General features: G+C 43.3%; 2 protein-coding genes and 28 non-coding genes across 32 annotated transcripts; 29 read left to right on the forward strand and 1 right to left on the reverse strand.

Annotated features, from left to right (window-relative positions):
• Nucleotides 1–9171: 9171 nt before the first annotated feature.
• On the forward strand, nt 9172–23288 carry LOC115159093 (uncharacterized). Its single transcript, XM_029708482.1, has 7 exons — nt 9172–9645; nt 9813–9927; nt 19889–20004; nt 20679–20778; nt 21387–21508; nt 21755–21849; nt 22575–23288. The coding sequence occupies exons 1-7, from the start codon at nt 9555–9557 to the stop codon at nt 22620–22622; spliced, it is 687 nt and encodes a 228-aa protein (XP_029564342.1). The 5' UTR covers nt 9172–9554; the 3' UTR covers nt 22623–23288.
• A 163-nt stretch (nt 23289–23451) lies between these two features.
• On the reverse strand, nt 23452–102365 carry sec16a (SEC16 homolog A, endoplasmic reticulum export factor). Of its 3 annotated transcripts, XM_029708478.1 has the most exons (29): nt 98895–102365; nt 77127–77263; nt 76714–76802; nt 66062–66233; nt 65278–65476; nt 64923–65106; nt 64503–64645; nt 63319–63380; nt 62900–63038; nt 59447–59689; nt 57819–57916; nt 51832–51913; nt 49574–49691; nt 36973–37084; nt 36336–36441; nt 35809–35949; nt 35206–35319; nt 34912–35113; nt 34353–34753; nt 34219–34266; nt 33983–34126; nt 33355–33444; nt 33125–33181; nt 31629–31752; nt 31081–31221; nt 30827–30912; nt 30630–30701; nt 26615–26686; nt 23452–26298 (listed from the first exon to the last, which is right to left on the reverse strand). In XM_029708478.1, exons 1-29 carry the CDS (start codon nt 102288–102290, stop codon nt 26227–26229), a joined length of 7044 nt encoding a protein of 2347 aa, XP_029564338.1. In that variant the 5' UTR covers nt 102291–102365; the 3' UTR covers nt 23452–26226. The 3 variants fall into 3 exon arrangements, with proteins under 3 accessions (XP_029564338.1, XP_029564341.1, XP_029564339.1); XM_029708481.1 differs by lacking the exon at nt 30630–30701; XM_029708479.1 differs by lacking the exon at nt 30630–30701 and having other exon boundaries at nt 30827–30918.
• Nucleotides 102366–125300: 22935 nt separating this feature from the next.
• trnad-guc (transfer RNA aspartic acid (anticodon GUC)) lies at nt 125301–125372 on the forward strand. Its single transcript has one exon. It is a non-coding gene; the product is annotated as a tRNA-Asp (tRNA).
• Nucleotides 125373–125490: 118 nt separating this feature from the next.
• Nucleotides 125491–125561, forward strand: trnag-gcc (transfer RNA glycine (anticodon GCC)). The gene has a single exon. It is a non-coding gene; the product is annotated as a tRNA-Gly (tRNA).
• A 1102-nt stretch (nt 125562–126663) lies between these two features.
• Nucleotides 126664–126735, forward strand: trnad-guc (transfer RNA aspartic acid (anticodon GUC)). Its single transcript has one exon. It is a non-coding gene; the product is annotated as a tRNA-Asp (tRNA).
• A 118-nt stretch (nt 126736–126853) lies between these two features.
• trnag-gcc (transfer RNA glycine (anticodon GCC)) lies at nt 126854–126924 on the forward strand. Its single transcript has one exon. It is a non-coding gene; the product is annotated as a tRNA-Gly (tRNA).
• Nucleotides 126925–127840: 916 nt separating this feature from the next.
• trnad-guc (transfer RNA aspartic acid (anticodon GUC)) lies at nt 127841–127912 on the forward strand. Its single transcript has one exon. It is a non-coding gene; the product is annotated as a tRNA-Asp (tRNA).
• A 118-nt stretch (nt 127913–128030) lies between these two features.
• On the forward strand, nt 128031–128101 carry trnag-gcc (transfer RNA glycine (anticodon GCC)). Its single transcript has one exon. It is a non-coding gene; the product is annotated as a tRNA-Gly (tRNA).
• Nucleotides 128102–129017: 916 nt separating this feature from the next.
• Nucleotides 129018–129089, forward strand: trnad-guc (transfer RNA aspartic acid (anticodon GUC)). The gene has a single exon. It is a non-coding gene; the product is annotated as a tRNA-Asp (tRNA).
• A 118-nt stretch (nt 129090–129207) lies between these two features.
• On the forward strand, nt 129208–129278 carry trnag-gcc (transfer RNA glycine (anticodon GCC)). The gene has a single exon. It is a non-coding gene; the product is annotated as a tRNA-Gly (tRNA).
• A 916-nt stretch (nt 129279–130194) lies between these two features.
• On the forward strand, nt 130195–130266 carry trnad-guc (transfer RNA aspartic acid (anticodon GUC)). The gene has a single exon. It is a non-coding gene; the product is annotated as a tRNA-Asp (tRNA).
• A 118-nt stretch (nt 130267–130384) lies between these two features.
• On the forward strand, nt 130385–130455 carry trnag-gcc (transfer RNA glycine (anticodon GCC)). The gene has a single exon. It is a non-coding gene; the product is annotated as a tRNA-Gly (tRNA).
• Nucleotides 130456–131371: 916 nt separating this feature from the next.
• trnad-guc (transfer RNA aspartic acid (anticodon GUC)) lies at nt 131372–131443 on the forward strand. Its single transcript has one exon. It is a non-coding gene; the product is annotated as a tRNA-Asp (tRNA).
• Nucleotides 131444–131561: 118 nt separating this feature from the next.
• Nucleotides 131562–131632, forward strand: trnag-gcc (transfer RNA glycine (anticodon GCC)). The gene has a single exon. It is a non-coding gene; the product is annotated as a tRNA-Gly (tRNA).
• Nucleotides 131633–132548: 916 nt separating this feature from the next.
• trnad-guc (transfer RNA aspartic acid (anticodon GUC)) lies at nt 132549–132620 on the forward strand. Its single transcript has one exon. It is a non-coding gene; the product is annotated as a tRNA-Asp (tRNA).
• Nucleotides 132621–132738: 118 nt separating this feature from the next.
• Nucleotides 132739–132809, forward strand: trnag-gcc (transfer RNA glycine (anticodon GCC)). Its single transcript has one exon. It is a non-coding gene; the product is annotated as a tRNA-Gly (tRNA).
• A 1105-nt stretch (nt 132810–133914) lies between these two features.
• On the forward strand, nt 133915–133985 carry trnag-gcc (transfer RNA glycine (anticodon GCC)). The gene has a single exon. It is a non-coding gene; the product is annotated as a tRNA-Gly (tRNA).
• A 1106-nt stretch (nt 133986–135091) lies between these two features.
• On the forward strand, nt 135092–135162 carry trnag-gcc (transfer RNA glycine (anticodon GCC)). The gene has a single exon. It is a non-coding gene; the product is annotated as a tRNA-Gly (tRNA).
• Nucleotides 135163–135896: 734 nt separating this feature from the next.
• trnad-guc (transfer RNA aspartic acid (anticodon GUC)) lies at nt 135897–135968 on the forward strand. Its single transcript has one exon. It is a non-coding gene; the product is annotated as a tRNA-Asp (tRNA).
• A 118-nt stretch (nt 135969–136086) lies between these two features.
• On the forward strand, nt 136087–136157 carry trnag-gcc (transfer RNA glycine (anticodon GCC)). Its single transcript has one exon. It is a non-coding gene; the product is annotated as a tRNA-Gly (tRNA).
• Nucleotides 136158–136891: 734 nt separating this feature from the next.
• Nucleotides 136892–136963, forward strand: trnad-guc (transfer RNA aspartic acid (anticodon GUC)). Its single transcript has one exon. It is a non-coding gene; the product is annotated as a tRNA-Asp (tRNA).
• Nucleotides 136964–137081: 118 nt separating this feature from the next.
• On the forward strand, nt 137082–137152 carry trnag-gcc (transfer RNA glycine (anticodon GCC)). Its single transcript has one exon. It is a non-coding gene; the product is annotated as a tRNA-Gly (tRNA).
• A 916-nt stretch (nt 137153–138068) lies between these two features.
• Nucleotides 138069–138140, forward strand: trnad-guc (transfer RNA aspartic acid (anticodon GUC)). Its single transcript has one exon. It is a non-coding gene; the product is annotated as a tRNA-Asp (tRNA).
• A 118-nt stretch (nt 138141–138258) lies between these two features.
• trnag-gcc (transfer RNA glycine (anticodon GCC)) lies at nt 138259–138329 on the forward strand. The gene has a single exon. It is a non-coding gene; the product is annotated as a tRNA-Gly (tRNA).
• Nucleotides 138330–139245: 916 nt separating this feature from the next.
• trnad-guc (transfer RNA aspartic acid (anticodon GUC)) lies at nt 139246–139317 on the forward strand. The gene has a single exon. It is a non-coding gene; the product is annotated as a tRNA-Asp (tRNA).
• A 118-nt stretch (nt 139318–139435) lies between these two features.
• trnag-gcc (transfer RNA glycine (anticodon GCC)) lies at nt 139436–139506 on the forward strand. Its single transcript has one exon. It is a non-coding gene; the product is annotated as a tRNA-Gly (tRNA).
• A 916-nt stretch (nt 139507–140422) lies between these two features.
• Nucleotides 140423–140495, forward strand: trnad-guc (transfer RNA aspartic acid (anticodon GUC)). The gene has a single exon. It is a non-coding gene; the product is annotated as a tRNA-Asp (tRNA).
• Nucleotides 140496–140613: 118 nt separating this feature from the next.
• trnag-gcc (transfer RNA glycine (anticodon GCC)) lies at nt 140614–140684 on the forward strand. The gene has a single exon. It is a non-coding gene; the product is annotated as a tRNA-Gly (tRNA).
• Nucleotides 140685–141600: 916 nt separating this feature from the next.
• Nucleotides 141601–141672, forward strand: trnad-guc (transfer RNA aspartic acid (anticodon GUC)). Its single transcript has one exon. It is a non-coding gene; the product is annotated as a tRNA-Asp (tRNA).
• A 118-nt stretch (nt 141673–141790) lies between these two features.
• Nucleotides 141791–141861, forward strand: trnag-gcc (transfer RNA glycine (anticodon GCC)). Its single transcript has one exon. It is a non-coding gene; the product is annotated as a tRNA-Gly (tRNA).
• Nucleotides 141862–142224: the final 363 nt, after the last annotated feature.

Here is a 142224-nt window from a genome sequence, read left to right on the forward strand (position 1 = left end):
GGTCAAGATGTTAAAATGTTCGTAAATGACCAGCATGGTCAAATAATAATAATCATAGTAATTGTCGAGGATGCAACAAGCACGTCCGGTGAACAGGTCAGGGTTCCGTAGCCGCAGGCAGAACAGTTGAAACTGGAGCAGCAGCATGGCCAGGTGGACTGGGGACAGCAAGGAGTCATCATGCCAGGTAGTCCTAGGGCTCAGGTCCTCCGAGAGAAAGAAAGAAAGAAAGAAAGAAAGAGAGAATTAGAGAGAGCATATTTACATTCACACAGGACACCGGATAAGACAAGAGAATACTCCAGATGTAACAGACTGACCCTAGCCCCCCGACACATAAACTACTGCAGCATAAATACTGGAGGCTGAGACAGGAGGGATCAGAAGACACTGTGGCCCCATCCGATGATACCCCCGGACAGGGCCAAACAGGCAGGATATAACCCCACCCACTTTGCCAAAGCACAGCCCCCACACCACTAGAGGGATATCTACAACCACCAACTTACCGTCCGAAGACAAGGCCGAGTATAGCCCACAAAGATGTCCGCCACGGCACAACCCAAGGGGGGGGGGCGCCAACCCAGACAGGAAGACCACGTCAGTGGCTCAACCTACTCAAGTGACGCACCCCTCCCATGGACGGCATGGAAGAACACCAGTAAGTCAGTGACTCAGCCCCTGTAAAAGGGTTAGAGGCAGAGAATCCCAGTGGGAAGAGGGGAACCGACAAGGCAGAGACAGCAAGGGCGGTTCGTTGCTCCAGCCTTTCCGTTCACCTTCACACTCCTGGGCCAGACTATACTTAATCATAGGACCTACTGAAGAGATAAGTCTTCAGTAAAGACTTAAAGGTTGAGACTGAGTCTGCGTCTCTCACATGGGTAGGCAGACCATTCCATAAAAATGGAGCTCTATAGGAGAAAGCCCTACCTCCAGCCGTTTGCTTAGAAATTCTAGGGACAATTAGGAGGCCTGCGTCTTGTGACCGTAGCGTACGTGTAGGTATGTACGGCAGGACCAAATCGGAAAGATAGGTAGGAGCAAGCCCATGTAATGCTTTGTAGGTTAGCAGTAAAACCTTGAAATCAGCCCTTGCCTTAACAGGAAGCCAGTGTAGGGAAGCTAGCACTGGAGTAATATGATCAAATTTTTTGGTTCTAGTCAGGATTCTAGCAGCCGTATTTAGCACTAACTGAAGTTTGTTTAGTGCTTTATCCGGGTAGCCGGAAAGTAGAGCATTGCAGTAGTCGAGCCTAGAAGTAACAAAAGCATGGATTAATTTTTCTGCGTCATTTTTGGACAGAAAGTTTCTGATTTTTGCAATGTTACGTAGATGGAAAAAAGCTGTCCTTGAAGCAGTCTTGATATGTTCTTCAAAAGAGAGATCAGGGTCCAGAGTAACGCCGAGGTCCTTGACAGTTTTATTTGAGACGACTGTACAACCATCCAGATTAATTGTCAGATTCAACAGAAGATCTCTTTGTTTCTTGGGACCTAGGACAAGCATCTCTGTTTTGTCCGAGTTTAAAAGTAGAAAATTTGCAGCCATCCACTTCCTTATGTCTGAAACACAGGCTTCTAGCGAGGGCAATTTTGGGGCTTCACCATGTTTCATTGAAATGTACAGCTGTGTGTCGTCCGCATAGCAGTGAAATTTAACATTATGTTTTCGAATGACATCCCGAAGAGGTAAAATATATAGTGAAAACAATAGTGGTCCTAGAACGGAACCTTGCGGAACACCGAAATTTACAATTGATTTGTCAGAGGACGAACCATTCACAGAGACAAACTGATATCTTTCCGACAGATAAGATCTAAACCAGGCCAGAACTTGTCCATGTAGACCAATTTGGGTTTCCAATCTCTCCAAAAGAATGTGGTGATCGATGGTATCAAAAGCGGCACTAAGATCTAGGAGCATGAGGACAGATGCAGAGCCTCGGTCTGACGTCATTAAAAGGTCATTTACCACCTTCACAAGTGCAGTCTCAGTGCTATGATGGGGTCTAAAACCAGACTGAAGCGTTTCGTATACATTGTTTGTCTTCAGGAAGGCAGTGAGTTGCTGCGCAACAACTTTTTCTAAAATTTTTGAGAGGAATGGAAGATTCGATATAGGCCGATAGTTTTTTATAATTTCTGGGTCAAGATTCGGCTTTTTCAAGAGAGGCTTTATTACTGCCACTTTTAGTGAGCTTGGTACACATCCGGTGGATAGAGAGCCGTTTATTATGTTCAACATAGGAGGGCCAAGCACAGGAAGCAGCTCTTTCAGTAGTTTAGTTGGAATAGGGTCCAGTATGCAGCTTGAGGGTTTGGAGGCCATGATTATTTTCATCATTGTGTCAAGAGATATAGTACTAAAACACTTTAGTATCTCCCTTGAGCCAAGGTCCTGGCAGAGTTGTGCAGACTCTGGACAATGAAGCCCTGGAGGAATACCCAGATTTAAAGAGGAGTCCGTAATTTGCTTTCTAATGATCATGATCTTTTCCTCAAAAAAGTTCATACATTTATTACTGCTGAAGTGAAAGCCATCCTCCATTTGCGAATGCTGCTTTTTAGTTAGCTTTGCGACAGTGTCAAAAAGAAATTTCGGATTGTTCTTATTTTCCTCAATTAAGTTGGAAAAATAGGATGATCGTGCAGCAGTGAGGGCTCTTCGATACTGCACGGTACTTTCTTTCCAAGCTAGTCGGAAGACTTCCAGTTTAGTGTGGCGCCATTTCCGTTCCAATTTTCTGGAAGCTTGCTTCAGAGCTCGTGTATTTTCTGTATACCAGGGAGCTAGTTTCTTATGACAGATGTTTTTAATTTTTAGGGGTGCAACTGCATCTAGGGTATTGCGCAAGGTTGAATTGAGTTCCTCGGTTAGGTGGTTAACTGATTCTTGTCCTCTGACGTCCTTGGGTAGGCAGAGGGAGTCTGGAAGGGCATCAAGGAATCTTTGGGTTGTCTGAGAATTTATAGCACGACTTTTAATCTTCCTTGGTTGGGGTCTGAGCAGATTATTTGTTGCAATTGTAAACGCAATAAAATGGTGGTCCGATAATCCAGGATTATGAGGAAAAACATTAAGATCCACAACATTTATTCCATGGGACAAAACTAGGTCCAGAGTATGACTGTGGCAGTGAGTAGGTCCAGAGACATGTTGGACAAAACCCACTGAGTCGATGATGGCTCCGAAAGCCTTTTGGAGTGGGTCTGTGGACTTTTCCATGTGAATGTTAAAGTCACCAAAAATTAGAATATTATCTGCTATGACTACAAGATCCGATAGGAATTCAGGGAACTCAGTAAGGAACACTGCATATGGCCCAGGAGGCCTGCAAACAGTAGCTATAAAAAGTGATTGAGTAGGCTGCATAGATTTCATGACTAGAAGCTCAAAAGACGAAAACGTCATTGTTTTTTTTTTTGTAAATTGAAATTTGCTATCGTAAATGTTAGCAACACCTCCGCCTTTGCCGGATGCACGGGGGGTTTGGTCACTAGTGTAACCAGGGGGTGAGGCCTCATTTAACACAGTAAATTCATCAGGCTTAAGCCATGTTTCAGTCAGGCCAATCACATCAAGATTATGATCAGTGATTAGTTCATTGACTATAACTGCCTTGGAAGTGAGGGATCTAACATTAAGTAACCCAATTTTGAGATGTGAAGTATCACAATCTCTTTCAATAATGGCAGGAATGGAGGAGGTCTTTATACTAGTAAGATTACTGAAGCGAACACCGCCATTTTTAATTTTGCCCAACCAAGATCGAGGCACAGACACGGTCTCAATGGGGAAAGCTGAGCTGACTACGCTAACTGTGCTAGTGGCAGACTCCACTAAGCTGGCAGGCTGGCTAACAGCCTGTTGCCTGGCCTGCACCCTATTTCATCAACAAATGATGATCAACAAATGACGCAATCTCAATCACAATCCACACTGCCCTTTCCTACCTGGACAAAAGGAACACCAATGTAAGAATGCTGTTTATTGACTACAGCTCAGCGTTCAACATCCTAGTGCACACAAAGCTCATCACTAAGCTAATGACCCTGGGACTAAACACCTCCCTCTGCAACTGGATCCTGGACTTCCTGACAGGCCGCCGTCAGGTGGTAAGGGTATGCAACAACACGGGGGCCCCTCAGGGGTGCGTGCTTAGTCCCCTCCTGTACTCCCAACACCATCATTAAATTTGCTGATGACACAACAGTGGTAGGCCTGATCACTGACAATGATAATCAAATGGCCTCCCGGACTATTTACATTTCCCCCCACTTTGTTTTTACACTGCCGCTACTCGCTGTTTATTATCTATGCATAGTCACTTTACAAAGTACCTCGACTAACCTGTACCCCCGCACATTCACTCAGTACCGGAACCAAAGGGAGTGACATATATAGGGCAGGTAATCAAGAAGGTGATGGAGTCCAGGTGAGAGATGATGCGCAGGTGCGTGTAACGATGGTGACAGGTGTGCGCCATAATGAGCAGCCTGGTGACCTAGAGGCCGGAGAGGGAGTACATGTGACACAACGCATGTGACAAATACAATTTGATTTGATTTGACAGCTTATAGGGAGGAGGTCAGAGACCTTGCAGTGTGGTGCCAGGAAAACAACCTCTCCTTTAACGTAAGCAAAACAAAAGAGCGGATCGTGGACTACAAGAAAAGGCGGGCTGAACATGCCCCCATTCACATCGACGGGGCTGTAGTGGAGTGGGTCGAGAGATTCAAGTCCCTTGGTGTCCACATCACCAACAAACAACCATGGTCCAAACAGTACAAGACAGTCGTGAAGAGGGCACGACAACACCTTTTCCCCCTCAGGAGACTGAAAGGATTTGGCATGGGTCCCCAGATCCTCAAAAAGTTATACAGCTGCACCATCAAGAGCACCCTGGCCGGTTGCATCACCGCCTGGTATGGCAACTGCTCGGCATCAGACTGTAAAGTGCTACAGAAGGTAGTGTGTATGGCCCAGTACATCACTGGGGCCAAGATTCCTGCCTTCCAGGACCTACACTACTGTTCAAAAGTTTGGAGTCACTTAGAAATGTCCTTGTTTTTAAAAGAAATGCACATTTTTTGTCCATTAAAATAACATCAAATTGATCAGAAATATAGTGTAGACATTGTTAATTTTGTAAATGACTATTGTAGCTGGAAACGGCAGATTTTTTATGGAATATCTACATAGGCATACAGAGGCCCATTATCAGCAACCATCACTCCTGTGTTCCAATAGCACGTTTTGTTAGCTAATCCAAGTTTATCATTTTAAAAGGCTAATAGATCACTAGAAAACACTTTTGCAATTATGTTAGCACAGATGATAACTGTTGTTCTGATTAAAGAAGCAATAAAACTGGCCTTCTTTAGACTAGTTTGTGGGTTCGATTACGGGCTCAAAATGGCCAGAAACAAAGAACTTTCTTTGGAAACTCATCAGTCTTTTCTTGTTCTGAGAAATGAAGGCTATTACATGCGAGAAATTGCCAAGAAACTGAAGATCTCGTACAACGCTGTGTACTACTCCCTTAAACAGAACAGCGCAAACTGGCTCTAACCAGAATAGAAAGAGGAGTTGGAGGCCCCTGTGCACAACTGAGCAAGAGGACAAGTTCATTAGAGTGTCTAGTTTGAGAAACAGACGCCTCACAAGTCCTCAACTGGCAGCGTCATTAAATAGTACCCGCAAAACACCAGTCTCAACAGTGAAGAGGCGACTCCGGGATGTTGGCCTTCTAGGCAGAGTTGCAAAGAAAAAGCCATATCTCAGACTGGCCAATAAAAACAATTTATTAAGATGGGCAAAAGAATACAGACACTGGACAGAGGACTTCTGCCTACAAGGCCAGCATCCCGGAGTTGCCTCTTCACTGTTGACGTTGAGACTGGTGTTTTTAGAACACCTACACATTCAAGGGTTTTTCTTTATTTTTACTATTTTCTACATTGTAGAATAATAGTGAAGACATCAAAACTATGAAATAACACACGTAGTAACCAAAAAAGTGTTTATATTTTATATTTGAGATTCTTCAAATAGCCACCCTTTGCCTTGATGAAAGCTTTGCACACTCTTGGCATTCTCTCAACCAGCTTCACCTGGAATGCTTTTCCAACAGTCTTGAAGGAGTTCCCACATATACTGAGCACTTGTTGGCTGCTTTTCCTTCACTCTGCGGTCCGAGTTATCCCAAACCATCTCAATTTGGTTGAGGTCGGGGGATTGTGGAGGCTGATGCAGCACTCCATCACTCTCCTTCTTGGTCAAATAGCCCTTACACTGGAGGTGTGTTGGGTTATTGTCCTGTTGAAAAACAAATAATAGTTCCACAAAGCCCAAACCAGATGGGATGGCGTATCGCTGCAGAATGCTGTGGTAGCCATGCTGGTTAAGTGTGCCTTGAATTCTAAATAAATCACAGACAGTGTCACAAGCAAAGCACCCCCACACCATAACACCTATTCCTCCATGCTTTACATTGGGAAAAACACATGCTGAAATTATCTGTTCACCCACACCGCATCTCACAAACACACGGGGTTGAAACCAAAAATCTCAAATTTGGACTCCAGAGCCAAAGGACACATTTCCACCGGTCTAATGTCCATTGCTTGTTTTTCTTGGCCAAAGCTAGTCTCTTCTTCTTATTGGTGTCCTTTAGCAGTGGTTTCTTTGCAGCAATTCGGCCATGAAGGCCTAATTTACGCAGTCTCCACTGAACAACTGATGTTGAGATGTGTTTGTTCCTTGAACTCTGAAGCATTTATTTGGGCTGCAATTTGAGGCTGGTAACTCTAATAAACTTATCCACTGCAGCAGAGGTAACTCTGGGTCTTCCATTCCTGTGGCGGTCCTCATGAGAGACAGTTTCATCATAGCTCTTGATGGTTTTTGCAACTGCATTTGAAGAAACTTTAAAAAGCTCTTGAAATGTTCCGTATTGACTGACCTTCATGTCTTAAAGTAATGATGGACTGTCGTTTCTTTTTGCTTAGTTGAGCTATTCTTGCCATAATATGGACTTGGTAATTTACTAAATAGGGCTGTCTTCTGTATACCCCCCGTTAATTGAAATGTATTCCAGGTGACTACCTCATGAAGCTGGTTGAGAGAATACCAAGAGTGCGCCAAGCTGTCATCAAGGCAAAGGGTCTCAAATATAAAATATATTTTGATTTGTTTAACACTTTTTTGATGACTACATGATTCCATATGTGCTATTTCATAGTTCTGATGTCTTCACTACTATTCTACAATGTAGAAAATATTACAAATAAAGAAAAACCCTTGAATGAGTCGGTGTTCTAAAACTTTGGACCAGTAGCGTTCATGGAAAGATCATGTCATGAATGTTGAAACAAAGTGGAAGAAGGTGGTGAATCTTATGCGCTCGGTCTCTGGTTATGAATGGGTTGCTGACAGACAATCGTTGATGGATATTTATAGAGCTCAATTGATTACGGGTGTATAGTTTATGGTAGCGAAGACTTGGCTTCAGAAGCTGGACAGAATCCAGTATATAGCTGTAAGGGGTGCGTGCTGTGGCAGGGAAGTCAGGCACAGGAGAGTGAACTTGGTATAAACGGAGCAGTTTAATAAATACTAAAAAACACAGAAAACCAATATATACAAAAATAATATAAAAGGGTACAAAACCCGTCGCACACCAGAACATGACTTGCACAAAAAATACAACAAACAATCACCGACAAAGACATGAGGGGAAACAGAGGGTTAAATACACAACATGTAATTGATGGGATTGAAACCAGGTGTGAAGTAAGACAAGACAAAACCAATGGAAAATGAAAAATGGATCAGCGATGGCTAGAAGGCCGGTGACGTCGACCGCCGAGGCAGGTGAGATGCCTTTGGATATGCAGCATAAAAAAATGGTCATTAGTTTATTGGGTTCGGTTGAAAAGCTGTGAGGTTGAGCATCCCACTGCTACTGTTCTAGATGACTGTTGGGAATATACTAGTAGACAAGGCAGTGGTTTTGGTTGGACATTTGGAAAGCTTGCTGATGAGAGTGGTTTGAGGGAGTTACAGGTTGGCCCTTCTGTGGTGATAGGGGATGTTCCCCCATGGTTACTCCCAGATCCTGCTGTTGATCTAACCTTGGTAGAGAAAAGGAAATATTGGTCAGAAGTCAGTGATATAGGGAAACTGGTTGACAATTACATTGGTAGAAGTTTTTATGCTTTTTTGCTACTTTTCACAGATGGATCCAAGGACCCAGATAGTGGGTGCACAGGAGCAGGTGTTTTAAGTTCCTGAATGTGATGTGCAGATATGTAGAAGACTAACAGATGAACTGCCAGTATACTCAGTTGAACTGTTGGCGATAATAGTTGTCTTCCAGTGGGTGGAGGACATACAACCGGTTAGAATTATAGTATGCTCAGATTCTCTTTCTTTAATGAATAGTTCATCATCTGGTAAATCTAATAGAAGTGACCTACTATTGTAGGTATTCATGTTATTATGAAGAATTGAGAGAATGGGTGTAGTAGTGAGATTCTGCTGGGTCCCAGCACATTCGGGTGTGGAAGGGAATGAAATTGTAGACCAGTTAGCCAAAAGAGCTTTGAAACGAGATATAATTGATATTAATGTTCCACTGGGTAGAGGTGAGGCCAAATGTAATATCAGAGCCATTTTGATCGATGAGCAGCAGAAGAGATGAGACTCTGAGCACAAGGGCCGGGCATTTATATGCCCTCCAAAGAAAGGTCGTAGACCAAGGTCAAAAGGTCAGATTAGGAAGGAAGAGGTGGTGTTTGCTCAATTGCGCTTAGTACGTACATTGAACTCATCATTACATCTGGTTGAGAAGCATGCGAATGGTTTGTGTCTGGAGTGTATGGTCGGTGAAATGGTGGAGCATGTGTTGTTATATTATATTGTTAAGTATGTTGAAAAGAGGGAAAGATTGAAGTGTAGGGTCATTGAGGTTGGATGGGGTTAGGGGGGGTTTGGAAGGGATTTTGAGCGATGGAGGAGGGTCTATTAGAAGTTAGTATGGCTCTTTTTATTTTCTCAGAAGTACTTAGTTAAGCAGGAGGATTTAGAAATGTTGTAAACCGTGATTGACCACACACTCCAGCACTGTAGGTGGCGGCATGTACCTTTAACGGTGGTTTGCGGACCGCCATTCTATCATAGAAGAAGAAGAATCTTTGCGGATGACATAAGAACAATTAATTAATGCAGTCGAAATGATTATCAGTCTTAGTTGTTTAAGTTAGGATATTGATTGAACGAACAGTACACGGATCCTATTGTTATCGATGTACCTCTGAATCGTATCTGTGTCAACAAGCTAGCTAGCTAATTTAGCTATACATCATCAATTGAGCTGGTCGATCATAGTTGAGATGTGTTGCAGCTTTTGAAGATAGTTAGCTACCTCTGTACTTTTCGTTCGAGGTCTCAAATATGAACTTGTAAGTCGGAGAACAAATCAGACAATAGAAAATGTCAGGTTAGCATTGTAAACAGCAGCGAATAACCAGTCAAACATCACATCATCATGGAGGATGAGGAAGATCTCGAGGTACTTGGCGAACAACTGTACGATTTAATTTACCCCAAGCACGCTGAGATCGCCGGGAAACTCACAGGTGAGTCACCCATAACGTTTTACATTTACACTCACATTCAAATTGCAAAGCATTACGCAGCTATGTAGGCATATGCATTACTACCAATATGTTATAGCTAGGTAGTAGATTACATTTTACAACATGGTTTCATGGTATATTGAGATGGCATTGTAATTGGGTCGGAGGCATGTTGCTGGAACTACCTGGTCCTGTCCTGACTCGGATGCAGCAGGATGAAGCTATGCTGACAGAGGCCCTTGAGAAAGCACTCAGAGCTCTGCAACTACCTCAGGGCCCCAGGTAAGACTGATAATACCACATTCTTAGACGCTAGCGTTAACTACTCTAGCGCCTATTGACGATAGTATCTTCTGATCGGAGGAGTTTTGTTAAGAGCCCGGAGTCTTGCTTTAATAGCCTGGACATTACATTTTTAACTACGCTTTTTTTCCTAATAAAAACGTATTCATTATGCCCGCCGTGGAGCCCAATTTCATAATATTACCATCTGTCCCCACTGCATGCCGTAGTCTTGAAGTAATCGTGAAAAAAACAGGCCTTATTTTAGGTCATTTTTCAACCTGTCAGCTCCTATTAATTCTATTGAGCACCTTGGCACCAACTCACCTTCTGAACCTTCTATTCCCAGTCCACTGTTCAATGTCACAATGCCAAATTCCAGTACCTGGCTGGTTGATCAATATATTAACTAGGAAAATACGCTTTTCTTTACCTGAGATGACTGAATTAATGTTCAGGATTATTGATAATCGTTAGTGAAATAATAATTCCAAAACATGCACATGAATACAGGTAATAACCAAACATGAAGAGTCATTAATTCACAGTAATCTGTTAAAATACTTTAAAAAAAGTATTTCTGTGGCTGTGCAATATCTCAAATGTAACACACACATACAATGGAAATTAGCCCTTTATTATGAATGATTTGGCTCTTAAAATAGCCTTTGGTTATGTAAAAGAAATGTATGTTTTAGATTGTTGCACCGGCACTCATATTCTAGTGAATGTAATCACAAGAAAAAAACATTTTTGGTGCATTTTAATATAGCCCACACTAGACAGTGAGAGGCAGACACAATATAAAAGTCCTATAAACATAATATACTGTAAAGAGTATAATTAGCATGTCTTTCAATTAAGTACATTATGAACATAAAACAAAAAAATACATACACACACACATCAAATGACTGAAGTTACGTTTTATAAACTGGCATTCAAGTTTAACAAGGAGATACCTTGTAGGCCCCCTGTCTCATATCACTGTCCTGCAAGTCCTAAAGCAGCTACGTTGCCTCATATTACCATCCTGTCAGTATCTACTGGTATCGTATCCTAAGGAATAGATCCACTCAGTAGATACAAACGAGAAGAAAAACACAGAAATCTATGTAAGAATTCTGACCTCGTTTTCATAATCGAATAGAAGTGGATATTCTGATACAGAACTACTCACTTCTTCATCCTCTTCTTCATTGTGTATTACAAATTGTAAGGTGTGGGTGTTTGCTGACGAGGAATCAAGTGCAGGAAGCAGCGATGCAGGGTATTGGCTTTAATAGGCACAATAGCTTAAACGACAGGCCAACCCAAACAGCACTCAGAGCGCACTACAAAACAAAGTGCCCCAAACACAAGGGACAAAACACAGCTTGCGCAAAACACACGCACCACTGAAAAATACAACAACAGCGTGTCACCACGCACAGCATACAACAGAAACAATCCCGCACAAAGAGCAGGCGGGCCTACTAGCTAATAAAGCCCACTAATCAGCCCAACTCAGAACAGGTGCACCTAATAACGAAAAGGGGGAAAACAAAAAGGGAATCAGTGGCAGCTAGTAGGCCGGTGACGACGACCGCCGAGCGCCACCCGAGCAGGAGGGGGGGCCACCTTCGGTAGGAGTCGTGACACAAATGTGTCTCCTTTAGAACTAATTACTTTACCCGGCCACCAGCACACACTCCCATCCTCGCTGCTAATATACAAGTTAAAAAATGTAGACGACCAGATCCTTTGCACAAACAGGGATACATTTTATACGGTTTTCCTGATATTCCAACCATAAGGGCAACCAGGTCACATAACTAGTTATGTCATATTTTATTCTAAACTCATAATGTCATCTGATTTTCTAATGTCTACCACTGTTGCATCATACTAGGTATCTAAAACGTTTCCACTAAATGTATGCTGAACACGTTCTACAAGAAACTGCAGTGGCATTTTAATACTTGGTAATCTAACCACATCTAAATGTCCTCTCGTATACCCCAGATCTTGTGCTTTAAGGTGCTGTTTGGTAGCATCTCTCAAAAATACCTCTTTACTTTGAGCAACAAGATCAGCTGGCGCAGTAATGCGTGCTTCATCTAAACTAGTGTCAAGTGGCTCACTCATAACAACTACTACACCCTTCACTTTACTGATGAGCTGATCCGATGACAGCCGTTTCCGATATTTTGATAAGTAAAAAATGTAATTCTCGTCTAAATTTGAACTGCTCTGTCACGGCTGGTATTTACTTAAATTAGCTATCTGCTCGTCGACTTCCTCCACACTGGTCCAGAACCCACCATATTTGCCCATATCTACAGTAATCTGTTGTTTTTACTGACTCCCTGGATGTCTTTTTGCTTTTGTCTATATTGTTTCTCTTTAAGTGCCTGCAGTCTCTCTTATTTTTAACATACGCTCACAATATATGGCTCTCTGTCCTTTAACTGATGCCCTAGATGTTGTAAGGACCTCAGTTTTCCTCTCAGGACCAAAACTAGCCAACCATTCCCAAGGCCTATTCTGTTTAAACATGATCATGCCCTCTAATGCTATTTTGCTTTCCCTAGACTTTGATCTTATTAATTGATAAAAAAGTCCCAAAATCCCTCTCACACGCAACGTTAGTTTTTGGAGCAGATTCTAATGCTTTACACTGCTCGTCAGATACATTGTCGTACCGTCCATGCTTTAGGTGATTTGCTGTCAACCTACAGCACACCTTCACTAGACTAGCAAAAAATTGCTCTAGAGCTTGTTTTGTCATGTCATCAAACTCTTCTGATTCTTGTGCTATGAGTTTGTCGAAGATGGGTCCCCTGTGGACGTCTGCGTCATGAAACAAAGTGACCTCACCTCTAATGATGGTGCTGCTGTCTGCCTGCCACTCTGAGCTTTCTAACAAGCATACCTGTTGGTCATGTTCTTTCTTTCCAAGAACTCTCCAGAGTGGTTGTGTAACCTGTTTGGATATAAGGCCTAATGCCCAATTTTTATTTTATTTATTTATTTTTTATTTATTTAACTAGGCAAGTCAATTAAGAACAAATTCTTATTTACAATAACGGCCTACCAAAAGGCAAAAGGCCTCCTGCGGGGACGGGCGCTGGGATTAAAAATGTGAAAATAAATATAAGACAAAACACACATCACAACAAGAGAGACAACACTACATAAAGAGAGATCTAAGACAACAACATAGCAAGGCAGCAGCATATGACAACATAGCATGGTAGCAACATAACAACAACATGGTAGCAACACAACATGGTAGCAGCACAAAACATGGTACAAACATTATTGGGCACAGACAACAGCAAAACCACATGACCTTTGTTTTGGAGGTTTTCAGAACAAGGTTAAGGGTAGAGAAAGCTTGTTGGACACTAAGAAAGCTTTGTTGTAGAGCATTTAACACAAAATCCGGGGAGGGACCAGCTGAGTATAAAACTGTATATAAATGGATGAGATGGCTTACTAATGCCTGAGCTATATTGTTGATGTAAATTGAGAAGAGCGTGGGGCCTAGGATTGAGCCTTAGGGTACTCCCTTGGTGACAGGCAGTGGCTGAGACAGCAGATTCTTTTACTTTATACACTGCACTCTTTGAGAGAGGTAGTTAGCAAACCAGGCCAAAGACCCCTCAGAGACACCATTACTCCTTAGCCGGGCCACAAGAATAAAAAAAATAAAGCTTTGGCCAAGTCAATAAAAATAACAGCACAATATTGCTTAGAATCAAGGGCAATGGTGGCCTCATTGAGGACCTTCAAGGTTGCAGTGACGCATCCATAAGCTGAGCGGAAACCAGATTGCATACCCGAGAGAATACTAAAGACATCAAAAAAGCCAGTCAGTTGATTATTGACAAGTTTGTAGGGACACTTTCGCTAAACATGGCAAAATAGAAATAGGCCTATAACAGTTAGGATCAGCTTGATCTCCCCCTTTAAATAAAGGACGAAGTGTGGCTGCCTTCCAAGCAATGGGAACCTCCCCATAAAAGTTAAAAAGGTTGGAGATAGGCTTGGCGACGATAGGGGCAGCAACCTCTTACATCTAGACGTTCCGCTAGCGGAACACCTGCTCCAATATCCAATGATAGGCATGGCGCGAATTACAAATTCCTCAAAAATACAAAACTTCCATTTTTCAAACATTACTATTTTACAGCATTTTAAAGACAAGACTCTCCTTTATCTAACCACACTGTCCGATTTCAAAAAGGCTTCACAGCGAAAGCAAAACATTAGATTATGTCAGCAGAGTACCCAGCCAGAAATAATCAGACACCCATTTTTCAAGCTACCATATAATGTCACAAAAAACAAAACCACAGCTAAATGCAGCACTAACCTTTGATGATCTTCATCAGATGACACGCCTAGGACATTATGTTATACAATACATGCATGTTTTGTTCAATCAAGTTCATATTTATATCAAAAACCAGCTTTTTACATTAGCATGTGACGTTCAGAACTAGCATACCCCCGCAAACTTCCGGTGAATTTACTAAATTACTCACGATAAACGTTCACAAAAAACATAATTATTTTAAGAATTATAGATACAGAACTCCTTTGTGCAATCGAGGTGTCCGATTTTGAAATAGCTTTTCGGTGAAAGCACATTTTGCAATATTCTGAGTAGATAGCCCAGCCATCACGGCTAGCTATTTTGACACCCACCAAGTTTAGCCCTGACCAAACTCCGATTTACTATTAGAAAAGTTTGATTACCTTTGGTGTTCTTCGTCAGAATGCACTCCCAGGACTGCTACTTCAATAACAAATGTTGGTTTGGTTCAAAATAATCCATAGTTATATCCAAATAGCGGCGTTTTGTTCGTGCGTTCAAGACACTATCCGAAGTGTAAATAAGGGTCATGCGCACGACACATTTCGTGGCAAAAGATTTCTAAATATTCCATTACCGTACTTTGAAGCATGTCAACCGCTGTTTAAAATCAATTTTTATGCCATTTTTCTCGTAAAAAAGCGATAATATTCCGACCGGGAAAGCGTGTGTACGTACAAAGAGAGAGAAAATAAAAGCATGGGATCCCCTCGTGCACGAGCCTGAGTCTCATAGTACTGTGACCGGCCACTATCCAAACGCGCTAATGTTTTTCAACCAGGGCCTGCAAAGCCACGATTCAGCTTTTTGACGCCTTCTGAGAGCCTATGGGAGCCGTAGGAAGTGTCACGTAACAGCAGAGATCCCCTGTTTTGGATAGAGATAATCAAGAAGGCCAAGAAATGGTCAGACAGGGTACTTGCTGTACAGAATCTTCTCAGGTTTTGGCCTGCCAAATGAGTTCTGTTATACTCACAGACACCATTCAAACAGTTTTAGAAACTTTGGAGTGTTTTCTATCCAAAGCTAATAATTATATGCATATTCTAGTTTCTGGGCAGGAGTAATAATCAGATTAAATCGGGTACGTTTTTTATCCGGCCGTGAAAATACTGCCCCCTATCCATAACAGGTTAATGACAAGAAGCACATGGCTGAGCTTTTTAATCACCACTTCATTAAGTCAGGATTCCTATTTGATTCAGCCATGCCTCCCTGCCCGTCCAACGTTTCCTCATCTCCCACCCCTTCTAATGCGACTAGCCCCGACGCTCCTCCCTCTTTTTCCCCTGCCCCAATACAAATTTTCTTCCTGCAGGCAGTCAGAGGTGCTAAAGGTGCTCCTTAAACTTGACCCCCCAAAAAAACATCTGGGTCAGATGGTTTAGACCCTTTCTTCTTTAAGGTTGCTGCCCCTATCATCACCAAGCCTATCTCCAACCTTTTTAACCTGTCACTCTTTTCTGGGGAGGTTCCCATTGCTTGGAAGGCAGCCACACTTCGTCCTTTATTTAAAGGGGGAGATCAAGCTGATCCTAACGGTTATAGGCCTATTTCTATTTTGCCATGTTTATCGAAAGTGTCCCTACAAACTTGTCAATAATCAACTGATTGGCTTTCTTGATGTCTATAGTATTCTCTCGGGTATGCAATCTGGTTTCCGCTCAGCTTATGGATGTGTCACTGCAACCTTGGAGGTCCTCAATAATGTCACCATTGCCCTTGATTCTAAGCAATGTTGTGCTGCTATTTTTATTGATTTGGCCAAAGCTTTTGATACGGTAGACCATTCCATTCTTGTGGGCCGGCTAAGGCGTATTGGTGTCTCTGAGGGGTCTTTGGCCTGGTTTGCTAACTACCTCTCTCAAAGAGTGCAGTGTATAAGGTCAGAATCTGCTGTCTCGGCCACTGCCTGTCACCAAGGGAGTACCCCAAGACTCAATCCTAGGCCCCAGGCTCTTCTCAATTTACATCAACAATATAGCTCAGCCAGTAGGAAGCTCTCTCATCCATTTATATACAGATGATACAGTCTTATACTCAGCTGGCCCCTCCCCGGAATTTGTGTTAAATACTCTACAACAAAGCTTTCTTAGTGTCCAACAAGCTTTCTCTACCCTTAACCTTGTTCTGAACACCTCCAAAACAAAGGTAATGTGGTTTGGTAAGAACAATGCCCCTATCCCCACAGGTGTGATTACTACCTCAGAGGGTTTAGAGCTTGAGGTAGTCAACTCATACAAGTACTTGGGAGCATGGCTAAACGGTGCACTGTCCTTCTCTCAGCAGATATCTGGCCCTTCTTTGGACACGGCTAACAAACCTTCAAACAAGCTTCAACGCCATACAACACTCCTTCCGTGGCCTCCAACTGCTTTTAAATGCTAGTAAAACGAAGTGCATGCTCTTCAACCGATTGCTGCCCGCACCCTCCCGCCCGACTAGCATCACTACTCTGGACGGTTCTGACCTAGAATATGTGGACAACTACAAATACCTAGGTGTCTGGTTAGACTGTAAACTCTCCTTCCAGACTCACATTAAGCATCTCCAATCCAAAATTAAATCTAGAATTGGCTTCCTATTTCGCAACAAAGCCTCCTTCCCTCATGCTGCCAAACATACCCTCATAAAACTGACTATCCTACCGATCCTTGACTTCGGCAATGCCATTTACAAAATAGCCCCCAACACTCTACTGAGCAAACTGGATGTAGTCCACCACAGTGCCATCCGTTTTATCACCAAGCCCCATATACTACCCACCACTGCAACCTGTATGCTCTCGTTGGCTGACCCTCACTACATATCCGTCGCCAAACCCACTGGCTCCAGGTCATCTATAAGTCTTTGCTAGGATGAGCCCCGCCTTATCTCAGCTTACTCGTCACCATAGCAACACCCACCCGTAGCACACGCTCCAGCAGGTATATTGCACTGGTCATCCCCAAAGCCAATACTTACTTTGGCCGCCTTTCCTTCCAGTTCTCTGCTGCCAATGACTGGAACGAATTGCAAAAATCACTGAATCTGGAGTCTTATATCTCCCTCTAACATTTTAGCATCAGCTGTCTGAGCAGCTTACTGATCACTGTACCTGTACACAGCCAATCTGTAAATAGCACACCCGACTACCTCATCCCTATATTATTACTTACCCTCTTGCACCCAAGTATATCTACTTGCACATCATCAATATCTGCACATCTATCACTCCAGTATTAATGCTAAATTGTAATTATTTTTGCCTCTAGGGCCTATTTATTGCCTACCTCCCTACTCTTCTGCATTTGCACACACTGTACATAGATTTTTCTTTTCTTTTGTGTTATTGACTGTATGTTTGTTTCTGTAACTCTGTGATGTTGTTTTTGTCGCACTACTTTGCTTTATCTTGGCCAGGTCGCAGTTGTAAATGAGAACTTGTTCTCAACTGGCCTACCTGGTTAAATAAAGGCGAAATAAAAAAATAAAAAAAGATATCAAAGCTGCAGGCTCAAGTTAAATCTAGACTTGATTTCCTCTTTCATAATCGCTGCTCTTTCACCCCAACTGCCAAACTAACCCTGATTTAGATGACCATCCTACCCATGCTAGATTACGGAGACATCATTTATAGATCGGCAAGTAAGGGTGCTCTCGAGCGGCTAGATGTTCTTTACCATTCGGCCATCAGATTTGCCACCAATGCTCCTTATAGGACACATCACTGCACTCTATACTCCTCTGTAAACTGGACATCTGTATACCCGACGCAAGACCCACTGGTTGATGCTTATTTATAAAACCCTCTTAGGCCTCACTCCACCCTATCTGAGATATCTACTGCAGCCCTCATCCTCCACATACAACACCCGTTCTGCCAGTCACATTCTGTTAAAGGTCCCCAAAGCACACATCCCTGGGTCGCTCCTCTTTTCAGTTTGCTGCAGCTAGTGACTGGAACGAGCTGCAACAAACACTCAAGCTGGACAGTTTTATCTCAATCTCTTCATTCAAATGACTCAATCATGGACACTCTTACTGACAGTTGTAGCTACTTTGTGTGATGTATTGTTGTCTCTACCTTCTTGCCCTTTGTGCTGTTGTCTGTGCCCAATAATGTTTGTACCATGTTTTGTGCTGCTACCATGTTGTGTTGCTACCATGTTGTTGTGTTGCTACCATGCTATGTTGTCATATGTTGCTGCCTTGCTATGTTGTTGTCTTAGGTCTCTCTTTATGTAGTGTTGTGTTGTCTCTCTTGTTGTGATGTGTGTTTTGTCTTATATTTATTTTCCCATTTTTAATCCCATCCCCCGTCCTCACAGGAGGCCTTTTGGTAGGCCGTCATTGTAAATAAGAATTTGTTCTTAACTGACTTGCCAAGTTAAATAAATGTAATTAAATAAAAATAGGGCATTAGACCCAGGTTACAGAACCATTCTGGAAAGTTCTTGGAAAGAAAGAACATTTCCTTAGTGTTGTCTCTCTTGTTGTAATGTGTGTTTTGTCCTTTGTATATATTTATTTTTTAAATCCCAGGCCCGTCCTCGTAGGAGGCCTTTTGGTAGGCCGTCATTGTAAATAAGAATTTGTTCTTAGCTGACTTGCCTAGTAAAATATAAAAAATTATTTTAAGTGCATATTCTGCAGACAGGGTGACCATCTTCGATTAAGTTCCCCTCAGCACTCTTGTAAAACCCAAAATACGACCACACTTTTTGGTCCATATTTGGTCCTCTTAGAAGGCTGAAAAATCTCCCGAGCGCTGTCACTACCTTCCGCCATGTTTTCAGACAAAACAAAACCCACGTTGCATGCTGCGCCTGCCTCAGACTGTTGCTAACTTTGGTTGATGCTGGACAGTATTTACCGTGAGTCTTTCAAACCGTGGTAAGCAAATACGATTTTAATGATAATTAAAATTTGAAACGGTAATACTAATCGTCAGGGAATTTTATGGTGAAACCAGTAACCATTTCATCCCTTCTTCTGACCTATTTATGCTGTTTAATATGACATGTAGCCTATTTGAAATTATGTGCAAGTCTTACATTCACCTTTTTCATGTTTATTGAAATACTTTTCATTCAAATCACATTGTTTGGTTTCAATTCTTCAAAACCAAACGGTAGGTCCAGGTTGTCATAAAAATAGATATGTGTTAAATTGTGATTTTAATGAATTAAGTGTATTTGCAGCTGCAGCTTTTTTCCTGTGAGTACAGAGCGGTTTTTAGCTAAGTGATTGGAAAAAGACCGGAGTGGTTGCAACCACTCAACTCCGCTCACATACTCTGATCTGTAGACACCTCCTCCACACCTTCATTTATTTGATCTCCACCCCAAACAAATAGCGTTTTATAAGGCAGTAAATGAGTCTGACTGTAGAGAGAAGTTCATAAAAAGGGAATTGCGCTCCATTTCCACATGCTTAACTCGGGTTGAACTCCGCCCCGTGTGAGTTTTTGTGTCACAATTTGGTTGAGTTTGATCTTAACTAACCTCCAGAGCCCAGGCTTCTCGTAGTCTAGTCAACGAGACGGATTTGGAAGGATGGCCATGTGAGACTAGACCTCAACTAACTATGATCTCTCCATGACTTTTGTCCTGTCAGCAATACAATGATGTCAAAGGAGGAAGATGAAGCATCTGCCTCTTCTGACTCGCTTGGGGAACAGCTGTTTGAGCTAGTGGACATCTACAACACTGGCCACACACAGAAAATCACTGGTAATCAACCTACTGATCAGTAAGCCAATCATCTCTCCTCCCTCCAAACGTATGATTTTATTTTATTTACTTAACCCTTATTTTACCAGATTAGTCTCATTGAGAGAAAAGATCTTGCCAAAAAAGCAACACACAAAGTTTGACACTTTTCTGCTTGACCAAAAAGTTTGACAACCTGAGTTAGGCTCTGCACAAATTAATTCCTTAAATCTCCTCCAATGGCAAACAACTGGTTGTGAGACACTCACTCCCTGCGTGTATTTCAGGGGGAGTTGGGATATGCAAGAAATACATTTCCATTACACCCTTCTACAACTGCTTAACCGGACAAATATAGGCACCCCCCAAATTATTATTATTATTAGGTGTTAACAAATACCAGGTGTAGGCAACTAGATTAAGCTGCGGGACGATTTTTGTTGGACCTGATTTTTGCTGAATCCCTGGTGACTTTAGTCTTTTTTTGACCCAAAACTAAAATTCTGTTTTATTTAAAACATTTTATTTTTATTACAAAAATATGTTTGGGGCCAAGAAAATCACTTGCTGGCCACCTGTTGCTGACCCCTGCCCTATACAATGCGAATCCACACAGTGCAAGCGCAGGCTGATCCTTTATGAACCAACAGCTTATAATGCTTCCCTAACATGTATTTACCCATGTACCACTCCAGGCATGCTACTGGAGCAGCATAAAGAAGCGGTGCTGCATCTTCTCTCAGAACCCTCACTACTGGAGGAGCAGGTGAACCTGGCCTTGAAGACCCTGCAGGAGTGAGTGTGGAGCTGGACATCATTGTGGGGAAGAAAGATATTATGAAGGACTTTGTTTGTATATCCAGACACAACGCTGATGAACCTCTGAATGGATGGAAACTAGACTGATTAGGCTACTTTCTGTTAATGGCCGTCATTAATTTTTAGATCTGGCAGTCAAGCAGACTGAGGCCCTGTCCAAATACATCCCGTATTACCCTAGAGTTGGGTAGGTATAAGCAATATGATAGTAGCCACTGATGAACTAATTATATTTTTCCGCCATATTGGTTACACTTAGTTTCCACACTCAGATCTACCTAAAAGCCTTGAGGCTACATGACTAGGGGTTGTTTCTGTATGGGCCATTGGTCTCGAAAGGAGAGCCTAGAAACCTGACACAGAAGGCTAAGACGGCGTTCCTCACTTATACAGTAATATAACACTATCCATCCATTTTATGGTGTCATTATTGTACATCCAATAGTAAATACATGGTGATACCAGAATAATATCTAATATCGCTAGTCGAAAGCCATAACGTGTGGGATACTTAGCCTATAATGTGCAATTTTGTTTAGGATATTCATGGTGTGATATGTTTCCCCTACCCTGTTTTGCTGTAGGCTGGGTGTGGAAGAGACAGATGTGAGTGACTCATCAGATGCCGATGACACTGAGAGGCTGGAAGAGAGGCTGTTTCTACTGGTGCAGGAGATGGACGCAGTGCACTCAAATGACATTACAGGTTAGGCCTGCCACTAGCCAGTCCCAATTTGATCCCTACTCTCCCTTTGGCCCTTCAATATTTGCAGATCTGTAAGGCGGAAGCAATATGGTGGCAGCTTTACCACTAAACTGTTTAAACATTCGTCTCTAGAACAAAATGTCTCATTGAGTGAACTGTAATATCACAGATACTGCTAATGCTGTCTTTCATAAACCATTTTAGTGGTCTGTAATGGTTAGAATTTAGAAGGACTCTGTCTCGTAGGCATGCTTTTGGAGATGGACCCTGCAGCTCTCAGACAGATGCTGAGCGACCGCACCATGTTGGAGGGAGCCGTTCAAAAAGCACAAGCAGCGCTGGTAACCTTCAACCGAAACTACCCATGTCAATATATTGATTGATTGTTTGGTACACTAATTAGTGCCCTGCCCATATGGTCTTATAAGACACTATTTCATCAAGTATGTGTACACAGAGCACAAAACAGAAAATACATTTAACAAACTAAAGGCATTTAACAATTATCCCCAGGCTATTGCGCACAGCACATATTATAAGCCTGGGATATCAACGATTCAAAATTGGCCTTAGTGGGAGTGACCATAGAATTCTATGTGAGTGACCTTACTGAGTAAATTATTTGGAGGCAAGACACTTATGGGTGAGGGTAGCCTCAGCGCAGTCATAAAACAACCATATGTTCCGGTTTTCAAGGGAAATTGAAGAGAGAGCCTGTGACTCCCGCTTTCAGACGTTAACAAGGCGACACTCCATTTTACTGGATTGGTTGAACACTGCAGAAAAGAACATGGACAGTTTAGTTACTCTCATCAACAAGAGCAGAATGTGGGGGGGGAATCTAGTTCCAGGCATTTATTTTACACCTGCCAAGTTAGGTTAGGAAGAAGGTGCTGTGGGAGATGATTGGTTGGTAGATTAAGCCGATTAAAAGAATGCTGATGCGGAGGTAGTTTATCCCAGCCTTTCTAGTGTGCAATGTCAAAAACTCCCATATACACATGAATTACAATCTTGCTTTGTTAGCCTATAGATTCTAACTACATTTATTTTGGGATTTTTACAGGAAAGCCTTTGGATCCAAGAGGACAAAGAAATCACCAAATCCAAATGAAGTTGGGCCAAATACTGTGACATTTCAGCTGGAGAAAACTACTTTATGAACACAAGAACATTTATGTGCCACTAACCCACAGGATCATAGCTGCCATGAAGGGGTGTATGTATATACTGCACTCTAAGTGGCGATTCCTGATATTTTTCTCACTCTAACTCCCAACACTTGTCAGTGACTTGTTTCGGAGTGCAATGCACTTTAGTTACAGCCACACTCATGATTGGACAGGAAGGGGAAAATGAGCCAGTGAAGTGTGCTGCGACGCCCTCACACACACTTGCTAAAAATAAAACCAGGCACCCTACACTCCTTGAAATATACATGCAAATGCTCCTTTAGACTGCAGACTTCAGGAGTGGAGAATGGAACAGGCCTGTAGTCTTTTTTTTTTGCTTCCAATGCCATAGGAGAATTTGACCACTGTCTGGGTTGATTGGATTTTCTACTTGCCAGAGTTGTCAATGAGGGATAGGTAGTGCTGGTCCAAAATACTTTCATCCTGCAGAAAGTAACTACATCTGTAGTGCCACAGTGATGCCAACAGACTTGATATTGCACACATTTTAGGTCCACTGGTAGTTTTGGGGATATTTGTTTGTACTTCACTCAATAATAAAAATGAATTCAGTAACATTACACAAAGATTATAATATTCCATATTCAGACAATTTTAGCCAACTGTTGTGATGTACTGCAATGTGTGAATAGGAAATGTATTTTGATATGTAGATAAAACACGACACTCCATGATGATCCTTGAATACTAATCAGAATAGAATGCACCCTTCACTAGACATACAAAATTAAACATTCTTTCAAAGTGCTAAAGAGCGCAAAGATATCTTTATTACCATTTTTTTTGTCAAGAATTTTACAGGGTTGAATTCTAAAACAGGAAAAATCAACAGCTTTTCTCAGACAAAAAGGGGACCTTTGGAAAAAATAATTGGGTGTTCAACACAAACAAAGTCAAGAACAAAGGGGAAGCAAGGAATTTTGGATAACAACAGCAAAAAAAAAAAAAAAGGAAAACGGCAGTTTTGAGTAAAATTTGCTCTCCTTTCACAGATGTATTTAATGATGGGCTAGTTAACCTGCAGAAGCAGCCGATACAAACGTGAATCCAGGTATTATATAATCTATTAATGACATTTCAAAGCTAAATCTGCAAAAACAATAGTTGCTCTTCACACTTTTGCTCATGACTACAGCTCATAAATACAATCGATCAGATAAATATTTGGATAGATTAATGACATTTAAAATTGTAGTCAAATGACACCATGACTATTCCCTATAAAGTGCATGCACTACTTTTGACCTGAGCCACCTAGTTGTGCACTATATAGGAAATATGGTGTCATCTGAGACTTGACCAATATAGTCCTGGGGCCTCATTTATAACTGTTCACACATTTCCGCATTAGAGACATTTCTGAAAATTCAGCGGGAGTACAAAAATATTTAGATTCATACATTTGGCGCACACCCTATATATGCATGATTGTTTCCCGTTTCTAAATCGGACCGATTGTAAAACTGCACGCATTAAAACTCTGCCTGGAAAACACCTCCATTCAACTTTTATGGTGACAATAACACATTTTATTTGCTGTAAAATGTGGAATTAGGCCATGGCAGTATCTAAAATGGGCAATTGCAATTTTGATCACATTTCTGTGGGCAGAATGTTTTGCAGTTATTCAAACTAAACATGCATGCTGCCTATAGCGAGTGCCTGATGTCTGCAAGGTTGATTGTAGCCTATATTTTGAAACACTTTAAAAGTAGGCTAAATGCTGCAGCCCACACTAAAGTGCAAAATAGAAATTGTTTCTATCTATTGATAAACAAAATATTGAACAATGTCCTGCCTTAGTATAGGCTCTGATTAAATTGCCAATGTTGTGCTTCTCTCACAGCAATACAATAGCTTACCCATAATCAAATATTTTACATAAAACTGTGTTGGCAGAATGTTCCAATAGTTTATGAAAGAGAAAACAAATGGCAAATTGTGGACCTGTCAGCAGAATGTTTAAATTCAACAATGTTTTGCATTGACTTTTCACCTAAATATGATGGGACTGGCCGTGAATTCTGAAAAATTGTCTAAGGAAGGCTACCAACTTTTTTTTATTACAGTAGCATACATAGGCCTACTTCAATGTAAAAGAAACTGTTCACCTTTTAAATTAGACTGTAGGCTATATTATAAACCGCACTGCCTATGGGATTGCACAACTTAATACATAGCCTATCTATTTACTAGGCTCCTAGGTCCAATTAAATGAGATGAACATGCTAATATGTTGTATGGCTACTTCGGGAATATGAAACCATTACAGCTAGAAAAGGTGAGAAATGTATTCTGCAATGGTTATGAAAATAGAAAGATTCAAATGTTTATTTTAGATTAAAGAATTTTGCTCTTCTCAGTAATGGCAAATGGCTGCATTTGTGTTAATATGTTGTCCTGTTTTTAGTTTTTTTATGAATAAGCTTTTCATCATATCCCCCATTTGCACAAAATACTTGTTTGCCAGCTTGCAATACAATATTTCAGTCACTAGTAGATGTGCTTACGCATGGTCTAAACGGGGAGCTGAGCACATTCTCACATCACGTTACATTTTTATAAATGCCAACTTGATCGTGAAAACTGGCGCATGCACATTTTGGGGTATGCACGCACAGTTTATAAATGAGGCCCCTGAATCCCAGCTCACTCCTTGTTCCTCGAAAGGCCTGCTTTTAAACTCAGTTGGGAGAGAGGAAGCCTAGTTGAGACTTAAGACCTTTGTGCATGATAATGTTGTTGGTAGGCAGCAACATTTTATAAATATCTAAAAAGAACAAGAACATTCCAACACTCAAACTTCTAAACTCCTAGGGTAGCGAGGCGTGACAGTCTCTCCCATTGCCTCTGCTGGACCCCACATCACACCTCCTGAGCACATCTGAATGAGGGAGAGTGAACACAGCAGGTATTGCACTACTGATACTCCACACACATCAGCGCTACAGTACCTTCAGTATCTGTACGGGAACACTGAGGAGCCATATACACTAGTATAAACAAGTGAACTGAGCTCCCGAAGTGCTACGCATTTTTTTTAAACTCTTTTACACACTAACACACTTACGTAAGGGGCCAAAGACACACGTAATAGATAAAAATAGGACCAGAACAGTCCTTTGTCTCAGCATGTGTGTAGAGGGAATGTTGTCTAAGAGCTAAACACACTAGCATGTCTGTCTCCACAGTCAAGGGAGAACAATAGGTTGTCACATACAGTATAATCAAGCTAAGTATGTGCATGTCCGTTAAGATCCATTGTACCAACTAACTCAGTTTGGACACATGAAAAAGCCCTTTATGACAATCTTGCCTGCAAATAATTAACAAATATTCCTTTTTTTTTTTTTTTTTTAATTAGTGAAAGAGTGGTATAGTCATTTGACGATGATGGTACTGGTGGTAGTGTTCGTCTGGGGGTGTAAGGGGGGGTCCATCAGAGGGGGAGTTGAGGTGTCTATGCGCTTCCCAGGGGGTGGATAAACCCATAAAGTCTGTTTTAGGATGAACTAGGCTGGATATCTACTTCAGCACTGGGTATGCCCTCTGACCGCCCAACCTCCCAGACAGAAGCCGTCCCGATGGAGTACTCGCCTGGGGAGAAGGAGAGAAGTATACAAGGGTTGATTTGACAGTGTTAACATAGCAACTGGTGTGTCCTAGCACCTCAATGGTGGAACAAGCCTTACTTCTTTTCTTACTAGCACTGATTTCACAGCTTTATTGAGTCAAGTTTTACTTGCAATGACTGATGTGGTTGTACCTTTCGGCTAAATTACCTTAAATGTAAATGATGTCATCACAACTTCACTTGAAATCGTTGATTTTTCCCACAGATGTCAACGTAAACATTTACATAAGTGTCAAGTCTTATTGGGAACCCTGGCCTAACCGTTTTCAACAAACTTACCTGTGCAAACTGGGCGGGGTTATAGAACGTCACGCCTCCAGAGGGTGGAGCTCCCTGGGGAGTCGGGGGCACCTGGAAGGCATAGATACAGGAGTTACCATGGTAACCAGGCAGTGAGGCAAGGCAATAATCCCTTTTCCTCCATGGCTACAGAGAGGACAATCTGTGACCACAGGGTCGTGTTCATTAGGGCACGCAATGAAAAGCGAAAATGAGCATTTGTTGTTGGACAAGTACAGGTAATGTTTGGTACCTAATGTACATGACCCAGGTTTCCTCTTCTGGGTTAATGATGTAATTATGGGAACAGGCCAGGGGGAGGAGCAAGTCTCCAGCATGCCTCTAGTTTGTAAGCAAAGGTATTTTATCAGGTTTTGTATTATCGTATTTGTGATATACACTGAACAAAAATATAAACGCAACATGCAAAAATGTCAAAGATTTACTGAGTTACACTTCATATTCCCTAATTTATTGATTTCACATGACTGGGAACACAGATATGCAACTATTGGTCACAGATACCTTTAAAAAAAAAAAGTAGGGGTGTGGCTCAGATAAAGTCAGTATCTGGTGTGACCACCATTTGCCTCATGCAGCGCAGCACATCTCTTTCGCATAGAGTTGACCAGGCTGTTGATTGTGGCCTGTGGAATGTTGTCCCACTCTCCAATGGCTGTGTGAAGTTGCTGCATATTGGCGGATGCTGGCAAACACTGTCGTATGCGTCAATCCAGAGCATCCCAAACTTGCTAAATTTGTGACATGTCTGGTGATTATGCAGGCCACGGAAGAACGGACATTGTGTACAGATCCTTGCGACATGGGGCTGTGCCTTATCATGCTGAAATATGAGGTGATTGTGGCAGATGAATGGCACGACAATGGGCCTCAGGATCTCATCACGGTATCTCTGCATTCAAATTGACATCGATAAAATTCAATTGTGTTCGTTGTCCGTAGCTTATGCCTGCCCATACCATAACCTCACCATGGGGCACTGTGTTCACAACGTTCACATCAGCAAACTGCTCGCCCACAAGACGCCATACACACTGTCTGCCATCTGCCCAGTACACGTCTCCAGCTTGCCAGTGGCTATTGAAGGTGACCATTTGCCCACTGAAGTCGGTTACAATGCAGAACTGCAGTCAAGTTAAGACCCTGGTGAGGACGACGAGCACGCAGATGAGCTTCCCTGAGACGGTTTCTGACAGTTTGTGCAGAAATTCTTTGGTTGTGCAAACCCACAGTTTTATCAGCTGTCCGGGTGGCTGGGCTCAGACGATCCTGATGGTGAAGAAGCCGGATGTGGAGGTCCTGGGCTGCCGCGGTTACACGTGGTCTGCAGTTGTGAGGCCGGTTGGACGTACTACCAAATTCTCTAAAACGACATTGAGGCGGCATATGGTAGAGAAATTAACATTCAATTATCGGGCAACAGCTCTGATGGGCATTCCTGCAGTCAGCATGCCAATTGCACTCTCCCTTTGCTGTGTGACAAAACTGCACATTTTAGAGTGGCCTTTTATTGTCCCCAGCACAAGGTGCACCTGTGTAATGATCATGCTGTTTAATCAGCTTCTTGATATGCCACACCTGTTAGGTGGATGGATTATCTTGGCAAAAGAGAAATGCTCACTAACAGGAATGTGCACACCTTTTGATAGAAATAAGCTTTTTGTGCACATGGAACATTTCTGGGATCCTTCAGCTCATAAAACATGGAACCAACACTTACATAGCGTTTATATTTTTGGTCAGTGTAGTATCTTAACATTTTAAAATTAAGTCAGAGACACCATCAGAACAGCTCTAATTGGCTGCATTCTCCTCCAATCTGAGGGATGTTGATTACCTCCAATCGGTTGAAAGTTAGCTAGCATGCTAGTGGGTGAGAGAGTGGTGCTTGAGACAGCCTGGGGGATACAGCTGAGGGAATGTTGAGCAGCAAGGCAGTGAGGTGGGGGATGTGGTGAGGGTGTGGGGGGCGATTGAGGCCCAGCTACAGGTACCTGGTTTATATGGTGACTCAATTCAAGTGATAAAGAACTCATTGAGCTAGAACGCGACAGCTAAAGATGGCAGGGGAGGGAAATAAACAGCACGGACAAACACAAAACCACAGAATTATTTAATCATCCCGTGCATGGATTAGATCAAGATCTGCATCCACTCCCAGTTTAAAAAAAAAAATCTTCTCAAAAGCAGATTTAAATCAAAATATCAACATCAGAAATAAATCCTTATTGTCAAGATGCACAATCTTAGGGAGAGGATCCATTATTATTATTATCGGCAGACTCAATAATCTTGGTTTCTCGAATGACTGCCTCGCCTGGTTCACCAACTACTTTGCAGACAGAGTTCAGTGTGTCAAATCGGAGGGCATGTTGTCCGGACCTCTGGCAGTCTCTATGGGGTACCACAGGGTTCAACTCTCGGGCCGTCTCTATTCTCTGTATATATCAATGATGTCGCTCTTGCTGTGGGCGATTCCCTGATCCACCTCTACGCAGACGACATCATTCTGTATACTTCTGGCCCTTCCTTAGACACTGTGCTAACTAACCTCCAAATGAGCTTCAATGCCATACAACACTCCTTCCATGGCTTCCAACTGCTCTTAAAACGCTAGTAAAACCAAATGCATGCTTTTCAACCGTTCACTGCCCGTACCCGCCCGCCCGACTAGCATCATCACCCTGGATGGTTCTGACCTAGAATATGTGGACAACTATAAATACCTAGGTGTCTGGCTAGACTGTAAACTCTCCTTCCAGACTCACATTAAACATCTCCAATCCAAAATCAAATCTAGAATCGGCTTTCTATTTCGCAACAAAGCCTCCTTCACTCACGCCGCCAAACTTACCCTAGTAAAACTGACTATCCTGCCGATCCTCGACTTCGGCGATGTCATCTACAAAATAGCTTCCAATACTCTACTCAGCAAACTGGATGCAGTCTATCACAGTGCCATCCGTTTTGTTACCAAATCACCTTATACCACCCACCACTGCGACCTGTATGCTCTAGTCGGCTGGCCCTCGTTACATATTCGTCGCCGACCCACTGGCTCCAGGTCATCGATAAGTCTATGCTAGGTAAATCTCCGCCTTATCTCAGTTCACTGGTCACGATAACAACACCCACCCGTAGCACACGTTCCAGCAGGTATATCTCACTGATCATCCCCAAAGCCAACACCTCATTTGGCTGCCTTTCCTTCCAGTTCTCTGCTGCCAGTGACTGGAACGAATTGCAAAAATTGCTGAAGCTGGAGACTTTTATTTCCGTCACCAACTTTAAACATCAGCTATCTGAGCAGCTAACTGATCGCTGCAGCTGTACATAGTCCATCTGTAAATAGCCCACCCAATCTACCTACCTCATCCCATACTGTTTTTATTTTATTTACTTTTCTGCTCTTTTGCACACCAGTATCTCTACTTGCACATCATCATCTGCTCATTTATCACTCGTGTTAACCTGCTAAATTGTAATTCTTCGCTACTATGGCCCATTTATTGCCTACCTCCTCATGCCTTTTGCACACACTGTATATAGACTTTATTTTTTTCCCTACTGTGTCATTGACTTGTTTATTGTGTTATTGGCTTGTTTGTTTATTCCATGTGTAACTCTGTGTTGTCTGTGTCACACTGCTTTGCTTTATCTTGGCCAGGTCGCAGTTGTAAATGAGAACTTGTTCTCAACTAGCCTACCTGGTTGAATAAAGGTAAAATAAAAAATAAAATAAAACATTTGAAAATGTGAGTCTTTTACATGTCGTCCTGCCGAGGTGTTAGCATGGTTATGAGGCCCACACAGGAAAATAAAGGCTGGAAGTTGAAACATGCTCCCACAAACAAACACGCACGTACCAACCATCACTCAACCAAGCTAGATGACTGTTAAAAGTGGAAGGTAATTTGTTTCAATGGGGGCATGAGGGTTTATGATACAGTAGCAGGGGTACTACAGTCCTCTAGGAGGATCGAGGTGCTTCTACCTCTCCTGACGGGGACCCAGCAGCAATAGGGGATGCCACTGGACCGGGCGGTAACAATGTTGGGTTGAACATCTGGACAGATCAAACATCTTAATTCAGTTCTGCAGATATTGAATTGGTGTGTCTAATCTGATGGTCAGTTGGTGTGAAATCTAGTATACACAACTATAACCATCACTGGGAGTGTAATACGGTACCTGTGGCACAGCACTGGGGTTAGGGTCGCTCTGTTCCTGGTTCCCTCCTGTCTCTGGGACATTACCCTCCATGGGCTGCTGCTCCTCTGGAGCCAGACAGGAGAGAACACATTAGAATACAAATACAGTACACTCACACACCGGTATCAAAGCAACACGCAAACAAACTAATATTCCCAACCCAGTCACACTCAAAGACCTATGATGACCATCGCTAGAGTTCATTGATATATTTATTCAAAAGGTTAGCATACCTGCTCCGGGCACAAACAGGTTGGTTGGCATGGGCATGGGAGCCAACGGGGCAAAGAAGTCTGACGGGGCAGGTGCCGATCCACCAGGCTTGGCACGGGGTCCACCTGGGTTCAGGACATCCACGTAGCGGCTCTTTGTACCTGAGATGGGTGAGAACATACTTTTTTTTTTTTATCTGCAAAAAAAATCCCCCAGAAAATCTGACGGGCCAAAATGACAAGCACTATTAGAGGTTTGTAGTGGTTTCAAGTGCAATGTGACATGTATCATTATTTTCCTTCACATTCCCGAAAGCCAGGATCATGCACCTGCCTCTATTTCCCTCTACAATGCTCACAAGCCATGCAGGACTTGCTAGAACTGGCAGTGTGACAAACACACCTGGCTAATTCAAAACATACTCCCTTCAGACATTATCCTAGTTGCCAAGTGTGAGCAGGGAGTGATGCGCTCCCATAGTAGTCACCGCATTGAATCTAAAACCTGTATCAGCTAAAAACCCACAATGAGGGGCTGGTTACGTTATGCCAACACGTGTAAATCTCACCTGCTCTCCTGGAGAACATGTTGACAGGCGGCCCACCAGTAGGGGGACCCCCAGGACCCCCTTGTCCCGGTATGGGTCCCAGCATCTTAGGGAAGCCCGAGGGAGGAGGAGGAGGGGGCTTGTACTGGTTACACAGACACAAACACACATCAATACTTTATTATTAGGATCAATGATATCTCTGTGTTAGTATGATAAACCAAAATAGATGGTCATACATGTGCTAGGACACTAATATAAACCTCTTATTACGAGGACTAGGAATGCACATTTTGGGAAATGTTGCTGCCAACTAACCGACCCTCATTAAACGGTCAACAAACGGTTACATTTTTTCCAAACAGCAATTTGATGTGATCAAAAGAAAATACTATGCATGCATGCAAGGAATGGACGTTTTTCATTAAGAGCATAATAGAAGCATGCAACAACACGCCTATCGTCTTCCAGTCAAAAGGCTATATAGCCTATTATTCAACACGCAACTCCTGTAATGAAGCAGCTAAAAAAAAGTAATTTCAAACATATACCAAAATGCAATTTGAGGGAAAACACTGTTCTAAACAGAGCACCTAATGCAAGCAGTTCCATATGTGACAGAGATGAAAACACTGTTCTAAACAGAGCACCTAATGCGAGCGGTTCCATACGTGACAGAGATAAAAACACTGTTCTAAACAGAGCACCTAATGCGAGCGGTTCCATACGTGACAGATGAAAACACTGTTCTAAACAGAGCACCTAATGCGAGTGGTTCCATACGTGACAGAGATAAAAACACTGTTCTAAACAGAGCACCTAATGCGAGCGGTTCCATACGTGACAGATGAAAACACTGTTCTAAACAGAGCACCTAATGCGAGCGGTTCCATATGTGACAGAGATGAAAATCTGTTAGAAACTTAGAAAGAGCGGGAATCTAAAGATGTTACAACTAGGTCGAGTTGCTAATATGACCAGGATTGTGCCATTGGAAAGTAGAAGTCTTTATAACTTTTTGATAGATGGATTTTGGCTAGGCTACTTTGAAGCAAGGTAAGACATGCTTCATTATTTGAAGTAAAGTAAAATAGGTTTCAAACAATTATACTGCCTCAAACTCACATTGCAAAGTTTAACATGTGATTGCATTTACAATTGTTATTTGTTGCGCAGTGACTGGGCTTATAAAAGCATACATTTCACTCCAGTAGCAGCTTTTTGAGGAGCTGCTGTTGCGCTGTCTGACAGGAGATAGGCTATTCTGCTCTTCAAACTAGGCTCTGTAGCTGTACGCGTATGATAAATAAGATGCATGAGGACTAACAGAAAATACACGCTGCAATTTAAACCACTAAATTATGCAAATTAACCTATAGACCGATAAGCATGACCGGTCAAATTAAGTTTTGCCGGCTACCGATTAACAGATAACCGTTAACATCCCTAATTAGGACTAATAAAAACAACAATACATATAGACATGCTAATCATAATGGCTAATCATAAAAACTTACCTCCTCCTCTGGCTCATCCAAGTTGACCCATTTCTGTTTCTTCTCGTCCCAGACAATCTGACAGAACAGACCAGTTAACTGAAGCCACTCACCATTTCCAATACACACACATACTGACCACACTGCCATGTATAAACTGTGAGCTTTTACAGACAGGATTCAGTAGAGTAGTAAGGAAGAGTATGTACAAAAATGACTGGAAAACAAGGAGTGTCGAAGAGTTGACTTACAGATTTGTTCTTGTCATCCGGAAGGTGGGCTTCATTCTTCCCCTTCCTATAGAGCCAGTTGAGCCAACCGCCACCCCCACCCCCCCCTCCCTGAGAGAGAGAAAAATAAAATCAGAAATGGTTACAGAAATAAAGAGCATTTATATATGTGTATGTGTAAGAGCTGAAATGAAAACCGAAAATTATCGACGCCAACCAAAGACATTTTGCTGATATCAATAATTACTATAAGTAGCCTATATAAAAAGAGCTAATCTGGGCGATTGCTAACGGGACAATTGATAGCTACAAAATTCAAAGTAGTAGTAGTTTTAAGTAAGTAAGTAGCCTTGCATGAGACTTGGCTTATACCAGCCGGAATGGCACATAGACTCCTGCCCTATCTCCTGTTTCTGTAGCGTGAGGCAGCTTGATGTACAAGTACACCCCCTGGACAGGACGCTAGTCTATCACAGGGCCTTACCCACAATCTATCTCCTTAATGCTGAACTCACAACATTCCAATCTCAGGATGGACACTCTAACCACAAGGCCATTGGGGTAATAATAAAAAGTAACTGTGTTGTGTGTGGGATTGTGTGTGAAAGGGACACAATACGTAGTGTGTGTGTGTGTGTGTCTGCATAACCTTTTTAGGCGAGTCCTTCTTGGCCTGCTCAGGGATGGAGGGTGGAGGCGGAGAGGACTGCTTGGCTGCCGAGTTGCTCCTCTCTCGTCCTCCAGAGTGTGTGGAAGATTCCGACATGGTGCGGGAGCGGCGACCTGGAGGCTGCTGCAGACAAAACAGAACCAGTCAGACAAACACATGCACACACACTGCCAAAGGTAACAGAGACCTGACACACAAGCATGCACACACCCTACCATGTGCATTGAGGACTGTGAAGTAGTCCTGGATCTTCTTCCTGGGCCCTGTGCAAACAAGACAAGAGTTAGTGACATCAGCTTATCTCCTCAAACTATTCCAACAAGGCTGAATGCACGTAACACACACACACCATGTGAGCCATTTGGTCATAGAAGTCCATCTGAGGCGTGAAGGTGTTCCTCTGTGGAGAGGTGGACATGGGAGGAGGCTGTAGTTCCGGTGGACCCGTCGGCTGATAATCGTCAGAGGGCATCTTTTGTGGCTGCTGCATTTGCGGGGGCATCATCTGTTGCTGATGCTGTGGTGGCGCCATCTGCTGGTGCTGGGCTCCAGGAAACATGTCCTTTTTGTCCGGTTGGGGCTGCTGGGGTTGGTAAGGTTGCACAAAGCCAGAGCCTTGGGGAGGGAACCCTGATAAGGGGATCTGGCCAGGTGGTCCAGGGAGACTGGGGGGTACTGGGTAGAACTGGACCCCCTCGTTGGGGTGTGGCGGCTGGGAGACCATTCCGTCCTGGAGGATAGTTGGGGGAGCTAGATGGGAGGAGAAAGTTTGTGTTTAGTGGTGGCTGCTTAGATTTGTGAACTGCTTTGGGACAGTGGTCATTGCATTGATTAAGGAGTCAACAAGATCTAAAACGTACATGAACAAACACACACCTATCATGTTACAAGGTGGGCTTGTTGCTCACCTGGAGGCATCAGCTGCACCCCTTGCTGAGGCGGTCCGGGCATGAGTGATGTCATCAGAGGGTTGTCAGAGGTGTGGCCAACCATGTCCAGAGGCTGGGCATATGGCTCAGGCGGGCTGGTCTGGTCTAACTCAGAATTGGGGGTGCTGCAGTCATACTGTTGAGGAGTATCCCTGTCTGCATTGTATGCAATCACTCCAGTCTATGGGGGAAAAAAAGAACAGCTCAGTCAGTTACAGACACACCTACAACAACATGAATAGGCTTCTCATGTACATTAATAAACACACACACCCTCATCTGTCCATCCAGCTGTCTCAGATTAATCAGCCACTCTGGCTCGTTGAAGAGCTCCTGATCTGCCTTCTCCTTCAGTTGTGGATCGAAGAATCGCATCTTCTCAGACATCTACAATTAACAGCAGACCAGACATTCAAAATTCTCACACATAGTAACAATCAACACCTAAGAGATAGGTGTGTGTGTGAGAGTGAGTGAGAGAGTAAGTGAGAGAGTGAGAGAGACTCTGTGTGTATTAATGCTTCCCTTTGGCTCAGTTGGTAGAGCATGGTGTTTGCAACGCCAGCATGGTGTGTGCAACGCCAGGGTTGTGGGTTCGATTCCCACGGGGGGCCAGTACAAAAATGTAAAAAAAATAAAAATAAATGCATGAAATGAAATGTATGCATTCACTACTGTAAGTTGCTCTGGATAAGAGCGTCTGCTAAATGGTGTGTGTGTGTGTGTGTGTGTGTGCGCGCGCGTGCGTGCGTGCGTGCGTGCGCGCTTGTATTTGTGTGAAAGTATGAGTAAGTACGTGTGTGCTGACAGTGCGCTTGTGTGTGTTGTGAGAGCGATCGTATGTGGGTGTGTGTGCACGCACATGTGTGTGTCTACCTGTATCAGCTGACTGGTGAACACAGGAGAGTGGTAGGACGGCTGCATGAGCACGCTCCTGGAGATAACCTCACAGTAATGGAAGGCCTGAGCACACAGGCCGGCCTCGGCCAGGCGACACGCATAGATCAGCTTGAACACCTAGAGAGAGAGACAGGAGGAGGAAAGGGAAAAGGTCATGATAGCTGATTTCATCGCACAGAGGCTGGGCACATTCACTTACATTAGGAGTGAAGAGAAAATTCAACATCTCTTGGAGGGCAGTGGAAGTTGATCAAAATGCTTCTTCAATGATAAAACCAATGTGTTTCAGCACTTCACATCAGGGTTTTACTTAAATTCGGGGATCAGCACTACTCATAGAAATAGAATGACTAGAAGACATTTCTATGCAGTTACTGCCATGCTATACAGCATCTCTAGATGACCATTCAGTCCATTTCTGTAAGATCATAGGGGGAAAGGTTCAGGAGCTATGTCTATGGTGTGTGCTCAAGTTCAGATATTTGATATGTGTGTGTACTCACCTGGAAGTTGGGCAGGGAGCAAGGCTGGGAGCCCAGAGACTGGGCATACTCATAGGCCTCCGTCCTCTGGATCGCTTCGTTAGACGCAAACTGGAAGAACGATAGACTAGCGAGAAAGAGGTCATCAAAGCCTTTGTATGCCATATGCATGAAAGTTCATATTTCTATGTAAGATTATATGCCTTTGAGTTTGTTCCACAGTGTGGCAGCGAAAGCAGAGCAGAGGTGAGTGTGTGAGAGAGAGTGAGAAAACTGACTGTCCGTGTCCAAATATCCATACTTGCATTCTAAATAATAGGCATTTTGTGTATGTGAAAAAAGATTGTTTTACATTGTGAAATTTCAAAAATTGAGTATGTGTTAAATGCCAGGATGTCATACTCATTTTAGCTATTCATCTAGTAGAATTCACTGTACACCATTGAGGAAGAGAATAGTCTTTTGAGCGTCAAATGTGTTTGACAACAGCTGATAATCAGCTGAGGGGACATGCTGTTCCCAAATTATCGAATGGCGGGAATCAACGCAATATGTAGTATGTAGTCTGATTACTACACAGTAAGCAGTTTAAGTAGTAGGCAAGACATTTCCACAACAGCCAACAAGTGAGAAAGGGACAGAGCAGCAGATGTCTAACCTGTGGTTTGAGCCGATTAGAACCATTTTGGTGCTCTTTTTGGTGAACACCCCCAAACCAACCTGGGCCATCAGGTAACAGAAGTGGGCCGCATCGATTAGCCCCTTGGAAGCTGTAACACACGTCAATCGATGGTGAAAAGAGCCTGATTGTACCTCAAATTCAACTCAATTTATGAATATCGCAGAACTATGTTCTGACTGTTTTCGGTCAGGATTGCAGCAGGTAGTTATATTGCATTTATTATCATAATATATAGTTTGTCATCAACATCATAACCATTAGTGATGGGTGGGGAAAAAAAACAATAGTTACATATCGCAATATTACTTTGACCAATATCATATAGATACTTTGGACTCCAAGTATTGATTTGTAAAAAGGTAGCATTAGCTAGCGCTAGTCGGGTGTACCTGCGTTAATATGCTGGTATTTTTCATCCTATAGCTTGGTCTCCATCTTTACAACAACACAAAATTATAGTACGCCAACATGTTTTCAGCGCTTTTTATTTTCATGACTGATCAAAACTTGTTTATTATGGCTCTTGCCTCTGCAGCAGACATATAGTGAGCAATATGTTTGGAACATCAAATCACAAAATCAAATGGCAACAATGGAGGCTCCTCAGAAGATGACCATTCTACTCAGTGAATTTAAGAGAAATAAAAAGTGAAACATTAAAAGTTATATTAAATTCACTACACTACCAAAAGTATGTGGACAGCTGCTCGTCGAACATCTCATTCCAAAATCATGGAGTCGGTCGCTCATTTGCTGCTGTAACAGCCACCACTCTTCTGTGAAGGCTTTCCACTAGATGTTGGAACATTGCTGATATAACAGCCTCCACTCTTCTGGGAAGGCTTTGCACTAGATGTTGGAACATTGCTGCGGGGACTTGCTTCCATTCAGCTACAAGATCATTAGTGAGGTCGGGCACTGATGTTGGCCGATTAGGCCTGGCTCGCAGTCAGCGTTCCAAATCATAGTAAAGGCGTTCGATGGGGTTAGACATCGCTTTGTGCACAGGGGCATTATCATGATGAAACAGGAAGGGGCCTTTCCCAAACTGTTGCCACAAAGTTCAGAATCGTCTAGAATATCAAAGTATGCTGTAATGTTAGGATTTCCCTTCACTGGAACTAAGGGGCCTAGCCCGAACCATAAAAAACAGCCACAGAACATTATTCCTCCTCCTTTACAGTTGGCACTACGCATTGGGCAGGTAGTGTTCTCCTAGCATCCACCAAAACCAGATTTGTCTGTCAGACTGCCAGATGAAGTGCGATTCATCACTCCAGAGAACGCATTTCCACTGCTCAAGTCCCCAATGACGACGAGCTTTACATCACACCAGCCGACGCTTGGCATTGCACATGGGGATCTTATGCTTGTGTGCGGCTGCTCGGCCATGGAAACCCATTGCTTGAAGCTCCCGACGAACAGTTCTTGTGCTGACGTTGCTTCCAGAGACAGTTTGGAACTCGGTTGTGAATGCGCTTCAGCACTCGGCGGTCCCGGTCTTTGAGCTTGTCTGGCCTACCACTTCGCGGCTGAGCTGTTGTTGCTCCTAGACATTTCCACCTCACAATAACAGCACTTACAGTTTACCGGAACAGCTCTAGCAGGGCAGAAATTTGACAAACTGACTTGTTGGAAAGGTGGCATCCTATGATGGTACCACGTTGAAAGTCACTTCAGTAAGGCCATTCTACTGCCAATGTTTGTCGATGGAGATTGCATGGCTGTGTACTCGATTTTATAAAATAGCCGAATCCACTAAATTTGTCCACATACTTTTGTATATATTAGTGTATATTCACATCACCAAATATCTGATTAAAACACACCGTTTTGCAATGAAGGTCTACAGTAGCCTCAACAGCACCCTCTATGGTATCACCATGGTGTAGCCGGAGAACAGCTATTTTCAGTTCTCTGGGTACATTGACATCAATACAAAACCTAGGATGATCATGGTTCTCACCCCCTTCCATAGGTACACAGAAATTATGTCTTCTGGAGCATTTCATCATTCCATCCCCATACAGTTTATTGCAACACAGACATTTGTTTCATGTTTAATAGGCATACGATATATTTTAATTTAGCCAACCATTTATTAGCCTGCTATGAGTGGACGCAATGTTTATAGTGCACATGAATGTTAGCAAGACTCATGAGTTAGAAGTTTTGTTCATTTGATTCAATGTATGGTTTCCTTTGTTCATATTTTCTGTGTTATGTCAGAGTTCCTTGTGTCTGTCTCCTACAGTGCATTCGGAAAGTATTCAGACGCTTTTCCCCCCACATTTTCCAGTATTATTATAACATTTATTAAATCATTTTTTCCCTTCAATCTACACACAATACCGCATAATGACAGAGCAAAAACTGTTTTTTTCAAATTTTTTGCAAATTTAAATATATTTACATATGTATTCAGATCTTTTACTCAGTACTTTGTTGAAGCATTTTTTTGCAGCGATTACAGCCTTGAGTCTTCTTGGGTATGACGCTACAAGCTTGGCATACCTGTATTTGGGGAGCTTCTCCCATTCTTCTCTGCCGATCCTTTCAAGCTCTGTCAGGTTGGATGGGGAGAGTCACTGCACAGCTATTTTCAGGTCTCTCCAGAGATGTTCGATCGGTTTCAAGTCCAGGCTCTGGCTGGGCCACTCAAGGACAGAAACCACTCCTGCGTTGTCCTGTTGGAAGGTGAACCTTCGCCCCAGTCTGAGGTCCTGAACGCTCTGGAGCAGGTTTTCATTAAGGATCTCTGTACTTTGCTCGACTTCTTGGTGCTGACGGAAACATGGATTACCACAGATAACACTGCTACTCTCTCCTCGTCTGCCCACGTGTTCTCGCATACCCCGAGAGCATCTGGCCAGCGGGGTGGTGGCACTGGAATCCTCATCTCTCCCAAGTGGACATTCTCTCTTTCTCCCCTGACCCATCTGTCTATCGCCTCCTTTGAATTCCATGCTGTCACAGTTACCAGCCCTTTCAAGCTTAACATCCTTATCATTTATCGCCCTCCAGGTTCCCTTGGAGAGTTCATCAATGAGCTTGACGCCTTGATAAGTTCCTTTCCTGAGGATGGCTCACCTCTCACAGTTCTGGGTGACTTTAACCTCCCCACGTCTACCTTTGACTCATTCCTCTCTCTGCCTCCTTCTTTCCACTCCTCTCCTCTTTTGACCTCACCCTCTCACCTTCCCCCCCTACTCACAAGGCAGGCAATACGCTTGACCTCATCTTTACTAGATGCTGTTCTTCCACTAATCTCATTGCAACTCCCCTCCAAGTCTCCGACCACTACCTTGTATCCTTTTCCCTCTCGCTCTCCTCCAACACTTCTCACTCTGCCCCTACTCGGATGGTATTGCGCCGTCGCAACCTTCGCTCTCTCTCTCCCGCTACTCTCTCCTCTTCCATCCTATCATCTCTTCCCTCTGCTCAAACCTTCTCCAACCTATCTCCTGATTCTGCCTCCTCAAACCTCCTCTCCTCCCTTTCTGCATCCTTTGACTCTCTATGTCCCCTATCCTCCAGGCCGGCTCGGTCCTCCCCTCCTGCTCCGTGGCGCGACGATTCATTGCGAGCTCACAGAACAGGGCTCCGGGCAGCCGAGCGGAAATGGAGGAAAACTCGCCTCCCTGCGGACCTGGCATCCTTTCACTCCCTCCTCTCCACATTTTCCTCTTCTGTTTCTGCTGCTAAAGCCACTTTCTACCACTCTAAATTCCAAGCATCTGCCTATAACCCTAGGAAGCTCTTTGCCACCTTCTCCTCCCTCCTGAATCCTCCCCCCCCCTCCTCCCTCTCTGCGGATGACTTCGTCAACCATTTTGAAAAGAAGGTCGACGACATCCGATCCTCGTTTGTTAAGTCAAACGACACCGCTGGTCCTGCTCACACTGCCCTACCCTGTGCTTTGACCTCTTTCTCCCTCCTCTCCAGATGAAATCTCGCGTCTTGTGACGGCCGGCCGCCCAACAACCTGCCCGCTTGACCCTATCCCCTCCTCCCTTCTCCAGACCATTTCCGGAGACCTTCTCCCTTACCTCATCTCGCTCATCCTTGACCGCTGGCTACGTCCCTTCCGTCTTCAAGAGAGCGAGAGTTGCACCCCTTCTGAAAAAACCTACACTCGATCCCTCCGATGTCAACAACTACAGACCAGTATCCCTTCTTTTCTCTCCAAAACTCTTGAACGTGCCGTCCTTGGCCAGCTCTCTTGCTATCTCTTTCAGAATGACCTTCTTGATCCAAATCAGTCAGGTTTCAAGACTGGTCATTCAACTGAGACTGCTCTTCTCTGCGTCACGGAGGCTCTCCGCACTGCTAAAGCTAACTCTCTCTCCTCTGCTCTCATCCTTCTAGACCTATCTGCTGCCTTTGATACTGTGAACCACCAGATCCTCCTCTCCACCCTCTCCGAGTTGGGCATCTCCGGCGCGGCCCACGCTTGGATTGCGTCCTACCTGACAGGTCGCTCCTACCAGGTGGCGTGGCGAGAATCTGTCTCCGCACCACGTGCTCTCACCACTGGTGTACCCCAGGGCTCTGTTCTAGGCCCTCTCCTATTCTCGCTATACACCAAGTCACTTGGCTCTGTCATATCCTCACATGGTCTCTCCTATCATTGCTATGCAGACGACACTCAATTAATCTTCTCATTTCCCCCTTCTTATAACCAGGTGGCGAATCGCATCTCTGCATGTCTGGCAGACATATCAGTGTGGATGATGGATCACCACCTCAAGCTGAACCCCGGCAAGACGGAGCTGCTTTTCTCGCCATCACGGTTGACAACTCCATTGTGTCCTCCTCCCAGAGTGCTAAGAACCTTGGCGTGACCCTGGACAACACCCTGTCGTTCTCCACTAACATCAAGGCGGTGACCCGATCCTGTAGGTTCATGCTCTACAACATTCGCAGAGTACGACCCTGCCTCACACAGGAAGCGGCGCAGGTCCTAATCCAGGCACTTGTCATCTCCCGTCTGGATTACTGCAACTCGCTGTTGGCTGGGCTCCCTGCCTGTGCCATTAAACCCCTACAACTCATCCAGAACGCCGCAGCCCGTCTGGTGTTCAACCTTCCCAAGTTCTCTCACGTCACCCCGCTCCTCCGCTCTCTCCACTGGCTTCCAGTTGAAGCTCGCATCCGCTACAAGACCATGGTGCTTGCCTACGGAGCCGTGAGGGGAACGGCACCTCCGTACCTTCAGGCTCTGATCAGTCCCTACACCCAAACAAGGGCACTGCGCTCATCCACCTCTGGCCTGCTGGCCCCCCTACCTCTGAGGAAGCACAGTTCCCGCTCAGCCCAGTCAAAACTGTTCGCTGCTCTGGCACCCCTATGGTGGAACAAGCTCCCTCACGACGCCAGGACAGCGGAGTCAATCACCACCTTCCGGAGACACCTGAAACCCCACCTCTTTAAGGAATACCTGGGATAGGATAAAGTAATCCTTCTAACCACCCCCTAAAAGATTTGGATGCACTATTGTAAAGTGGTTGTTCCACTGGATATCATAAGGTGAATGCACCAATTTGTAAGTCGCTCTGGATAAGAGCGTCTGCTAAATGACTTAAATGTAATGTAAAATGTAATGCTCCATTCAGCTTTCCCTCCATCTTGAATAGTGTCCCAGTCCCTGCTGCTGAAAAACATCCCCACAGCATGATGCTTCCACCACCATGCTTCACCATAGGGATGGTGTCAGGTTTCCTCCAGACGTAACGCTTCGCATTCAGGCCAATGAGTTCAACCTTGGTTTCATCAGACCAGAGAATCTTCTCATGTCAGGAGGAATAGGCCAAAATTCACCCAACTTATTGTGGGAAGCTTGTGGAAGGCTACCCAAAACGTTTGACCCAAGTTAAACAAACCTGTTGGGGCTAGGGGGCAGTATTTGCACGGCCGGATAAAAAACGTACCCGATTTAACCTGTTAGGGACAGACGTTCCGCTAGGGGAATGCCTCACCAATATCCAATGGTATAGAGTGGCGCGAATTACAAATACCTCAAAAATCCGAAAACTTCAATTTTTCAAACATATGACTATTTTACACCATTTTAAAGACAACTCTCCTTTATCTAACCACATTGTCCGATTTCAAAAAGGCTTTACAACGAAAGCAAAATATTAGATTATGTCAGGAGAGTACCCAGCCAGAAATAATCACACACCCATTTTTCAAGCTAGCATATATGTCACAAAAAACAAAACCACAGCTAAATGCAGCACTAACCTTTGATGATCTTCATCAGATGACACTCCGAGGACATTATGTTATACAACACATGCATGTTTTGTTCAATCAAGTTCATATTTATATCAAAAACCAGCTTTTAACATTAGCATGTTTTGTTCAGAACTAGCATACCCACCGAAAACTTCCGGTGAATTTACTAAATTACTCACGATAAACGTTTACAAAAAACTAATTATTTTAACAATTATAGATACAGAACTCCTTTACGCAATTGCGGTATCCGATTTTAAAATAGCTTTTCGGTGAAAGCACATTTTGCAATATTCTGAGTAGATAGCCTGGCCATCATGGCTAGCTATTTTGACACCCACCAAACTCAGATTTGCTATAAGAAAAATTGGATTACCTTTGCTGTTCTTCGTCAGAATGCACTCCCAGGATTTCTACTTCAACAACCAATGTTGTTTTGGTTCCAAATAATCCATAGTTGTATCCAAATAGCTGCGTTTTGTTCTTGCGTTCAAGACACTATCCGAAGGTTGACGCGCCGGCGCGTATCGTGACAAAAAATGTCAAAATATTCCATTACCGTACTTCGAAGCATGTCAAACGCTGTTTAAAATCAATTTTTATGCGATTTTTCTCGTAATATAGGGATAATATTCCAACCGGGAGACGTTGTATCCGTTCAAACACTGAACGCGCTTCTCAGTCTCACTGTTCCCAGGCTGACCACTCACAACCAGAGCTGCTGTACTTCGCTTACTTTGAGGTATTTGTATTGTGCGCCACGCGATTCCACTGGCTGTTGACTAGGGTGACAAGCATCCCACCTCGCCCAGACAGGTTAAAAGGCAATGCTACCAAATACTAATTGAATGAATGTAAACTTCTGACCCACTGGGAATGTGATGAAAGAAATAAAAGCCGAAATAAATCCTTCTCTCTACTATTATTCTGACATTTCACATTCTTAATAAAGTGGTGATCCTAACTGACCTAAGACAGGGAATTTTTACTAAGATTACATGTCAGGAATTGTGAAAAACTGAGTTGAAATGTATTTGGCTAAGGTGTATGTAAACTTCCGACTTCAACCGTACATTTTTTTAAATGTATTTAACTAGGCAAGTCATTTAAGAACACATTTTTATTTACAATGATGGCCTACTGGGGGAACAGTGGGTTAACTGCCTTGTTCAGGGGTAGAACAACATATTTTTACTTTTGAGCTCAGCGATTCGATCGAGCAACTTTTCGTTTACTGGCCTGCCGCCCCAAAATAAGGTATCAGTTTTTATTTGTTAATACATTTTCAAAAATGTCTAAAAACCTGTTTCGCTTTGTAATTATAGGGTATTGTGTGTAGATTGATGAGGGAAAACATTTATTTAATACATTTTAGAGTAAGGCTGTAACGTAACAAAATATGGAAAAAGTGAAGGGGTCTGAAAAATTTCCGAATGCACTGTATGTTTCTATACATTTTTTTGTGCGTAATAGGAGGACGCGCTACCCAGTGCGCATAGAAATAGGCTGTGTCCTACACTCCACACTATAAGAGAAAAGTATTGTTCCATGTATGCATGGTGTTGAAATATCAATAATCATCAAGTCTGATTAAGACCAATGTAACAATGGATGTCGAAACTGCCTTTTACATTTTAGAACCAGTTTATTGGTTGCAATTGCCAAATTGGGTAATTGTATGGTCCTGGGGGCCAAGTGCTTATGTTATTGTAGGCCTACCTGTTTGAGCTCCTGTTAGACAGATTCGATTTGGTTTCTCAAGGGGAGTCTGTACATTCTATACCTCTACCGGTGTCCGTTCAGATAGGACAGGTTAAGCCTGATACAGAGGCTATTTCTTTTGGGCTATTGCCCGTGTATATTCAGTAAATCTACTTGTATATTTTGTATGATTTGGTGCTTTCACCATTGGATCACAAATACTACACGTCAACCTGCCTTACCTTCTGCTGATTTCAGGCAATTACGACTGCTACAAGGTCCCCATTTTACAATTACATAGGTTAATCAAAACGTGTTGTAGACAAAATAATGAAAAGGGCTGTCTGGTAGTCTCAATAAATAGACAAAGATTTGTAGTTGAACAAGCATGTATAGATTTGTTTTTAAGACTCAACTTGAAAACTTGTGACTCAACTTGACTGGCTCTTAGAATGGGTGACCTGGACTTGACTCCAGTCTTGACCTGTTCTACTTGGGACTCGACTTGAGACTCAGACCTTGTGACTTGAGTCTTGCTTGTGAATCAAATAATACTGAGTGACTTGGTCCCACCTCTTTCTGCCGGTGTAACTGCTAGCTGTACAGTGTACTGCGTGATAGTAAACCCACAAGCCAATCCGTGTACAAACGTGTTAGTTTCAGTTTGTTGACAATAACATTGAAATGGTGAAAGTATAGTATAGGCTGTGTAGCGGTTAGCGGCTATGGTTTGAAGAGGTTTTTGTGCCTGATCACAAACAGCTGTTTTGTTGTGCACTAGAGGTCGACAGATTAATCGGAATGGCCGATTAATTAGGGCCAATTTCAAGTTTTCATAACAATCGGTAATCGGTATTTTTGGCCACCGATTTGCCAATTTTCTTCTTTTTTTTTAACTAGGCAAGTCAGTTAAGAACACACTCTTATTTTCAATGACGGCCTAGGAACGAACGGTGGGTTAACTGCCTTGTTCAGGGGCAGAACGACAGATTTTTACCTTGTCAGCTTGGGGATTCAATCTTGCAACCTTACGGTTAACTAGTCCAATGCTCTAACCACCTGCTTTACATTGCACTCCTGCCTGTTACGCGAATGCAGGCAGGATCCTGCCTGTTACGCAAATGCAGTAAGAAGCCAAGGTAAGTTGCTAGCTAGCATTAAACTTATCTTATAAAAAACAATCAATCAATCAATCATAATCACTAGTTAAATACACATGGTTGATGATATTACTAGTTTACCTAGCCTGTCCTGCGTTGCATATAATCGATGCGGTGCGCATTCGCAAAAAAGGACAGTCGTTGCTCCAACTTGTACCTAACCATAAACATCAATGCCTTTCTTAAAATCAATACACAGAAGTATATATTTTTAAACCTGCATATTTAGCTAAAAGAAATCCAGGTTAGCAGGCAATATTAACCAGGTGAAATTGTGCCACTTTTCCGTTCATTGTACGCAGAGTCAGGGTATATGCAACAGTTTGGGCCGCCAGGCTCGTTGCGAACTAATTTGCCAGAATTTTACGTAATTATGACATAACATTGAAGGTTGTGCAATGTAACAGGAATATTTAGACTTAGGGATGCCACCTGTTAGATAAAATACAGAATGGTTCCGTATTTCACTGAAAGAATAAACGTGATAGTTTCGGGATTTGACCATATTAATGACCTAAGGCTCGTGTTTGTGTGTTATTATGTTATAATTAAGTCGATGATTTGATAGAGCAGTCTGACTGAGTGATGGTAGGCACCAGCAGGCTCTTCGCAATGCATTGCGCTGTTTATGACTTCAAGCCTGTCAACTCCCAAGATTAGGCTGGTGTAATCAATATGAAATGGCTAGCTAGTTAGCGTTTCAAACGTCACTCGCTCAGACTTGGAGTAGTTGTTTCCCTTGCTCTACATGGGTAACGCTGCTTCGAGGGTGGCTGTTGTCGATGTGTTCCTGGTTCGAGCCCAGGTAGGAGCGAGGAGAGGGACGGAAGCTATACTGTTACACTGGCAATACTAAAGTGCCTATAAGAACATCCAATAGTCAAAGGTATATGAAATACAAACCGTATAGAGAGAAATAGTCCTATAATTCCTATAATAACTACAACCTAAAACGTCTTACCTGGGAATATTGAAGACTCATGTTAAAAGGAACCACCAGCTTTCATATGTTCTGAGCAAGGAACTTAAACGTTAGCTTTCTTACATGGCACATAATGCCCTTTTACTTTCTTCTCCAACACTTTGTTTTTGAATTATTTAAACCAAATTGAACATGTTTCATTATTTATTTGAGGCTAAATTGATTTTATTGATGTATTATATTAAGTTAAAATAAGTGTTCATTCAGTATTGTTGTAATTGTCATTATTACAAATAAATAAATAATAATAAAAATATATATATTTTTATAAATCGGCCGATTAATCGGTATCGGCGTTGAGAAATCATAATCGGTCGACCTCTATTGTGCACTGAAGTCCACAAGCGAAGGGAAAAGTTGAGAGGAGAGCCTATAGATGCAAGAAGGAATTATACACAAGCAAAGTGGTAATGCTGTGGCTGCAATGAAAGTGAACTGTGTGTGTGGATGATCAGCGGTGTATTCATTTAGCCAATTCTGTTGCAAAACGTTTCTTAAACTGAAGCAAACGGAATGAAACGGGGAGAGCTCTACCTGAATTTGTCCAATAGAAACTATCGTTTTAGTTGGAAAACAGTGTTTCTGCAACTGTTTGGACTAATGATTACACCCTAGGTCACCTAGATGCAGGCAAGAGTGTGCAAGGCGATATTGAATGTGTCACTGTCTGTCACCTTGATTAGTCCAATGTCTCTCAAATCAAATATTATTTGTCACATGCACAGAATACAACAGGTGTTGACTTTACTGTGAAATGCTTAATTACAAGCCCTTAACCAACAATGCAGTTCAAGAAATAAAGTTAAGAAAATAATTAATAAATAAAATAAAAAGTAACAATAAAATAACAATAATGAGGCTATATACAGGGGGTACTGGTACAGAGTCAATGTGTGGGGGTACAGGTTAGTCGAGGAAATTTGTACAACTTATGGGATGCCTACAAGGCCCTCCCCCGCCCTCCCTTCGACAAATCTGATCACAACTCCTTCCTAGAGGCAGAAATTCAAAACAGGAAGTACCCGTGCTAAGGACAATTCCGGGTAGCCTCCGAGAACAACATTAACGAATACATATATACGGTGACTGAGTTCATCAGGAAGTGTATAGGAGATGTTGTACCCACTGTGCCTATTAAAACCTACTCTAACCAGAAACCGTGGATAGATGGCAGCAATTGTGCAAAACTGAAAGTGCGAGCCATCGCATTTAAACATGGCAAGGTGACTGGGAATATGGCTGAATACAAACAGTGTAGTTATTCCCTACGTAAGGCAATCAAACAGGCAAAACGTCAGTATAGAGACAAAGTGGAGTCGCAATTCACCAGCTCAGAAACAAGATGTATGTGACAGGGTCTACAGATAATCACGGACTACAAAAGGAAAACCAGTCACGTCGTGGACACGAACGTCTTGCTTCCGGACAAGCTAAACACCTTCGCCCGCTTTGAGGATAACACAGTGCGCCACTGACGCGGCCTGCTACCAAGAACTGTGGGCTCTCCTCCTCCATGGCCGACCTGAGTAAGCCATTTAAGCGTGTTAACCATCACAAGGCTGCAGGCCCAGACGGCATCCCTAGCCGCGTCCTCAGAGCATGCCTGGACCAGCTGGCTGGAGTGTTTACGGACATATTCAATCTCTCCCTATCCCAGTCTGCTGTCCCCACATGCTTCAAGATGGCCACCATTGCTCCTGTACCCAAGAAAGCAAAGGTAACTGAACTAAATGACTATCGCCCCGTAGCACTCACTTCTGTCATCATGAAGTGCTTTAAGAGGCTAGTCAAGGATCATATCGCCTCTACCTTACATGACACCATAGATCCACTTCAATTTGCTTACCGCCCCAATAGATCCACAGATGATGCAATCGCACTGCACACTGCCCTATTCATAGGCTAGGTTGTAGCAACCTCATGATGAGTATAGGGCAAATTAGAGTATCATGTAGTAACCTAAATCTATCGATGTTACATTAGGCTGGGTGAATGGAATAAGAATGACAGTCATCCAAATTATGCTGTAATAGAAATAAGTCCATGCTTATAAAATTAATAAATAATCGCCCTCCCTAAGCTTAAAAACAGCTCTGACCACCACTGAATCGCAATAGATATAGTACCATGAGGATCGCTATACATATTGTACCGGCACCTAAGTATCGTGATCATATCCTAAGGTCCCTAGCAATTCCCAGTCCTAATAACCATCATAATTCTCATGATGATGACAGTCATGGTTGATGACAAACTATTATATATTATGATGATAAATCTTAATCTTATATTCATGATAGGGAACATTTAGATGGCATTTTCACTTGTCAGCGCACAAGAGTTCAGCAACATACATCCTCCATACATCCTATGCATGTAATGTGATTAAGAACCAGTTTCTCCTGACCACATGTGACCTAACCAAGAAAACTATGGTCAGGTTACGTGGTCAGGGAAAACTTCTGGCCCATAAACGTGTCCTTTGATGTCTCACCCAGAGTGTCTCCCATGGTGGTGATGGTACGTGTGTCCAGGTCCAAAGTGTGGGTCAGGTTGGACAGCACCATGGCCAGATGGGGGCGCCAGTCGCCCCACTTCTCATCCCCACAGCACTGCAGAGACACTTATGTAACTTTTACAGTATAGTGCTGACCCCAAATGAACTTTTCTGATCCGTTCTTCAATAAGTGCAGTTCAGTATTGAACAGCCAACTTTAATTTCGCATTGCTGAAAGATCACTTTTTTATTACTTTAAAATGTTCATTCATTAAGCTACAAGAACAATTTAATTTGAAACATTTAATGTTAAAGGGCCAATGCAGCTGTTTTAATCTAATATCATATAATACCTGGGTAACAATTAAGTAACTTACTATGATTGTTTTCAATTGAAATGGTACAAAAGAAACAAAAGTACAAAAGAAACAAAAATTGCAAAGAGCAATTTCTTATGCAAGAATTTTGCTAGGACTGAGTGGGGAATGGAAAACTGAAATCTAACAGAGGTTTGGAATTCTCTCTTATTGGTCTATTAACTAATTTACCAACTGGTGATGTCACCAGGCAAGCCAAAACTCCATCCCACCAAAACAGAATGAACTTTCAGGCAACCTTTTCAAAAAGCTATTACACTAAAAGGGCATCGTCATAATTTCCCCAATTTCACAGTATTATTCCAACCTTATAGTGTGGAAATATACACTGCTCAAAAAATAAAGGGAACACTAAAATAACACATCCTAGATCTGAATGAACGAAATAATCTTATTAAATACTTTTTTCCTTACAGAGTTGAATGTGCTGACAACAAAATCACACAAAAATAATCAATGGAAACCCAATTTATCAACCCATGGAGATCTGGATTTGGAGTCACACTCAAAATTAAAGTGGAAAACCACACTACAGGCTGATCCAACTTTGATGTAATGTCCTTAAAACAAGTCAAAATGAGGCTCAGTAGTGTGTGTGGCCTCCACGTGCCTGTATGACCTCCCTACAATGCCTGGGCATGCTCCTGATGAGGTGGCGGATGGTCTCCTGAGGGATCTCCTCCCAGACCTGGACTAAAGCATCCGCCAACTCCTGGACAGTCTGTGGTACAACGTGGCGTTGGTGGATGGAGCGAGACATGATGTCCCAGATGTGCTCAATTGGATTCCGGTCTGGGGAACGGGCGGGCCAGTCCATAGCATCAATGCATTCCTCTTGTAGGAACTGCTGACACATTCCAGCCACATGAGGTCTAGCATTGTCTTGCATTAGGAGGAATCCAGGGCCAACCGCACCAGCATATGGTCTCACAAGGGGTCTGAGGATCTCATCTCGGTACCTAATGGCAGTCAGGCTACCTCTTGGCGAGCACATGGAGGGCTGTGCGGCCCCCCAAAGAAATGCCACCCCACAGCATGACTGACCCACCGCCAAACCGGTCATGCTGGAGGATGTTGCAGGCAGCAGAACGTTCTCCACGGCGTCTCCAGACTGTCACATGTGCTCAGTGTGAACCTGCTTTCATCTGTGAAGAGCACAGGGCGCCAGTGGAAAATCTTGGTGTTCTCTGGCAAATGCCAAACGTCCTGTACGGTCTCCTCCACGTCTCCTGATGTACTGGCCTGTCTCCTGGTAGCGCCTCCATGCTCTGGACACTACGCTGACAGACACAGCAAACCTTCTTGCCACAGCTCGCATTGATGTGCCATCCTGGATGAGCTGCACTACCTGAGCCACTTGTGTGGGTTGTAGACTCCCTCTCATGCTACCACTAGAGTGAAAGCACCACCAGCATTCAAAAGTGACCAGAACATCAGCCAGGAAGCATAGGAACTGAGAAGTGGTCTGTGGTTACCACCTGCAGAACCACTCCTTTATTGGGGGTGTCTTGCTAATTGCCTATAATTTCCACCTGTTGTCTATTCCATTTGCACAACAGCATGTGAAATTTATTGTCAATCAGTGTTGCTTCCTAAGTGGACAGTTTGATTTCACAGAAGTGTGATCGACTTGGAGTTACATTGTGTTGTTTAAGTGTTCCCTTTATTTTTTTGAGCAGTATATATTAAACACAAGACAATTTCATTTTTGAGATTGGGCCTTTAAATGTAAATTCCTGTTTAAATTAATAACGAATTTAATAAACTTAAAACATTTTTTTTAAATACTCGCTTTTAATCTCTAAATGTAGTTTCTGAACAAGAGAGCAGTGTGATTCTGTTATTAAATTAGAAAAGGTATCACAGGGTCATACTCACAGTGGCTGAGGCGGGCATCCTCCCAGACATCAGTTGGTACACTGTCTGCAGAGGGTCGTTGATGGGCAGACTGTTCGCAAACCTGACCACCCCAAGAAAAAAGGATCACAAGTTTCATCTTCGGTCAATACATTCACCTCTTTTTAAAAATGTTTTGAGGCGCTGCAGTGGATAGCTAACGTCTTCCGGCCTCCTGACTAATTCTGCTATTTTGTGTGTTTTTTTCTACGTTAAGCAACTTTTTTGTACATACAATGCCTTCAGAGAGTATTCCTACCCCTTGACTTATTCCACATTTTGCTGTGTTACAACCTGAATTCAAAATGGATTGAATATATTTTCTTCTCCCCTATCTACACACAATATCCCATAATGACAAAGAGAAAAATGTTTAGAAATTAGCACATTTATTGAAAACGAAATACAGAAATAAACTAAATGACCAAAAGCTTGTCGACACCTGCTCGTCCAACATCTCATTCCAAAATCATGGGCATTAATATGGAGTTGGTCCCCCCTTTGCTGCTATAACAGCCTACACCCTTCTGGGGAGGACTTTCCACTAGATGTTGGAACATTGTTGTGAGGACCTGCTCCTATTCAGCCACAAGAGCATTAGTGAGGTCGGGCACTGGCTCGCAGTCGGTGTTGCAATTCATCCTAAAGGTGTTTGATGGGGTGGAGGTCAGGGCTCTGTGCAGGCCAGTCAAGTTCTTCCACACCAATCCCGACAAACCATTTCTGTATGGACCTTGCTTTGTGCACAGGGATATTGTCATGCTGAAACAGCAAAGGGCCCTCCCCAAACTGATGCCAAAGTTGGAAGCACAGAATCATCTAGAATGTCATTGTATACCGTAGCGTTAAGATTAACCTCCACTGGAACTATGGGGCCTAGCCCGAACCATGAAAAAAACAGCCCAAGACCATTATTACTCCTCCATCAAACTTTACAGTTGGCACTATGCATTGGGCAGGTAGCGTTCTCCTGGCATCCGCCAAACCCATATTCATCCGCTGGACTGCCAGATGCTGAAGCGTGATTCATCACTCCCGAGAACGCGTTTCCACTGCTGTCGAGTTCAATGGCGGCGAGCTTTACACCATTCCAGCCGAAGCTTGGCATTGCGCATGGCGATGTTAGGCTTTTGTGCGGCTGCTCGGCTATGGAAACCCATTTTGTGAAGTTCCCGACGAACAGTTAATGTGCTGACGTTGCTTCCAGAGGTAGTTTGGAACTCGGTTGTGAATGTTGCAACTGAGGACAGATGATTTTTACACACTTTGTGCTTTAGCACTCAGCGGTTCTGTTCTGTGAGCTTGTGTGACCTACCACTTGACAGCTGAGGCGTTGTTGCTCCTAGACGTTTCCACTCCACCTTAACAGCACTTACAGTTGACCGAGGCAGCTATAGCAGGGCAGATATTTGACGAACTGACTTGTTGGAAAGGTGGCATCCTATGACGGTGCCTCGTTGAAGGTCACTGAGCTTCCCAGTAAGGTCAAGCTACTGTCAATGTTTGTCTTAAATAGTACCCGCAAAACACCAGTCTCAACAGTGAAGAGGCGACTCCGGGATGCTGGTCTTCTAGGCAGAGTTGCAAAGAAAAACCATTCTCTGTCCAGTGTCTGTTCTTTTGCCTATCTTAATCTTCTCTTTTTATTGGCCAGTCTGAGATATGGCTTTTTCTTTGCAACTCTGCCTAGAAGGCCAGCATCCTGGAGTCGCCTCTTCAACGTTGGCATTGAGACTTGTGTTTTGCAGGTACTATTTAATGAAGCTACCAGTTGAGGACTTGTGAGGCGTCTGTTTCTCAAACTAGACACTGATGTCCTTGTCCTCGTACTCAGTTGTTCAACGGGGCCTCCCACTCATCTTTCTATTCTGGTTATAGCCAGTTTGCACTGTTCTGTGAAGGGAGTAGTACACAGCATTGTACGAGACCTTCAGTTTCTTGGCAATTTCTTGCATGGAATAGCCTTCATTTCTCAGAACAAGAATATACTGATGAGTTTCAGAAGAAAGTTATTTGATTCTGGCCATTTTGAGCCTGTAATCGAACCCACAAATGCTGATGCTCCAGATACTCAAATAGTCTAAAGGCCAGTTTTATTGCATCTTTAATCAGCACAACAGTTTTCAGCCGTGCTAACAATTGCAAAAGGGTTTTCTAATGACCAATTAGCCTATTAAAATGATAAACTTGGATTAGCTAACACAACGTGCCATTGGAACACAGGAGTGATGGTTGCTGGTAATGGGCCTCTTTACGCCTATGTAGATATTCCATAAAAAATCTGCCATTTCCAGCTACAATAGTCATTTACAAAATTAACAATGTCTACGCTGTATTTCTGATCAATTTGATGTTATTTTAATGGACATTTTTTTTGTTGCTTTTCTTTCAAAAACAAGGACATTTCTAATTAACCATAAACCTTTGAACGGTAGTGTATATTTTCAAAGAAGCATGGATCATAATTATTTTGACCGTATAGGTTAAGGTTATAGGTATGGTCCAATAACACATTTAAAATCATCCATCTACCTTCAGGATATGTTTGCACATTTGGTAAAAATGTGTGTTAATTAATATCACCCCCTTTGCCCATGGTGGTTGAATCGGTACAGAGATGAGGTAGTCATTCAAAAATCATGCTAAACACTATTATTGCACACAGAGTGAGTCAATGCATCTTATTATGTGACTTGTTAAGCAAATGTTTACTCCGGAACTTATTTAGGCTTGCCATTGTTGGATTCGGGGTAACCTTTGAACATTGTTATACGCATAAGCATAGTATACGCATAAGCATAGTATATAAAAAAGTGGAAGAGACTGGTTTTTATGTCAGAGGTTAATGGTTCTCTGTAGAAAGACCGATGGCTTTGGAATGTGTTGGGTGGACGGGAGAAAGTAACAGGATTGCTATAGGGGAAGCGGGTGGACATCTGTGGACTAGGCGAAGGAGGGGTTGAGGTCAGGTCAGATCCCCTGAAGAGAGAAAGTATGGTTTATTATCCTATTACCCTCTTCCAGTCGAACCATAAGATGTAAGGATTGGAGAGAAGGAGGAGTATCTATATATTTGTAGTGGTGGAAACATGTCTGTCTGAATACAGCTGTGTCGACCCTTTGGGAAAAATTGAACTTCTCTAGTGTCCGTGAGTTATTTACTCTAAAAAATTAGAACCTAATACCATAAGGGGGTTAAATACTTCAACGAGTCGCCAGCACTGGACGCTATGCTTACCCCAGACAATGAAAATGGGGGCGTGTTGAGCCATGACCAGCCTTTCAAAGCATTTCATAGCTACAGATGTGAGTGCTACGGGGCGATAGTCATTTAGACAGGTTACCTTTGCGTTCTTGGGCACAGGGCCTATAGTACTGCTTGAAACATGTAGGTATTAGGTAAGGAAGAGGTTGAAAATGGCAGTGAAGACATTTGCCAGCTGGTCAGCACATGCTCCGAGTAAGCATCCTGGTAATCCGTCTGGCCCTGCAGCCTTGTGATTGTTAACCTGTTTAAAGGTCTTATTCACATTGTCTATGGAGTGAGTGATCACACAGTTGTCCAGAATAGCTGGTGATCTCACACATGGTTCAGTGTTACTTGCCTCGAAGCAGGCATAGAAGGTATTTTTCTAGTCGCGTCACTGAGCAGCTCGTGGCTGGGATTCCCTTTGTAATCCGTGATAGTTTGCAAGCCGTGCCACATCCGACGAGTGTCAGAGCCGGTGTAGTAGGATTAGATCTCAGTCATGTAGTGATGCTATGCCTGTTTGATGGTTCGTCAAAGGGCGTAGCAGGATTTCTTTTAAGAGTCCAGATTAGTGTCACCGCTCCTTGAAAGCGGCAGCTTTAGCCAAATAGTTTAAAAAAAATAGCTATTTGGTTATTTCACCTTTATTTAACAAGGTAAGCCAGTTAAGAACAAGTTCTCATTTACAACTGTGACCTGGCCAAGATAAAGCAAAGCAGTGTGACACATACAACACAGAGTTACACATGGAATAAACAAACGTACAGTCAATAACACAATAGAAAAGTCTATAAACAGTGTGTGCAAATGAAGTAAGATTAGGGAGGTAAAGCAATAAATAGGCCGTAGTGGCAAAATAACTACAATTTTGCACATAAACACTGGAGTGATAGATGTGCAGAAGATGAATGTGCAAGTAGAGATACTGGGTTGCAAAGGAGCAAAAAAAAGTAAAAATATAAATAAAATAAATAATAAATGGGGATGAGGTAGTTGGATGGGCTGTTTACAGATGGGCTATGTACAGGTGCAATGATCTGTAAGCTGTTCTGATAGCTGATGCTCAAAGTTAGTTAGGGAGATCTGAGTCTCCAGCTTCAGTGATTTTTGCAATTCGTTCCAGTCATTGGCAGCAGAGAACTGGAAGGAAAGGCGGCCAAAATAGGAATTGGCTTTGGGGGTGACCAGTGAAATATACCTGCTGGAGCGCGTGCTAAGGGTGGGTGCTGCTATGGTGAGCTGAGATAAGGCAGGGCTTTACCGAGCAACGACTTATAGATGACCTGGAGCCAGTGGGTTTGGCGATGAATATGAAGCGAGGGCCAGCCAACGAGAGCATACAGGTTGCAGTGGTGGGTAGTATAAGGGGCTTTGGTGACAAAACGGATGCCACTGTGATAGACTGCATCCAGTTTGCTGAGTAGAGTGTTGGAGGCTATTTCGTAAATGACGTCGCCGAAGTCAAGGATCGGTAGGATAGTCAGTTTTACGAGGGTATGTTTGGCAGCATGAGTGAAGGATGCTTTGTTGCGAAATAGGAAGCCGATTCTAGATTTAATTTTGGATTGGAGATGCTTAATGAGTCTGTAAGGAGAGTTTACAGTCTAACCAGACACCTAGGTATTTGTAGTTGTCCACATATTCTAAGTCAGAACCATCCAGAGCAGTGATGCTAGGCGGGCAGGCAGGTGCGGGCAGCGATCGGTTGAAGAGCATGCATTTAGTCACACACACACACACACACACACACACACACACACACACACAGTACCAGTCAAAGGTTTGGACACCTATTCATTCCAGGGTTTTTCTTTATTGACTATTTTATACATTGTAGAATCAAAACTATGAAATAACACATATGGAATCATGTATTATTATTATTGTATTATTGACTGTATGTTTTTTTACTTAATGTGTAACTCTGTGTTATATGTGTCGAACTGCTTTGCTTTATCTTGGCCAGGTCGCAGTTGTAAATGAGAACTTGTTCTCAACTTGCCTACCTGGTTAAATAAATGTGAAATAAAATAATAAAAATAAATTAAAAAATGCACTGACCAACAAAGTGTTAAACAAATCAAAATATATTTTATATATGAGCTTCTTAAGAACCCTAAGTGTTTGAGCTTCGAGTTGAGGACCAATCAAATTAGATTCCCTCCATCTCGCAAAGAGTGCATCATCTCTTCTTAACTTAACTTAATACAAAAAAAATCATGATAGCGGGGATAAAGGTGTTTGGCATTTCACACCAAAGATGGCATTAACGACACGAGGAATAAAAGAAAGACTGCTCTTCGCCTATTTCCCACCCTAGCCTGCTGAATAACTTTTTTCATTTTGATTTCGTAAAGAGTTCGGCGTTGGGGTGTCCACGTGCAACATGTATGCGCAGTTACAAGCATGGCCGAGTTCTACTCAAGCTAGCGGTAGCTGAAGGATCACTATCCATCCACCTTCGTAACATGGATGAAGCTAACTGAAGCTGGCTAGCTTTAGAAAACCCTGAGTAGAGCTAGCTAGATTCCTAGTATAACCCTCTGGTCCCAGATCTGTTGCTGCATAGCCAACTCCTATGATGGTTATCATGCCATGTTTGGCAGATCTGGGACCGGGCTAGCAGCATAGATCTGTGTTTAGAATCTTATTTTTTTTGCTGAAGCCCCTGACTAAAGCCATTTGATGTGCATGGGTTGCATGCATTCGCTTCACCCACCTGGTCATGACGCGAGCGTGTGTCCGGCTGTCCATCTTACTGGCCAGCAGCAGGGCGTGGCCCCACAGAGCTCCCTTCATGGCTGCCTCCAGGGCATCCTGCACAAGCACAGGTAGTAAAAAGGATATAACACATATAACTGTAGCACACGTAATCACAACAGTCAAAATCCTCCTACTCTCCCACTTAAAACCTGATGTGGATAGGGGGCAGTATTTTCATGGCCGGATGAAAAAACGTACCCGATTTAAACTGGTTACTACTCTTGCCCAGAAACGAGAATATGCATATTATTAGTAGATTTGGATAGAGAACACTCTGAAGTTTCTAAAACTGTTTGAATGGTGTGTGTGAGTATAACAGAACTCATATGGCAGGCAAAAACCTGAGAAAGTCAACCAGGAACTGTGGGATCTGAGAAATGTAGTTCTTTCTAGTCCCTTTCAAAACTACAGTATCTGTGCTGTTACGTTGCACTTACTAAGGCTTCCATTGGCTGTCTAAAGCCTTCAGAAACTGGTTTGAGCCTTCTCCTGTCTCTGGGCAGAGTATAGGAGCTCAGTAACTGAGTGGTCTGCCTGAGGACAAACAGATTGGATATGCGCGTTCCCATGAGCACGCTGTTTTTTATTTTTCTCCTTGAATGAACACACTATTGTCCGGTTGGAATATTATCGCAATTTTACGTAAAAAATACCATAAACATTTATTTTAAACAGCGTTTGACATGCTTCTAAGTACGGTAATGGAACATTGACTTTTTGTGTCTCGAACTTTGGATAGTGACCTGAACGCACGAACAAAACGAAGGTATTTGGACATAACTATGGATTATTTCGAACAAAAACAAAATTTATTGTGGAAGTAGCAGTCCTGGGAGTGCATTCTGACGAAGATCAGCAAAGGTAATACAATATTTCTAATACTAATTCTGAGTTAAGGTTGCCCCGAACTTGGCGGGTGTCTGAATAGCTCGCCGTGATGGCGAGCTATGTACTCAGAATATTGAAAAATGTGCTTTCGCCGAAAAGCTATTTTAAAATCTGACACAGCGATTGCATAAAGGAGTTCTGTATCTATAATTCTTTAAATAATTGTTATGTATTTTGTCAACATTTATGATGAGTATTTTTTGTAAATTCACCGGAAGTTTTTGGTGGGAATACATTTTCTGAACATCACGCGCAAATGTAAAAAGCTGTTTTTGGATATAAATATGAACTTGATTGAACAAAACATACATAATGTCCTAGGAGTGTCATCTGATGAAGATCATCAAAGGTTAGTGCTTCATTTAGCTGTGTTTTGGGTTTTATTGACATATATGCTTGCTTGGAAAATGGCTATGTGGTTATTTTGGTCTATGTACTCTCCTAACATAATCTAATGTTTTGCTTTCGCGGTAAAGCATTTTTGAAATCGGACAATGTGGTTAGATAAAGGAGAGTCTTGTCTTTAAAATGGTGTAAAATAGTTGATTGTTTGAGAAAATTGAATTGTGGTATTTTAGTAGTTTTTGTATTTTGCGCCATGCGATCCCATTGGCTGTTGGCTGGGGTTCCCGCTGGAACGCCTAGATGCAAGAGGTTAACATAAACCAGTAAATTCAAGGTAGATGGCATTCATACCTTCTTGCGACCAAATAGCAGCAGTTCCCTGAAGCGCTCCGTTTCCTTGCCTACGTTCTCAGGGACAGTCATGAAGGTGTCTGATAGGAGGGACAGTGGTCCCGTCCCAGGCTCCTCCTCGGCCCGCGCCAGTGGCTCGTTGTTGAAGTCAATCAGGTTGGCCTCGTTAGGTGACTTGCCCGGCAACCACACTGAGCGATGCTCCTTCAGCAACAGATCAGCTATGTCTGTCCCAACCACGGTCTGGGAGAAAAGGGAAGATCGAGGAAGAGGGAGAAAGAGGGTTGTTTAGATATATGCCTACACCACAGTCATGACCAAAATTATTGGCACCCTTGATAAAGATGAGCAAAAATTACTATAAATATAGAACACTGAGCTATATTGTATGCAACAAAACATTAGAATTATTTTATACTAATACAAATTGCTCAAAGAAAATAATTTATTTGCCAAAAACCTGGTTGCCTCTGTCAGGAGGCTGAATCTTGGCCGCAAGTTGATCTTCCAGCAAGAAAAATTACCCCAAGCTACAGCTGGGCTATATGGCCTAGAAATCATATCTCAATTCTTTCAAACTTATGGGTGGGCCACGATATACATCTCAATTTTATTTAAAGAAAATTCTAAATAAGCTTTGTTGCACAATAAAAGGTCAATATACTACATTTCTAACAGTCAGGAATAATCTAAATGCTATGCGTGTCAGAAACTGAGCATACATTTTCCACAACATGTTCATTGATACTCTCGTTTAATTAAGGTCTGCTTTGTTCTACATTTTGAGTTGAGACAAAAAGGTTAAGTTCTCATCTATTACAGTAAAATAATGTCTAAGCAATTCTGTGTCCATATGACGATTCTGTTGGACCAAACCTCAAATGCAAATGGCGAGTTTAAACTGCTTGTTGTCAGAGAGGAAGAAGTGTCTGTGTGCGAGTGGGAAGGTGCACAGTGCACACAGCACAGAAGGAGCGAAGGAGACGAGACCAACAAGACATAGAACGCTCATAAAAAACAAGAAACTTGATTCTTGCAATAAAGGCATTTGGGACATTGAACTAAAACATGAATTCAAATTAATTCGATATAAATCGCCCAGCCCTACCCCAAACACACATCAAAATCCACAAAGAAAAATGGTTAATTGACCACAAAAGCAACATTTTGCACTGGCCATCTCAGTCTCCGGACTTCAACCACATTGAAAACCTGTGGATTGAATTAAAGAGGGCAGTCCATAAGCGCAAATAAAGAATATCAACAGTCTGGAAAGATTCTGTATGGCGGAATGGTCTAAGATCCCTCCCAATATGTTCTCCAATCTCATAAAAGATTTTAGAAAAAGGCTCAGTGCCATTATCATCACAAGGACAGGGTGTGACCACTAACTTTGGAAAAAAAAAAGATTACTTGTTAAACAAAATGTCTTTCTCTGAGCATTTGTATTTGTATAAAATAACAAATTACCAATTTTTTGGGGCATACAAAATAGTTGAGTATTTGTATTATACAGTCTTTTTTGCACATCTTTATCAAAAATGGTGCAATTAATTTCAGTCATGACTGTGCAAACCAAGACATACCGTCAGTCACACACTATCCCCACTGCTTGATAGACTAGACCTCAAGAGAAGTAGACTTTGCCATAGACACACTCTCACCCTCATAAAGAACCATACTGACACACAAACACAGTAACCACCCAAAAACACCATAGAGTATGTGGTCTTCACAATCGTCTGATGTCTATGTCTGATGCAACGGTGTGTGTTTGATTTGATTTATTAGGATCCCAATTAGAGACAGCTTGTCTTACTGGGGTCTGACACAACAAAAATACATTACAGACCAGACTTTACAATTGACATATATTTAAAAACATGAACATGTAGTGTGTGTGCATCAATCAGTTACACATACAGTGCCTTCGGAAAGTATTCAGACCGCTTGACTTACTCCACATTTTGTCACGCAGCAGCATTATTCCAAAATTGATTAAATCGTTTTTTCCCCCTCTCAATCTACAGACAATACCCCATGACAAAGCAATTTATTTATAAATATATATTTTTTGAAATATGGAAATATCACAATTACATAATAATTCAGACCCTTTACTCAGCACTTTTGGCAGCGATTACAGCCTTGAGTCCTTTTTTATTTTACCTTTATTTAACCAGGTAAGCTAGTTGAGAACAAGTTCTCATTTACAACTGCAAGCTGGCCAAGATAAAGCAAAGCAGTGTGACAGAAACAACACAGAGTTACACATGGAATAAACAAGCGTAGTCAATAACACAATAGGAAAAAAAAGTCTATATATAGTGTGTGCAAATGGCATGAGGTGGTAAGGCAATAAATAGGCCATAGTAGCAAAGTAAGTACAATTTAGCAGATTAACACTGGAGTGATAGACAAGCAGATGATGAGCAGATGATGGTGTGTAAGTAGTGATACTGGTGTGCAAAAGAGCAGCAAAGTAAATAAAAACAATATGGGGATGAGGTAGGTAGATTGGGTGGGCTATTTACAGATGGACTATGTACAGCTGCAGCGATCGGTTAGCTGCTCAGATAGCTGATGTTTAAAGTTAGTGAGGGAAATTTAAGTCTCCAGCTTGAGTCCTCTTGGGTATGACACTACAAGCTTGGCACACCTGTATTTGGGGAGTTTCTCCCCTTCTTCACTGCAGATCCTCTCAAGCTCTGTCAGGTAGAATGGGGAGAGTCGCTACACAGTTATTTTCAGGTCTCTCCAGAGATGTTCGAACAGGTTCAAGTCGGGGCTCTGGCTGGGCCACTCAAGAACATTCAGAGACTTGTCCCGAAGCCACTCCTGTATCTGTCTTGGCTGTGTATTAGGGTTTTTGTCCTGCTGGAAGGTGTCCCGAGGTCCTGAGTGTTCTGGAGCAGGTTTTCATTTAGGATCTCTGTACTTTGCTACGTTCATCTTTCTCTCGATTCTGGCTAGTCTCCCAGTCCCTGCCGCTGAAAATCAAGTCTCGCAGTTTCCCATTTCTAAAAACCTGTTTTTGCTTTGTCATTATGGGGAATTGTGTGTAGATTGATGAGGAAAACATTTAATTTAATCAATTTTAAAATAAGGCAGTAACATAACAAAATGTGAATACTTTCTGAATGGACTGTACACACAACAAGTATGTCTGATGCAACGGTCTATAACAGGATTATTTAAATCCGACCCTGAAGGGTCCAGTGTACTGCTGTTTTTCTTGATAATGGCACCCAACTGGTGTCCCAGGTCTAAATCAGTCACTTATTAGAAGGGAATAATGAAAAAAAGCAGTGAAACTGGCTTCAAGGTCCAAATTTGAATTTGAGAGATGTACACCATGTTTATATTTTTGTTGTCTTTTAATGCATCTGTGATACAGACAATGAAACGTATATAATTTAAGAGTCTTGTCCCACCTCCAACCACCAGTCTTACCCCGTTCTGCCTACACAGCAGCACGATGAAGTCCCAGAGGAGGGCAGCCGAGTCTTTGTCCAGAAGGTCATTGTTGCGGGCACACTCCAGGCCTTTGTTCTGGGAGAACTTTATCACGTCGACCTTGTGAGTCTCCTCCCTGTGAGAAGTAACACACAGCTTGTTTGAGGTAACCAGTTTGAGCAAGGCGAGGCACAGAATTGCTCATTTTTAATCACAGAATTTGGGATACAAGGGGATTTGTAGATCCTTCTGCATAGTCCGCCTCCAATGTTGTCAATCTCACACAGACAGACAAACAGGTAGCACACGTAGCTAAGCAGTTGGGTATGAAAATAGCTAGGATGTAGCCTAATCTTTATCTCATTCTAGGAGACCAGGCGTCAGGGGTTAAGGGTGAAAGGTCAAAATGCCCTTACTTCAAAAGCGGTCCGGGGAAGGAGCGCAGCTCAGATTGGTCTGGTGTGTCCTGCAGCATCGTCTGTAAGAAAACCATAGATGGTCAAGAAACACACTTCAAGAGGCCATTTAATGGTCATAATTTCACAATCTATTCAAATTGTGCTTTTTCCTATGATGGATAATAAAACAATGACTTTGTTTAGCATTTCTATTGTCTAATTTATAAAAGCCTAGTTTGTTAGCTATGCAAAATGGGTGTCCTGCGTACTAATGTCACAAATATACACACAAGTGTGCAGGTCACAATCTGTAACATGATGCAACTACGGAAGAAAGCAATTTTGCTTAGCTAATTGCGTTGCGCGCTTACGTTGGGTATAAAATATGCTTTATACAGAAACTAGCTGTGGTAAACCCTTCATGCATGTTCAGTTCTGTATCGGTCTGATGATACATGAGCTGCAAGTGAACTGCCATCTCCTCTAGTGATTGCCAATCTCAATCCATTCGCTTCCTTACACCCATGTGCTAAAATGCTGATCATACCTCACACCTTCTCACAACAATCAATGACAGACCCCCAGTTAAGGATGTCTTACACAGACTAGCTAACTCATCAGAAGCATCACCGAAGCAGACGCTGAAACACCAAGGTCACGTTCAGCACCTAGCTGACGTAAAGTAAGTAAGAGCCCATAGCGCAACTACCTACTATACCAGAGGTATTAAAATCGAACCCTGAAGGATCCAGAGTACTGCTGGTTTTCTGTTTTACCTGATCATTAATTGCACCCACTTGGTGTTCCAGGTCTAAAGTCCCTGATTAGAGGGGAAGGATGAAAATCAGCAGTGGAACTGGCTTCAAGTTCTAGATTTGAATTTGCCTGAACTGCAACATTCTTCTCAGCAAAATGATGCTATATTGGAGATATCAACCTCATTATGGCCAACACACTTCACAAGCTGCTTGGTGGACATCCCATCACCTCCCTGTGTATTTAAAGGTTGACATCACATGGATATTACCATGGGATATTATTGACACAAAGCCACACCTGTACTTCAAATATTTGTTTGAATCCCAATCAACCACAGTATAGATTGATTATTTCCAGTGCTCTTTGAAACGCTATCGGTGACAACTGAATTCTGGCCTTAGCCGATTAGAAGGCTGGGTTGTGGGTTGGGTTCTCAGGGTTACCTCCATGTTGTGGATCTCCACTAGAGCAGGCTGGCCGGCCGAGGGGAGGTTGGGCAGGACCTGGATCAGCTGACCACCTGGCCCGAAGCGGGCACAGCGGTGGGATACCGAGTACTTCTCTGGAGTAACGGGACGAGGAGGAGCTGAGGGGGGAGAGGAAGAACTTTAGAAATAATCCAAAATCTGAACAGACTGAACATTCTGTCCCAATTTCCACAACTCAGGACAGTGACCAGCACATTCGAGACAAATCAAAAGGGGAAAAGGCTACAAGCCATTTCAAGAATCAGATATGGTCAGCAATCAGGAAAATCCCCAGATCAGTCAGAATCACTCATGGGACTCAACACCTACTGGTTCTTTCTTCTATTCTGCAAACCAGAAATGACAAATTAATGTTATCAGTAACAATGTTCTTACGCTGCTCAGCGACGACCCAGGTGCTGTCGTCTGCCTGGTAGCCCGATGTGTAGGGGTACTGGCTGAAGCTCTGTCCGGGATCCGTCTGCTCTGGGTATTGTCCATAGGAGTAGTCCACAGGCAGGGTAGAAACAGTGGGGTCGTAAACCGCTGTCAGGTCAGGCTGGGACCTGTACACCTCGCTCTACAGGGCAGAGGGGGGGTACATAAGTTAATATTTTGGAGGGTTTGAAGAAACTACATCACACAAGTGATTCACACACTGACGTGATGATCCATACTAAAAACAAATAAAAAAGTACCAACACTGGAAGGAAATTAAGACAGTCTTTCGCAAATCCATATAGACACACACCTGTTGTGAGCGGGAGCTAAAGCTGCTGCGTCGGCTGCGATGGCTTTGGGAGCTGTGTAGACTGTGGGCCGACTGTTCGCTGTGGACGCTCCGTCGGTCAAAATCGTCCCTGTACTGGTCCCTCTGACGCCGGTAGTCATCGTCAAAAGTGGCATCGTAACCAGGATAGTAGCGCCACTTGTCGTCATAGCCCTGTGGCCTACACACAGAAACTCCATTAGAACTGGACTTGGCCATGTTAGGCGGCACAACACTGACATCAAACGGGGGTGATTACTAACACTGAGATTGGAATGCAGAACAATCATTTCAGGGCTTGTCTCTCATTAAAGGGGTAGGTCACCCCAAAAGTTAGGTGGTGGCAGTGGCTATGTAAACAAACCTAATCCATGGATTGCACCATGTCCTTGTCCATAAATTGCTTACAAGGCAAAGAAACAAATATGTAATTTTGTAATTTGGGTGAACCATCCCTTCAACATAAATATATGACATACATCAAAGTCAAGCTCCTGTAGTGTGTGATGGATGCTACAAGTTGGTTGTAGATGAGGCGAGTTTAGCAAAATACAAAACGTAAACCACTATGACTGAGTATCTGGAAGTGCTAATGAAGCCATAGTCTGGTTTAGTGGTAGCACTCCTAACTCTGGACCACACACTGCCCCTTGAGGCATGGGTTCAAACCCTGCACCTTCATTCTGTATTCCTCTACCCATCTGTCTTTCCCTATCATTAGTGACATATCTCAATGAAAAACAATCAAGGCTGTATAAGCGAATACCTGGCAGTAGCGGCAGGGTACTGCTGGGTGGGCTGCTGGTTGTAGTAGGCTGCCTCCCTGCCCCGGTAGGCCTCAGGGTTGTAGTTGTACCAGTAGTTCTGGTCGTAGTAGTCTCTGTAGCGGGGGTCATAAGTGCCTGCTGAAGCATTGTAGCCCTCCCACCTGCTCCGGTCTGAACAAACACAGACAGGTGGAGACCATCAGGATTACGTCAACGTTAGCTAACACTACATTAGAGATTTTATTATTGTTATGTCATTGTTGTTGCAATTAATCCTGATGTTTACTGTATTTATATTGTCAATTCTGTATGTGTATTTTTTATGTTGACTTTGTGTCTGTATTCTGTTTGTACATTGTCTATTGCTGGCAGTACCTATTCACTAAGCGCCCGATTCAGACTTAAGAAATGTACGCCTTTCCTACGCACTTTTACGCAGTTGGTATTCAGGTGCATAACGGGCTTTGCAGGCATGGTCCCCTAGTGTGTGCTAAATACATTTAATTAAACCGCTAAAAACCCTGCCACTTTCTGGACAACAGACTTTCTCATGGAGTTTTCATTGAATAGGGTTTTCAGTCCATTTACTTAAAGCCATCCCTTTAAATTTGGTGTACCTTTAACTGGAATTTTCGACAGACTCACTAGAATATGGAGAGAATGGTTAGGGATCAATGAAAGAAAGCGATGCAAATACACACATTTAATCCTTTTCCGCACCAATTGGTACATTTAAAAATTCTCTGATCTTGTATATTACTTAGTATTAGGAAAGTATTGATGCAAATAAAAAAACGGTTTGGACAGCCTTTACACATTAAATATATTTGTGCATAAAAAAAAAGTGGTTTGATTCATCCTGAAAGTTGCCATATTGAAATTGTTCAATCTATGAAATAGGTTTAAAAAGTATAAAATAGGGGTTGAACTGTAGTCCTATAAATGGAATTGTGATGACAACGGTCCAGTCGTCGTGAACCATGCGCCAGGCTTAAAACTGCTACATATGGTCTGCGTTCCATAATGATTCAAATAGGTTACATGTCCCAAATTATTGCACAACTTAAAATGGCCTACGTTAGCCTAATATGATCCACTTTTGCTAGCAATCCTCAGGAAGAACCACACAAACGTGACAAGAGGAAAGAAAGGTAAACTAACGATGTGATGTAATGGAATGATGCAAAATGTAAGCGAACTAACACTAAAAACACTGACAGTTATACACTACCGTTAAAAAGTTTTGGGTCACTTAGAAATGTCCTTGATTATGAAAGAAAAATCTCATTTTTTGTCCACTAAAATAACATCATTCTACAGTGTAGACATTGTTAATGTTGTAAATTACTATTGTAGCTGAGAAACGGCAGATTGTTTATGGAATATCTACATTGGTGTACAGAGGCCCATTATCAGCAACCATCACTCCTGTGTTCCAATGGCACGTTGTGTTAGCTAATCCAAGTTTATAATTTTAATAGGCTAATTAAGCATTAGAAAACCCTTTTGCAATTATGTTAGCACAGATGAAAACTGTTGACATGATGAAAGAAGCAATAAAACTGGCCTTCTTTAGACTAGTTGAGTATCTGGAGCATCAGCATTTGTGGGTTCAATTACAGGCTCAAAATGGCCAGAAACAAAACTTTCTTCTGAAACTCGTCAGTCTATTCTTGTTCTGAGAAATGAAGGCTATTCCATGCAAGAAATTGCAAAAAAACAGAAGGTTTCGTACAACGCTGTGTACTACTCCCTTTAAAGAACACCGCAAACTGGCTTTAACCAGAATAGAAAGAGTGGGAGGCCCCAGTGCACAACTGAGCAAGAGGACAAGTAGATTAGAGTGTCTAGTTTGAGAAACGGACGCCTCACAAGTCCTCAACTGGCAGTTAAATAGTACCCGCAAAACACCAGTCTCAACGTCAACAGTGAAGAGGCGACTCCGGGATGCTGGCCTTCTAGGCAGAGTTGCAAAGAAAAAGCCATATCTCAGACTGGCCAATAAAAATAAAAGATTAAGATGGGCAAAAGAACACAAACACTGGACAGAGGAAGATTGGAAAAAAGTGTTATGGACATACGAATCTAAGTTCGAGGTGTTTGGATCACAAAGAAGAACATTCATGAGACGCAGAAAAAATTAAGATGCTGGAGGAGTGCTTGACGCCATCTGTCAAGCATGGTGGAGGCAATGTGATGGTCTGGGGGTGCTTTGGTGGTGGTAAAGTGGGAGATTTGTACAGGGTAAAAGGGATCTTGAAGAAGGCTATCACTCCATTTTGCAACGCCATGCCATACCCTGTGGACGGCGCGTAATTGGAGCCAATTTCCTCCTACAAGAGGACAATGACCCAAAGAACAGCTCCAAACTATGCAATAACTATTTAGGGAAGAAGCAGTCAGCTGGTCTCAACCCTATTGAGCTGTTGTGGGAGCAGCTTGACCGTATGGTACGTAAGAAGTGCCCATCAAGCCAATCAACTTGTGGGAGGTGCTTCAGGAAGCATGGGGTGAAATCTCTTCAGATTACCTCAACAAATGGACAACTAGAAAGCCAAAGGTCTGCGAGGCTATAATTACTGCAAATGGAGGATTCTTTGATGAAATTTTGAAGGACACAATTATTATTTCAATTTAAAAAATAATTATTTATAACCTTGTCAACATCTTGACTATATTTCCTATTCATTTCTAAGTGACACAAAACTTTGAATGATAACTGACGGTGGCTAACATTTAACACAATTCAAATTTGAAAAAAAAAAAATACGTTTAAAAAAACTGTGGAAAGTCTAGGCATGTAATTAAAACATTCTAGAAATCATAAATCAACTTGGTAGGTTTGGTGCTATACTGTCATTTGCACATGACTACAGAAGCCTATAGTCTGGGTCTCCAAATTTCATCCCAAGTTACAGTGAGCACCATAATTCATTGGACAGTGACCATTTTTTGTACATGGTCCCCCCCATTTTAAGGTACTACAAGTATTTGTTGAATTGGCTTCACAGATGTGTGTCGTTAGGCAGGTGTATTCATTTGTGTCGTCAGTGAATGCAGGAGAGCTGTTGAATAGTATTGATTCTAGACTTTGCTATTTCCTTTGGAGGTTGTTGTTGGGGTGTGACAACATGAGGAAGACAGCAGTGTCGATGCAAATGAAGCTGGCCGTCATAAGGCTCAGAAATGAAAATCAATCAATCAGGAACATTGTAAAAACCCTGGGCATGCCCAAGTCAACAGTTTGGTTCATCATTAACAAGAAAAAAACAACCGGTGAACTAAATTATGGCAAAAGACCTGGTAGACTGAAGAAGACCACTGTAGTGGATGACCGGAGAATACTCTCTATGGTGAAGAACCCCCCCCAACAACAGCCCAACAGATCAAAAACACTCTCCAGGATGCAGGTGTAGATGTGTCAAAGTCTACCATACGTAGAAGACTACACCAGCAGGACCACAGAGGGTACACTACAAGATGCAAACCACTGATATGCCTGAGGAACAGAAAGGCGTGAAAACAGTTTGCTAAAAAGCACCTAAAAAAGCCCCAAGAGTACTGGAAAAAAATATTGTGGACAGATGAGACAAAGATTAACATGTACCAGAGTGATGGAAAGAGGAAAGTGTGGAGATGCCCATGATCCAAAGCATACCACCTCATCCGTGAAACATGGTGGAGGTGGTGTTATGGCTTGGGCCTGTTGCTGCCAGTGGACCAGGCTCACTTGTCTTCATCGATGATGTGACTGCAGACAAGTAGAACAATGAATTCTGAAGTCTACAGAAATATATCATCTGCTCAGATAAAACCAAATGCCTCCAAACTCATTGGACGGCATTTCATCATGCAACAAGACAATGACCCTAAACATACTGCTAGAGCAACAAAGGGGTTTTTGATGGCCAAAAAGTGGAAAATCCTTGACTGGCTGAGTCAATCACCAGATCTGAATCCAATTGAACATGCATTTTAAATGCTGAAGAACAGACTGAAGGCAATAAGTCCCCAAAACAAGCAGGAACTGAAGATGGCTGCAGTACAGGCCTGGCAGAGCATCACCAGGGAAGATACCCAGCGTCTGGTGATGTCGATGCATCACAGACTTCAAGCAGTCATTGCATGCAAAGGATATGCAACGAAATATTAACATGATTACTTTATTCTACATTATGTTAAACTGTCCAATGTTTGATTCCCGAAAATGGGGGGGGGGGGGGGGGGGGGAACCATGTACAAAAGGTGCTGTCATTTCTAAACGGTTCATCCGATATGTATGAAAATACCCTCAAATTAAAGCTGACAGTCTGCACTTCCCCCTCATTGTATCCTTTCAAACTCAAAGTGCTAGAGTACAGAACCAAATTTACAAAAAAAACTGTCACTGTCCAATGAATTATGGTGCTCACTGTATAAGGCCAGCATTTCATAAACGTCACCGTGGAAAAGGTGATATGCTTCAGTTCTCCGCCATATGACTGGTTTCACATTTGTCTCCTGTGATAAGGTAAATTAGATCTAAAACAACTATCATTTATCTTTAAAATCTCCTTATCCAAATGGCTTTACCGAGCTCTTATCAATATCTCTTCTCTATTTAAATAGCCATCGGACTTAAATAGCCATCACTAGGTGGCTTCCACCCAGTTACGTAACCCTGCACCTTAGAGCCTGCTGCCACATATACATAGACTTGAAATCACTGGCCACTTCAATAATGGAACACTAGAAGGGTAGGTAACAACACATCCGCCACGCTCATCCTCAACATAGGGGCCCCTCAGGGGTGAGTGCTCAGACCCCTCCTGTACGCCCTGTTCACTCATGACTGCACGGCCAGGCACGACTCCAACACCAGTGGCAGGCCTGATCACCGACAACAGTGAGACAACCTATAGGGAGGAGGTCAGGGACCTGACCGTGTGGTGCCAGGACAATGACCTCTCCCTCAACGTGATCAAGACAAAGGAGATGATCGTGAACTAAGGGAAAAGGAGGACCGAGCACACCCCCATTCTCATCGACAGGCTGTAGTGCAGCAGGTTGAGAGCTTCAAGTTCATTGGCGTCCACATCACCAACAAACAAACAAACAAACAAACAAAACAAACATGGTCAAAGCACACCAAGACAGTCGTGAAAGATGGCATGACAAAACCTATTCCCCCTCAGGAGACTGAAAAGATTTAGCATGGGTCCTCAGATCCTTAAAAGGTTCTACAGCTGCACGCACCATCGAGAGCATCCTGACAGGTTGCATCACTGCCTGGTATGGCAACTGCTTGGCCTCCGACCGCAAGGCACTACAGAGTAGAGGTTGACCGATTAAGGGAACACGAAAATAACACATCTTAGATGTGAATGAATGAAGTAATCTCATTAAATACTTTTTTCTTTACATAGTTGAATGTGCTGACAACAAAATCACCAAAATAATCAATGGAAATCCAATTTATCAACCCATGGAGGTCTGGATTTAGAGTCACACACAAAATTAAAGTAAAAAACCACACTACAGGCTGATCCAACTTTGATGTAATGTCCTTAAAACAAGTCAAAATGAGGCTCAGTAGTGTGTGTGGCCTCCACGTGCCTGTATGACCTCCCTACAACGCCTGGGCATACTCCTGATGAGGTGGCGGATGGTCTCCTGAGGGATCTCCTCCCAGACCTGGACTAAAGCATCCGCCAACTCCTGGACAGTCTGTGGTGCAACGTGGCGTTGGTGGATGGAGCGAGACATGATGTCCCAGATGTGCTCAATTGGATTCAGGTCTGGAGAACGGGCAGGCCAGTCCATAGCATCAATGCCTTCCTCTTGCAGGAACCGCTGACACATTCCAGCCACATGTGGTCTAGCATTGTCTTGCATTAGGAGGAACCCAGGGCCAACCGCACCAGCATATGGTCTCACAAGGGGTCTGAGGATCTCATCTCGGTACCTAATGGCAGTCAGGCTACCTCTGGCGAGCACATGGAGGGCTGTGCGGCCCCCCAAAGAAATGCCACCCCACAGCATGACTGACCCACCGCCAAACCGGTCATGCTGGAGGATGTTGCAGGCAGCAGAATGTTCTCCACGGCGTCTCCAGACTCTGTCACGTCTGTCACATGTGCTCAGTGTGAACCTGCTTCATCTGTGAAGCGCACAGGGCGCCAGTGGCAAATTTGCCAATCTTGGTTCTCTGGCAAATGCCAAACGTCCTGCACGGTGTTGGGCTGTAAGCACAACCCCCACCTGTGGACGTTGGGCCCTCATACCACCCTCATGGAGTCTGTTTCTGACCGTTTGAGCAGACACATGCACATTTGTGGCCTGCTGGAGGTCATTATGCAGGGCTCTGGCAGTGCTCCTCCTGCTCCTCCTTGCACAAAGGCAGAGGTAGCGGTCCTGCTGCTGGGTTGTTGCCCTCCTACGGCGTCCTCTATGTCTCCTGATGTACTGGCCTGTCTCCTGGTAGCGCCTCCATGCTCTGGACACTATGCTGACAGACACAGCAAACCTTCTTGCCACAGCTCGCATTGATGTGCCATCCTGGATGAGCTGCACTACCTGAGCCACTTGTGTGGGTTGTAGACTCCGTCTCATGCTAACACTAGAGTGAACGCACCGCCAGCATTCAAAAGTGACCAAAACATCAGCCAGGAAGCATAAGAACTGAGAAGTGCTCTGTGGTCACCACCTGCCGAAGACCACCTGTCTTGCTAATTGCCTATAATTTCCACCTGTTGTCTATTCCATTTGCACAACAGCATGTGAAATTTATTGTCAATCAGTGTTGCTTCCTAAGTGGACAGTTTGATTTCACAGAAGTGTGATTGACTTGGAGTTACATTGTGTTGTTTAAGTGTTCCCTTTATTTTTTTGAGCAGTGTATATGTTTAGCAGAAGTGGCGAAATGCTTGTGTTTCTCACACACACACACACACACACACACACACACACACACACACACACACACACATACATACATACATACATACAGACATACATACATACATACATAATCATTTTTTTTTAAATGGCCGATTAATCTGTATCGGCTTTTTTTGGTACTCCAATAAATCGGTAAAGAATAAAAAAATGAAGAATCGGTCGACCTCTACTACAGAAGGTAGTGCGTACGGCCCCAGGACATCACCGGGGCCAAGCTTCCTTCCATCCAGGACCTCTATACCAGGCGGTGTCAGAGGAAGACCCTAAAAATTCTAACTTTAATAATGTTCACTTATTTTTGATTTACTTATCTCACATGTACAGTGAGGGAAAAAAGTATTTGATCCCCTGCTGATTTTGTACGTTTGCCCACTGACAAAGAAATGATCAATCTATAATTTTAATGGTAGGTTTATTTGAACAGTGAGAGACAGAATAACAACAAAAAAATCCATAAAAACGAATTTCAAAAATGTTACAAAATTATTTGCATTTTAATGAGGGAAATAAGTATTTCACCCCTCTGCAAAACATGACTTAGTACTTGGTGGCAAAACCCTTGTTGGAAATCACAGAGGTCAGACGTTTCTTGTAGTTGGCCACCAGGTTTGCACACATCTCAGGAGGGATTTTGTCCCACTCCTCTTTGCAGATCTTCTCCAAGTCATTAAGGTTTCGAGGCTGACGTTTGGCAACTCGAACCTTCAGCTCCCTCCACAGATTTTCTATGGGATTAAGGTCTGGAGACTGGCTAGGCCACTCCAGGACCTTAATGTGCTTCTTCTTGAGCCACTCCTTTGTTGCCTTGGCCGTGTGTTTTGGGTCATTGTCATGCTGGAATACCCATCCACGACCCATTTTCAATGCCCTGGCTGAGGGAAGAAGGTTCTCACCCAAGATTTGACGGTACATGGCCCTGTCCATTGTCCCTTTGATGCGGTGAAGTTGTCCTGTTCCCTTAGCAGAAAAACACCCCCAAAGCATTCCTCCTCCTCCAAACACAGCGAGTTGAGTTGATGCCAAAGAGCTCCATTTTGGTCTCATCTGACCACAACACTTTCACCCAGTTGTCCTCTGAATCATTCAGCTGTTCATTGGCAAACTTCAGACGGGCATGTATATGTGCTTTCTTGAGCAGGGGGACCTTGCGGGCGCTGCAGGATTTCAGTCCTTCATGGCGTAGTGTGTTACCAATTGTTTTCTTGGTGACTATGGTCCCAGCTGCCTTGAGATCATTGACAAGATCCTCCCGTGTAGTTCTGGGCTGATTCCTCACCGTTCTCATGATCATTGCAACTCCACGAGGTGAGATCTTGCATGGAGCCCCAGGCCGAGGGATATTGACAGTTATTTTGTGTTTCTTCCATTTGTGAATAATCACACCAACTGTTGTCACCTTCTCACCAAGCTGCTTGGCAATGGTCTTGTAGCCCATTCCAGCCTTGTGTAGGTCTACAATCTTGTCCCTGACATCCTTGGAGAGCTCTTTGGTCTTGGCCATGGTGGAGAGTTTGGAATCGGATTGATTGCTTCTGTGGACAGGTGTCTTTTTACAGGTAACAAACTGAGATTAGGAGCACTCCCTTTAAGAGTGTGCTCCTAATTTCAGCTCGTTACCTGTATAAAAGACACCTGGGGGCCAGAAATCTTTCTGACTGAGAGGGGTTCAAATACTTATTTCCCTCATTGAAATGCAAATCAATTTCTAACATTTTTGACAAGTGTTTTTCTGGATTTTCTTGTTATTCTGTCTCTCACTATTCAAATAAACCTACCATTATAATTATAGACTGATCATTTCTTTGTCAGTGGGCAAATGTACAAAATCAGCAGGGGATCAAATACTTTTTCCCCCCCTCACTGTATATACTGTATACTATTCTGCTGTATTTAGTCTACGCCACTCTGACATTGCTCATCCTAATATTTATATATTCCTTAATTCCATTCTTTTAGTTTTAGGTTGTGTGTATTGTTGTGAATTGTTGGAACTAGAAACACAAGTATTTCGCCACATCCACAATAACATCTGCTAAACATGTATGTGACAAATAAAAATTGATTTGGACCAAGACCCGATGGTCAATCTGACAGAGCTCCAGAGTTCATCAGAGGAGATGGGAGAACCTTCAAGAAGGACAACCATCTCTGCAGCACTCCACCTATCAGGCCTTTATGGTAGAGTGGTCAGACGGAAGCCACTCCTCAGAAAAAGGCACATGACAGGACTCTAAGGCCATGAGAAACAAGATTCGTTGGTCTAATGAAACCAAGACCGAACTCCTTGGCCTGAATGCCAAGCGTCACGTCTGGAGGAAACCTGGCACCATCTCTATGGTGAAGCATGGTGGTAGAAGCATTATGCTGTGAGGATATTTTTCAGCTGCAGAGACTGGCAGACTAGTCAGGATCGAGGGAAAGATGAACGGAGCAAAGTACAGAGAGATCCTTGATGAAAACCTGCTCTAACGCGCTCAGGACCTCAGACTGGGGCGAAGGTTCACCTTCCAACAGGACAACAACCCTAAGCACACAGCCAAGACAACGCAGGAATGGTTTCGGGAGTCTCTGAATGTCCTTGAATGGCCCAGACAGAGCCGAACTAGAACCAGATCAAACATCTCTGGAGACCTGAAAATAGCTGTGCAGCGACGCTCCCCATCCAACCTGACAGAGCTTGAGGAGAATGGGAATAACTCCCCCAATACAGGTGTGCCAAGCTTGTAGCGTCATACCCAAGAAGACTCGAGGCTCTAATCGCTGCAAAAGGTGCTTCAACAAAGTACTGAGTAAAGGGTCTGAATACATATGTAAATGTAATATTTCAGGGCCTCCCAAGTGGCGCGGTGATCTAAGGCACTGCATCGCAGTGCTCGCTGTGGCACTAGAGATTCTGGTTCGAGTCCAGGCTCTGTCACAGCTGGCCGCGACCGGGAGACACACACAATTGGCCCAGCGTCGTCCGTGTTAGAGGAGGGTTTGGCTGGGCAGCGATGTACTTGTCCCATCGCGCACTAGTGACTCCTGTGGAGGGCCGGGCGCAATGCACGCTGACACGGTCGCCATGTGTACGGTGTTTCCTCCGACACATTGGTGCGACTGACTTCCGGGTTAAGCGGGCATTGTGTCAAGAAGCAGTGCGGCTCGGCTGGCTTGTGTTTCGGAGGACGCACGGCTCTCGACCTTCGGCCTCTCCCGAGTCCGTACGGTGGCAGCGATGAGACAAGGCTGTAACTACCAATTGGATAACACGAAATTGGGGGGAAAAAAGGGGAAAAGTATATATTTTTTTAAATAAGTTCTATTAAAGCTTCTTTTTTTTATACATTTGCAAAAAACAACCTGTTTTTGCTTCGTCATAATGGGGTATTGTGTGTGGATTGATGAAGGGGAAGAAACAACTTAATACATTTTAGAATAAGGCTGTAACGTAACAAAATGTGGAAAAAGTCAAGAGGTTAGAACACTTTCCGAATGCACTGTAGGTCCATGCCCCAACGAATTGAGGCTGTTCTGAGGGCAACAGGGTGGAGTGGAACTCAATATTAGGAAGGTGTTTTTAATGTTTTGTACACTCAGTGTAAGTTAGGAATAACCCAATGAACATTTCTACGTATAGTAATAATTGTAGGTTTTGTAAGTTTTACCTAACATTCTACCATAGTTGCCGCAATGTAACTAAGTAATTGGTGGTTGGTACTGTGGCTCTTACCTCCGTACTGGTTTTTGTAATACTCTGCATAGTAGTCATCATAAGCACTTCGGTTAGCTCTCTGATAGTCTTCGGGGGGGAAACCTTGCCTGGGATAAGCAGAAAACAGGGAGGATTGTGTCCACAAGCTCACGGAGGTGTGGTCAAAAAGGTCAGACGATAGGTTCTTCAACTAACTGACAGTTACAGGTGGTCCTTACCTAAACGTTAGGCCATAAAGCAACTACACACACAAACACATCAGACAAAGGCTTTTCCAGTCCCAAACTGTCAATGGAGGTGTGTGGGAATTTTGACCATCCAACCCACCCATGTAAAGAGTACAGCTGTAACACGCACACAATGCACACACTTACTTCTCCACAGTTTGCATTGGTAATAGGGTACTGGTACTAGTGTAACTCTCCGCTGACCTGGAGGAGGGTCTGTCTGAGTACTGGCTGGTTCTGGAGCTGGGTCTCTCTGGCTGGGGCTCTCTGTATGGGGGGTAGGCCGGGTTGGCTCCTTCATATCTGCCATAGCGAGGGTCTGCTGTCATGTATGGGTCATCCTGAGGGACAAAAAACAAAGTCAAATTCGAATGTGGAAGGACATGCACAAGGGAGCATGGCTGTCTTGTTTTACCAAGCACCTGTGTGAGAAATACAGGATCTGGGTACGCTGATGTGACAGTGCCCAGCCCTAACTATCTCATTCATATGATTTTTTTTTTACTATTTTCCACATTGTAGAATAATAGTGAAGACATCAAAACTATGAAAAAACACATATGGAATCATGTTGTAAAAAAAAAAAAAAATGTGTTAAACAAACCAAAATATATTTTAGATTTGAGATTCTTCCAAGTAGCCACCCTTTGCCTTGATGACAGCTTCACACACTCCAAGCATTTTCTCAACCAGCTTCATGAGGTAGTCACCTGGAATGCATTTCAATTAACCTGTTATGGATAGGGGGCAGTATTTTCACGGCCGGATAAAAAACGTACCCGATTTAATCTGATTATTACTCCTGCCCAGAAACTAGAATATGCATATAATTATTAGCTTTGGATAGAAAACACCCTAAAGTTTCTAAAACTGTTTGAATGGTGTCTGTGAGTATAACAGAACTCATTTGGCAGGCCAAAACCTGAGAAGATTCCAAACAGGAAGCGCCCTCTCTGACCATTTTTTGCCCTCCTTGATTATCTCTATCCAATACAGGGGATCTCTGCTGTTACGTGACACTTCCTACGGCTCCCATGGGCTCTCAGAAGGCGGCAAAAAGCTGAATGACGTAATTCCAAGCCCTGGCTGAAAAGCTTTAGCGCATTTGCTAAGTGGTCTATCAGCGGACAATGGGACTCATGCTCGTGCACGAGACGACCCCATGTTTTTATTCTATCGTCTTTTAAACATCGTGATTTTAAACAGCGGTTGACATGCTTCGAAGTACGGTAATGGAATATTTAGAATTTTTTTGTCACAAAATGCGTCATGCTCGAAACCCTTCTTTACCATTCGGATAGTGTCTTGAACGCACCAACAAAACGCCGCTGTTTGGATATAACAATGGATTATTTTGGACCAAACCAACATTTGTTATTGAAGTAGAAGTCATGGGAGTGCATTCTGACAAAGAACACCAAAGGTAATCAAACTTTTCTAATAGTAAATCGGAGTTTGGTGAAGGCGAAACTTGCTGTGTGTCTAAATAGCTAGCCCTGTGATGCCGGGCTATCTACTGAGAATATTGCAAAATGTGCTTTCACCGAAAAGCTATTTTAAAATCGGACATATCGAGTGCATAGAGGAGTTCTGTATCTATAATTCTTAAAATAATGTTTTTTGTGAACGTTTATCGTGAGTAATTTAGTAAATTCACCGGAAGTTTGCGGGGGGTATGCTAGTTCTGAACGTCACATGCTAATGTAAAAAGCTGGTTTTTGATATAAATATGAACTTGATTGAACAAAACATGCATGTATTGTATAACATAATGTCCTAGGCGTGTCATCTGATGAAGATCATCAATGGTTAGTGCTGCATTTAGCTGTGGTTTTGTTTTTTGTGACATTATATGCTAGCTTGAAAAATGGGTGTCTGATTATTTCTGGCTGGGTACTCTGCTGACATAATCTAATGTTTTGCTTTCGCTGTAAAGCCTTTTTGAAATCGGACAGTGTGGTTAGATAAAGGAGAGTCTTGTCTTTAAAATGGTGTAAAATAGTCATATTGTTGAAAAATTGAAGTTTTCGGATTTTAGAGGAGTTTATATTTCGCGCCACGCCCATCATTGGATATTGGAGCAGGTGTTCCGCTAGCGGAACGTCTAGATGTAAGAGGTTTTAACAGGTGTGCCTTGTTAAAAGTTAATTTGTGGAATTTCTTTCCTTCTTAATGCGTTTGAGCCAATCAGTTGGTTTGTGACAAGTTAGGGTTGGTATACAAGGTAGGGGTGGTACTGTGTACAGAAGATCGCCCTATCTGATAAAAGACCAAGTCCATATTATGGCAAGAAAAAGCTCAAATAAGCAAAGAGAAACTACAGTCAATCATTACCTTAAGACATGAAGGTCAGTCAACACGGAAAATGAATAACTTTGAAAGTTTCTTCAAGTGCAGTCGCAAAAACCATCAAGTGCTACAATGGTTCTTCCTTTAAAAGTTGCGTCATACTGTGGCACACCTTGCGGGCTGCTGCAGCATTCTGTGACACGTTATCTATTTGTCAGACATTTTTTTTGTTAATGCAAGTTATTGCTAGTTTGACCACCAGAGGACATCTTTGAGAAGCATTTGATAGTCTTCCATATTGGCATTAACAAAGAATTTAAAACCTTTTTTGTAATAACATAGTATATGGGATTGATTAAGAAATGTGTATAACAGGAGGAAGGAGTAGGCTGTCCTTGTAAATAAGAATTTGTTAACTGATTTGCCTAGTTTAAAAAAGGTAAGAGCATAACATTTCTGCACCCTAATTTTTAAATTCTTGTCTAACCAATATCCAACCAGAGATGAAGTGAAAATCAAAATCTCACTGATTTATCAAGACCAGTCCCCATGCTTGCCTCAGAGCAGTGCGAAACCGTGCTAAAATAGAAGCTTTTGCTTCTAACTTCAATATGCTCTATAAATAAATAAGACCTACACCATTTTGAACAGCACATTACTCAACACTAGTGAGACTCCTTTCGCCTATGGTAGGCCTACAGTATATCTAAAATAATTACATTTAGAGGATTGGAGGCCTCTAAATAAATATCTAATGTGCATTTACCGTTAGATATTCTCACAGATCCTAAAAGGGGCTTTTATATCATTCTAAATTAATTAATAAATGGCTTTGTTTAAAAAGTAACAATATTTTGGAGATTTCATTATCATTTAACCTAGAGTGAGTGACAAAAAGGCAATTCTTGAACATGGGGTGAGACATTCTCACTAATTTGTAAATAAGGCCAGTTTGTTATTTAGAATTGTTTATTTATGGAGAAACCTAACTTGATTATTTAGCAGATATCACTTACTTATATTCATGAAGATGATGAGCAAATCGGCAAATGCAATCTGCTAACATCACATCAACATCACTCTAATTACAGTCAGAAGACAGTTGAAGAAACTTGCGTGGACTTATGGAAAGGCATGGTAAGAAATGTTATATATTTTTTTTTATTATCAGAACATTAACCATGTTTGTTCGCTTATTTTGTACTGTTCTGTAGTTTTGACCCAATGATTCGTCTGACAAACAAAGGACTTAGCATCCTGCAGGCCCAGGCATGGATCAAAGCTGGCGAGACATTCAATAATGTCATCTTCACAGATGAATCAACCATGGCCCTTGAGCAATTTGCTCAAAATTGCTACAGAAAAAAAGGAAGACGGTCAAGCAAGCCGAGTCCCAAGCATCCGCTCAAATTCCATGGGTGGGGGGCAATTTCTCGCCAGGGACCAGGCCCATATTTGATTTTTGATGGTAAGTTTGGCTATTTACAAAGCAAAAGGTACAGAAAATATTGTAGCCTACACCTCACGGAATGTTGTGTGTTTCACAATAACTCACTCTTGCCTCCTTTTTCAGGTATCATGGCTCGAGATGTCTTTGAGGAAGAAATCATCAAGAGATATGCTGGACCCAACATTTCTTTCAAGGTAGGATTATAGCTAGATTTTGTTACGTTTAGGCCTATTTACATGTATATTTCTATTATTGTACCCAATTTTGGTTGTTAGGATAAATGTATTTTTCCTTTCTTCTCCAAATGCAGACAATGACCCAAAACACACTGCTGCCCAGGTTTGCATTGCAAATGAGGACATAAACTGGGTCAAGACGCCAGCAGAGTAAGTAGACCTTTATGTAGAAAAATAAAGGTTAAATAAAAATAAATAAATAAGACCTACAACACCGTAGGTAGGCCTATACTATATCTAAAAATAAAAATAAAATAATCTCTATATCAAATCTAATTTTATTGGCCACATACACATGGTTAGCAGATTGTTGTTACTGTGAGTGTAGCAAAATGCTTGTGCTTCTAGTTCCGACCATGCAGTAATATCTAACAAGTAATCTAACAATTTCACAACTACCTTATACACACACACAAGTGTAAAGGAATGAATAAGAATATGTACATATAAATATATGGACGGTGGCCGAAAGGCTTAGGCAAGATGCAGTAGATGGTATAAGAGTACAGTTTATACATTCAAGATGAGTAAAGTAGGGTATGTAAACATTATATAAAGAGGCATTGTTTAAAGTGACTAGTGATACATTTATTACATCCAATTTAACTGTTAAAGTGGCAAGAGATTTTAGTCAGTATGTTGGCAGCAGCCACTCAATGTTAGTGATGGCTGTTTAACAGTCTGATGGCCTTGAGATAGAAGCTGTTTTTCAGTCTCTCAGTCCCCGCTTTGATGCACCTGTACTGACCTCGCCTTCTGGATGATAGCGGGGTGAACAGGCAGTGGCTCGGGTGGTTGTGGTCCTTGATTACCTTGTTGGCCTTCCTGTGACATCGGGGGGTATAAGTGTCCTGGAGGGCAGGTAGTTCGCCCCCGGTGATGCGTTGTGCAGACCTCACTACCCTCTGGAGAGCCTTACGGTTGTGGGTGGAGCAGTTGCCGTACCAGGTAGTGATGCAGCCCGACAGGATGCACTCGATTGTGCATCTGTAAAAGTTTGTGAGTGTTTTTGGTGACAAGCTGAATTTCTTCAGCCTCCTGAAGTTGAAGAGGTGCTGCTGCGTCGTTTTCACCACACTGTCTGTGGGGGTGGACCATTTCAGTTTGTCCGTGGAACAACTTTCCACCCTCTCCACTACTGTCCCGACGATGTGGATAGGGGGCTGCTCCCTCTGCTGTTCCTGAAGTCCACGATCATCTCCTTTGTTTTGTTGACGTTAAGTGTGAGGTTATTTTCCTGACATCACACTCCGAGGGCCCTCACCTCCTCCCTGTAGGTCATCTCGTCGTTGTTGGTAATCAAGCCTACCACTGTTGTGTCGTTTGCAAACTTGATGATTGAGTTGGAGGCATGCTTGGCCACACAGTCATGGGTGAACAGGGAGTATAGGAGAGGGCTGAGAACGCACCCTTGTGGGGTCCCAGTGTTGAGGATCAGCGGGATGGAGATGTTTCCTACCCTCACCACCTGGGGGCGTCCCGTCAGAAAGTCCAGGACCCAGTTGCACAGGGCAGGTCGAGACCCAGGGTCTCGAGCGTAATGATGAGTTTGGAGGGTACTGTGGTGTTAAATGCTGAGCTGTAGTCAATGAACAGCATTCTTGCATAGGAATACCTATGTAAGAATACCTCGTCCAGATGAGTTAGGGCAGTGTTCAGTGTGACTGCGTCGTCTGTAGACCTATTGGGGCGGTAAGCAAATTGAAGTGGGCCTAGGGTGTCAGGTAGGGTGGTGATATGATCCTTGACTAGTCTCTCAAAGCACTTCATGATGACGGAAGTGAGTGCTATGGGGCGATAGTCGTTTAGCTCAGTTTCCTTAGCTTTCTTGGGAACAGGAACAATGGTGGACCTCTTGAAGCATATGGGAACAGCAGACTGGGATAGTGATTGATTGAATATGTCCGTAAACACACCAGCCAGCTGGTATGCGCATGCTCATGCTCTGAGGACGCGGCTAGGGATGTCGTCTGGGCCGGAAGCCTTGCGAGGGTTAACACGTTTAAATGTTTTACTCACGTCGGCTGCGGTGAAGGACAGCCCGCAGGTTTTGGTAGCGGGCCGTGTCGGTGGCACTGTATGGTCCTCAAAGCGAGCAAAGAAGTTGTTAAGTTTGTCTTGCTCCCAGACATCGGGGTCCGCGACAGGGCTGGTTTTCTTTTTGTAGTCCGTGATTGTAGACCCTGCCACATAAGTCTCATGTCTGAGCCGTTGAATTGCGACTCTACTTTGTCTCTATACTGACGCTTTGCTTGTTTGATTGCCTTGTGGAGGGAATAGCTACATGTAGGTGTCATGACGTTGGCCTGTGGGTAAGGTTTATGACCCCCCCCATAAATACCTTTCTCCCTTCCCCTCTCTTACTGACCCTACTGAAGGACTGCTGTCCTGTTAAATATAGAGAGTCTGGGAACATCAAACAAATGGGGAAAGGAACCATCTTTTGATAATAAAACCAGTTGGAAATATGCTTGATAACGTAATGAGTATGTATGTCAGTTCATTGTTATCTGAGACATTATGATTGATGACAGGACGACATAAACTGTACCTGAGAAAGTATACACCCTCTAGTTATCAGAGTCACATGGAATTGTTATGCAATTGAAATGTTTGATATTGAAATTGTTTGTTAGGAGATTAAATGTAATTTTAGCTTCCACATGAGAGAATTGGGTTTTCATAAGGAAAGTGCCCGGCTCGATCAGTGGCCAACCCTGTGAAGAGACAGGGGTTATAAACGATGAAACACCTCCTTCCCTCCTCTCCACTATATAAGCCTTTGACGAAAAGACATTCACATGTTCCAGTACGTGAGGTCTGCAGCCTCTACGTTAGAAGGACACACATGACAAGTACAGAACTAAGCCAACCTCGGCGTGAGCTATGGTATGAACTGGTATGAACTTTGAGCTTATTCACTACAGAAGTGATACTTCCTAGCCGTTGAGTTAGCCGCTGCTAACGTGGGCTAGGAAAGGACGGACGACGGATCCAGTCTAACAACCAGACGAAGATACCACCACGTATCCAATTTGCCACCATTGACATTCTTCCACTACAGGAAGATCTGTTGGCCAACCCGGCCAGCATCTACGACCAACCTACCGAAGCGCAGCTCAGAGTAAATATTTATTGCATTTTCCTTTTCCAAATGGGCGGTAATTTAGAATGCATAAGATAATGTATTTACGATAGGAACAAAGAAACTGCAGCTATGCTAAGTCTTCCCGCTATTTCATTCAAGCCCAACCCCCTTTCCTTTGTGTAACCAGCTTTCATACAGGTTCCGTTCACCAGGGGTGAATTCTGTATGACATCATTGTATTCTGTGTATTTGTAATTCTGTGTGATTAGTTAGGTATTTAGTAAATAAATAAACCCAATTTTGTATTGCTGATTCAACTTGTTAGCCAGGGTTCGTGAAGATAACCAAGAATTGACAACTTTCATTATGAGACTGAAAATAAGATAAGGGTTAATATTGACTGCTATCGATGTAAAATATTACTAAGTATTTTAAGAGTTTATTCGGAAGATAACGGCTCTATAAACGTTCTTCTGTGGTGCCCCGACTTTCTAGTTAATTACATTTACATGATTAGCTTAAATCAGGTAATATTAATTACAGAGAAATAATTTTATAAGTTAGCATGTCATATCACTTAATCCGGCATAGCCAAAGACACGACATAGGTCTCCTGATTTAAACCCGATCGAACTTGTTTGGCATCAACTGAAAACATTCATCCATAACTCTGCCAAGCCGACAGGCAAAGATGAACTGGTCAAGGCCATCAAGATGTTTTGGCTAGAGAAATTGACGATACAACAACGTAAGAAATACATTGATCATCTCAGCAAGGTCTTACCTGTGTGGGTGTGTCCAAACTTTTGACTGGTACTTGCTTAATTAATTTGATTAATATTATGGCGTTTCTATTCCATGAAAAACAAAAAACCCTCTGGGTTTCTGTTAGGATGGAACGGAAAATATGGCGCTGTACAACATGACGGTTGGCAGTACAGTACTGGGCTATTTAGCTAAAGAATCCCTGTGCCATGCGGACGGGAGACCGGTTGCAATTGTAAGTAGGCCTAATAAAAAAAAAATCCTACTTCTATTAGGCTGTTAAGCCTCATAACTGGCTGAGGTAGGCTAAGTTACTTTATTTAGGTATAGGCTCTGAAGAAATAGACTCCAATTACACTCTCTTGTTGTCTGTAAAGTCATATTAAAATGAAGATTATAGTTGAAATGAATTGCTCGACTGGTGTTGGTTTTCTCCATCTGTTGGTGTGCAACACTTACATAACAAGTAAGCAATATTTTTAGCAACAGCCACTGTTTACCTCCAATTGATTGCTCTGCGGTTGCCGCCAGTTGTTGATATAAAATGGATCCTTTATTTAAATTAGGCAACTCAGGTAAGAACAAATTCTTATTTACAATGAAGGCCTACCCCAGCCAAACCCGGATGACACCGGGCCAATTGTGCGCCACCCTATGGCACTCCCAATCACAATCAGATGTGATACAGCCTGAATTCAAACCAGGGACTGTAGTAAAGCCTCTTGCACCGAGATGCAGTGCCTTAGACCGCTGCGCCACTCGGGAGCCATGACCTAATATATATAACTTTTTTTCCCAGAACATTAACCGTGTGTAGGTAGATGTGTGTATGTAGATTTATTGCAAGTTGGGGATTGGGGGGGGTCACACACCTAGCTTGGCTGTTAGACAATTCTTTAGTAAAGGTTGAATAGTCTATTGTTCAGCTAATAGCCCATCCCGCTACGCTTGTGAAAAACTAAATACTTTTTTCCCTTTCCACATGTTAAAGATTCCAATTGACAAAGTGTTTACAGCCACAAATCAGCCCCAACCCCAATTAATACATTCGGGCACAGTCGATAGCGTGCTGGACTTTGGGCGAGAATGTTGAGGGTTCGAAACATGATCCCTGCTTGTTTCATTACATTATTATGCCGGTCTCAGAGCAAATAGCCTGGATTGTTACTCCCATCTCGTTCCTGCTCTCTTCCACGCGTCATTCTCCGCCTGAGTGGCTCGCTTGTGGGTGTGCTGGAAGGATGTACTGTTTTTTATTCTGTATATATATGAATTACAAATCAGCCTTTACTTAAATCATGTTCCATCTATTGCATAGTTACAATGTGTAATCATTGATGTCCCAGGAGCGGTAAACACCGTTGAAGTGTATAATTGTAATACATACATGCAGACACAGCATCATTCAAAGAATGGAGTTTGATACACCTGGTATTGGATATGACTGAAAAAAAAAAAATGGCTAAATACTGATTTTGACAAAATATGCACAAACGTATTCCTTTCAATTGTAAATGTCTTTCTTGACTCGTTATGATGTCATAATTACTTAAATTAGCGTCCACCATAATGTTTTGTCAGCCATCTTCGCTGAAGAAAGTCACCAGGGACAGGTGGCTCGCGTCAAATTCGTCATTGGAACCACTTGATATGATTGGTCATTTAAAACCTTGGGACCCAAATGCATAATGAGTGCTCTAACTCCCCCTTGCAGTGGTCTGGAGCAATGAAGCCCTGACGCTGGGTACCTCTAAGTCCCGCGGTGTAAGCTCACAACTTTTAAAGGAGGAACCACTGTATGATTAAACTGGCTCTCATGAGGACCGACACAGGAATAGAAGACACGAGTTACCTGTGCTGCAGAAGATGAGAATTGCAGCCCAAATAAATGCTTCAGAGTTCAAGTAACAGACACATCTCAACATCAGCTGTTCAGAGGAGACTACGGGAATCCGGCCTTCATGGTCGAATTTCTGCAAAGAAACTATTACTAAAGGACACCAATAAGAAGGATGGACATTAGACCGGTGGAAATCTGTCCTTTGGTCTGATGAGTCCAAATGTGAGATTTTTTGTCTTTATGAGACGCAGAGTAGGTGAACGGATGATCTCCACATGTGTGGTCCCCACCGTGAAGCATGGAGGGGGTGTGATGGGAGTGGGGTTGAAGTTTTGTCAGCCGGTGATTGTCAAGCAAATAACTGCCGGTCTCACAGTAATTGAGCGTTAATTAACATAAACACATTTTGCATCTCCTGGCTTCCACACTTCCCTACAACTTCCCATCTCCCCGCTGCGTGCCAAAGCACCTCTCACTCACATGGTTCTCAGTCACGTGATCCGGTCTTTCTCACAGGCTACAAGTTAAGACACATCGGGGACGCAACTATGCGTGTCCTAATCCAATTCCAAGGCGCATACTGAAGATATTGGAAGAACTTTTCACATTTACCTTTTTGTATTGTTAGCTAGCAAGCCTAATAAACAGCAAAAGCACTAGCCTATGTCAACCTAATATCCCCCATAGTACAAAAGTTAATATTCTATTCTGTGCAAAAAAATAAGTATTCCAAACATAGTCCGGGACATTCTCAAAAGTTACCACAAACGTGATTCTGCATGTAATGCTTTTATTATAAAAAGGTGAATGTTTTTGGTGAAAATGATCTTCCCAAAACTTTAAACTCATGTGCTGCGTATGTATGCCAGCTAGGCTCTACACCCATCGTAAAGCGATTAACGTGCTTCATTTTAAGAAGTTATTTGTCCACCTTATCAAAACATATAGGCCTATGGGCTAGGCTACATGGGGTGTGCAACTATGATTTGAAAAAGTCGCAAATTTTTTTTTGAAAAGAAAAGGCATGCCTTTAACTGGGCATCATTCACAAGTCATAAGCTAATATTGTCACCCATCACATTGTTCTTGATTTAATCTTATCACATAATATATGTGTGTGAAATTTGTTTAGATTTAGAATGGACCATTATCATGCACCTGTCTCAAAACTGGGGGGGAATACATACAAATAGCGAATGGAGTACGCTTTTCCCGTAGTTAATTTTCATGCCAGCCAGGTAGGCTATAATCCTGTTGTAAAGAGAAGAAATGTGCTTAATATTAGGAAAGTTGAGAAATTAATATTGTAGGCCTAGCCTAAAGAAAGCTGATGGAATACTCCTCTTTTTAATATGGGCCATCACTCTGTTCTCACACACCTGTATAGCCTATAGAAACATTGCGCAACATGAGCTCTCATGAAGTGTTTGATTAGATTTTCAATTACATTTGCATTGATGTCAGACTGATTAGAGGGATAATAGTGCGTGGTACCAGTGTGTGGTTCCAGGCAGTTAGCAAGGCTACTAACGACCATCAGCAGCATCAGCGCTTGGAGAAGCCTAATTACCGTGACTAAATGGTCACGTGGAATTTGACTTCCATCATGACTCGCGACCGCCGGATGGCGGTAATTCGGTCACCGTTACAGCCCTAGTCCTGACTACAGCTCGGTCTTCTGTGGCAAAAGCAGTCTCGACTGGTTGAAGCGGAGTGGGAAGGATAATTTTTAGTGTTTCAGTTTTCCATGAATCATCATAATCCATAGAAAGATAAGAGTTTACAGTTAAAATGCCAAAATAGCTACATGTGCAAACGTTATCCTCTCAACTGTATCAAAAAGTAGTTTTCATTGCTAGCTATTGTTAGCTAGCTAGCCAGTTGCAAACAGGTAATGTTATAGCCAGTTAGATAGATGAGCTAGCTCTGCTGTTAATGTTGATTGCTGATGTGATAAACCATGCATGACGATAATCTTTTTCGTGTTTGTCAGTTTGTCATGATTACCTAGCTAGCTACTGAAAATCGCCATTGTGGTGTGAATGCTAATCAAACTCCATGTTTTAGGTATAGGGACACATGCTAAGTTGGCTAGGCAGCCATGATGAAATATTAGCTAAATAGCTAGCTAGCTATAGGATTATAGATTGAGTTTTTTGGGTTTTTTTTGCACATTCAACTAGCTGGCTAGCTAGCTGAATACCATTTACATCTAGCCAGCTAGTAAATATGAAGCTAAATGCTTGCTAAATATATACTGAACAAAAATATAATACATCATGTAGTGTTTCATGAGCTGAAATAAAAGGATCCAGAAATGTTCCATATGCACAAAAAGCTCTCAAATAGTGCACAAACTTGTTTACATCCCTGTTAGTGCGCATTTCTCCTTTGCCAAGATAATCCATCCACCTGACAGGTGTGGCATATCGAGAAGCTGATTAAACAGCATGATCATTACACAGGTGCACATTGTGCTGCGGACAATAAAAAGCCACTCTAAAATGTTTTGTCACACAACGCCACAGATTGGCATGCTGACTGCAGGAATGTCCACCAGAGCGGTTGCCAGATAATTTAATGTTAATTTCTCTACAATAAGTCGCCTCCATCATTGTTTTAGAGAATTTGGCAGTACGTTCAACCGGCCTCACAACCGCAGACCACATGTAACAACGCCAGCCCAGGACCTCCACATCTGGACAGCTAATGTAACTGAGGAGAATTTATCTGTAATAAAACCCTTTTGTGGGGAAAAACTCATTCCGATTGGCTGGGCCTGGTTCCGGCTTCCAAATGGGTGGGCCTGGCTCCCAGGTGGGTGGGCCTATCCCTTCCCAAGCCCACTCATGGCTGCGCCCCATAGATTAGGGCCTAATTTATTTATATGAACTGTAACTCAGTAAAATTTTGGAAATTGTTGTGTTTATATTTTTGTTCAGTATAGATAGTTATCTTGTGTCTGCATTGTTTGGTTGGAAGCAGGTTGAGTGCGTACCAGAGGAGGCCGGACTCAATGAATTGTCAGGAATGGAAAAAAAATTGGAACGTTATCAAACACATGGAAACCACGTTTTTCCTCTGTTCCATCTATTCCATTCCAGACGTTACAATGAGCCCTTCCTCGTATAGCGCCTCATACTAACCTCCACTGGTGTGTAAAGGGCATTTTAGTACAGCTGTAGCAGTCAACAACAAGCTATAGGGGATTAATTAATTCATGTTTTAACCTATTTTTCTGGAATTTGTCTTTCAGCATAAACCTGCTGTCACAAGTAGGAGATCAGTGAGGGAGAACAAGAAACATTACAGGTATTTTATCTTTGTACTTTTAGCTTATTGATTGAAATTGGGGGGTCAATAAATGTTATTTTGTCATGCAAAGTTTCAATATTTGGTCTACTTTTGTTTGATTTCATCCTTTACAGCTTATATTATCTGTAGCCTGCTGGATATTGGTGGGAACTGGAACGCGCTGTCGTACAGGTTGAGCCAGAGCATCCCAAACCTGCTCAATGGGTGATGTCTGGTGAGTATGCAGGCCATGGAAGAACTGGACATTTTCAGCTTCCAGGATTTGTGTAAAGATCCTTGAGACACGGGGTCATGCATTACCATGCTGAAACATGGTGGTGATTGCGGATAAATGGCATGACAATGGGCCTCAGGATCTTGTCACGGTGTGCACTCGGTGCATTCAAACGGAGATTGATAAAATGCAATTGTGTACATTGTCCATAGGTTATGCCTGCCCATACCATAACCCCACAGCCACCATGGGGAACTCTGTTCAAAGCGTTGACATCAGCAAACCGCTGGACAACAACGCCTGCAATCTGTCCAGTACAGTTGAAACCGGGATTCATCCGTGAAGAGCACACCTCTCTAGCATGCCAGTGGCCATCGAAGGTGAGCATTTGCCCACTGAAGTCAGTTATGACGCCGAACTGCAGTCAGGTGAAGACCCTGGTGAGGACAACGAGCATGCAGATGAGCTTCCCTGAGACAATTCCTGACAGTTTGAGCAGAAATTCTTTGGCTGTGCTAACCTACAGTTTTATTAGCTTCCTGGTATGACATGGCGCCGGTTGAGATGGCAGCCGTTTTACGGACTCCTAACCAACTGTGCTATTGAGTGTTTTTTTTGCGTTATTTGTAACTTATTTTGTACATAATGTTTCTGCCACAGTCTTATGACCGAAAAGTGTTTCTAGATATCAGGGCAGCGATTACTCACCTCGTACTGGACAAAGATTTTTTCTTTAACAAGTCAGATGCGAAAGATTTACTTCAGACATCTGACAAGGCCCAAATCCCCGTCATTCGCATGAGAAAGAGACAGATAACAAGGACGTAGTTCGGGGTGCCTTGTAAGTATCCGACGGCGAGTGGGTAATCTACCTCTACCATCAGTCCATTTAGCCAACGTACAAATCATTGGATAACAAAATAGATGAGCTACGTCCACAAATATCCTATCAACGGGACATTAAAAACTGTAATATCTTATGTTTCATCGAGTCATGGCTGAACGACGACATGGATAACATACAGGTGGCGGGGTTTACGCTGCATCAGCAAGATAGAACAGTTGCCTCCGGTAAGACAAGGGGTGGTGGTCTGTGCGCAAAATCTAATAGTAAGGAAGTCTCGAGGTTTTGCTCGCCTGAGGTAGAGTATCTCATGATAAGCTGTAGACCACACTATTTGCCGAGACAGTTATTATCAATATTTTTCGTAGCTGTCTATTTACCACCATAATCTGATGCTGGCACTAAGACCGCACTCAATGAGCTGTATAAGACAATAAGCAAACAGGAAAACACTCATCCAGGTGGCGATCCTAGTGGCCGGGGACTTTAATGCAGGGAAACTTAAATCCGTTTTACCTAATTTCTATCAGCATGTTAAATGTGCAACCAGAGGGGGAAAAAAAAAAAAAACTCTAAACCACCTTTATGCTACACACAGAGCTCTCCCTCGCCCTCCATTTGGCAAATCTGACCATAATTCTATCCTCCTGATTCCCACTTAGAAGCAAAAACTAAAGCAGGAAGCGCCAGTGACTCACTCAATAAGGAAGTGGTCAGATGAAGCAGATGCTAAGCTACAGGACTGTTTTGCTACCACAGACTGGAATATGTTCTGGGATTCCTCCAATGGCATTGAGGAGTACACCACATCAGTCACTGGCTTCATCAATAAGTGCATTGATAACGTTGTTCCCACAGTGACCATACATACATACATACATACATACATACATACATACATACATACATACATACATACCCCAACCAACTGGATTACAGGCAACATCCACACTGAGGTAAAGGGTAGAGCTGCCTCTTTCAAGGAGCGGGACTCTAACCCGGAAGCTTATAATAAATCCCACTACACCCTCCAACAAACCATCAAACAGGCAAAGCGTCAATACAGGACTAAGATTGAATTGTACTACACCAGCACCGACGCACATCGGATGTGGCAGGGCTTGCAAACTATTACAGACTACAAAAGGGAAGCACAGCCGCAAGCTGCCCAGTGACACGAGCCAACCAGACGAGCTAAATTACTTCTATGCTCGCTTCGAGGCAAGCAAAACTGAAGCATGCATGAAAGGATTGTCTTGGCAAAGGAGAAATGCTCACTAACAAGCATGTAAACAAATTTGTGCACATAATTTGAGAGAAATAAGCTTTTTGTGCATATGTAACATTTCTGGGATCTTTTCTTTCAGCTTATGAAACGTGATATCAAACCATTTCCTGTTGTGTTGATACAGTGCATTCGAAAAGTATTCAGACCCCTTCACTTTTTCCACATTTTGTTACGTTACAGCCTTATACTAAAATTCTTTAAAAAAATCCTCATTAATCTACACATAATACCCCATAATGACAAAGCAAAAACAGTTTTTTAGAATTTTTTGTAAATGTATTAAGAATAAAAACAGAAATATCTTATTTACATAAGTATTCAGACCCTTTGCATTGACACTCAAAATTGAGTTCAGGTGCATCCTTTTCCCATTGATCATCCTTGATGTTTCTACAACTTGATTGGAGTCCACCTGTGGTAAATTTAATTAATTGGACATGATTTGGAAAGGCACACACCTGTGTGTGTGAATATATATATATATATAAATCCCATAGTTGACAGTGCATGTCAGAGCAAAAACCAGGCCATGAGTTAAAAGGAATTGTCTGTAGAGATCCGAGACAGGATTGTGTCGAGGCACAGCTCAGGGGAAGGGTACCAAAACATTTATTCAGTATAGAAGGCCCCCAAGAACACAGTGGCCTCTATCATTCTTAAATGGAAGAAGCTTGGAACCACCAAAACTCTTCCTAGAGCTGGCTGCCCGGCCAAACTGAGCAATCGGGGGAGTAGGGCCTCGGTCAGGGAGGTGACCAAGAACCCGATGGTCACTCTGACAGAGCTCCAGAGTTGCTCTGTGGAGATGGGAGAACCTTTCAGAAGGACAAAAATCTCTGCAGCACTCCACCAATCAGGCTTTTATGGTAAAGTGGCCAGACGAAAGCCACTCCTCAGTAAAAGGCACATAACAGCCCACTTGGAGTTTGCCAAAAATGGCCTGAATGCCAAGCGTCACGAATGGAGGAAACCTGGCCCCATCCCTACGCTGAAGCATGGTGGTGACTAGAGGTCGACCGATTAATCGGAATGACCGATTACTTAGGGCCGATTTCAAGTTTTCATAACAAATCGGTAATCGGTATTTTTGGCCACCGATTTTATTTATTTTTTTATACAAAAAAACATGTTTACACCTTTATTTAACTAGGCAAGTCAGATTAAGAACACATTCTTATTTTCAATGACGGCCTAGAAATGGGGGTTAACTGCCTTGTTCAGGGGGGATTCGGGATTCGTTTTTGCAACCTTCTGGTTACTAGTCCAACGCTCTAACCACCTGCCTTACATTGCACTCCATGAGGAGCCTGCATGGCAGGCTGACTACCTGTTACGCGGGGCAGCAAGAAGCCAAGGTAAGTTGCTAGCTAGCATTAAACTTACCTTATAAAAAACAATCAATCTTAACATAATCACTAGTTAACTACACATGGTTGATGATATTACTAGTTTATCTAACGTGTCCTGCGTTGCATATAATCGATGCGGTGCCTGTTAATTTCTCATCGAATCATAGCCTACTTCGACAAACGAGTGATTTAACAAGCGCATTTGCGAAAAAAGCACTGTCGTTGCACCAATGTACCTAACCATAAACATCAATGCCTTTCTTTAAAATCAATACACAAGTATATATTTTTAAACCTGCATATTTAGTTAATATTGCCTGCTAACATGAAATTGTGTCAGTGCTCTTGCGTTCATTGCCTGGCTCGTTGCGAACTAATTTGCCAGAATTTTACATAATTATGACACACCATTGAAGGTTGTGCAATGTAACAGGAAAATTTAGACTTAGGGATGCCACCCGTTCGATAAAATACAGACCGGTTCCGTATTTCACTGAAAGAAAAAAACGTTTTGTTTTCGAGATGATAGTTTCCGGATTCGACCATATTAATGACCTAAGGCTCATATTTCTGTGTTTATTATATTATAATTAAGTCTATGATTTGATAGAGCGGTCTGACTGAGCGGTGGTAGGCACCAGCAGGCTCGTAAGCATTAATTCATACAGCCTTCACAATGCATTGCGCCGTTTATGACTTCAAGCCTGTCAACTCCCAAGATTAGGCTGGTGTAACCGATGTGAAATGGCTAGCTAGTTAGCGGGTGCGCGCTAATAGTGTTTCAAACATCACTCGCTCTGAGACTTGGGAGTGGTTGTTCCCCTTGCTCTGCATGGGTAACGCTGCTTCGAGGGTGGCTGTTGTCGATGTGTTCCCGGTTCGAGCCCAGGTAGGAGCGAGGAGAGGGACGGAAGCTATACTGTTACACTGGCAATACTAAAGTGCCTATAAGAACATCCAATAGTCAAAGGTATGTGAAATACAAACCGTATAGAGAGAAATAGTACTATACTTCCTATAATAACAACGACCTAAAACTTCTTACCTGGGAATATTGAAGACATGTTAAAAGGAACCACCAGCTTTCATATGTTCTGAGCAAGGAACTTAAACGTTAGCTTTCTTACATGTCACATATTGCACTTTTACTTTCTTCTCCAACACTTTGTTTTTGCATTATTTAAACCAAATTGAACATGTTTCATTATTTATTTGAGGCTAAATTGATTTTATTGATGTATTATATTAAGGTAAAATAAGTGTTCATTCAGTATTGTTGTAATTGTCATTATTACAACAACAAAAAAATATGAAAAAAAAATAAAAAATAAAATAAAATATCGGCCGATTAATTGGTATCGGCCTTTTTGGTCCTCCAATAATTGGTATCGGTTTGAAAAATCATAATCGGTCGACCTCTAGCGGTGACAGCATCATGATGTGGGGATGTTTTTCAGCGGCAGGGACTGGGAGACTAGTCAGGATCGAGAGAAAGATGAAGGAGCAAAGGTAAGATAGATCCTTGATAAAAACCTGCTCCTGAGCGCTCAGGAACTCAAACTGGGGCGAAGGTTCACCTACCAACAGGACAACAACCTGAAGCACACAGCCAGGACAATGCAGGAGTGGCTTCGGGACAAGTCTCAATGTCCTTGAGTGGTCCCAGCCAGAGCCCGGACTCCATCGAACATCTCTGGAGAGACCTGAAAATAGCTGTGCAGCAACACTCCCCATCCAACCTGACAGAGCTTGAGAGGATATGCAGATAAGAATGGGTAACTCCCCAAATACAGGTGTGCCAAGCTTGTAGCGTCATACCCAAGAAGACTCGAGGCTATAATCGTTGCCAAAGGTGCTTCAACAAAGTACTGTGTAAAGGGTCTGAATAATTATGGAAATGTTTTTTTCAGGCTAATTTTTTATTCATTTGCAAACATTTTTAAAAACCTGTTTTTGCTTTGTCATTATGGGGTATTGGGTGTAGATTAATTAGGGAAAAAAATGTATTAATCAATTTTAGAATAAGGCTGCAATGTAACAAATTGTGTTAAAAGTACTGAGTACTTTCCAAATGCACTGTATTTTTGTTCAGTATATTTTTGAGAAGATCAGGACTTTTGCAATGAAAAGGCCATGGACAGTACATGTCCTGCTCTAAAGGGCTGGCCAGAAATATGCCCTCAGGATAGATTCCTTTGTTCATATCATCACCTGAACCAAAGTCACTCAAATGATCTTATGATATAGGCATAGGTAGCGTTTTTACCTAAGCCTTTATGTTTTTCCTAATTGTAGGCTACTACCTTTAGTTAATAAAAGATTTTAATGTTGAAATCCTTTCTTTGTTTTTTAAGCACTTACAATGTGAATTCTTTAAGAGATGGGTGGGTCTAAGGATTTAGACTAGAGGGTATGAACGATGCTAAATGGGTGTACACAAAGAGCAGCACTGTAGCTGTTCAATGTGAAAGGTTATCTTTATTATACAATAGGCAATGTAATACTGTTAATGGTTTGCCTAATGGAGGAACTTGGTGAGATATTGGATTTTCTGAACATTTTGGCAAAAGTATTCCTTTTGTAAATATTAGTGCTGAGCGATTAGTGCTTTTTGAGGTCAGTTCGGTTCGATTATAAAAAAAAATAAGTTTTATCGAAATTGAAAATGTTAACATTAAATACACTATGCATTATGTGGGTTGAATGCTGTAACTGAATAAAACAATTAATAAAAGTCCCATTACCGCTTATCACTTATTTACCATAATTAATTCCCATTACTTTAATAAAATATTTCAGTTGTGTACATTTCATTTGATGACTATGATTTTATTCCAAGTCATCATCTCATCTCTGTAGAACTACTGCATATGATATCTGTTACATCCGAGAAGTTAGCATTATTAGTGAATGTGCATGGTTCTGGTTAAACTTGTAACAGAAAGTTTGAAAGACATAAGTGATTAAACTATTTTGATAAAATTATATAATGATTAATAGGTCTCAATGTTGTGGTAGGCTTATATTTAGCCTAGGTATAATTTCACAAGCCCTGAATTCATTAGAATATTCCTGACTGTTTGAAATGCAGTGTACTTAACGTTCATTTGAGCAAGAAATCTTATTTAGAGAAAACGTAAAAATGTAGATATATATAGTGAATTGCTCATAAGTTTGAAAAAAGATAGAAATGATTTTTAGGCCCCATCACCCAGACCTACAGAGTAGAGGTCGACCGATTAATTGGAATGGCCGATTAATTAGGGCCGATTTCAAGTTTTCATAACAATCGGTAATCGTTATTTTTGGCCACCGATTTGCCGATATTTTTTTTACACCTTTATTTAACTAGGCAAGTCAGATTAAGAACGCATTCTTATTTACAATGACGGCCTAGAAACGGGGGTTAACTGCCTTGTTCAGGGGGGATTCGTTTGTGCAACCTTCGGTTACCAGTCCAACGCTTTAACCACCTGCCTTACATTACACTCCACAAGGATTAACAGGCTGACTACCTGTTACGCGAGGGCAGCAAGAAGCAAAGGTAAGTTGCTAGCTAGCATTAGACTTCTAAAAAACTATCAATCTTAACATAATCACTAGTTAACTACACATGGTTGATGATATTACTAGTTTATCTAACGTGTCCTGCGTTGCATATAATCGATGCGGTGCCTGTTAATTTTCATTGAATCACAGCCTACTTCGACAAACGGGTGTTGATTTAACAAGCGCATTTGAGAAAAAAGTACTGTCGTTGCACCAATGTACCTAACCATAAACATCAATGCCTAACAGGAATATTTAGACTTAGTCACACGTTAGATAAAATACGGAACGGTTCCGTATTTCACTGAAAGAAAAAAAACTTTTGTTTTCGAGATGATAGTTTCCAGATTCGACCATATTAATGACCCAAGGCTTGTATTTCTGTGTGTTTATTTTATTATAATTAAGTCTATGATTTGATAGAGCAGTCTGACTGAGCGGTGGTAGGCAGCAGCAGGCTCGTAAGCATTCATTCAAACAGCCCTTCGCTGTGCTTCAAGCATTGCGCTGTTTATGACATCAACCTGGGTGGGTATAATTTGTGGAACGTTCCAACAGGAATCTATTCCAAAAACTTCGTAAATAACAAGGTTTCCTAAAAACAACGCATACAAAGTTGTATAGCGGCAGAATAAGATACCGGGTAGGGAGTGGTCTATTTCATTGCGTTTTTCACTCATCACGCTTACTCCGAAAAATGTCTGTCCTCGCATGTCTGTTTGCCTATGGACAAACATTTAGAATAAGCTACGTGGTGAGTTGATGCCTATTCGGCAGCTAGTTAGCTAGGTTTGTATGCGTTGCTACTTTGTATGCGTTGTTGGTTGGCAACCTTTTACTTTACATTTTTTGGAACAGATTCCTGTTGGAACGTTCCACCCCTTCAAGCCTATCAACTCCCAAGATTAGGCTGGATTAACCGATGTGAAATGGCTAGCTAGTTAGCCGGGTGCACGCTAATAGCGTTTCAAACGTCACTCGCTCTGAGACTTGGAGTAGTTTTTTCAATTCCTCTACATGGGTAACGCTGCTTCGAGGGTGGCTGTTGTCAATGTGTTCCTGGTTTGAGCGAGGAGAGGGACGGAAGCTATACTGTTACACTGGCAATACTAAAGTGCTTATAAGAACATCCAATAGTCAAAGGTATATGAAATACAAATCGTATAGAGAGAAGTAGTCCTATAATAACTACAACCTAAAACTTCTTACCTGGGAATATTGAAGACTCATGTTAAAAGGAACCACCAGCTTTCATATGTTCCCATGTTCTGAGCAAGGCACTTAAACATTAGCTTTCTTACATGGCACATATTGTACTTTTACTTTCTTCTCCAACACTTTGTTTTTGCATTATTTAAACCAAATTGAACATGTTTCATTATTTATTTGAGGCTAAATTGATTTTATTGATGTATTAAGTTAAAATAAGTGTTCATTCAGTATTGTTGTAATTGTCATTATTACAAAAAATAAAAATCAGCCGATTAATCGGTATCGGCTTTTTTGGTCCTCCAATAATCGGTATCGGCGTTGAAAAATCATAATCAGTCGACCTCTACTCCAGAGTACTCCCCCGGCCTAAACTCCATTACATCCCACAGGCAAATTAAACCGTACAAATACTGTAGCTTCACTCCACAATAGTTTGTGAAATATACGGTCTCAAGAGAACCAGATATCATAGACCGGTGACTCAACATATAACCTGCTGCAAGCAACACTGATTGACTTGTGAGTATGTGTACCTGATAATACTGCTGTGCTCTGGGGTCCACAGGTGCAGGTGGGTACTGAGCAGGAAGATATGATGCTCTGCCATCTGGGTACTCCGGGTAGGCACCTCCGTAGTATCCCCCATACACTTGCCCTGGAGGAGGTGGGCCGTACCCCAGCTGGCTTCCCAGAGACGAGGGCGGTCGCGATGGGTCTGTAGGGGCTGGCTGGGCTGGAGGAACCCCGGTTCCTGGTGGAGGGGGGTTGGCTAGAGGCACATGTCCCCGAGGTCCAGGGTAAGCCACAGAGGGGGTGGGTGCATTCCCCGTGGCAGGACCCTGCATTGGGGGTGGGAACTGCCCTTGCGGTGGTGGTGCTCCACTGAGCGGGGCTGCAGGGTCCTCTCCTTGGCCTTGGTGCCCAGGCTGGGGCTGGGGTACCATGGGTGGCTCAGAGGGTGGTTGTTGGGTGTTTGGGGCCACTGGGGGGGGCATGGGTTCGGCAGGTATCTGTGCTGTGGAGGCGTCCCCATTGCCTCTACCCACCTGCTGAGCATCTTTGGTGACCTGCAGGTAAAACCCAGGAGCATTACTCGCCAGGGGCGGGCCCTGCTGGAGGGAGAGAGGTGGCAGCCCTGCGGCTTGGTTTGGGATCTGAGATTGGTGCATAGAAAAATCAAGCAGCTCGTAATTTGAGAGCTGATTATAATTGGCGGCAGCAGGAGCAGCAGGAAGAGGAGCCTGAAAATGAACAGGTAGAGAAGAATGGTTGTTTCCGCACATTGATTGGACCTTTGAGAGAGGGGAGCGAGCAGGCTGGGACTGGGATGGTGGGGGCGTTATCTCTGGTTTAACCCCTTCCCTGTCATCCCGAACAAGATTGAGGGGGCTCTGACTGGAGGAGCTCATTGGTGTAGGGGCAAATAATGGGTTCTGATTGGAGCTCAAGGGAGGACCGGGCTGTGCGACACTGGCCCCTTGAGCCTGCGAGGGCGGCCTCACAGGGTTACTGGGAGGAATCACGCTGTAATTGGAGGTGGGTGGGGCAATCAACACGGGCTGGTGGAGCGATTCAGACACCAGGAGAGAGGCATAGCCCAGATTGGCCTGCGAGTCAGACGTGTCCCCCTCACTCACCTTAGGAGGGTTCTCCAGGTTCTCCGAGGGGTGCTGCGAGGACGGAGGGGCGTGTTGAGGGGGCTGAAGGTCCAGGGAGCCATTCTCGGGGGGCTGGATGACCTCGGCACTGGGCTTTCGCAGTGGGGCAAGGATCGGAGGGGCAGCGGGGACCAGCAGGATGTTGGTTCCCAGGCTAGCGGGGTCATGTTGGGCCCACAGGGTGGTGGCAGGGCTCTCACAGGGCCGGTGGGCCACATGAGCCCGGGACGAGGGCCTGGAGTGGGAGTGACTCAGTGGGTATGTAAGAGGAGGTGCCTCAGCTCCATCCCCAGCTTGAGTGTGCCCTGTACCTGCTCCGTAGATATTCTCAAGGTTGTCTGGAGGCTGCTCCAGGTTCCCAGGCAGAGAGTCAGAGCCCCTCTCCGCCACCATCCGGGCACGGTCCACCTCCGCCGGGCGCACTGCGACACTGTGTGAGCGCACAGGCTCAAAGGAGGAGTTGGCACTAGCCTGGAAAATGCCGGTGGGTTTGGGAGGACTGGGCGTATGGGGTTGGCTGTGGCACATTCTCTCCGGGATGCTCTGGTAAGCAGCGGCCATATCCCCGGCCGGAGAGGTGTCAATCTGCTCAAAGTAGCCTCTGGCAGCGGCTGAAGAGAATGCGTCCTCTGAGGGCCGAGGGCTCTCCTGCTGGATGAAGGTGCCCACCACTCCTTGGTGTCGGCGTGGAACTGTACCAGTGCCGCTGCCGTGGCTCAAGTTGCTGTAGCTAGAGGACACGCTGGCAGAACGTATGGGCCGGGGGACAGAGTCAGGGGTCTCCAGGTTGGGGCCTGCCTCGTAGCAATCTCCCCCGTGGGCGGCTGCTGCAGCAGGACTGCTCTGGGGCTCGCTGGGTAGGACCTCCTGGTTGGGCACACACTCCAGGTTCTCCACGTGGTCAAACTGGGCCTCAGCAGGTTTCTCCTGGACGGGTTTGCCAGCTCCAGGAAAGTTACCATCGTTCATGTAGGTTAATGATTGGCCAGCTTGTGGGGGGGGCCCACGGTAACTGTGGGTGGCCTCTGCACCCGCCACTGGGTTGGCTTGGGGTTGAGGGGATGAAATCTGCTGGTGATTATGGGAGGGCTGGAAGTTCTGGAGCCCATTCACTGCTCTGGCTCCCTCTCCGGCGAGGGTCTCCTCATTCTCCACGTCATTTCCTTTGAAAAACATGGAGATGGTGCCATCTGGGATGAAGGGGACTGGCGCTGGGCCAGGAGTTGATGCATGGTAAGATCCATAGTGGGATCCATGGTGAGACCCGGCCGAGTCATGCCGATAGTGAGACCTGGCTGAGTCGGGCCGAGCCAGTCCAGGGCCAGCTCCCATCTGGTGGTAGACCAGGTCCTGGGGGTGCTGGTTGAACCATGAGTCCAGGGTGGCTGAGCTCTGGCTGAAGTAGGTCTGAGCCTGAAAATGGGCGTTGTGTTGCTGGGGTGTGTTCGCACCTGCCAGGTCGGGCCACTGGGAGCTAGTTGGCCTGTCTGGGTGCTGAGAAGGTGGTTGGGGCTGGTGTTGCTGCTGGGGGTGTGTTGGAGGGGTGCTGTGGGGCAAGGGTGTGTGTGGAGATATCTGGGACTGGGGAGCAGCATTATAAACCTGGGGTAGAGGATCACTAGTGGGTTGGAAATAGTTCTGAACCGACGGGGGGCGGCTCCCATGGTCGGGCACCCACTGAGACAAAACGGGAGGCACAGGCTTAAAGGGCATCGCCTGAGGGTGATGGTCTCCTCCGTGGTCCTGGCCATAAGGCGCTTGGCCAGACATAGGGGCTGGGGTCATCAAGGGTGCTGGCTCCCTAGAGTTAAAATAGCCCTGCTCTGCACTTGGCGGTGCATGGCCTGGCGGGCCAGGTAGCTGTCCAGGGAAAGGGACAGGGGACACAGTACCGTGAGGGGTTAAGACGCTTACCCCTGGGGTAGAGGGCGGTGGTGGGCCAAGGGGCACAGCCCCAGCCTGTGCACTATCCAGTGGTTGTGGTTGGTGCAGCCCCTGACCCATGCCAGCCTGGTGGTACATACCGGGAGGCGGGGCCTGCAAAGGCAGAGGGCTGCTATTGGGTGGCGGCGGGAGACCACCTGTAGCCATAGGAGGAGGGGCTTGCCTGCCAAATGCGAAGGGGTCTGTCATGGGCTGGGCAGGTAGTCCCGCCATGACCGCTGCTCCTGTATGCTTGTGGGGCCTTGTCCTCCGGAAGGCATTGGGCCCAACGCCGGCAGGAGGGGGGCCGGATGCACCAGGGGGGCCGGTCCGAGGAGGGGGCTGCATGGCTGCAGTTCTGACAGGTCCAAGGACCAGGCCACTCGATAGTGACGTCACTGAAGAGGTTGAGCTCAGACTTGGCTGTAGGGAGAAGAGAGAAAACAGTAGGGTCATGACTGTGCTTTTGTTGGACTGACCCACCACACCCATATTTGCTCCAAGCTATGTACCTTACCATCTTGAACAGCGTGGCAGTTCTAATGTAAGCCTGATAACAGGCTAAAGATTCTAGTAGATTGTGGATCTCCAGAACAAAAGCATTGAATTCCAGAACACAAGCACCCCACTTTCCTTGACCAACAGGATTGCATTTGTTACATCCGATTCACTGCAGCACCCTGAAGTCCAATCTAGCAATTTGGCCATATTTCTGCTAGTGTAATGGAAATGCAGACATTCCTGAGTAGCTTAAGGATTTACAGAGGATAAACCCTTTACACCCGCTTATCCACACAAACAGACCAAGATATTTGTGTATAGGTGAAGTTGTGTATGTGCGGTATCTCACTGTACCGTGTAGCTCAGTTGTTGGAGCATGGCGCTTGCCATTCCAGGGTTGTGAGTTCGATTACCCAGTGCAAAAAAAGTAATGAAAATGTATTCACTCACTACTGTATTTCACTGTGGATAAGAGTGTCTGCTAAATGACAAAAATGTATCTCCAACAACCGCTTGACTTCATCAAAGCAAACTGAGCATATTTAAAAGGCTTTTGTGGTGAGTGTGCTACATCCAAAAGCAAATGGTGTGGCAGAGATAAAGACTGCTAATCTCGCATTGAACTTTGGAGTTATGGTCATTTTCACAACAGGAAAATAAAGCTACACTACAAGCAATAATGCATACACATTTTACAACCTTCCAGAGCCATGTTAGCTATGCATTTGAGCAAATAATACCTAATTAATGAGATTTTCCACAGACCTATACTGAGGGAATTTCAGAACACTCACGAATCCTTATATTCCAAACATTACTGAGAGGGGAGCGTGTTGCGTTGGGAAATCTACTGCCACTATATGGCCGTTTGTCATAATATGACACTTGTCACTGAGGGAGCATGGCGAGGGGTTTGCTGACATAAGCAGCTGAAATGTCAGTATGCCAGAGGATTAGTGAGCAGAACTCTGATCGGCCAGATCTAGCTAGCTTTTGTTGGACGACCACTTTGCGCCTTGTATGCGCCACTGCTGTCACGACCTAGAAGGCAATCGTAGCTATATAGCTTGTTCCAGTCCCTGGGTTTCATCTTCAAAGCGGTAGGATGCTAGCTTGCTCGCTTCCATGGATTAAACATCAAGGACGACAGACGGCAAATTTCAATTTGGAGACATCGTAGATAAATATTGCATAAGGACGTTAGCAATCGGTTATTAAAGCGGATAAAGACCCTAGAGCTTTTGTGCTATCCGGAAACCTTGGGACGTCCCAAGGATCCCGGTTAGCACAGACCGTGTGCTAAGTGTCAACGTCAAACTGAGCTGCATTCTAGCTAGCCAACTAGGCTACCACTATGAAATAGATAGCAACAAGCTAACTGCTATAGAATATAGTTAGATAGCTAGCTAACGTACTGTCCTAACCTTGACAAACCACCGCCCTCCTTCGGACAACGTGTCCAACGTTAGTTAGCTATTTAACAAAACTTCGTGAGAGAATAATTTTGAAAGTCCGTACAGCTACCGGACATTGGCGTCTACAGTAGCTAGCTACCTAACTAACGTTAGCTATCCAATTTAGCTAACTGATTTATTGCAGCCAACATTTGTTCACAGATTGAGAGAGCAGCACATCAAATGGATGACACAAAACGTGTTGATTAACTTAGATAACATACAGAATATTACAGGACTGGATGTGTAGCATCAATACGTTGTTATTACAAGACTTAGCTACAAATCCGGTATCAGGAACTTCGGATATAGCTAGCTATAGCCTCTTCACGATTTACTTGATGACTGACAGGTAAATTATCGCTAGCCAACACGTACTTAAATAGCGATTTTTTTCTAAAATACTCTGAATACCACAATACTGACCATTAGTCCTTACGAACAACACATTATCTTACCTCTTCACGATAAAATAAAAGATGAAATGAAGGATTAAATAGGAAGTTCTTACAAATGTACAGGACAGTGAGGCTGAAACACAGCCGCCATATTCAATGAGCACATCCTACTAGGCTACGTGTATGCTACCAGCAACGTCACTCTTGTGCCACGTTCAAAACAACTGGGAATTAAAAAATCTCCGAATTCAGTACGTTCAAAACAACTAGGAACTCTGGAAAAAAACGAGCTCTGACTGGGAAAATTCAATTTGAACGGTCATCCAAGTCGGAATTCCAACTCGGGAACTCGAGCGTCTTTCTAGAGCTCCGACCTCAAGATCACTGATCTCATGATTTGACTTTTTATTTTTCGGAGTTCCAGTTGTTTTGAATGCGGCATAATAACAAACACGGTTGCCTCAAGGGGCCAGGATTCCGGTCTAGAATCACGGTTTCGACTGATCCTACAGTCTTGCTTCGTTACTGCAGTTTAACTGACGCCCGGCCCAGAAAGACAATGGAGCCCCACAGTGGAGGTGTCATAATACTGTGGTCAAGCGAAAATGCTTCCAAACGTTGTTCCACCCTTCATTTTCCCGTGGGGTTTTTTAGAAACACTTAAAATAAGGGCTGTGTTTCGTGTAAGCTTCCTCTGGAGTGACGATTTGATGGCCAAGTAAATCTCTTTCGGACAAGGTGACTTTTATCAATATATTCAGCTCTATTTATTCAAAGATTAGAAAATGAAAATGATCATCAAAGTAGAAATCATGCAAAACTACAAATCCCAGCAAGCTCCTGTGCATCATCTCCAGCTGACACCTTTGCTAACAGGTATTGTGTCAATTTAAAACCAGCAGAAGACAGTTCACAGAATTGTACATTTTAAGAAATTTTGCCAATTTATTCATTACTACATTTAACTAACATTAGATAGTTAATCCAGAGATTCTTAGCCTTGCCTCGATTCAGCAGTCTAGTCCAGATCATCATGGAATTTGTAGTTCTTTAGCCACATTAGCAGTGAATTTGCATTTCATTTTTTGGGGGTGTAAATAGAGGCAAATATACTGCTCAAAAAAATAAAGGGAACACTTAAACAACACATCCTAGATCTGAATGAAAGAAATAATCTTATTAAATACTTTTTTCTTTACATAGTTGAATGTGCTGACAATAAAATCACACAAAAATAATCAATGGAAATCCAATTTATCAACCCATGGAGGTCTGGATTTGGAGTCACACTCAAAAGGAAAGTGGAAAACCACACTATAGGCTGATCCAACTTTGATGTAATGTCCTTAAAACAAGTCAAAATGAGGCTCAGTAGTGTGTGTGGCCTCCACGTGCCTGTATGACCTCCCTACAACGCCTGGGCATGCTCCTGATGAGGTGGCGGATGGTCTCCTGAGGGATCTCTTCCCAGACCTGGACTAAAGCATCCTCCAACTCCTGGACAGTCTGTAGTGCAACGTGGCGTTGGTGGATGGAGCGAGACATGATGTCCCAGATGTGCTCAATTGGATTTAGGTCTGGGGAACGGGCGGGCCAGTCCATAGCATCAATGCCTTCCTCTTGCAGGAACTGCTGACACACTCCAGCCACATGAGGTCTAGCATTGTCTTGCATTAGGAGGAACCCAGGGCCAACCGCACCAGCATATGGTCTCACAAGGGATCTGAGGATCTCATCTCGGTACCTAATGGCAGTCAGGCTATCTCTGGCGAGCACATGGAGGGCTGTGCAGCCCCCCAAAGAAATGCCACCCCACACCATGACTGACGCACCGTCAAACCGGTCATGCTGGAGGATGTTGCAGGCAGCAGAACGTTCTCCACGGCGTCTCCAGACTCTGTCACGTCTGTCACGTGCTCAGTGTGAACCTGCTTTCATCTGTGAAGAGCACAGGGCGCCAGTGGCGAATTTGCCAATCTTGGTGTTCTCTGGCAAATGCCAAACGTCTTGCACGGTGTTGGGCTGTAAGCACAACCCCCACCTGTGGACGTCGGGCCCTCATACCACCCTCATGGAGTCTTTTTCTGACCGTTTGAGCAGACACATGCACATTTGTGGCCTGCTGGAGGTCATTTTGTAGGGCTCTGGCAGTGCTTCTCCTGCTCCTCCTTGCACAAAGGCGGAGGTAGCGGTCCTGCTGCTGTGTTCTTGCCCTCCTACGGCCTCCTCCACGTCTCCTGATGTACTGGCCTGTCTCCTGGTAGCGCCTCCATGCTCTGGACACTACGCTGACACACACAGCAAACCTTCTTGCCACAGCTCGCATTGATGTGCCATCCTGGATGAGCTGCACTACCTGAGCCACTTGTGTTGGTTGTAGACTCTGTCTCATGCTACCACTAGAGTGAAAGCACCGCCAGCATTCAAAAGTGACCAAAACATCATTCAGGAAGCATAGGAACTGAGAAGTGGTCTGTGGTCCCCACCTGCAGAACCACTCCTTTATTGGGGGTGTCTTGCTAATTGCCTATAATTTCCACCTGTTGTCTATTCCATTTGCACAACAGCATGTGAAATTTATTGTCAATCAGTGTTGCTTTTTAAGTGGACAGTTTGATTTCACAGAAGTGTGATTAACTTGGAGTTACATTGTGTTGTTTAAGTGTTATATTCCCGTATGAGAAATATGAATGGTGGAAAAACGATTGGAACCATTTCCCTGTTTGACCACTAGGTTTTATGGGTATTATGACTCATACTATGGCACTCTTTTTCCATAGATAGCCACATCACCCGATTAGTCGGATAGGCAAAAATGTAAAAATACAATGACAAAATACCATAAAGAAATGTATTAACATAAACTACAAAATGTATTTGCAAGTAGCCGGCCTGAACAGCAACAACATTCTCATTAACGGTTACGAAAAGGTTTTACTAGTTATTGTAGTATAAAGGACCGCGCACTTAGTCTGAAAGGAGTTCCGGTCTTGAAGCTACTGATGAGTTCAACATGTGATCCAAAGTCTGTTAATAAACCTTATTATTTTATATTTTAAGTTATGTTTCACTAGTCATCTATATACCCACCTAGTCAACTAGTCCTCCGGTCATAAGAAACTACAACATGGTATCAAAAGATGGTCCGGTTTCATCACTTTGTCAAGCACAATCAACAGCGCTAGCATGGAAATGGCGCCAAACCGAAGTTGAGAGTGAGCTAGCTTACTGAATTCTCCTCAGAGCTAGTAGCAAGTGTGACAGCGCAAAGTTACTGACGACAACCAGTGAGTTTTAATCAGTCAGTAAAAGTGATTGTAATTACCTTAGCTAAACACTGAAGATGTACTTCAAGTTACCACTAGGGCTGTTACAGGTGACCATATTACCGCCACACCAGCGGTCACAAGTCAAGATGGCAGTCAAATTCCACGTGACCATTTAGTCACGGTAATTAGGCTTCTCCAAGCTCTGATGCTGCTGATGGTCGTTAGTAGCCTACCAAACTTGCTAACTGCCAGGTACTCAGCACTCTATTGTCCCTCTAATCACTCTGACATCAATGCAAATGTTATCGAAAATCTAATCCAACACTTCATGAGAGCCCATGAGCTCATGTTGTGCAACATTTCTCCAATTTGTAAGTCGCTCTGGATAAGAGCTTCTGCTAAATGACTTAAATGTAAATGTAAATTTCTATAGGCTATGCAATTGTGCAAGAAAACAGAGTGATGGCCCCTATTAAAAAGAGGACTATTCCATCAGCTTTCTATAGACTAGGCCTACAATATTAATTTCTCAACTTTCCTAATATTAAGCACATTTATTCTCTTTACAACAGGATTATAGCCTACCTGGCTGGCATGAAAATTAACTACGGGAAAAGCATCCTCCATTCACTATTTAAGTGCAATGATTACATGTTTCCCCCCCCCCCCCTGTTTTGAGACGGGTGCATGATAATGTTCCATTCTAAATCAGAACAAATTTCACAGATATATTATTTAGTGTATTTGTAAAGACAAGATTAAATGAAGAATAGTGTGATGGGTGACAATATTAGCCTATCACTTATTAACTATATATTATCACTTATGAATGATGCCCAGTTTAAGGCATGCCTTTTTTTGCGACTTTTTCAAATCATAGTTGCACACCTCATGTAGCCTAGCCCATTGTCCTATATGTTTTGATAAGGTTTGCATCAAACACTAAAGTGGACAAATATCTTCTAAAAATGAAGCACATTAATCCGCTTTACAATGGGTGTAGAGCCCAACTGGCGCCGAAGATGTGGATGTCGATTATGACAGCCCTCCGCACCTCTCTGATTTAGAGGAGTTGGGTTAAATGCGGAAGACACGTTTCAGTTGAAATATTTCAGTTGTACAACTGACTAGGTATCCCCCTTTCCCCTTACACAGTGTGTGAGTTTAAAGTTTGGGGAAGATAATTTTCGCAATACAAATGCACCTTTATAATAAAAGCATTACATGCATAATCACATTTGCTGTCACTTTTGAGAATGGTGTTTTCCGCTAATGGAATATTCATGGTTATAGCCTACTGCCTTGTGGGCATTGCTGCACTCATAATGTGAAGATATAGCCTAATAGTTTATCAACAATTTAAGCTAAACTTTCTGATCTGTTGCATCAGGCTCATTCACCTGGCCGTGCTGCTGCTCCAGTTCCAACTGTTCTGCCTGCAGCTATGGAACCCTGACCTGTTCACCGGACGTGCTACCTGTCCCAGACCTGTTGTCCCAGACCTGCTGGAACCCTGACCTATTCACCGGACGTGCTACCTGTCCCAGACCTGCTGTTTTCAACTCTCTAGAGACAGCAGGAGCGGTAGAGATACTCTCAAAGATCGGCTATGAAAAAGCCAACTGACACTTACTCTTGTGTTACTGACTTGTTGCACCCTCGACAGCTACTATGATTATTATTATTTGACAATGCTGGTCATTTATGAACATTTGAACATCTAGGCCATGTGCTGTTATAATCTCCACCCGGCACAGCCAGAAGAGGACTGGCCACCCCTCATAGCCTGGTTCCTCTCTAGGTTTCTTCCTAGGTTTTGGCCTTTCTAGGGAGTTTTTCCTAGCCACCGTGCTTCTACACCTGCATTGCTTGCTGTTTGGGGTTTTAGGCTGGGTTTCTGTACAGCACTTTGAGATATCAGCTGATGTAAGAAGGGCTATATAAATACATTTGATTTGATTGCTTAAAACAGTTTTTTTAATGCTAGTGTTTGTATTAATTTGGGATCTATCGCATCCCACAACTGTCCCAGACTATGTTTGGAATATATATTTCTCGCACAGAATAGGTAAACATTTGTACAATGGGGGATAGTATATTGACATAGGCTAGTGCTTTTGCTGTTCGTTAGGCCTAATCATATAATGCCACGTAATTCTAAGCAAATCTTGTCTGCTAAATGAACTAGTGTAACTCACAGCCATATGGCATAGCCATATCAGAGCCTAATATAAGGACAACTCAGAGTATGCTATTCTGTTCTTCTGAAATAGACTACATTTTCTTCATATCATGTTTCTTCAGACCTATCTAAAATAAATAATAGATTTATTGTGATGTGTAGGCTATATTGCATGGTTTTATTCGATTTTTTTAGAATGTAGATGCTCCAAAGGTCTGCATCAGTGGCTTGTAGGGAAGTTTGGAAGCCAGGAGATGCAAAATGTGTTTATGTTAATTAACAATCAATTACTGTGAGACCGGCAGTTATTTGCCTGACAATCACCAATGGACAAAATGTAATGACCGCCACAGCCCTAGTTACCACCACCGTTCGTGCTATCAGGCAATTTGTGGAGAAAACTGGAGAAGATGGGAACAACGCTTCCGGATCTACATGACGGCTAGTGCGTCACACACTAGGAGAGGATGCACTATAAGTGTACAACAATCTGTATATTGACTATGTTGGTGAAGATATAACAGTGGACAAGATTTTGGATGTTTTTAAACAGTATTGTTTACCAAAGAGGAGCATTGTGTTCGAAAGGCACCAGTTCTGGGCTCATGCAATGGCTGAATCAGTTAGCATAGACAGTTAGCATGTGACCGAGCTAAAGCAGAAGAGCAAGGACTGTGAATTAAGCAGATCAGAGAATGACAGGATCAGAGATAAGATTATGTTGAGCAATTATGATCAGCCCCTAAAAGAGAGACCATTAAGAGAATCAGACCTCACACTTGAGAAAGCCATGGGCATTTGTAGAGCAGCAGAGACAGCCAGAATGCAGATTCAAGCTATGGGTGCAGCTGACCAAGACAGAACAGTGCATGAAAATGTATGACAGGAAGCATGACACAGAGCGCTGGCAGCAAGGACCAACATAGACGGGTCAACTAAAAGTGAGTACTTCACTTGGGAACACATACAACACATGTGGGAAGTCTCTTCAGCCACGTCAATGTCCAGCATATGGGGTCACATGTCACACATGTGGGAGATACAACCCCTATGCTAAAATGTGCAGAGCTGCAAAAGCTCAGGGCATGAGATACAGCCAGATGTTGACACATTGTTCATTGGGACTGTGAATGTTGATCAGTTAGTCACCAGTAGATACACATCATGGTACTAAGACTTTAGTATTGATGTGTCTGTGAAGTTAAAGTTGAACACAGGTGCTGAGGCCAACGTCCTGCCACTGTCCACATATAGAACACTACGAGGTCAAGAGCAGGTGACACCTACAAAGACAATGCCAGTAGCATATGAAGGGATAAGACTGAAGCCAGAGTGTTTTTGCCACACTGCAGTGCATCACACCTAAAGTTAAGGTCAGTCTACCATTCTACATCACCAAGCACTCATCTACATTGACCCTAGGGAGAGAAGCATGTGAGAAAATGCAGCTAGTGAAAAGGGTTGAGTCACTGAGCGTGAAGCTCCCAGCCACAAAGGAGGAACTAGTAGCTCAACACCCATCTCTGTTTGAAGGTGGATAAGAGCGTCTGCTAAATGACGTAAATGTAAAAGGTCTAGGGGAGTTTCCTGGAGAACAATATGAACCCAGAAATCCCACCTATCACACATGGTTGCAGAAAGATTCCAATGGCAGTGTCGTGTCTTTGGCTATGCCGGATTAAGTGATATGACATGCTAATTTATAAAATGATTTCTCTGTAATTAATATTACCTGATTAAGCTAATCATGTAAATGTAATTAACTAGAAAGTCGGGGCACCACGGAAAAACGGGACATTATGATTGATGACAGGACGACATAAACTGTACCTGAGAAAGTACGTCTTCTCCTTTCCCCCTTCTGATAACCAGGTGGCGAATCGCATCTCTGCATGTCTGGCAGACATATCAGTGTGGATGACGGCTCACCACCTCAAGCTGAACCTCGGCAAGACGGAGCTGCTCTTCCTCCCGGGGAAGGACTGCCCGTTCCATGATCTCACCATCACGGTTGACAACTCCCTTGTGTCCTCCTCCCAGAGTGCTAAGAACCTTGGCGTGACCCTGGACAACACCCTGTCGTTCTCCACTAACATCAAGGCGGTGACCCGATCCTGTAGGTTCATGCTCTACAACATTTGCAGAGTACGACCCTGCCTCACACAGGAAGCGGCGCAGGTCCTAGTCCAGGCACTTGTCATCTCCCGTCTGGATTACTGCAACTCGCTGTTGGCTGGGCTCCCCGCCTGTGCCATTAAACCCCTAAAACTCATCCAGAACGCTGCAGCCCGTCTAGTGTTCAACCTTCCCAAGTTCTCTCACGTCACCCCGCTCCTCCGCTCTCTCCACTGGCTTCCAGTTGAAGCTCGCATCCGCTACAAGTCCATGGTGCTTGCCTACGGAGCTGTGAGGGGAACGGCACCTCCGTACCTTCAGGCCCTACACCCAAACAAGGGCACTGCGTTCATCCACCTCTGGCCTGCTCGCCTCCCTACCTCTGAGGAAGCACAGTTCCCGCTCAGCCCAGTCAAAACTATTCGCTGCTCTGGCACCCCAATGGTGGAACAAGCTCCCTCACGACGCCAGGACAGCGGAGTCAATCACCACCTTCCGGAGACACCTGAAACCCCACCTCTTTAAGGAATACCTGGGATAGGATAAAGTAATCCTTCTAACCCCCCCCCAAAAGATTTAGATGCACTATTGTAAAGTGGTTGTTCCACTGGATATCATAAGGTGAATGCACCAATTTGTAAGTCGCTCTGGATAAGAGCGTCTGCTAAATGACTTAAATGTAAAATGTAAATGTAAGAACGTTTATAGAGCTGTTATCTTCCGAATAAACTCTTAAAATACTTAGTAATATTTTACATCGATAGCAGTCAATATTAACCCTTATCTTATTTTCAGTCTCATAATGAAAGTTGTAAATTCTTGGTTATCTTCACGAACCCTGGCTAACAAGTTGAATCAGCAATACAAAATTGGGTTTAATTATTTATTTACTAAATACCTAACTAATCACACAGAATTACAAATACACAGAATACCAATGATGTCATACAGAAAACGTCCCTGTGGACGGAACCTGGTTACATAAAGGAAAGGGGGTTGGGCTTGAATGAAAGAGCGGGAAGACTTAGGAACCACAAACAGCAGCTATGCCATCGTAAATACATTATCTTATGCATTCTAAATTACCGCCCATTTGGAAAAGGAAAATGCAATAAATATTTACTCTGAGCTGCGCTTCGGTAGATTGGTCGTAGATGCTGGCCGGGTTGGCCAACAGATCTTCCTGTACTCGGAACAATGTCTCTGGTGGTAAATTGGATACGTGGTGGTATCTTCGTCTGTTTGTTAGACTGGATCCGTCGTCCGTCCTTTCCGAGCCCACGTCGACAGCGGCCGCTGCTAACTCAACGGCTAGGAAGTATCACTTCTGTAGTGAATAAGCTCAAAGTTCATACCAGTTCATACCATAGCTCACGCCAAGGTTGGCTTAGTTCTGTTCTTGACATGTGTCCTTCTAACGTAGAGGCTGCAGACCTCACGTACTGGAACTCCTGGTTATCTTTTCGTCAAAGGCTTATATAGTGGAGAGGGGGGAAGGAGGTGTTTCATCGTTTATAACCCCTGTCTCTTCACAGGGTTGGGCCACTGATCGAGCAGGGCACTTTCCTTATGAAAACCCAATTCTCTCATTTGGAAGCTAAAATTACATTTAATCTCCTAACAAACAATTTCAATATCAAACATTTCAATTGCATAACAATTCCATGTGACTCTGATAACTAGAGGGTGTATACTTTCTCAGGTACAGTTTATGTCGTCCTGTCATCAATCATAATGTCCCAGATAACAATGAACTGACCTCCATACTCATTACGTTATCAAGCATATTTCCAACTGGTTTTATTACCAAAATATGGTTCCTTTCCCCATTTGTTTGATGTTCCCAGACTCTCTATATTTAACAGGACAGCAGTCCTTCAGCAGGGTCAGTAAGAGAGGGGAAGGGAGAAAGGTATTTATGGGGGGGGGTCATAAACCTTACCCACAGGCCAACGTCATGACAGTCCCCCCATGTTGGGTTCAATCTTGCGATTAAACTGCATGTTATAAACCAACATAAAAATTAGCGTGGGTTGTCCTGGTTGTGGATCATCGTTGTGGTCCCCATCTGGCGGTCGACCCGGGTAGGGTGTCTGCAAATGAAGAAGTCCGCTCCAAGGCTGGGCAGCAGATGTCCAGTTGGTGGTTGCTTTGCAGTCCCCCCTCTGGTGGTCGACCCGGGTAGGGTCTCTGCAAATGAAGAAGTCCGCTCCAAGGCTGGGCAGCAGATGTCCAGTTGGTGGTTGCTTTGCAGTCCCCCCTCTGGTGGTCGACCCGGGTAGGGTCTCTGCAAATGAAGAAGTCCGTTCCATGGCTCGGCAGCGGATGTCCGGATTGGGATCGCCGTTCCGGACCCGTCGTCTGGTCGTCCAGACTGGAATATCTGGGCAGTAACTTAGACAGATGTTAACAACGCACACACACTCATGAAATATATCATTACATTTCCTCCCAAATGAGCGGCGTTGTGGCACTAACTGATGGTTGTATGGGGGAGTTGTTTATGGCTCTATCACTTTCTATGTGCCAAAGAAAATTAAACAAAATGAATGAAAGCATAAACAAAACAAAATAGTTATGCCACCTTAATCATCTAATTGGACTGTATTCTATCTACGTCCATGGTCTTGGCAAAATGACCCTATCATGGCATTGTCTAATGTCATATCTAGGGCTTTCCTAATTTGCGGGGTGGCGCTTAGGGTACTATCCTAAGTTGACAACTATATGATAAGTCTTCAGCTGTAAGGCACTAGTTTTGGGCAGTCTACAGGATGACCTATGGACTTCTGGTTAGAAAACTGGTGAGTGCTGTAGAGTCAAAGGCCTAGAAGTAAATGTTTAACTTTACTAAGGCTGGTATTTTGCTTGGACCCTTAAGTGATCCTAGCATAAATCCTAATTGGATGTTCCGTTGTGCATGTGCGTTTATGCTTACACAATCGCGCATGTCAAGGGAAGAAAACCAAGTATTCTGGCAGATTACAACTTGTTCAGAATGAGTCTGACGTAGTCAGGTAATTTTCAGGTCAATGCCTGGAGGTCAGTCAGAATTGGTGTCAAGGGAGTCTGTAGTAGTTTTCATACAAGTCACGGTGTCTTCCAATATTGTAGTGGCGGTAGGTATGAAGTCTATTTCATAGCTATGTTATCCACGGAGGAGCTAACCTCACGACGGAAGTACTCTAAGTATTCGACCAGTCGTACGTGGTGTGATCATGGTTCATGACTTCTAATAACTTTTCTCCTGAACGGAGGGTTCTATTTATTAGTGGCATGTGTTAACCATTGTAAGAGTGCACTGGAGATTCCCTTCCCCGTGTTGCACTCTGAGTGACTCCTATGTCGCTATTATCAATAGCAATTTAACTTGTGAGGTTACTAATCCTCTTATTGAGTGTTGCTGGACTGACTGTGGTATTGGCACTGGTATTCAAGGGGTCCAGTTGTCCTACCGATTTATTCTGAAATATTATCTACCGGAACACATGATTGGAGCATATTACTAGTTGTATTGTAGTTGAACTTACACATGGCAAGGAATGATTATTGTTGCCATTTGTTTTGGAGGTGGACAAGTCCACTGGACTTCCTTTACGACCAGTGTGGTACACCTCAGAACTATCTTAGATGTGTTCTAAGATAATCCCCGTCTAGGGGCCTGTCTGCTCCTCACTGTTCTCATAGGGGAGTTTACAACTAGATTTGATTTATGCTCTGGCGGCCTCGTACGGTGTTGTCCATAGTCTCGACCCCCCACCGGCCTCGATGAGGCTCATCATGGGTCTGGGCTACTATTCCCCCCCTTTGTGTCTCGGGACCCCCCCACCAGCGGGTGGTGTTGGTGTCCGAGGCGCAAACGAAAAGGTCGGACCCTATGTACGAGTTGTCAGTGGCCGCGTTATTATGAGAATGGCTGTAACCTTTCAACCAAATCTCCTGGTGTTTGTGCTTCAACACCCTCAGTGGCTGTCGAGGTCTGTCAGTCACCACCGCGTCCACGTGTGGCAACCTCTTCAGTACCTGCAAACTGAGACGAGGATATCGGTCTGTGATATCGCAAAGTGTTTCACCAGTGGGAGTCATCGGGTCCGTTGCTGGACTGACGCCATTAGTGTCATTGTAAGGGGGGACAGTCCCCAACAAAGCAGAAGGTGTATCATCGGAAGCAGAGTGTACTCTGCGCATCAATGTTTTTCTTGCTGAGACGGCCGCAGTGCTTGCGGAAGTGTCCGAGGGGCAAGAGAAGTTCATCTCAACTACCGTATTGCACGACTGCAAGAAGGAGGGAAGTTGCTCATTCACAGAGACAGCTGGCTCGAAATCATGAAAAGAATGGTCAATCAGATTGGCTGATGGAATGTGTCGAGATATCGTAATATCTCCTTGGATCGGATTCTGCACCAAGAGGTTTCTAAACGTATTTTTCCCAAGGGGTGCTTTTGACAGATACCCCTCGTGAATGACTGCATTGCAGCTAGCGTTAGGGGAAGACAGTGTGGTCAGTGGAGAAGGCACTGTGGCCTGTGACCATACCTGGTTGGTTTTCCAATCCATCAATGGGAGTAACCGATCCATCAAGTCTGCTCCAAGTAGCAGGGTTACAGTTTCGAGGCTGGTAACATACACAGGGTGAACGAGCGATACGTCCTGGAAGTGTAGTTTCAGCATGACTCTCAATGTGAGAGGCGAGGTAGTCTGAGTGACCCCTCGAAGTTTAGTGTCGCATCGTTCCACTTTTAACCAACGTTTAGTTGGCTTCAAAGCCCTTTTGAGATCATCAAACAATGTTTGAGAGATGAGTGATATTGTCGCACCCGAATCAATTAGCGCATGACAAGCTAAGCAGTCCTCCAGGACTGTTTCCAGGTATGGCCGTTTAGATTCGTGGTTAGTGGACATATTCCCCACAAAGTGGAGTGGTCGTTCGCAACGACGTGGTGTGCCATGTCTGTTCAAGATGGAAGCAGATTGACTTTTCCGATTTTGAGTGGGCTTGGCTTTAACGAAGCGTTTGACCTTTATCTTCGCAACTTTTGTATCAGAGTCTACAGACAAAGCCCGGGGGCTTGTTTCTTGATCAAGCAGGCCCTGGATAGGGTTTTGAATGAGAGCGGGAGAAATTTGAACTTTAACGTCCTTGCTATGGGTGTTAATTTCTGTGGACCTGGTGTCCGGTAATTCCCCGTCTAGTCCTAGTGACTTATCTTTTACCCTTTTCTCAAATTGTTCTTGCTTTAGTTCTTCACGTAGTAGAACTTCTGGAGAACATTGGTCTACGTTTTGATCATCCTTCAACCCTTTGTTAACCTTGTGCTCTGACACTTTGTGTGGGTTAGGTGCAGGAACGTAGCGAACAGGTCGATTGTAGCGGTAGTCGTTTTGAAGACGACGTACTTTACAGTTATTTCGACCGCGGCGGTTATTGGAATCATGGTTTCGTGTTAGAAACTGTTGTGGTGCGTCATCTCTCGACGCTCCAATACCTGATAATGCACCCTCTAACTGGATTGAGTGCTCCTGGTCAAACTTCAAAACCGAGTGGTCAGGGCTCTTAGTGTTGCGAGCTTTTGATGCCTCAAAAGCTGTGCTTGGTAAGCTCTCTGAGTTGTAAGATAGGCAAGCCAACGTGGGCTGCAGGGCCCAAGTAGGTAATGAAGGTGGGATACATGTTTGACAGAAACATTTGTTTGAATGGTAACAGCTCTTCCATTCCTGTTTCCGTGAGTAGGCCAAAGTAAGCTGAACGAAGCCTATGATAGAAAGCTTGTGGGTGTTCGTTCCGAGCTTGTTTGATCGTGTTAGCCAGTGAGCTATCGTGTTTGCGAGTCGCAGAACCACTGAATTCGTAGCGTAGTCATTTAGCACGTGTTGCTGTTGTAGGCGAATGAACCTCGTCACGTGTCTATTCGACGTTCGCTTCAACAGGTAAACCCTGTCAGAACCCGTAGCGTTCGGGTAGCCACCCAACGCGTCCTCTATGTCAGCTAGGAACGTCTCAGTATCTTTGGCTGACCTGGAACGGGGTCAAAGGTGGGGAAATTCTTGACGAGTTTGTCAAGGTATTCCGCGCCAAGCGGGCGGAGAGGATTGGCTTCATCCTGTGGAGAAATTGGGGCCGAAAGGCCAAGAGGAGAAGCCAAGCTTTGTCTTTGTTGGCCAAGAGGCTCCATATTACTCAGTGCCGAATGGCCAAGAGGAGAAGACTGAGGGACACATGATGGAGGCAATGTCTGAAATCTATCGTCTTCACTCCTTTGAGTACCGGACTCCGGTTGCTTGGATGGGTAGTCATGCTGTAGAGTGTGACCATTCTGGACTTCCTCCAGATGGTACCTAAGGGTGGTCTTCTGCTGCATTGCAGAGTCCACTTGAACGCTTAGAGTACCAATTTTGGACACGTGAGTGTCACCCCTGCTCCTTTCGGTCTCAAACTTATCTGTCATGGTTTGCAGATAGAGGTCTCGAGTACGGAGCGAGAGATTCAGTGATGAGATTTCCTCTGCTTGCTTAGAAATTAATATTTCCATCCTCATCACCTGAGTTCTCTCATCATTCATTTGGTCAGCGACTTCAATAAGTTCTGCTGATTTGTCATCCAACTTTGTCATTGTGTTCATCAATCTGTCTTTGGTCTGCAGAATTTGGAGTAGAACATTGTTACCTTGAGTAACGTTCAACAAAACAGCATGCATGTTGTCAAGTTGAGCGCTCCTGTTTGTAGATAACTCTTCAGATTTATCTAGTTTGGCGTGGACATCATCGTATTTAGTTTTGGCTAAATCGAGTTGTTCCTGCAGATGACGATTTTGTTCGAGAGTTTGTGCTCGTTCATCGTCATAAGTATTTGCAATTACTTTTAATTGTTCCGATTTCAAACGCAGTTCCTCAACTAGCAGAATGTTTTCATTTCCTGCTTTTGTCAATAGTTGCTCAGTTCTCTCCACCTGTGCCCTCATGTTAGCCATGTCTTGCACGTGCTTCAGCTGTGCACTGTGGTATTGGATCGATGCCAACCTTTGATGGCGATACATAAGTGCTAAAGTGGAGAGAACCGTCACAAAGCCTGTGTTTGATGGTTGATTTTGGACAGCGTTCGCAATTTCGGCTGATTTTTCACTAATGGCATAATTAGGGTTGGTATCGCTGCTGAGGTCAGAGATCAATCCTTTTATGGGTGGAGGTTCACTAATTAGCGGAGGAGTGGTGACCACCTCCTTTGGTAGCTTGCACATTATTAGAAAAATTTAGAGGAAAAATGTTCCTATTTTTTTTCAATGTTTGGGTTTGGAATTCATTGGAAGCTGCAAAGACAAGTTTATTCTATTTATAGATGTTGACGAACCATCAGTACTGTACCAGTAATGTGGAAGTTGGATGTGAATGAATTTGCAAAAGCAAATTGAATGAATTAATCAATGCCAATGATTAATCCTACCTGGGTAGGCTATCTGGGTATTAAACATGAATTAACCTTAGAGGTTGCTTCATCCAGGTTAATATGAGAAGTTTTAAAAGTGTCTCATTTGATTGGAAGAACATTAAGGTATGTTCAACAATTTAACTTATTAAATTGAATGAGATGATAATCCATACAATCTCCATTGATTGGATATCATAAGTGTAAACAGTAGATCAAATGTTGGGCACACTCCCCACTATGGTACACTTCTTCCTTGGGCCGAAGCCACATGGGATTCCCGCTGGGGCGGGACTTCTGTCAGTACTGGATTACTGAATGGGTTTTGCAAAAACCAAATTTTAATGATTGATCAATTTTAATGATAAATCAAACCTGTATAGGCTATTTGGGATTTAAACTTTAATTAACCTGAGAGGTTTATTCATCTAGGTTAATGTGGAAAAAGATTACAATGTCTCATTTAGAAAACTCATCAAATTGGATATTATTTAAACTTGAGAATGTAAATCTGGCAATTTCACTTATTAGTTCAATTGAATAAGACATCGATATCCGTCTGGATATCACGAGTAACGACTTGAGTGTCACCTGACTAATTCTAATTGAAGGAAAGTACTGGTGACTCTCATAGGGGAGTCTGCTGGCACACGTTGAAATCCAACTCAAGTCGGATGAATTACAATGTGGCACAAAACAACATGGCTGTTTTCCCTTTTGTTAGCTTAGCATCTCGAGCAAGCTAATGCTACTTGATGCCTGAAAAATGCTCAACATAGGATTCCCTTGGCAAGGGAAAGGTTTTACTTATAACGTATTATGTTCAAACCCTTTTCGGCGATATTTGACGATGTTTTAACCGGAACTCGCGGTAAACAACAAAATGCACCGTGGTCTACTCGCATCGAAACGCGAGAGAGACAGAGAGATACTTATCGCTGGTCAAGCTAATCTCTCCTAAATTTCAATCGGCTGGCTCTTTGTCCTCGCTCGAGAAATTAATAATGACCTAGCCAACACCCGTCTGAAACGCGCGAGGCAGAAATAGCCCAGCGTTTGGCCAAACGCGCTATTTATCAGATAGCTTTATCAGTCCTCATACAGAACTGTATAGCTTATGCTCGCCACTGATTCCCTCAGAGCACAACACGGAGGCGATTCTCCGGAGCACACACGCACCAATAATTCCGGTCTACAATTCCCATAATGTATCTAATAAACTTGGTATATTATGTAATCTGCTTTTCAATTTTATATATGCTGAATCAAAATGAAAGCGTCATCCCATTTTAGATTCCTCGCACGGGGGCTCCAATATGTCGTGTCTTTGGCTATGCCGGATTAAGTGATATGACATGCTAATTTATAAAATGATTTCTCTGTAATTAATATTACCTGATTAAGCTAATCATGTAAATGTAATTAACTAGAAAGTCGGGGCACCACGGAAGAACGTTTATAGAGCTGTTATCTTCCGAATAAACTCTTAAAATACTTAGCAATATTTTACATCGATAGCAGTCAATATTAACCCTTATCTTATTTTCAGTCTCATAATGAAAGTTGTAAATTCTTGGTTATCTTCACGAACCCTGGCTAACAAGTTGAATCAGCAATACAAAATTGGGTTTAATTATTTATTTACTAAATACCTAACTAATCACACAGAATTACAAATACACAGAATACCAATGATGTCATACAGAAAACGTCCCCGTGGACGGAACCTGGTTACACAAAGGAAAGGGGGTTGGGCTTGAATGAAAGAGCGGGAAGACTTAGGAACCACAAACAGCAGCTATGCTATCGTAAATACATTATCTTATGCATTCTAAATTACCGCCCATTTGGAAAAGGAAAATGCAATAAATATTTACTCTGAGCTGCGCTTCGGTAGATTGGTCGTAGATGCTGGCCGGGTTGGCCAACAGATCTTCCTGTACTCGGAACAATGTCTCTGGTGGTAAATTGGATACGTGGTGGTATCTTCGTCTGTTTGTTAGACTGGATCCATCGTCCGTCCTTTCCGAGCCCACGTCGACAGCGGCCGCTGCTAACTCAACGGCTAGGAAGTATCACTTCTGTAGTGAATAAGCTCAAAGTTCATACCAGTTCATACCATAGCTCACGCCAAGGTTGGCTTAGTTCTGTTCTTGACATGTGTCCTTCTAACATAGAGGCTGCAGACCTCACGTACTGGAACTCCTGGTTATCTTTTCGTCAAAGGCTTATATAGTGGAGAGGGGGAAGGAGGTGTTTCATCGTTTATAACCCCTGTCTCTTCACAGGGTTGGGCCACTGATCGAGCAGGGCACTTTCCTTATGAAAACCCAATTCTCTCATTTGGAAGCTAAAATTACATTTAATCTCCTAACAAACAATTTCAATATCAAACATTTCAATTGCATAACAATTCCATGTGACTCTGATAACTAGAGGGTGTATACTTTCTCAGGTACAGTTTATGTCGTCCTGTCATCAATCATAATGTCCCAGATAACAATGAACTGACCTCCATACTCATTACGTTATCAAGCATATTTCCAACTGGTTTTATTACCAAAATATGGTTCCTTTCCCCATTTGTTTGATGTTCCCAGACTCTCTATATTTAACAGGACAGCAGTCCTTCAGTAGGGTCAGTAAGAGAGGGGAAGGGAGAAAGGTATTTATGGGGGGGGGGTCATAAACCTTACCCACAGGCCAACATCATGACAGCAGTAATGGACAGACTGAATAACTCACTGAATCACCTACTGGAGGCTGATGTCGTCAACCTTGTGACAGAACCCACTGCATGGGTCAGCAGTCTGGTAATCACAGAGAAGAAAAATGGGAAACTGCAGGTCTGCTTGGATCCCCGCGACCTAAACAGAGCTGTTCTCCAGTAACACTATTCCAACCCAACTACAGGGGACGTGCTGGGTAAGCTGACTAGAAAGAAGATATTTACCATCTTGGTAGAAAAGGATGGCTACTGGCATGTTAAGTGGGCTCCCGAGTGTTGCAGTGGACTAAGCCACTGCATCTCAGTGTAAGAGGTGTCATTGCAGTCCCTGGTTCGATTCCAGGATGTATTACATCCTGCTTTGATTGGGAGTCCAATTGGGCGGTGCACAATTGGGTTGGGGTTAGGCCTTCATTGTAAATAAGAATTTGTTCTTAACCAACTTGCCTAGTTATGTAAAGATTGACAAGGAGTTATCACGGCTGTGTACATTAAACACTCCATAGGGAAGATACAGGTTCCAACACCTACCTTTCAGGATCAAATCAGTGAAGTTTTCCAGCAATTCAAAGGTGTTCGCATTATCATTGCTGAGTTCTGGCGCTGACAGAGATGGCTCCCTCGCTTCGCGTTCCTAGTAAACTAAGCAGTGTTTTATGTGTTTTTTCTTACATTGTTACCCCAGGAAATCTTAGGTTTTATTACATACAGTCGGGAGGAACTATTGGATATAAGAGCAACGTCAACTCACCAACATTGCGACCAGGAATACGACTTTCCCGAAGCGGATACTCTGTTTGGCCCACCACCCAGGACAATGGATCGGATCCCAGCCGGCGAGCCAAAACAACGGCGCCGCAGAAGGGGCAGACGGAGCGGTCTTCTGGTCAGGCTCCGTAGACGGGCACATCGCACACCGCTCCCGAGCATACTACTCGCCAATGTCCAGTCTCTAGACAACAAGGTAGATGAAATCCAAGCAAGGGTTGCCTTCCAGAGAGACATCAGAGACTGTAACGTTCTTTATTTCACGGAAACATGGCTCAGTCGAGACACGCTATCGGAGCTGGTAAAGCCACCTGGATTATTTTTGCATCGCGCCGACAGAAACAAGCATCTCTCTGGTAAGAAGAAGGGCGGGGGTGTATGCCTTATGATTAACGAGACGTGGTGTGATCATAACAACATACAAGAACTCAAGTCCTTTTGTTCACCTGACTTAGAATTCCTCACAATCAAATGCCGACCGCATTATCTACCAAGAGAATTCTCTTTGATCATAATCACAGTTGTGTATATTCCCCAGCAAGCAGATACATCGACGGACGGCCCTGAACGAACTTCATTTGACTCTACAGTGAGGGAAAAAAGTATTTGATCCCCTGCTGATTTTGTAAGTTTGCCCACTGACAAAGAAATGATCAGTCTATAATTTTAATGGTAGGTTTATTTGAACAGTGAGAGACAGAATAACAACAAAAAAATCCAGAAAAACGCATGTCAAAAATGTTATAAAATGATTTGCATTTTAATGAGGGAAATAAGTATTTGACCCCTCTGCAAAACATGACTTTGTACTTGGTGGTAAAACCCTTGTTGGCAATCACAGACTTCAGACGTTTCTTGTAGTTGGCCACCAGGTTTGCACACATCTCAGGAGGGATTTTGTCCCACTCCTCTTTGCAGATCTTCTCCAAGTCATTAAGGTTTCAAGGTTGACATTTGGCAACTCGAACCTTCAGCTCCCTCCACAGATTTTCTATGGGATTAAGGTCTGGCTAGGCCACTCCAGGACCTTAATGTCCTTCTTCTTGAGCCACTCTTTTGTTGCCTTGGCTGTGTGTTTTGGGTCATTGTCATGCTGGAATACCCATCCACGACCCATTTTCAATGCCCTGGCTGAGGGAAGGAGGTTCTCACCCAAGATTTGACAGTACATGGTCCCGTCCATCGTCCCTTTGATGCGGTGAAGTTGTCCTGTCCTCTTAGCAGAAGAACACCCCCAAAGCATAATGTTTCCACCTCCATGTTTGATGGTGGGGATAGTGTTCTTGGGGTCATAGGCAGCATTCCTCCTCCTCCAAACATGGCGAGTTGAGTTGATGTCAAAGAGCTCCATTTTGGTCTCATCTGACCTCAACACTTTCACCCAGTTGTCCTCTGAATCATTCAGAGGTTCATTGGCAAACTTCAGACGGGCATGTATATGTGCTTTCTTGAGCAGGGGGACCTTGCGGGCGCTGCAGGATTTCAGTCCTTCACGGCATAGTGGGTTACCAATTGTTTTCTTGGTGACTATGGTCCCAGCTGCCTTGAGATCATTGACAAGATCCTCCCGTGTAGTTCTGGGCTGATTCCTCACCGTTCTCATGATCATTGCAACTCCACGAGGTGAGATCTTGCATGGAGCCTTAGGCCGAGGGAGATTGACAGTTCTTTTGTGTTTCTTCCATTTGCTAATAATCGCACCAACTGTTGTCACCTTCTCACCAAGCTGCTTGGCGATGGTCTTGTAGCCCATTCCAGCCTTGTGTAAGTCTACAATCTTGTCCCTGACATCCTTGGAGAGCTCTTTGGTCTTGGCCATGGTGGAGAGTTTGGAATCTGATTGATTGATTGCTTCTGTGGACAGGTGTCTTTTTTACAGGTAACAAACTGAGATTAGGAGCACTCCCTTTAAGAGTGTGCTCCTAATCTCAGCTCGTTACCTGTATAAAAGACACCTGGGAGCCAGAAATCTTTCTGATTGAGAGGGGGTCAAAAACGTATTAACCTCATTAAAATGCATGTCAATTTATAACATTTTTGACAAATGTTTTTCTGGATTCTTTTGTTGTGCTTCTGTCTCTCGCTGTTCAAATAAACCTACCATTAAAATGATAGACTGATCATTTCTTTGTCAGTGGGCAAATGTACCAAATCAGCAGTGGATCAAATACTTTTTTCCCTCACTGTATGTAAACTGGAAACCACATATCCTGAGGCTGCATTTATTGTAGCTGGGGATTTTAACAAGGCTAATCTGAAAACAAGGCTCCCTAACAAGGCTAATCTGAAAACAAGGGCCCGGGTTCGATTCCCGGCCAATGCAGGAATTTTTGAACAAGCCATTTTGACAAGTATGCAAACCCCTGAGGAAGAAATCTCTATTTAGATTGCCAGGACTAATTATTAGGACTAATTTTACTAAAGACTAATTTTATTAGGGTGTACAATGGTTAACACCCAACTCTCCGAATTTAGGGATAGTATCCAATGCTCCACATTTTTTCAAATGACCAACCCACCTGCTCCTCGTTAGTATAGTGGTGAGTATCCCCGCCTGTCGCGCGGGAGACCGGGGTTCAATACCCTGACGGGGAGGAAAGGCTGATTTTATTAGGGTGTACAATGTCTCTGATCCCACAAAGTGGAAGATATGCTTTGAATTAAAGCTTCTTATTACAATTTCCAGCCGTGGGGGTTATTTCAGCATCGCAAGGCATTGGTTGTTCCGTGGTAGAACTCTTGCCTGCCACGCGGGAGGCCCGGGTTTGATTCCCGGCCAATGCAGGAATTTTTTAACAAGCCATTTTGACAAGTATGCAAACCCCTGAGGAAGAAATCTATGTTTACATTGCCAGGTTAACAGCAATCTCTGGTCATGGTAGAATTCTCAACTGACTCTTGTGACAAAAGTCTGAGTTTGGGATCACTTACCGTTTGGACATTTATGCATTCTCAGTAGCCTTTTGTGAATCCATTGCAGATTTCCAGTGTGTGATGTGATTTACTTTGTGCAAGGCTTTAGTTGTTAAATGGGAAACGAATATCCAACAAGTTAGTGACAACTGTCTTGAGTTTGGCCTTTGTGACAAAAGTCTGAGTTTGGGATCACTTACCGTTTGGACATTTACGCAGTCTCAGTAGACTTTTGTGAATCCATTGTAGATTTCCAGTGTGTGAGGTGATGTACTTTGTGCAAGGCTTTAGTTGTTAAATGGGAAACGAATATCCAACAAGTCAGTGACAACTGTTTTGAGTTTGGCCTTTGTGACAAAAGTCTGAGTTTGGGATCACTTACCGTTTGGACATTTACGCATTCTCAGTAGACTTTTGTGAATCCATTGTAGATTTCCAGTGTGTGAGGTGATGTACTTTGTGCAAGGCTTTAGTTGTTAAATGGGAAACGAATATCCAACAAGTCAGTGACAACTGTCTTGAGTTTGGCCTTTGTGACAAAAGTCTGAGTTTGGGATCACTTACCGTTTGGACATTTACGCATTCTCAGTAGACTTTTGTGAATCCATTGTAGATTTCCAGTGTGTGAGGTGATGTACTTTGTGCAAGGCTTTAGTTGTTAAATGGGAAACGAATATCCAACAAGTCAGTGACAACTGTCTTGAGTTTGGCCTTTGCGACTATGTCCTTGGATTTTCCACACACACCTCACCTTCTAACTACTATCGTGTGGCTTGTGAGAGGTATAGAGCAAAACCGAATACATGTACGTGTTCGTGAGGGTCTCAGCTTTCCATAGATGGGTCATAGTAGTCTCTAGCTCTAACCATTCAGTCTCTACAGATGTTTTTGTTTGAAGGGTTAACACCCAACTCTCCAAATTTAGTGATAGTATCCAATGCTCCACATTTTTTCAAATGACCAACCCACCTGCTCCTCGTTAGTATAGTGGTGATTATCCCCGCCTGTCACGCGGGAGACCGGGGTTCAATTCCCCGACGGGGAGGAAAGACTGATTTTATTAGGGTGTACAATGTCTCTGATCCCACAAAGTGGAAGATATGCTTTGAATTAAAGCTTCTTATTACGATTTCCAGCCGTGGGGGTTATTTCAGCATCGCAAGGCATTGGTTGTTCCGTGGTAGAATTCTTGCCTGCCACGCGGGAGGCCCGGGTTTGATTCCCGGCCAATGCAGGAATTTTTTAACAAGCCATTTTGACAAGTATGCAAACCCCTGAGGAAGAAATCTATGTTTACATTGCCAGGTTAACAGCAATCTCTGGTCATGGTAGAATTCTCAACTGACTCTTGAAAAGTCTGAGTTTGGGATCACTTACCGTTTGGACATTTACGCATTCTCAGTAGACTTTTGTGAATCCATTGTAGATTTCCAGTGTGTGAGGTGATGTACTTTGTGCAAGGCTTTAGTTGTTAAATGGGAAACGAATATCCAACAAGTCAGTGACAACTGTCTTGAGTTTGGCCTTTGTGACAAAAGTCTGAGTTTGGGATCACTTACCGTTTGGACATTTACGCATTCTCAGTAGACTTTTGTGAATCCATTGTAGATTTCCAGTGTGTGAGGTGATGTACTTTGTGCAAGGCTTTAGTTGTTAAATGGGAAACGAATATCCAACAAGTCAGTGACAACTGTCTTGAGTTTGGCTTTTGTGACAAAAGTCTGAGTTTGGGATCACTTACCGTTTGGACATTTACGCATTCTCAGTAGACTTTTGTGAATCCATTGTAGATTTCCAGTGTGTGAGGTGATGTACTTTGTGCAAGGCTTTAGTTGTTAAATGGGAAACGAATATCCAACAAGTCAGTGACAACTGTCTTGAGTTTGGCCTTTGCGACTATGTCCTGGGATTTTCCACACACACCTCACCTTCTAACTACTATCGTGTGGCTTGTGAGAGGTATAGAGCAAAACCGAATACATGTACGTGTTCGTGAGGGTCTCAGCTTTCCATAGATGGGTCATAGTAGTCTCTAGCTCTAACCATTCAGTCTCTAAGGATGTTTTTGTTGGAAGGGTTAACACCCAACTCTCCAAATTTAGGGATAGTATCCAATGCTCCACATTTTTTCAAATGACCAAACCACCTGCTCCTCGTTAGTATAGTGGTGAGTATCCCCGCCTGTCATGCGGGAGACCGGGATTCAATTCCCCGACGGGGAGGAAAGACTGATTTTATTAGGGTGTACAATGTCTCTGATCCCACAAAGTGGAAGATATGCTTTGAATTAAAGCTTCTTATTACGATTTCCAGCCGTGGGGGTTATTTCAGCATCGCAAGGCATTGGTTGTTCCGTGGTAGAATTCTTGCCTGCCACGCGGGAGGCCCGGGTTTGATTCCCGGCCAATGCAGGAATTTTTTAACAAGCCATTTTGACAAGTATGCAAACCCCTGAGGAAGAAATCTATGTTTACATTGCCAGGTTAACAGCAATCTCTGGTCATGGTAGAATTCTCAACTGACTCTTGAAAAGTCTGAGTTTGGGTTCACTTACCGTTTGGACATTTACGCATTCTCAGTAGCCTTTTGTGAATCCATTGTAGATTTCCAGTGTGTGATGTGATTTACTTTGTGCAAGGCTTTAGTTGTTAAATGGGAAACGAATATCCAACAAGTTAGTGACAACTGTCTTGAGTTTGGCCTTTGTGACAAAAGTCTGAGTTTGGGATCACTTACCGTTTGGACATTTACGCATTCTCAGTAGACTTTTGTGAATCCATTGTAGATTTCCAGTGTGTGAGGTGATGTACTTTGTGCAAGGCTTTAGTTGTTAAATGGGAAACGAATATCCAACAAGTCAGTGACAACTGTCTTGAGTTTGGCCTTTGTGACAAAAGTCTGAGTTTGGGATCACTTACCGTTTGGACATTTACGCATTCTCAGTAGACTTTTGTGAATCCATTGTAGATTTCCAGTGTGTGAGGTGATGTACTTTGTGCAAGGCTTTAGTTGTTAAATGGGAAACGAATATCCAACAAGTCAGTGACAACTGTCTTGAGTTTGGCCTTTGCGACTATGTCCTGGGATTTTCCACACACACCTCACCTTCTAACTACTATCGTGTGGCTTGTGAGAGGTATAGAGCAAAACCGAATACATGTACGTGTTCGTGAGGGTCTCAGCTTTCCATACATGGGTCATAGTAGTTTCTAGCTCTAACCATTCAGTCTCTACAGATGTTTTTGTTTGAAGGGTTAACACCCAACTCTCCAAATTTAGGCATAGTATCCAATGCTCCACATTTTTTCAAATGACCAACCCACCTGCTCCTAGTTAGTATAGTGGTGAGTATCCCCGCCTGTCACGCGGGAGACCGGGGTTCAATTCCCCGACGGGGAGGAAAGACTGATTTTATTAGGGTGTACAATGTCTCTGATCCCACAAAGTGGAAGATATGCTTTGAATTAAAGCTTCTTATTACGATTTCCAGCCGTGGGGGTTATTTCAGCATCGCAAGGCATTGGTTGTTCCGTGGTAGAATTCTTGCCTGCCACGCTGGAGGCCCGGGTTTGATTCCCGGCCAATGCAGGAATTTTTTAACAAGCCATTTTGACAAGTATGCAAACCCCTGAGGAAGAAATCTATGTTTACATTGCCAGGTTAACAGCAATCTCTGGTCATGGTAGAATTCTCAACTGACTCTTGAAAAGTCTGAGTTTGGGATCACTTACCGTTTGGACATTTACGCATTCTCAGTAGACTTTTGTGAATCCATTGTAGATTTCCAGTGTGTGAGGTGATGTACTTTGTGCAAGGCTTTAGTTGTTAAATGGGAAACGAATATCCAACAAGTCAGTGACAACTGTCTTGAGTTTGGCCTTTGTGACAAAAGTCTGAGTTTGGGATCACTTACCGTTTGGACATTTACGCATTCTCAGTAGACTTTTGTGAATCCATTGTAGATTTCCAGTGTGTGAGGTGATGTACTTTGTGCAAGGCTTTAGTTGTTAAATGGGAAACGAATATCCAACAAGTCAGTGACAACTGTCTTGAGTTTGGCTTTTGTGACAAAAGTCTGAGTTTGGGATCACTTACCGTTTGGACATTTACGCATTCTCAGTAGACTTTTGTGAATCCATTGTAGATTTCCAGTGTGTGAGGTGATGTACTTTGTGCAAGGCTTTAGTTGTTAAATGGGAAACGAATATCCAACAAGTCAGTGACAACTGTCTTGAGTTTGGCCTTTGCGACTATGTCCTGGGATTTTCCACACACACCTCACCTTCTAACTACTATCGTGTGGCTTGTGAGAGGTATAGAGCAAAACCGAATACATGTACGTGTTCGTGAGGGTCTCAGCTTTCCATAGATGGGTCATAGTAGTCTCTAGCTCTAACCATTCAGTCTCTAAGGATGTTTTTGTTGGAAGGGTTAACACCCAACTCTCCAAATTTAGGGATAGTATCCAATGCTCCACATTTTTTCAAATGACCAAACCACCTGCTCCTCGTTAGTATAGTGGTGAGTATCCCCGCCTGTCATGCGGGAGACCGGGATTCAATTCCCCGACGGGGAGGAAAGACTGATTTTATTAGGGTGTACAATGTCTCTGATCCCACAAAGTGGAAGATATGCTTTGAATTAAAGCTTCTTATTACGATTTCCAGCCGTGGGGGTTATTTCAGCATCGCAAGGCATTGGTTGTTCCGTGGTAGAATTCTTGCCTGCCACGCGGGAGGCCCGGGTTTGATTCCCGGCCAATGCAGGAATTTTTTAACAAGCCATTTTGACAAGTATGCAAACCCCTGAGGAAGAAATCTATGTTTACATTGCCAGGTTAACAGCAATCTCTGGTCATGGTAGAATTCTCAACTGACTCTTGAAAAGTCTGAGTTTGGGTTCACTTACCGTTTGGACATTTACGCATTCTCAGTAGCCTTTTGTGAATCCATTGTAGATTTCCAGTGTGTGAGGTGATGTACTTTGTGCAAGGCTTTAGTTGTTAAATGGGAAACGAATATCCAACAAGTCAGTGACAACTGTCTTGAGTTTGGCTTTTGTGACAAAAGTCTGAGTTTGGGATCACTTACCGTTTGGACATTTACGCATTCTCAGTAGACTTTTGTGAATCCATTGTAGATTTCCAGTGTGTGAGGTGATGTACTTTGTGCAAGGCTTTAGTTGTTAAATGGGAAACGAATATCCAACAAGTCAGTGACAACTGTCTTGAGTTTGGCTTTTGTGACAAAAGTCTGAGTTTGGGATCACTTACCGTTTGGACATTTACGCATTCTCAGTAGACTTTTGTGAATCCATTGTAGATTTCCAGTGTGTGAGGTGATGTACTTTGTGCAAGGCTTTAGTTGTTAAATGGGAAACGAATATCCAACAAGTCAGTGACAACTGTCTTGAGTTTGGCCTTTGCGACTATGTCCTGGGATTTTCCACACACACCTCACCTTCTAACTACTATCGTGTGGCTTGTGAGAGGTATAGAGCAAAACCGAATACATGTACGTGTTCGTGAGGGTCTCAGCTTTCCATAGATGGGTCATAGTAGTCTCTAGCTCTAACCATTCAGTCTCTAAGGATGTTTTTGTTGGAAGGGTTAACACCCAACTCTCCAAATTTAGGGATAGTATCCAATGCTCCACATTTTTTCAAATGACCAAACCACCTGCTCCTCGTTAGTATAGTGGTGAGTATCCCCGCCTGTCACGCGGGAGACCGGGATTCAATTCCCCGACGGGGAGGAAAGACTGATTTTATTAGGGTGTACAATGTCTCTGATCCCACAAAGTGGAAGATATGCTTTGAATTAAAGCTTCTTATTACGATTTCCAGCCGTGGGGGTTATTTCAGCATCGCAAGGCATTGGTTGTTCCGTGGTAGAATTCTTGCCTGCCACGCTGGAGGCCCGGGTTTGATTCCCGGCCAATGCAGGAATTTTTTAACAAGCCATTTTGACAAGTATGCAAACCCCTGAGGAAGAAATCTATGTTTACATTGCCAGGTTAACAGCAATCTCTGGTCATGGTAGAATTCTCAACTGACTCTTGAAAAGTCTGAGTTTGGGTTCACTTACCGTTTGGACATTTACGCATTCTCAGTAGCCTTTTGTGAATCCATTGTAGATTTCCAGTGTGTGAGGTGATGTACTTTGTGCAAGGCTTTAGTTGTTAAATGGGAAACGAATATCCAACAAGTCAGTGACAACTGTCTTGAGTTTGGCCTTTGTGACAAAAGTCTGAGTTTGGGATCACTTACCGTTTGGACATTTACGCATTCTCAGTAGACTTTTGTGAATCCATTGTAGATTTCCAGTGTGTGAGGTGATGTACTTTGTGCAAGGCTTTAGTTGTTAAATGGGAAACGAATATCCAACAAGTCAGTGACAACTGTCTTGAGTTTGGCTTTTGTGACAAAAGTCTGAGTTTGGGATCACTTACCGTTTGGACATTTACGCATTCTCAGTAGACTTTTGTGAATCCATTGTAGATTTCCAGTGTGTGAGGTGATGTACTTTGTGCAAGGCTTTAGTTGTTAAATGGGAAACGAATATCCAACAAGTCAGTGACAACTGTCTTGAGTTTGGCCTTTGCGACTATGTCCTGGGATTTTCCACACACACCTCACCTTCTAACTACTATCGTGTGGCTTGTGAGAGGTATAGAGCAAAACCGAATACATGTACGTGTTCGTGAGGGTCTCAGCTTTCCATACATGGGTCATAGTAGTTTCTAGCTCTAACCATTCAGTCTCTACAGATGTTTTTGTTGGAAGGGTTAACACCCAACTCTCCAAATTTAGGGATAGTATCCAATGCTCCACATTTTTTCAAATGACCAAACCACCTGCTCCTCGTTAGTATAGTGGTGAGTATCCCCGCCTGTCACGCGGGAGACCGGGGTTCAATTCCCCGACGGGGAGGAAAGACTGATTTTATTAGGGTGTACAATGTCTCTGATCCCACAAAGTGGAAGATATGCTTTGAATTAAAGCTTCTTATTACGATTTCCAGCCGTGGGGGTTATTTCAGCATCGCAAGGCATTGGTTGTTCCGTGGTAGAATTCTTGCCTGCCACGCGGGAGGCCCGGGTTTGATTCCCGGCCAATGCAGGAATTTTTTAACAAGCCATTTTGACAAGTATGCAAACCCCTGAGGAAGAAATCTATGTTTACATTGCCAGGTTAACAGCAATCTCTGGTCATGGTAGAATTCTCAACTGACTCTTGAAAAGTCTGAGTTTGGGTTCACTTACCGTTTGGACATTTACGCATTCTCAGTAGCCTTTTGTGAATCCATTGTAGATTTCCAGTGTGTGAGGTGATGTACTTTGTGCAAGGCTTTAGTTGTTAAATGGGAAACGAATATCCAACAAGTCAGTGACAACTGTCTTGAGTTTGGCCTTTGTGACAAAAGTCTGAGTTTGGGATCACTTACCGTTTGGACATTTACGCATTCTCAGTAGACTTTTGTGAATCCATTGTAGATTTCCAGTGTGTGAGGTGATGTACTTTGTGCAAGGCTTTAGTTGTTAAATGGGAAACGAATATCCAACAAGTCAGTGACAACTGTCTTGAGTTTGGCTTTTGTGACAAAAGTCTGAGTTTGGGATCACTTACCGTTTGGACATTTACGCATTCTCAGTAGACTTTTGTGAATCCATTGTAGATTTCCAGTGTGTGAGGTGATGTACTTTGTGCAAGGCTTTAGTTGTTAAATGGGAAACGAATATCCAACAAGTCAGTGACAACTGTCTTGAGTTTGGCCTTTGCGACTATGTCCTGGGATTTTCCACACACACCTCACCTTCTAACTACTATCGTGTGGCTTGTGAGAGGTATAGAGCAAAACCGAATACATGTACGTGTTCGTGAGGGTCTCAGCTTTCCATAGATGGGTCATAGTAGTCTCTAGCTCTAACCATTCAGTCTCTACAGATGTTTTTGTTGGAAGGGTTAACACCCAACTCTCCAAATTTAGGGATAGTATCCAATGCTCCACATTTTTTCAAATGACCAAACCACCTGCTCCTCGTTAGTATAGTGGTGAGTATCCCCGCCTGTCACGCGGGAGACCGGGATTCAATTCCCCGACGGGAGGAAAGACTGATTTTATTAGGGTGTACAATGTCTCTGATCCCACAAAGTGGAAGATATGCTTTGAATTAAAGCTTCTTATTACGATTTCCAGCCGTGGGGGTTATTTCAGCATCGCAAGGCATTGGTTGTTCCGTGGTAGAATTCTTGCCTGCCACGCGGGAGGCCCGGGTTTGATTCCCGGCCAATGCAGGAATTTTTTAACAAGCCATTTTGACAAGTATGCAAACCCCTGAGGAAGAAATCTATGTTTACATTGCCAGGTTAACAGCAATCTCTGGTCATGGTAGAATTCTCAACTGACTCTTGAAAAGTCTGAGTTTGGGTTCACTTACCGTTTGGACATTTACGCATTCTCAGTAGCCTTTTGTGAATCCATTGTAGATTTCCAGTGTGTGAGGTGATGTACTTTGTGCAAGGCTTTAGTTGTTAAATGGGAAACGAATATCCAACAAGTCAGTGACAACTGTCTTGAGTTTGGCCTTTGTGACAAAAGTCTGAGTTTGGGATCACTTACCGTTTGGACATTTACGCATTCTCAGTAGACTTTTGTGAATCCATTGTAGATTTCCAGTGTGTGAGGTGATGTACTTTGTGCAAGGCTTTAGTTGTTAAATGGGAAACGAATATCCAACAAGTCAGTGACAACTGTCTTGAGTTTGGCCTTTGTGACAAAAGTCTGAGTTTGGGATCACTTACCGTTTGGACATTTACGCATTCTCAGTAGACTTTTGTGAATCCATTGTAGATTTCCACTGTGTGAGGTGATGTACTTTGTGCAAGGCTTTAGTTGTTAAATGGGAAACGAATATCCAACAAGTCAGTGACAACTGTCTTGAGTTTGGCCTTTGCGACTATGTCCTGGGATTTTCCACACACACCTCACCTTCTAACTACTATCGTGTGGCTTGTGAGAGGTATAGAGCAAAACCGAATACATGTACGTGTTCGTGAGGGTCTCAGCTTTCCATAGATGGGTCATAGTCGTCTCTAGCTCTAACCATTCAGTCTCTACAGATGTTTTTGTTGGAAGGGTTAACACCCAACTCTCCAAATTTAGGGATAGTATCCAATGCTCCACATTTTTTCAAATGACCAAACCACCTGCTCCTCGTTAGTATAGTGGTGAGTATCCCCGCCTGTCACGCGGGAGACCGGGGATTCAATTCCCCGACGGGAGGAAAGACTGATTTTATTAGGGTGTACAATGTCTCTGATCCCACAAAGTGGAAGATATGCTTTGAATTAAAGCTTCTTATTACGATTTCCAGCCGTGGGGGTTATTTCAGCATCGCAAGGCATTGGTTGTTCCGTGGTAGAATTCTTGCCTGCCACGCGGGAGGCCCGGGTTTGATTCCCGGCCAATGCAGGAATTTTTTAACAAGCCATTTTGACAAGTATGCAAACCCCTGAGGAAGAAATCTATGTTTACATTGCCAGGTTAACAGCAATCTCTGGTCATGGTAGAATTCTCAACTGACTCTTGAAAAGTCTGAGTTTGGGTTCACTTACCGTTTGGACATTTACGCATTCTCAGTAGCCTTTTGTGAATCCATTGTAGATTTCCAGTGTGTGAGGTGATGTACTTTGTGCAAGGCTTTAGTTGTTAAATGGGAAACGAATATCCAACAAGTCAGTGACAACTGTCTTGAGTTTGGCCTTTGTGACAAAAGTCTGAGTTTGGGATCACTTACCGTTTGGACATTTACGCATTCTCAGTAGACTTTTGTGAATCCATTGTAGATTTCCAGTGTGTGAGGTGATGTACTTTGTGCAAGGCTTTAGTTGTTAAATGGGAAACGAATATCCAACAAGTCAGTGACAACTGTCTTGAGTTTGGCTTTTGCGACTATGTCCTGGGATTTTCCACACACACCTCACCTTCTAACTACTATCGTGTGGCTTGTGAGAGGTATAGAGCAAAACCGAATACATGTACGTGTTCGTGAGGGTCTCAGCTTTCCATAGATGGGTCATAGTAGTCTCTAGCTCTAACCATTCAGTCTCTACAGATGTTTTTGTTGGAAGGGTTAACACCCAACTCTCCAAATTTAGGGATAGTATCCAATGCTCCACATTTTTTCAAATGACCAAACCACCTGCTCCTCGTTAGTATAGTGGTGAGTATCCCCGCCTGTCACGCGGGAGACCGGGATTCAATTCCCCGACGGGGAGGAAAGACTGATTTTATTAGGGTGTACAATGTCTCTGATCCCACAAAGTGGAAGATATGCTTTGAATTAAAGCTTCTTATTACGATTTCCAGCCGTGGGGGTTATTTCAGCATCGCAAGGCATTGGTTGTTCCGTGGTAGAATTCTTGCCTGCCACGCGGGAGGCCCGGGTTTGATTCCCGGCCAATGCAGGAATTTTTTAACAAGCCATTTTGACAAGTATGCAAACCCCTGAGGAAGAAATCTATGTTTACATTGCCAGGTTAACAGCAATCTCTGGTCATGGTAGAATTCTCAACTGACTCTTGAAAAGTCTGAGTTTGGGTTCACTTACCGTTTGGACATTTACGCATTCTCAGTAGCCTTTTGTGAATCCATTGTAGATTTCCAGTGTGTGAGGTGATGTACTTTGTGCAAGGCTTTAGTTGTTAAATGGGAAACGAATATCCAACAAGTCAGTGACAACTGTCTTGAGTTTGGCCTTTGTGACAAAAGTCTGAGTTTGGGATCACTTACCGTTTGGACATTTACGCATTCTCAGTAGACTTTTGTGAATCCATTGTAGATTTCCAGTGTGTGAGGTGATGTACTTTGTGCAAGGCTTTAGTTGTTAAATGGGAAACGAATATCCAACAAGTCAGTGACAACTGTCTTGAGTTTGGCCTTTGCGACTATGTCCTGGGATTTTCCACACACACCTCACCTTCTAACTACTATCGTGTGGCTTGTGAGAGGTATAGAGCAAAACCGAATACATGTACGTGTTCGTGAGGGTCTCAGCTTTCCATACATGGGTCATAGTAGTTTCTAGCTCTAACCATTCAGTCTCTACAGATGTTTTTGTTGGAAGGGTTAACACCCAACTCTCCAAATTTAGGGATAGTATCCAATGCTCCACATTTTTTCAAATGACCAACCCACCTGCTCCTCGTTAGTATAGTGGTGAGTATCCCCGCCTGTCACGCGGGAGACCGGGGTTCAATTCCCCGACGGGGAGGAAAGACTGATTTTATTAGGGTGTACAATGTCTCTGATCCCACAAAGTGGAAGATATGCTTTGAATTAAAGCTTCTTATTACGATTTCCAGCCGTGGTGGTTATTTCAGCATCGCAAGGCATTGGTTGTTCCGTGGTAGAATTCTTGCCTGCCACGCTGGAGGCCCGGGTTTGATTCCCGGCCAATGCAGGAATTTTTTAACAAGCCATTTTGACAAGTATGCAAACCCCTGAGGAAGAAATCTATGTTTACATTGCCAGGTTAACAGCAATCTCTGGTCATGGTAGAATTCTCAACTGACTCTTGAAAAGTCTGAGTTTGGGATCACTTACCGTTTGGACATTTACGCATTCTCAGTAGACTTTTGTGAATCCATTGTAGATTTCCAGTGTGTGAGGTGATGTACTTTGTGCAAGGCTTTAGTTGTTAAATGGGAAACGAATATCCAACAAGTCAGTGACAACTGTCTTGAGTTTGGCCTTTGTGACAAAAGTCTGAGTTTGGGATCACTTACCGTTTGGACATTTACGCATTCTCAGTAGACTTTTGTGAATCCATTGTAGATTTCCAGTGTGTGAGGTGATGTACTTTGTGCAAGGCTTTAGTTGTTAAATGGGAAACGAATATCCAACAAGTCAGTGACAACTGTCTTGAGTTTGGCTTTTGTGACAAAAGTCTGAGTTTGGGATCACTTACCGTTTGGACATTTACGCATTCTCAGTAGACTTTTGTGAATCCATTGTAGATTTCCACTGTGTGAGGTGATGTACTTTGTGCAAGGCTTTAGTTGTTAAATGGGAAACGAATATCCAACAAGTCAGTGACAACTGTCTTGAGTTTGGCCTTTGCGACTATGTCCTGGGATTTTCCACACACACCTCACCTTCTAACTACTATCGTGTGGCTTGTGAGAGGTATAGAGCAAAACCGAATACATGTACGTGTTCGTGAGGGTCTCAGCTTTCCATAGATGGGTCATAGTAGTCTCTAGCTCTAACCATTCAGTCTCTACAGATGTTTTTGTTGGAAGGGTTAACACCCAACTCTCCAAATTTAGGGATAGTATCCAATGCTCCACATTTTTTCAAATGACCAAACCACCTGCTCCTCGTTAGTATAGTGGTGAGTATCCCCGCCTGTCACGCGGGAGACCGGGATTCAATTCCCCGACGGGGAGGAAAGACTGATTTTATTAGGGTGTACAATGTCTCTGATCCCACAAAGTGGAAGATATGCTTTGAATTAAAGCTTCTTATTACGATTTCCAGCCGTGGGGGTTATTTCAGCATCGCAAGGCATTGGTTGTTCCGTGGTAGAATTCTTGCCTGCCACGCGGGAGGCCCGGGTTTGATTCCCGGCCAATGCAGGAATTTTTTAACAAGCCATTTTGACAAGTATGCAAACCCCTGAGGAAGAAATCTATGTTTACATTGCCAGGTTAACAGCAATCTCTGGTCATGGTAGAATTCTCAACTGACTCTTGAAAAGTCTGAGTTTGGGTTCACTTACCGTTTGGACATTTACGCATTCTCAGTAGCCTTTTGTGAATCCATTGTAGATTTCCAGTGTGTGAGGTGATGTACTTTGTGCAAGGCTTTAGTTGTTAAATGGGAAACGAATATCCAACAAGTCAGTGACAACTGTCTTGAGTTTGGCCTTTGTGACAAAAGTCTGAGTTTGGGATCACTTACCGTTTGGACATTTACGCATTCTCAGTAGACTTTTGTGAATCCATTGTAGATTTCCAGTGTGTGAGGTGATGTACTTTGTGCAAGGCTTTAGTTGTTAAATGGGAAACGAATATCCAACAAGTCAGTGACAACTGTCTTGAGTTTGGCCTTTGTGACAAAAGTCTGAGTTTGGGATCACTTACCGTTTGGACATTTACGCATTCTCAGTAGACTTTTGTGAATCCATTGTAGATTTCCAGTGTGTGAGGTGATGTACTTTGTGCAAGGCTTTAGTTGTTAAATGGGAAACGAATATCCAACAAGTCAGTGACAACTGTCTTGAGTTTGGCCTTTGCGACTATGTCCTGGGATTTTCCACACACACCTCACCTTCTAACTACTATCGTGTGGCTTGTGAGAGGTATAGAGCAAAACCGAATACATGTACGTGTTCGTGAGGGTCTCAGCTTTCCATACATGGGTCATAGTAGTTTCTAGCTCTAACCATTCAGTCTCTACAGATGTTTTTGTTGGAAGGGTTAACACCCAACTCTCCAAATTTAGGGATAGTATCCAATGCTCCACATTTTTTCAAATGACCAACCCACCTGCTCCTCGTTAGTATAGTGGTGAGTATCCCCGCCTGTCACGCGGGAGACCGGGGTTCAATTCCCCGACGGGGAGGAAAGACTGATTTTATTAGGGTGTACAATGTCTCTGATCCCACAAAGTGGAAGATATGCTTTGAATTAAAGCTTCTTATTACGATTTCCAGCCGTGGGGGTTATTTCAGCATCGCAAGGCATTGGTTGTTCCGTGGTAGAATTCTTGCCTGCCACGCTGGAGGCCCGGGTTTGATTCCCGGCCAATGCAGGAATTTTTTAACAAGCCATTTTGACAAGTATGCAAACCCCTGAGGAAGAAATCTATGTTTACATTGCCAGGTTAACAGCAATCTCTGGTCATGGTAGAATTCTCAACTGACTCTTGAAAAGTCTGAGTTTGGGATCACTTACCGTTTGGACATTTACGCATTCTCAGTAGACTTTTGTGAATCCATTGTAGATTTCCAGTGTGTGAGGTGATGTACTTTGTGCAAGGCTTTAGTTGTTAAATGGGAAACGAATATCCAACAAGTCAGTGACAACTGTCTTGAGTTTGGCCTTTGTGACAAAAGTCTGAGTTTGGGATCACTTACCGTTTGGACATTTACGCATTCTCAGTAGACTTTTGTGAATCCATTGTAGATTTCCAGTGTGTGAGGTGATGTACTTTGTGCAAGGCTTTAGTTGTTAAATGGGAAACGAATATCCAACAAGTCATTGACAACTGTCTTGAGTTTGGCTTTTGTGACAAAAGTCTGAGTTTGGGATCACTTACCGTTTGGACATTTACGCATTCTCAGTAGACTTTTGTGAATCCATTGTAGATTTCCAGTGTGTGAGGTGATGTACTTTGTGCAAGGCTTTAGTTGTTAAATGGGAAACGAATATCCAACAAGTCAGTGACAACTGTCTTGAGTTTGGCCTTTGCGACTATGTCCTGGGATTTTCCACACACACCTCACCTTCTAACTACTATCGTGTGGCTTGTGAGAGGTATAGAGCAAAACCGAATACATGTACGTGTTCGTGAGGGTCTCAGCTTTCCATAGATGGGTCATAGTCGTCTCTAGCTCTAACCATTCAGTCTCTACAGATGTTTTTGTTGGAAGGGTTAACACCCAACTCTCCAAATTTAGGGATAGTATCCAATGCTCCACATTTTTTCAAATGACCAAACCACCTGCTCCTCGTTAGTATAGTGGTGAGTATCCCCGCCTGTCACGCGGGAGACCGGGGATTCAATTCCCCGACGGGGAGGAAAGACTGATTTTATTAGGGTGTACAATGTCTCTGATCCCACAAAGTGGAAGATATGCTTTGAATTAAAGCTTCTTATTACGATTTCCAGCCGTGGGGGTTATTTCAGCATCGCAAGGCATTGGTTGTTCCGTGGTAGAATTCTTGCCTGCCACGCGGGAGGCCCGGGTTTGATTCCCGGCCAATGCAGGAATTTTTTAACAAGCCATTTTGACAAGTATGCAAACCCCTGAGGAAGAAATCTATGTTTACATTGCCAGGTTAACAGCAATCTCTGGTCATGGTAGAATTCTCAACTGACTCTTGAAAAGTCTGAGTTTGGGTTCACTTACCGTTTGGACATTTACGCATTCTCAGTAGCCTTTTGTGAATCCATTGTAGATTTCCAGTGTGTGAGGTGATGTACTTTGTGCAAGGCTTTAGTTGTTAAATGGGAAACGAATATCCAACAAGTCAGTGACAACTGTCTTGAGTTTGGCCTTTGTGACAAAAGTCTGAGTTTGGGATCACTTACCGTTTGGACATTTACGCATTCTCAGTAGACTTTTGTGAATCCATTGTAGATTTCCAGTGTGTGAGGTGATGTACTTTGTGCAAGGCTTTAGTTGTTAAATGGGAAACGAATATCCAACAAGTCAGTGACAACTGTCTTGAGTTTGGCTTTTGTGACAAAAGTCTGAGTTTGGGATCACTTACCGTTTGGACATTTACGCATTCTCAGTAGACTTTTGTGAATCCATTGTAGATTTCCAGTGTGTGAGGTGATGTACTTTGTGCAAGGCTTTAGTTGTTAAATGGGAAACGAATATCCAACAAGTCAGTGACAACTGTCTTGAGTTTGGCCTTTGCGACTATGTCCTGGGATTTTCCACACACACCTCACCTTCTAACTACTATCGTGTGGCTTGTGAGAGGTATAGAGCAAAACCGAATACATGTACGTGTTCGTGAGGGTCTCAGCTTTCCATAGATGGGTCATAGTAGTCTCTAGCTCTAACCATTCAGTCTCTACAGATGTTTTTGTTGGAAGGGTTAACACCCAACTCTCCAAATTTAGGGATAGTATCCAATGCTCCACATTTTTTCAAATGACCAAACCACCTGCTCCTCGTTAGTATAGTGGTGAGTATCCCCGCCTGTCACGCGGGAGACCGGGATTCAATTCCCCGACGGGGAGGAAAGACTGATTTTATTAGGGTGTACAATGTCTCTGATCCCACAAAGTGGAAGATATGCTTTGAATTAAAGCTTCTTATTACGATTTCCAGCCGTGGTGGTTATTTCAGCATCGCAAGGCATTGGTTGTTCCGTGGTAGAATTCTTGCCTGCCACGCTGGAGGCCCGGGTTTGATTCCCGGCCAATGCAGGAATTTTTTAACAAGCCATTTTGACAAGTATGCAAACCCCTGAGGAAGAAATCTATGTTTACATTGCCAGGTTAACAGCAATCTCTGGTCATGGTAGAATTCTCAACTGACTCTTGAAAAGTCTGAGTTTGGGTTCACTTACCGTTTGGACATTTACGCATTCTCAGTAGCCTTTTGTGAATCCATTGTAGATTTCCAGTGTGTGAGGTGATGTACTTTGTGCAAGGCTTTAGTTGTTAAATGGGAAACGAATATCCAACAAGTCAGTGACAACTGTCTTGAGTTTGGCCTTTGTGACAAAAGTCTGAGTTTGGGATCACTTACCGTTTGGACATTTACGCATTCTCAGTAGACTTTTGTGA

Source organism: Salmo trutta, chromosome 23 (genome assembly GCF_901001165.1).
Source record: "Salmo trutta chromosome 23, fSalTru1.1, whole genome shotgun sequence".
Classification (NCBI taxonomy): Eukaryota; Metazoa; Chordata; class Actinopteri; order Salmoniformes; family Salmonidae; genus Salmo; species Salmo trutta.

What these genes read in the sequence shown, in the direction of transcription:
- LOC115159093 (XM_029708482.1), top strand. Translation starts at nt 9,555, where the DNA reads ATGGAGGATGAGGAAGATCTCGAGGTACTTGGCGAACAACTGTACGAT. An exon ending in CAACTACCTCAGGGCCCCAG is followed by an intron (nt 9,928 to 19,888) that starts GTAAGACTGATA and finishes TTGTCCTGTCAG; the next exon opens with CAATACAATGATGTCAAAGG. An exon ending in GCACTCAAATGACATTACAG is followed by an intron (nt 21,509 to 21,754) that starts GTTAGGCCTGCC and finishes TCTGTCTCGTAG; the next exon opens with GCATGCTTTTGGAGATGGAC.
- sec16a (XM_029708478.1), bottom strand. Translation starts at nt 102,290, where the DNA reads ATGCAGCCCCCTCCTCGGACCGGCCCCCCTGGTGCATCCGGCCCCCCT. An exon ending in CACGCTCGCGTCATGACCAG is followed by an intron (nt 51,914 to 57,818) that starts GTGGGTGAAGCG and finishes TGGGGTGGTCAG; the next exon opens with GTTTGCGAACAGTCTGCCCA. An exon ending in AGCTGGATGGACAGATGAGG is followed by an intron (nt 35,114 to 35,205) that starts GTGTGTGTGTTT and finishes TTTCCCCCATAG; the next exon opens with ACTGGAGTGATTGCATACAA.